This window comes from Ciconia boyciana, chromosome 3 (assembly GCF_034638445.1).
Source record: "Ciconia boyciana chromosome 3, ASM3463844v1, whole genome shotgun sequence".
In the NCBI taxonomy this organism is placed as follows: Eukaryota; Metazoa; Chordata; class Aves; order Ciconiiformes; family Ciconiidae; genus Ciconia; species Ciconia boyciana.
Window position 1 is genome coordinate 75,864,174 of NC_132936.1, and position 143,593 is coordinate 76,007,766.

Sequence of the window (143,593 nt, forward strand, 5' to 3'; positions counted from 1 at the left end):
GGAAAGGAGGAGGGCTGCGAAATGATGCAAGAAGAAATGACAGATTTTAGAGAGGCTGTGGAGGATGAAGAAAACTGAGACACAGAAACAGTCATATCCAGAGGAGGGAGCAAGTGAAAGATGATATCCAGGAACAGGACCAAGGGGACTCAGAGGAAGCTGGTATTGACCTGTCAGACACAGAGAGCAGTGCTAAAGCAGATATCGACATTGCAGTCAAGCAGACCAACGAGGGAGCATTCCATGGCAAAGGCGAGATCCATTTCAGCGAGTACAAAATATAGACCGCAGCTGCAGGGCAAATCAAGGGAAAAGAGGAAAGATGCCAGGTAATCAAATGAGCGCCAGTGTGGAGGTGAGAGTTGGTAGGGGTGTGGTTGGGAGGTAATGGTGTAAAGGAAAGTTAAAGTCCAAGGGAGGTCATCCAAGAGTTATCATGGGACAGCAATGTCAGGATGGGGCAGGAAGAAGAGTTGGATGAAGTGGTGATGATGGGAAGAGGGTAAGTAAGAGCAGGGAGGTGCTGGAATTATTAATAATGAGAAGAAAAGCCCAGCAGCTTCCCTCCACCTCCTCTCCCTGGAACAGAGAACTGGACCTAGTTGCTAAGAAAGGTCTGGGAGAGAAAAGGAAGGAGTAAGAGGACCATAAGGATGAAGAAACAGTGAGCTGCTATCTGAGGATGAGGGATGAAAGGTAAAAAGGGAGGAAATATGACTAGGCAAAGGAAAACTGAGGGAGGACAAAGCAACAGTGCTGGAGAGGACAGGGACGTGGGTGCAGCTGGAGAAGAAATTTTGAAATTGCTACTTGAACTCCAGGCTGCTTGCAATTCCTAACAGAAACAGAGGGGAATGCAGGTCCCTGAGACTCGAAGGTGCCTCCTGCAGCCGCAGCGTGCCCAAACCATCACTCACTCTTCCTCTGCCAGGCTGAGCTCCATCGCCCTTTGTGGCACCTGGATCCCGACAGTCCATAATCCACAGTCCCAGGCCAGGTGTCTCAAATAAAAGTACCTTGTCCCTGAAGCAGAGAAAGAACTTCATCCATGCAAAGCTGAAACACCAAGAATGACACAAATACCACAGAAGAACCTTGCCAGGGTGGGGTTATGCTGTGTTTCCAAACTGGTGCTTCAAGTATGCAGAGCCATCATGTGTTGGAAAAATCTTTCTCCTGAGGCAGCAGCAGCAGAGCTGTGCCCTCACAGCGCGGTGGTCTCATGTTCAGCGAAGCATCCTCCTTGTTCCTGGGTCACAGGCAGAGCCGGAGCGTGTTGGTAGCATCTTCCAGCCCCATCCGGCAGCCTCAGCTGTGCCTGGGGGGCACGCTGGCCTCTGAGCTGCCCCCCGTGAGATCAGCCGGGCAATGCTGTGCCACTCTGGGGCCATCCGTCTGAGCCTATGGGTCCAATGGAGATGGTAACTGCACATTCAGGGAAACCTTCTTTGGGCAACGAGTCGTAAGAGCCAAATATCAGTGCGCCTGCTGCTGAGCACTGTAGCAGAAATACCCAGCTCTGGTAGGGTGGCAGCGAGGGCTTGGGGGGGGGATCTGGCCTTCCTCATGGCCCTGGTGACAGGAAGACCATTCATGAAGAAATCAGGCACAACCCTTCAACGTTTTGGGGGTCAGCTTGTGCAACAGCAGTATTGTTTCCAGTCTCCAGGCTGACATGAAGATTTAGGCAATCGGGCTGCTTGGCAGGAGGGCTCTTTCTGAAGAGGAAGGGGAAGCGCAAACATCTCAGTGCTGCAGGAGACTTGCTTGAAGCGCGTGAGGAACCAGGGGGGGCTCCGGCTAAGTCCCGTACGCAAAATGAGTGGGAGGGAGGAGGCCTTGGCCAGGATCGCCCTTTAAAGCTAGCATTAAATAGCCTGCGCTGTGCATGGGTCAGAGTGTTTAACAGATCTGAGCGATACTTTGTCTTTATGCTCATTGTGTAGCATTTTGTAAAGCTCTTTGGGAAACCTCGAGTTGAAAATATATATAACAACGATTTTTTTGGGGGGAGGGTGAATCATATTTTTGGGAAGATCTCTTGACCTCAAAAAAGTTCATTTGTTCTTCTTGTCTATCCAATTAATGAGAAGTCATGTCTCGTCAACACTTTTCGAATTATCTGTTTAAGATCTGCAACCACAAATAACTCCAAATACTTTAAGTCTTTGTGAATCACCCTAAAGGTTGAAAATCTTTTATCTTTCTTCCAAATGTCAGTAGATACACCCACAGTTAATTCCAGGTATTAAATACCACAGGTTCAAAGTCTCCTAACTCTGCAGATCACCATCTGCACTTTACCATGTTTTCGGGGTACTGTTACTTGAGGGATAACGTGACCTCAGCGATGTGACTGGCAGCAAATTCATGGGGTCATGCTGTGTAGCAACTGGAAGAATTAGTCTTGACTAGTGAGATGCCTCTCTGCCTTGTAGCTGACAAAATCAAACACTAGTTTGAAATTCATTGCACTGGGTGCCTGCCAGAAAATGCAATGCAATGCAGTTTATTTGAATTCCAAGTGTTCTGAGTAGGAATGAAGCTGGAGTAAACAATATCCCTAAAAAAACACTGTGAGAGCAAAGCAGTTGCAGTCATTAAGGAAAAAGTAACCCCAAGCCATTGATCAATCTTAGTTTTTTTCTTGCCAAATAGAGACATAACAATAGCCTGCTTTTTTAGCAGAGGGACCTCCGAGAAGGAATATGCTCTACTGCTGTAAAAAATACAGTTGCCTTCTCACTCCTGCGTTTCCAGGAATGTGAGTTTCTTGGAGGTGCCTTTCGGGAGCGGGCTGTCGCTTGCTCCCTGGTTGGGGAGAGGGGGAGCATGAGGGAAAAGGAGCTTGGACAAATCTCTAAATCAGCGGAGTTCATATTGGTCCAGCAGACATTTATTAGAGTTGGGAGTTGAATCCTCGGAGGCTCTCATCTTCATGAATCACGCCTGATCCTCTCACAATCCCTGCAAGTGCTGAGCCTGGCGAGAGCCCTTTCCTCTCAGGACCAGAGCTCCCTGTCCCCGTCCCCATCCCCGTCCCCGTCCCCGTCCCCATCCCCAGGCTGGCAGCACAGGAGCTTCCCTGCAATAGCCCCTCTGAGCTGCTGGCCGTGGTGTCAGCAGGCAAAGAGGAGCAGCGAGTAGGGCAGCCCCTCCTGTGTCCTCAACGCTCTCGATTTCTGGCACAGTGCTGTAGCTCCTGCTGTAGGAGTTAAGGGGAGGAGGGTGAAGTCCACTCTCCATCACGTAGCCAGGCTGTGCTGCAGGGCCCGTCCACGCAGCTCAGATGCCCTCTACCCCTTGGAGCTGTGATGGAAATCAGCTTATTTTGGGAAAGCGGCGTAAGTCAGGGGTTCATTCAGATCCCCAGCCTCTGTCTCCACGTGAGACTTTTCTCCAGTGCAGTGTCTCAATGTTACCACCAGCTGCAATGTGGAGAAACAAGAGCCATGCAGGAACTGCAGCTTTGAAACTCCATGTGCCTTTCCAGTTCAGTGATCTTCTGCTGTGGGGGGCTCAGTGCAGAAGGATGAGGTATTTTTTCCTGTTCTCGCAGCAGCCATGATCATGTTTAGTTTGGAAGAGCCCATGGTTAGAGGGGCCAAGCTGACACACCTTTTGTTAGACTGCTGCTTGCCAAGATGAAGCTTTCAGAACTCAATAGTTCTTTGTGCTGAATGTGGGCTTTAGCAGTTGAAATGGTCTTGGACCTGGTCAGCCAAGGTTGCTTCTCTCATGGTGCCCATCATCGAAGTTCATGATGTCAGTTAGTCTTTCTCCTAATAGTCCCCAGGCTGTGAACACTGATGTCCAGGCATCACACTGGCAGAGGTTCCGTACCTCTGGGGACTGTGGGCTTCAGGCAGTCAGCAGCACCCAGGTTTGACAAGCTTCAGGGCTTGCTTCATTTACCCACCTTGCTTTTCATTGAGTTGTCAGTCCCAGAGCTGGGCTCAGGTTTTGTGGCACCACGCTGGAGCACAGGGAACTTGTTCCTGTGGCCTTCAATGTAAATTTTGCAAAGACTTCCATAAGCAGAACTTGTATTTTGCTATTTTATTGCTGACTAGTTGCAGTGCTGAAAGGCGTCTGGCGAAGTAGCAAAGGCTATGACTCCACGTGGCTGAATTACATCAACTCAGTCTCGCCAAGAGATAAGGAATGGGGAATCATGCCATGGTATTCTTACACTCGCTGTTCTGACAAAATCACATTGTAGAGTAACACAGTGCTATCTCCATATCCATAAACACTCAAAGGAAAACCTTCATTTGCTCTAGAAGCTGAAGCTGTTTAGTGGAGAGGAGCAGCGATCTCTTACTGCCACCCACTCTCATCATGTCAGATAATTAGTCTCTACAGAGGAAGAGCAGTGGAAAGAGAAGATGGAGAATCAGGATTCGGAGGTGGGTGCTACCATTGTAGCAATAACTGAGACACTCATCCTGAGGCAGACTGATAAAAAAGTGAGAAAAATGACCAAATGAAAGAATCTTAGAATAAAAAGACTAATATAACTAACTTCTGGAGGAGGCAGGCTGGGGTGCCGTTCCTTCCCAAGGCTGCAACGCCACAAACCCCCAGCTCCCAGCGCGCTCTCACTGTAAAAGCATTGGCTTGAATGAAGCCACGGTGCTTTGCAACTGCTCTGCTCGCGCTGCTCTGCTTCCTGTGGTCGGCTCAGCCTTCACCAAAGCCCCCCTGGCTGGGTGGCCTGGCCAGCTGTCTCAACAGCCATTTTCACGGGGTTTGCTCTCTGGATCGTGCTTGCGCGGCACGTGCAGGCAGAACAGTGTCTGCTCGGGGGAGAAGGTGACAGCTCATGTCATGGCATTTGGTGCCACAGGGCTGGAAACCAGACTGCCTTGCCTTGGCTTTGTGGGAAGGAGGAGCTGCAAAAATGGAGCACAACAGAAGTAGTGCCTGGCATTTTGCCCCTGAAAATCAAAACATCGGCATTTCTGTGAGGAGGATGGCATGGAAAAGATATGGTTTCAGACATAAATGACTCAAGAAGCAAGGAACGCCAGCTCTACAGCTGCCTGAAAAACCTTAGTTGCTCCTTGTTTGTGTGCAGGCATTCATTAATGACATAATCTCCTCTTCTTTCATTTTTGTTTAAATGAGCCTACCAGATGGGCACACAAGAATTCAGACTGCATTGACATTCAACTGGCAATTTCATTTAACTCTAACTTAAACAACTTTTCAATTTCTTCTGGCAGTTTTTTTTGAACCTGTACCTAGAAGCTGAATTGGGTGAATTGGGGTATTTAACCCCAAATAGCTTCATGAACATGAGCCTGGATCATTTTATTATTAAAACAGTGGAAATCTTTCTTTTGGTTTTTTCAGTGGGGGGTGATCAAAGCACATAAACAGAAGTAATTAACAAATACAGTAAAGAAACTGTTTGCAGGCAAGTGATCACCAGAAGAGGCAAAATTCAGCAACTAAATTATTGACTACTAGTGATTTGCCCATAACAAGTATATGTTCTACCCTGTTTTCTTTTTAAAAATTGAGCATTTCTTTTATGTGAGGCAGCTACCTGTGCTTCTCCCACCCTGTGCATATGCTCATGCTGAAACAGGACAACCTGCAAGGAAGAGGGGTTGTTACCAGGTGCTTATAGGAGTTTTACATGGCTGGAAGGCATTTCCTGGCTCTCTTTCAGCCTCTTATCTCTCCACTACTGGCCTTCATCACAATTGTACACTTTAACTCAAAAGCATTACACAATTAATATGCTTAAAACTGTTTCTGTTCATCTTGAAGTAAAATAGATGCTTAGGCTTATGCATATAAATAATCCTTGCACTTTGTGCAGGTTTAATGTTAAACAGATGCAAAATGTTTCCAGGACAAGGGTCTCAAATCATTTAAGGAAAGTTGTGCTGAGTGATGATGGCCATTAGAATAAGTGGTCAGAAACTCCCTTACCGGTGTCTAATGCAGCATTCCTGTTTTCTTGTGCATAAATAAAGCAAATGTCACTGGAATTTAGTGAAAGGCTGTTATGTTTTCACTTGGATCCAAAGCTGTGATTGCAGCTTGTGTGGAAGCTAGCTCTCTTAGACACTCATCACAGCAGATGTGGCTTTAGCTGCTGGGTGCTGAACCATGCCTGTATCGCAGCCCATGCTGCCACATCCATACCTGTACTGATGCTGGGGCCAAATCCTGCTTGCTTATGTCCAAGTGAGCTGCAGCCAGCGCTCCGGAGTGCAGAGGAGAGAAACTGTCTGTACAGAACCCTTGAGGTTGCCTATAAATATCTGGGCAATTTGGCTTACTAAAATTCTTCTTTTACATGCCTCTGTCTGTCTCTTCTATTTATAAACCTGCCTCTACAAACTGGTGGGATTACCATTTCTACCCCAGAGGCCGCAGCTATCTTTCCTTTGCATTAATGACCAACATTCTGGAAGTCAAGAGTGAAGAAGTCTGTTTGCCAAATGCAAAAAGCTGTTTCATTAGCTGGTGTAATTAGCAGAGCTCAAAAGAGGATGACAGGACATGAGGCAAGGAGCTCTGCTAGACTGTGCCAGCTGAGGACCTGCTCCAATGATTTTTTTAGAAATCCAGAAAGCAAGCTGCTGGTGTGCTGCGTCTTCTCTGCTCGGGGATGCTCCAGCATACAGTGATTATTTGCCTGGCCTCATGTGGCTTGAAAGAGAAGCATTTGCATAAACAAGAGAGAAGGTATCAGCAATCCCAAATATCCCTTGTCTTGGTTTGGGCTATCATTTAATCTTGGATGTTACACTAATGTCAGCTGGGCTAATTACAGAAAATGCCTTTCCTGCAGAAAAACAAATTCCACATTACCATAGGAACAAGTCCATACTCATTGAAACATGGCATCTTGGTTGATTCCCAAGTTATTGACATTCTCAGTGGAATTCTGCCTTTTAAATGAAAAACCTCCAAGGCTGCACAGCACGTGCAGGTGAGCAGGGTGGGTAGTTTCACCCAGGCGGATGGCTGCACTCCTGCATATTCAATCCTCTGTCTCCCCTGGATGCACTTGCACTGGGTGAGCGGTGAAGAAACAACTGAGGGAAATATAAACCCTTCCAGATTGGTGAACTCTGCAAAGATTCACCCTTTCCAATACATCTATACATTATTTTCCCTCCAGCTGGAAAGTGCAGTGGTTTTCCCTTTTCAGAGCTATTATTTAAAAAGCAGCAAGTGGGCTTGAGCCTGCTGAGCAATGTCAGCTCCCATGGAGGGTCCTCTGCGTTGCCTCTGCCACCCATGACCAGCTGGGGGTGGGGGAGGCATGTGGGTGCTGGAGAGGCATGCTGAGGCTGTGCCTCCTGCCCTGCCAGGTACCAGTTGCTCCTGAGGACAAGCTCAGACGTCCCTGTCAGGGAGTACTGGCACAGCCACGTTGTCCAGTATCTACATCCACTGCAAATCCCAAATGGCCACCATGTCCAGCAATACTGTCCTCACACAGAAAGGCCCTTCTTATGGATTTTAGGCAGTATTTGGATTTCTGTGATGCTGAGATCCCTGACTCTAATAGATCTTTACCCAGGTTTATTTGCTAAAACTTTCCGATTTTCAATCTGAAAATTCAGATTTCTTGGTTTGGGTGGTTTTTTTGCCCTATGTGTCATCCCTTGCTAGTGGAGTTTATGTTCTCTCAGGAACGACTCGTGCCCTGTGTGAGAATTGCATATGTAGTTAACTAGTCAGTGTCCTTGATTCATAATCCAGAAAAGGCCTTTAAAAGGTGCACTCAGGGTGCAGGTGGCATTTAATGTACAAGGTTAGCTAAGCTCAAGTACCGCACCGCACCGCTATTGCACTGTGGACCGCATCCTCGGGAGGCCCCTCAGGAAGGGAAGAATCGAAGCCGAAGGGGGATAAAGAAGCAGTGATGCTCAAGCAGCAGGGGCAGCATTCAGAGCAATGAAGGGGACACTGAACAGTGAGGAGAAAGTTGCCAATGTTGCTCGATCCAATGTGGAGCCAACAGGCTACAACAGGCAGCAATATATTGAACGTGTGGTATTACAGATGCGCCTTACCTTGACCTGCCTGAAACCCTGTCATCTAGAGACTCCTTCTCTTTGGTATGCTGCTTTGTTTTTAAAAGCCTCTCCCAGGCTGTAGCAGTCAGATTCTGGGAGGAAATATTCCAGGAGTGGTGAAAGACAGTCTTCTGGAGACCCCCACCGTTAAGGGCTGGGACCAGCTCCCTTTGCTTGTCACAGCGTGCCTATGCCATAGCGTAATTTGGCTCCCCGCTTCCTTCTGGGCTACAGTCCCCACCTTGTGCATAGCTGCTTAAATCTCAGCCTGCTCCCGGGCTCCCGACTGGGGTGCAGTGATCACCTTGCTCTGACACAAAACCCAGGTGCAGTTCTGCAAGGGGCTGCCCCATACCCAGTATGGATGAGCGGGCACCAGGTTTGGCTCCCTGTGCCCCACAAACCCTCCAACAGCACCCCCACTCTAACATCACCAGGGTATGCAGCCCACAGCGTTTTTCTGTGAAAGCACCATTCAGCTCACCAGTTAACACTGTTGTTCCCTCATTTTGGACAGCACAAACTGATGAAAACACACAAACGTAACACCTGGGGCCCAAAGGAGACGGTGTGCTGTCTGTCAGCAGCAGAGACAGCGCCCGTGTGCTCCCGTGGGCAGGGGGGTGCGAGCAGCTCGGGCGGGAGGGCTGGAGAAGCGAGTGGGGTGGGAGTCCCTGGAGCAGGTAGGTCCAGCAGTACAGATGTAGCCTGAGATTTCGGAGCCGGCTCTGTGCCGATCCCCCACGCGCTCAGCCGTGGGGCTGTGCACCAGCATGCCAGGACGGGTGTCTGGGCAGAAGCAGGTGCGGAGCTGGCACCTGCCAGATTCCTGTGCAAAGCTGACCCATGTTATTTGCCTTTCTTTGAAATATGCTTTTGCTTGTTTGGTCTGTTTGTGTGGTGGTTGTTTTTTTTTCCCAGGAGATGTGGTGTTTATTTTTCCCAGTGCCTGTAGAAACTCTTGTGTCTTACCTCTCCCTCCATAGCAGGCAAGAACTGTAATCCCCCCCTTTTTTTTTTGGCTTAGTTTCCTCAGCAGAGGACCCATTACTGATTGTTGTGAAAATATGGGTCTCCTTCAGTGATGCAGCAAAATGTAGATGGGGCTGGGGGGGGGGGGACGGACACCAGAGAAGTCTGACTGAGAAGTGCAAGACTGGACTGAAGCAAAAACCCCAGCCAGATGTGGGGCAGAAGTTCAGGAAGAAGAAGAGATGGTATGAAGAAGAAAAGACAACCCTGTGCAGAAGCCCTGTACAGTCGTTCATATTCCGGCTGCAAGGTGTGTGGGGGGTACCCCCTGGCCTCTCCCCCGCAGCAGGAGAACCAAGAGTTACAGCTCTGTGACCGCCGTGTGGCTGCCAGGCAGCTGCTGAGGGTGCAGCACCCACGGGCCAGGGGAAAGGAGGGCAAACCCAGCGAAGGCCGGGCTGGGCAAACCCAGCGAACCATGCCACTGCGCTCCCCGAGGAGATGCGTGGGCAGGGTGCGGCGTCCACGCTGTCACCTACACCCCGGCCTGAGCCCGGCCTCATGCGCCTCTCGATTGCTTGGGCAGGAGCTCAGGTGCAGGTGGGAGGGATGGACACCCAGCCCGCGCGTGGGAGAATGGTGGTGGGCAGGCCGTGCCGGGGCTGAATAGGCACACGGCTGGGAGGGCGCAGTGCCACAGGGGACGAGACAAAAGGGACCACGGTGCACGTGTGACACGCGTGGGCCAGCTGCAGCTCCCCTGGGTGCCGGGGGACAGGCTCAGAGCTCGGATCTCCCGGGGAGAGGTTTTCTGAAGCAGCCAGGTGAGCGCACGCAAGGGCAGGGATGCTGCCGCGACCTGCAGCAGGGCCGGGGCGGGCGGCGGGTACCGGGCGGGCCGGGGCCAGGGCCGGGGCCGGGGCAGGGGCCGGGGCGGCGGGGCGCTGCGGGGGCGGGGGGCCGGCGCCCGCCTCCGCGGGGCCGCCCCGCTGCAGTCTCCCGGCAGCCCGGGAGGAGGAGACGGCGGGGCGCGCAGGAAGCAGCGGGGCAGCCCCGCGGAGACGGACGCCGGGCGGGCGGCAGCTCCGCGCCCCGCCGCTCCCGCCGCCCGCGCCCCGCGACCCCCGGCCCCATGGCGGGGCCCGCCGCCCCCCGCGCCCCGCCGCGGCCCTGGGCCGCCCTGCTGCTCCTCGCCGCCCTGCTGCCCGCCGCTGCACCAGGTAGGCAGCCGCCCCGGGCGCCCGCCGGGAGGTGCCTCCGCTCTGCGCGGCGTGGGTGAGCTGGCCCACGCGTGGGGCTGCTGGCCCACGCGTGTCGCCGCCGGCCCCTGCGCCTGGCGCGCCCCGCTCGCCCCGCGGGGTGCGCGGCGGGGAGGTGTGCCGCGGGGCGCGGGGCTGTTTCGGGGCGCTGCGGCGACGGGCGCCCGGGTGCTTCGGGGCGCCCGGGCGCGGCGCGGGGATGCGGGGCGGCGTCGCTCCCCGACGCCGCCCGGCTCGGGGACGGGCGCCGCGGCGGCATCGCGGGGGGACGGCCCGCCTTGCCGAGCCGGGAGGCGCCGAGCCGGGCCGCCTCCCCAGCCCCGGCGGAGGCACCTGCCGCCGCCCCGGGATTGTGCCGGTCCCTCCGCCGGTGCCGGGGCGGGCGGACCGGCCGCTGCAGCGCTGCCCTCCCGCAGGCTGGGGGGGAGACCCTCCCGCAGGCTGGGGGTCTGCCAGAGCCGGGGCGAGCCCGGCACCGAGGGCCGGGGGGACCCCCGCGGCTCTCGGACGCCGGGACCCTCCGCAGGTGAGGCCGCTGCGGCTCGGCCAAACGTGAGCCGCGGGCAAGGGAGGGCTCCTTCCCTCTTGCCTTTAGCCCGTGTGCGCCTTATTCCCCCCCGGCACCGGGTGCCGGTCCTCCGTCCCGTCTGGGCTGGGCTGAAGAGCCCCGCTCACTCGGTTGCACGGGCAGCCCCCGCGCTGAGCACCCCGCGGAAAGTCAGGCGAGATCCCCCTTTTCCTTACTCCCGCCGCCGGAGCCCTGTGGAGCGGACCCCGGATCAGCCTGGGCGAGGCTGGGGCTGCTGTCAGAATTCCCCGGGCTCTCAGCCTCTGGCTTAAACTGCTCTGGAGGGGGGTCGTGGCGTGGGGCGGCAGATCTTCCCGCGTGGAAGCGGTGTAGTTAACTGCAGCCCGCACGGCACTGTCTGCACCGCAGGCAATGCCGAGTCCCGGATCTGCCTCAGCTTGTGCCCACAAGGTCTTTGCGCCAGAGCACGGCTAGAGGCGGGTATAGCGGGACATACGGAGGCATTTCAGCACCAGATTTTAACTGCTGGGGTTGCGGTGGCCAGGGCGGTACGGGGACACCTGCTCCCTGGCTCTGGACGCAGTGGGTGCCCCATCTCCAGCCCGATGCTGTAGCTGCAGAGGAGCCAGTCAGGGACGGTAGCACCTCACCCCCTGGGCAGCTCGGGGCTGGGCAGGACCTAATGTCACCCGTGGCCCCTGGTGCGTTTTGGTGTGCAGCTAAACAAACTGGAAAGATCTGCTTAACCTGGAACAAGGAAAAGATCTTCAAGCCTGGTTTGAAGACCCTGCGCAGCCCTCTCCTCGTGGGCTGCTGAAGGTGCGTGGCTCGCAGGGTGCACAGTCGCAGAGTAGATAGAGGCAGAGTGCGTTTGCGGGAGGTTGAGTGCAGAGCAGCTTTGCTGGCAGGTGCCCATGTACCCACTGCTGTCTCTCTTGCCGTGACGTGCTGTGCCCGTCCCGGTTAAGCGTGGGATCCCTCTCCTGGAAGTGGATTTGTAGTTAGCGCTGCTCTGTGGCAGTGGGAAATGGAGGGGGAACTGGATCTGCTGTCCCTGGGGCTGCCTGCTGGCAAGCGAGAGGGAAGGGAGCAGGGGAGTTTGTGTGCTGATAGCATGGGCAACGTCCATGGGAAATGTCATAGCCTCTGAGGAAAAGTGTTAGCTGTTGCGCACAGGCAGGCTTTTGCTTCTCTGACTGTGCAATGTCTAAAGTGATTCTAGGGGAGTCTGAAACTTTATGGATGTTACGTCCAAAATTTTCAGTACAGTCTTTCTTCGTTCGCAGTCCCACACCAATGTGCTGTAAAACCAAGCCAACTTCTGAACAAACCCAAATGTCTTGGCGTAGGACTATGCAGAGCACTGTGTGCTTCCCAGCTACGGACCTCTGGAGCGCACCAAAACCTGCTCAAGTGGGAACACTGCACTGTTAACCCCAGAGGGGCTGTACAGGACTCGGGTGTGGGGTGCACGTCTGCTCCTCGTCCCTGGTGGTGTGCTGGCCATGCTGAGTGGGCACTACTGTCCTTCTCCAGTCTAGAGAGTGGTTTATAAGCCACTAAACCCAGACTGTGCCCTGAAGAAGTGCAGTCTCAGGCAGGAGGGCCAGTGGGTGCTGGAGTCCTTTCTCAGGGGTTTAAAGCTATCGCTGTGTGCCTTTGCTGCCCCTGGCCCTGCTTTCTCATCTTCTAGCCGTGTTTGAAAAGGCCCCTTCCCGTTTTCCTTTCCTCGCCTTTCCAGCACGCACTCTGCCTAGGTGACCTGTCTCAAACTCACTCTGCATTTTGGAGCCTTTGCCTGAGTGCCGTGCCTGGGAGACAGGGAGGCTGCCTTGGCTCAGTGGAGAGGCTCCGACAAACGAAGTGAAAGAGCCCTTCATTTTTTGTCCATGGAAAGAAAGAAAAGATTTTTCGCCAGTGAGGGTCTGGCATTGGGCTAGTGCTGTCATTGACTTTGCTTCTGTTTATCAAAATGGAAAGTCAGCATGGGGCCTGTGCCCGGGATTGCTATGTGCAGTCACTCAGGCCAAGGAAGCGTAAGAGAAGGGTGTTGTGCTGGAGCCAGTTTAGGGGCAGATCCCATTTGTGTTTTGCCAAGAGAGATTTTTGTTGCTTGCTGCAAGATCCTGCGTGTAGAAGGATGTAGAGCACATACTGACAGTGGAAAGCAGTCCTCCTGTAGAAAACCTCCTTGGTTGCTTTTATACAAACCATATTCAAGCACCACCTGTGGCCAGTGGGAGAAATTTGGGAGGAACGTTAAGAAGAGGCTGAGCTCAGAACAAGAGCTTTGCTGACAGCAGCACAAACTCTCATTTTCCCTCCTTGTCTAGACTGTGTGACATAAACAGAGAAAGCAGGAGGATGTCCAAGGGAATTTTCCAGTTCATTTAGCTCTAAGGAATGTATCTTCTCAGTTATTTAGGACAATGCTGTAATGGTCTTAACTGTATAGCTCTGTACCAGCCTCTGGGTGTGTCAGAGGTATGAAAGCCCTTGTGCTGTCCAAGTCTGTAATTCCAACTCTTCAGACAGCACATGGACCGAGGTTGGCTGGACATGTGATTAAGATGCTTTCAGAAGCTGACCTATACAGAAAGAAAATAGAGGGGGGCTGAGTAGATAATAAAGCAAAATAAAGACATAGCATGCTTTCTCTCTGCCTGCAGTGGGAATGGGATCTTGTCTGGATGATCCAGTGCGTTGAGTGAGCATTCATATGCCCCAAAAGTATAGCTCTCTCCTGAGATGTATTCGGTGCTCAAGTGACGTGGCATTTCTCATGCAGGACACTGAAATGGTAAATGTGGCTTCTGAGTCTCAAGATAACTGAGGTTGGACTTCATGTCTGCTGGAAGTTGTCTGTAGCCGACTGCAGGTGGTCCATTATCTTCAGATCAATAAAGCAAAGCAGTATTTCCACCAGGCTCAATTTCTGCTGCTCTTCTAGGACCCGTGGTTTCGCCAGCTGGCAGCTGTGTCACCGTGTCACCCAGCTCTCTCCGTCACTGGGGGAGTGCTCAGGTGTGTGGCTAAGGTGGCATCAGGATGTGCTGGCATCAGGCATTGGATCTCTTAAATTTACACTGCTGCGCTTCAGGTATAAGCAGGACTGGAACCTTTTCCTGACCAAAGACCTCCAGAGTGAGCCTGTGTTTGGTAGCCTGAGTGTGATCCCAAATATTCAAAAACCTGCAGTAAAACCAGCACCTTTTTTTTTCCCCTAGTTTTGAGATGTCAGGATCCGCTTATCTTGTTTGAGTTACCTGTCTTCATAAATTAGTATTCCATAACTGCTGCTCTGCCTGCCCGAGCAAACCGTTCATAACTAGGTGCATGCGTCTGTCACGGGAACGTTTACTGCTTGTTGCGTGTGTGATTTCTGCTGAGGGAGAGGAGGGAGCGTGGATGCTTAGCTATGCCTCCTGTAGACCACTAACGCACTAAGCAGGTGCAGTGGTCACTTGTCCGGAGGGGATGTCCTAGACATTGATGTGCCTTCCTCTCGGGAAGCTCCGTGCTGCTGTTTTCTCCCCGCAGCTGCAGGCATACTGCGCTCTTGTGAGCCTTGAGAGGGCAGTCCCAGCCCTGCAGACACGGCACTCATCCCTCAGGCAGGTGCCAGCGCTCCCTGTTGTGCTTTTCTCCCCCCCAAATCGCCACTTGTCTATTCTGTTTTACAGCCCCGTAAAGCAGCAACGATTTCACTGGTGTGTTGCACTACAGGATTGCTTTTATTCCTTTGAGTGCAGTTGAAATTTTATTTCCTTGGAACTATGAGTGTTTTCATTATTCCCCAAGATGAGAGATCACTTCACCTCTGCAGCCTGTGCCCCTGCCCAGCACGGGAGAGAGGGATGAACTGCCGGGTTGTGAGGCAGTGAAATCCAGAGGGGAACAGCAGATCTTGATGCTGGGGAGATTCTTTCCCTCTGGCTTATGAGGAGCCCAAGTATTTTGCTTCCATGTGGGCTGAGAACTTGCATTTTGGCTATGTTTGCTCTGACACTTTGCCTCTGAGGAGTGGTACGGCTTACATTTTCAGGGCGATAGAGCAGTGATGGGTCTCTTGAAGAAATGGGAGCTCGTCTGGAAGATCCTTCGCTGTGCGTGATCCAGTATGAAGTCTTTGAAATCACGTTTACTTTTTCTTATATGTGTTTGCTATACTGCCACTTACTCTGCTGTGCTGTTGGCTGCAAAACCTACAGTCTGTGTTGAACGTTCACAAACTGCAGTGCCAAAACAAGCACTGCCAAGATCAAGACAGTGGCTTAAAAAGCACAAGATTTAAAAAATAAGAACTGCTGAGATCTTTTGCTTTACTGTCTGTTCTTTGAGTCTCCGGGACACACGTTTCTAAGCTTTCCTCCACACCCTGGATGTTTAGGGATTTAGAGGGACGATATGGTTTAGTCTGCATCACCACTGCCTGCCTCTTACCAAAGGGGCATTTAGACCAGCAAGGGCATTTTGCACTGACTCTGTACCTGGCTAGAAGGACTCCTGATGTTCTGATCCCAGGTCTTGCATTTATTCTTACTTGCAGGCACCAGCAGCGTTTGCCTGCAGCACCTCCTTAGTTGAATTCATTTCGTTTGGGGACATTACAAGCACCTGGAAAGTGTCAGGTTTCCCTGGTTCCTCTTTAAACTTCAGACAAGCTTGTAATGAAAAGGAGCTTTTTCTACCGTGGACCACACGGTTGAGTGCTTAACTACTATACTGTTAGCAGAGTTAACAAGAGCAACATCAAACCATGTTTACACAGTGGCTCCTTCATTGCATGGTCTTGGCTTGCCTGGGGAGATGGGAGGTTGTGCTGACAGCTCATGTGCCTCTGGTCCCCAGCAAGACCCATGCAGGCTGCTGAGCTCCCTCCACCCCCTTCGTCCTGGAGGGGATCCTGGTACCCACCTCTCTCCAGACCTCTTGTCCCGTCTCCTGTCCTCCTAAGGCACGCGGCTTCTGGGTTTCTGACACACGTAGCTCTGCAGACACTGCTTCCTCCTCCCCGGTTCCCCAGGACTGCTTTCTGGGATGTAATGTAAGGTCTTCTCTCCTCTTCTGCCCCTCAGAGTTTCTGCAAGCTCTGTTCAAGCTTCAGCGTGTTTTGTAGCTTCAGCGTGTTTTGTACCATTCACAGCATTTTCAGGATGGTTAAAATCTGTGTAGGTTATATTGTACATTTCCCAAGCAGCAGTCATCGTACCTCACTCCCATTGAACTCGTAACTCCTGGCCCACCATTAGCTCTTCATAAATTACATCTGTGGGGTGGGATGTGGGAGCTCTCCCTGTGTGCCAGGTCGGGATGTGTACCCTGGCTGTGTCACACCCCCGTGCTGCAGTAAGAGCTGACCGCACTTCAGTGCCTCTGAAATCGGTCTGCGTGTGTGGCTCCATGTTGGTATAGGTGCTTGCATTTGGCAGAGTTGGTCTATATTTAAAGCAAATAGCCCCAAGGAGTGCAGAAATAAGGAAAAGTGGAAGAAAGACCCAAGTCATGTAGAAATTGTGTGCTCTAAACAGAATGCTTTTCCTAAACAAGGGGAATATTGTTAGTTACTTCAGATGAAATACTGAAATCCTGTTCTAAGGAAGGCAGTCCAAGATTCTTCTCACCCTGGAAGAAAACCTAAAAGGTACATCCAAATTTAACTACGTACGTATTAGAAAGCGGTCTGGAGAAGTGTGCATTTTAAATCACCCGTCTTCAGTGAGTAACTTGATCATCAAATCAGCTCTTCATTAAACAGAGCAAATTACCCTTTGAGGACTGTGGAGCGTGTTCATATTTCATTGTTCCAGCGCAGCTATTTCACTGTTACTCAGTCATCAAGTCCTCCTGGGCATCTCGCAACGGTCCCGTTTCCAGCAAATCTTTCCGACTGTTCCATTCTTCTGGCGTTAAACTGATTATTTTTCCACTGGAGGACTCAGTAGTTCTTAATATATGTATCTGCTGTAAAATAAGAGGCAACACTTCAAATGGCTATTTGTCATCATGTTTACTGTACAGTTGGCTGCAATATTTTGGCTGAAACTTTTTTTTGGGAAAAAGTGCAGAACTGCTGGAGCTGGAATGTTAGTTTTTCCTTGTCTCTAAAAAGAAGACAAAAATAAGAGAAATTGAATATTTGTTGTGGTACTCTGTAATGAAGTGCTTTATCCCTCCTCTCCGAGTGGCATCCTTGGAAGGGTATACGTGGTGGGAAGGGGTTTAGTTGGTAACAGGCAACAATTACTGAGTTTTCCTTAAAACTCCGACAACAGAAAGCTGCAGATGTGACTGGCAAACCATGCTGCCGTGGCTGGTGGCTCACGACATCCAGCACCCAGCCCGAGCCCTGCCGGGCCAGCCCTCGCGGAGCCCCCGGATGCTCCTGCTGCTGAGGGAGGGGAGCGTGGAAGCAGCGCACCATGCCCACCCCTCCGGCAGCATCAGAAGCAGCGAGCCCTGGGGCTTTGCCCTCTGGTCCCTGCTCTCCTGCAGCAGAAGTAGCCGGGACTCAAGTTTTCAGCCTCGGGAAGCCAGCATTTAGTTTTGCCTGTGCTCCTGAGGTCCTGAGGTCCAGAGCATCACAGCATGCAGGCTGCGGTCAGATAGATGGAGGGCTGGATTTAGATGCTGTTATTCCTACTGGGTACTGTCTTGCTTCACGTGGTAGCCCTGCTGAAATACCTAACAGTGTCAGAACCCGGCCCTGCATGAACAGTTGAGCTGCACTTTCACGTAGTCTGAATACCTTTCCCTTTCATCACCTTTTGAAGCCATGGTGGGTTTGGTGACATAATCATGTGGTCTTTAGCATCGGATGCTTTGCAGATGGCCCCGCAGCTCACGCACTGAGAGGCTGTAGCAGTGTGAAGCCGACGGCAGTCCGGGGACTTGGCAGAAGGCTTGCCGCACTTTGCAGGAGTGGTTGCTCTGGGTTATGTGTTCGCAGCCTTACATCTGCGTCAGCTGAGCTTCGCATTGGCTTCTCTCCTCCCTGTGCTATCGGTTTGATGCTTCTGGTCTCCCAAAGTAAATTGTATTATAAACAATTTAAGAGCTAATGGCAGTGATGGAAAGGCTCCATCTGGCTCAGCTGGACTGAGACTTCAGCCGGATTTCAGGTTGCATGTATTTTTAATATACATATTTGCTAAATGTCTGAGGTCTTATTACCAGAGAGGTGGGCTGGGGATCACAAGACCTCGTTTCATTCATAGGTCTGACACAAACTTTCAAAGTGATATCTCACCTTTCCTAGGCTCCATTGGCCCTGTTTTAAAAATGAGTTGAATGCTTTTTCCACGCTGTGGTGCTGGAGAACTGGCCAACGTAAGCCACTGTTCTCTTCTGCTTGAAACTTTCCAGACAAGAAGTAATGACTGAAATCTTTAGTGAGATGCTCAGTAGTATCTCTGCAGGATTTTATCAAACTTCAGTAAGAGACTGTTGGTTTTGTACTGTCATTGCACATAGCATCCCTGCAAAGCAGTGAGCTGACTGTCCCCTGAGGTGGAGAAGGGTGCGTGGGCTCAAGTTCCCCTCCGCAAGTCAGGACACGGGTTCTGATGCTGTCCCTGCTGCAGGCTCCCTCTTGTCTGTTGTGTATTGGGCTGTGATTTCCAATACGCCTACACACATGCTTATCTGCTGTGTGTGGTGGTACTCCCTGAAATCACTGGACACAGCTGAAGGAAATACATGCATATTATTTTGCTGGATTGAACCCGCAAACTGATGTGGCTTGGTGTCTGCCTCTCCAGTCTGGGGATGTTAATCCGGCTGCACCACAGAGTGGTGCTTGAGGATAAATTCAGCTTGGTGGTCAGGTCATGTTTCTCTGGTGAAAGAGACTGTGAGCACAGGCTTGGAGAGCCTGAAAATGTGGAATATCCCAGCTTTCCATTTATTCCAGTCAGTAAACTTCAGAGTCTACTTGGGACTGTTTAGAAAGTGATTTTTAATTCCTGCTTTTTATTGACTTCTGTGTTCCTTAACTTGTTTGTGTTGTGAGTGAAATGATTTACTATCAATCTAGATACTTGCTATGTTGTAGGATCTTCGGGCAGCTTTGGTGATGCTGGAGCCCTACTCCTGAGCCTCAGGTCCAAAGCTATATGTTTGCAGAGGAGAGGGGAAGAGCTGCACTTCGAGAGCATGGCTGTAAAGACCTGAGTATATTCCCCCCCCCCCCCGCCATGATGACCCACCAAGAAGGTCCTGAATGGCATCTAGGCATCTATCCCTTGAAGTGTCTGGTGCTTGCAGACACAGAAGAAATTTCTCTTTTCCCAAAGAAACAAAGCCAACAGAAAATGAAATTAAACAGAAAAATAAGATCTTCTGTGACTGAACAGCAACAGTATTGAAAACCTAGAAAGTCTAAACCTTAAACAGCAATATTAGCAAGCCAAATTTTCTTGTTAGATGTGTATGGTAATGTACTTTTTTGTTTGCGATGTGATAATTTCTGTGCCAGGGCGTTGAGTTCCTGTTCTTCAGTCTTAATGGCTACCGTAAGTCAAGCTGGTCCTCTGAGAACGTGAGTGCATGCTTAAATCTGTGTTAGGGGACCGACCGCTCAGAGGGCATCTTCATGAACGCCCTTCCCAGTCAGAGTCAGAGCTGCTGGGTTTCAGTTGCTGGGTGCAAGGTAATACCTGTTTATTGCCACGAGATGCCTCAGACCATATGTGCTCCTCAGCTGCCCTCCCAGCAGTTCAGTCCCCGGTGCAGGACGTGCCATGTCCTTGGAAGTGCTGATTGCTGAGGGCCAGACACCTCCGCAAACACACTCACTTTCCTCTGCAAAAACAGCTGTTTAAATTACCCTCAGGGAGGGATGATGAGTGGTATGAGACATGGTGGGGTTCTGGCTGTGTTTGGTACCACGCTGCGCAGGTCAGGCTGGAAACCTGCTGCTGATGGTGTGGCATGGGAATGGGAATGAGTGTGAAACCTTGGGGGGGGGGAAATAGATTTCAGACCACCACTTTAGTCAAGTTAAAAGAGAAATGGCTTTGTATTGGCTTAAGTCTTTCCTTGTGGTGGTGACAAGCCAGCTGTCCCCCGTTGTGCTGGCACAGGGCAGTTGTAGCTGTGCAGGAAGGCTGGTGTGGGCACGGCTGTGCCTGCACAGCCGAGCAGTGGGAGCATGTCTGGGAGAGGATGGTTTCCACACTCCCCATTGGGAATGGAGGGAAGGAACCATCCACGTATGTGTCGGCAGAGGGGAGGGAGAAGGAAATACAGGAGAAAACAAGGTTTTTTCCTAGCACCAGCAGGGAGAGAGGAAGGATGTCAGCCCAGTGGAGAGAGCTGAAGTGAGAGCTCAGATAACTGATGGACCTCAAGGTCTGGTGGGGGTAAGCATCAGAGTAGCTGATGAGTTAGTATGGGTGTTTCTGAAAGAAGGTGTATGCCTGAAGAGAGGGGGGATTATTTTTAGCATGTTCCCACCATTCTACCTGTTGCTTTCCTTGGGGAGAAGCAAGTTTTTTCTTAAGACTGGAGCCTTGCAGAACAAGCTGCATATAATTGCAGTAAGGGTGGCAGAAACAGACCCTATGAATCCAAACATAAGAGCCTCCATAAAATTAGCCATAGGGTTTGCAAGATTTTTGGCAATGAGAAAGGAGCCATTTGGCTTTTTCAGCAAGAGGGGCCTCTTGCAATTATATATTTTAAGGTGCTTGTCCTGTATAAATATATATTCTTTTAAAAAAACCTTTTGTTATGGTTACAAGCAGTCCCTGTAAAAACCGAGAAGGCAAATAGTGAAACTTTGAAATGTCTGTAGGAGCTTTTGAGTAATTTGAGGCCCCTTTGTGTGGAAGGAAATCACCGTATTTCAGGAAGCTTTGCTGCTCTAACAAAATGTTCGTGCTACTGAACGGTAGCAGATGGCCAATCCAGAAGATGGTAGTGAGTTGCTTAAGCTACTTGTAAAGCAGTGCAAATTTCTTTGCCTTGCTAGTAGCGGCCAGCCTTGGTTTGAGGGATCCAAGCTAGGGCTTTGTCTCTGCTGTCACTGCAGGGCAGCTTCCCCCGTGTCGGCCACGCAGAAAATCCAGATCCAGGCTGCCCATAACTCTGTTGAGTAACATCTCCTTGCATGTCATGCAGGTCTAGTCAAAGCCCTGTGACAGTAGAAGATGTTACTGTCAGAGAAGTAAGGGTTGGTTTTCAGCAGGAGCTCACAGGGACTGGCCAACGTTGGTGATAGGACGTTCAGAGCTCACAAGCAAAGCAGGCAATGCTGGATGGGTGTTTTGGTATTGGAAAGCTTCATTCCTCTGAACTGCACCAGTGCCAGCTCAGTGTCAGAGGGTCACCTAGCAGCAGTCAGAGAGCGTACTGTATCAGTACACCCTTTCACTCTACCCCTCCTTCCAAAGCTCTCACTTTGGGTGCTCAAACAACGGTACATGAATAACACAAAATAGGAGTCCATGCACATTGGTAACGTATGGCTCCGGCAGGCTGCTAGCTATGGCATGTTAAAGACTCTGGAAGTCTACCATGGTCCTTCCTGAGACTTGCTCTCCTGATTTTTGCAGAGGCTTTGTTGACTTGAAGGGTTGATTTTCCTCCCCAGATGTCCCTCTTGCTGTATATCCCGCTGGTCCAGGGGTGCTCTGTGCTGCGTGGGGAGAAGCCGCAAGTTTTGCACCTCAGCATCGGAGGCCAAACCATCAGTTGCTTTGTAGAAACTTGTATTTTCAGTTCTAGATATCCCTGGGCTAAACCAAGGAAGATGGCATGGATTCTCTTTTACAAACCTGCAGAGCTGTGAGTGCATCTTTTCAATATGTCCAGCTGCTTTTCAAGGGTATTAATTGGGTAAATCCTTTGCTGACCATCCCAGCTAGTAATTGACAGACCATGATGTGTAAACTGATGTGGTGACTGCAGGTGGCTGCAGCCATTTGCCTCGGTCGTGTCTGCTCAGCTATGATGGGACTAGTTATAGAGCAATGTGTAATACAGCCCAGAGCTTTGCATGAAGACATTGCTTTGAATATGACTGCAGAGGTTTGCTTTTTGAAAATGAAATAAGAAGGGCATTTGTCAGTAATGAAGATCTGTGCCTATCCATTTCTTATCTGAGCCCAACCTAGTGCAGAGCTCCTAAGAACAGCGATAATATTATTCTAGCCATTTCCGTGGTATGCGTTTTATCTAGTATCTATGAGTTTTGCACTTTGGGAGACTTGGAATATGTGCCGCCAGCTTCCCTTTCCAGGGTACAAAGCTACATATGTACTTTTTGAAAGATCTTTTACAATAAATAATGTGGAATAAAGTTATTTAGAAGAATTGGGGCTGGTGTTATTTCAAGACATGAATTGTGAACAGTTTTATATTACAGGTAGATAATGTTTTAGAGTTTTTTGTTTGCATTTTTCATGAAGAGGAAAGCAAAGACTGTGTTATTTTAGGATGTACTTTTTCCAGTCCCTGTGAAGAAACTTAATCTCTGAGAGCTGCTAATAAAAGAGCAGAGACTAACGTTGAGCCAGTGTTTTGTTCTTAGAAAACCTGCACCTTGGGAAACTCTCAAACTTTTTCTGATTTATGAAAGGTTTGCAATGTGAAATAAAATGGAGAGTTTTAACTTTTTTTTTCCTTCAGTGTATGATGAATCTTGAATTCCTACTCCCTGACTTTGTGAGTCTGAGGCATTTTTGGCAGTTTCTAGTAGAAAGTTGAATGTGCACTTCAACAAGAGATGGAATGGAAAGACTTTACATAAACATGCGAATCGCCAGTAGATTAAAAAATCTGTGCTACTTTACAGGGTAAGGGAACAGGTTTAGATATATTGAAGTGGTTTTAGAGAGAGGTGTAAACCAACCCCCGCACATGCAAGTGATCCAGAGCCCTTAAGGAGGATGATTTGGTGAAGTCTGTGATACGCATAAAGGCATGAACCAAAAGCAGAGCCACACCATCCAGATTGCCAACACTTTGGATCAAAAGCTAATCTTGCTTCAGAAATGTCTCACCGACCCTCTTTTTCTTCTTTTTCTGTGTGTGTGTATGAAAATCACAGTTTTCTGGGATGTTCAGAATCCCAGGTATCTAAAGAACAGTTGAAGCCATGAACTTTTGGCTAGTTGTGGCTTGGTTAACACTTGTTGCTGTTTCCACAAATGACTTATGTAATCCATTTGGTGGGTGTTAAAGTGCCCGAGATGAACAGGTTTCTCAGAGACTCTGTAGAGTGGGAATGTAAAGGTGAAGGTGGCTGAAAGTTGTCAGTTCCCCCAACAACCCGACACCCCAAATCAATACAGAGAAGGTTAGCATTTGTCTCCTGCTTTGAGGATCTGCCGTAAAACGTCCCAGCAGCCAGGAGTTGAGCGAGGTTTGGAAGGCAATTAGGTGGTTGAATAGGAGTATTTCATTAAAGTAGGTAATAGAAAGTACTTAATGCCTTTGCCTCGGTCTTTAATAGTAAGACTAGATGCTCTCCAGGTACCCGGCCCCCAGAGCTGGAAGACAGGGATGGGGAGCAGAATGAAGCCCCCATAATCCAGGGGGAAATGGTTAGTGACCTGCTACACCACTTAGGCACTAACAAGTCTATGGGACCGGATGGGATCCACCCAAGAGTACTGAGGGAGCTGGTGGAAGTGCTCATCAAGCCCCTTTCCATCATTTACCAGCAGTCCTGGCTAACCGGGGAGGTCCCTGCTGACTGGAGGTTAGCAAATGTGACACCCATCTACAAGAAGGGCCAGAAGGAGGATCCAGGGAACTACAGGCCTGTCAGCCTGACCTCGGTGCCAGGGAAGCTGATGGAGCAGATCATCCTGAGTGCCATCATGCAGCACGTACAGGACAACCAGGCGATCAGGCCCAGTCAGCATGGGCTTATGAAAGGCAGGTCCTGCTTGACCAACCTGATCTCCTTCTATGACAAGGTGACCCGCTTAGTGGGTGAGGGAAAGGCTGTCGATGTTGTCTACCTAGACTTTAGTAAAGCCTTTGACACCACCAGCATTCTCCTGGAGAAACTGGCTGCTCATGGCTTGGACGTGTGTACGCTGCGCTGGGTAAAGAACTGGCTGGATGGCCGGGCCCAAAGAGTGGTGGTGAATGGAGTTAAATCCAGTTGGCAGCCGGTCACAAGTGGTGTTCCCCAAGACTCAGTTATGGGGCCAGTTCTGTTTAATATCTTTATCAATGATCTGGACGAAGGGACTGAGTGCACCTTCAGTAAGTTTGCGGATGACACCAAGTTGTGCGGGAGTGTTGATCTGCTTGAGGGTAGGAAGGGTCTACAGAGGGACCTGGACAAGGCCGGATCGATGGGCCAAGGCCAATTGTATGAGTTTCAACAAGGCTGAGTGCTGGGTCCTGCACTTGGGTCACAGCAACCCCATGCAACGCTACAGGCTTGGGGAAGAGTGGCTGGAAAGCTGCCCAGTGGAAAAGGACCTGGGGGTGTTGGTCGACAGCCAGCTGAATATGAGCCAGCAGTGTGCCCAGGTGGCCAAGAAGGCCAATGGCATCCTGGCTTGTATCAGAAATAGCGTGGCCAGCAGGACTAGGGAAGTGATTGCCCCTCTGCACTCAGCACTGGTGAGGCTGCACCTCGAATACTGTGTTCAGTTTTGGGCCCCTCACTACAAGAGAGACATTGAGGTGCTGGAGCGTGTCCAGAGAAGGGCAACGAAGCTGGTGAAGGGTCTAGAGCACAAGTCTGATGAGGAGCGGCTGAGGGACCTGGGGTTGTTTAGCCTGGAGAAAAGGAGGCTGAGGGGAGACCTTATTGCTCTCTACAACTGCCTGAAAGGAGGTTGTAGAGAGGTGGGGGTCGGTCTCTTCTCCCAAGTAACAAGTGATAGGACGAGAGGAAATGCCTCAAGTTGTGCCAGGGGAGGTTTAGATTGGATATTAGGAAAAAATTATTCACTGAAAGTGTTGTCAAGCATTGGAAGAGGCTGCCCAGGGAAGTGGTTGAGTCCCCATCCTTGGAGGTGTTTAAAAGATGTGTAGATGTGGTGCTTAGGGCCATGGTTTAGTGGTGGACTTGGCAGTGCTAGGTTAATGGCTGGACTTGATGATCTTAAAGGTCTTTTCCAACGATTCTATGATTAATTTAAATGATTCTATGATTCTAAAAAAATACAATTCACATATAAAGTGAATAATATGAACTAAGCATATAAAGCTTTACGGATGTGGGTAACCACTGCTTGGTGAGGTTCGAGTGAAAGCTGGTGCAGAAAGAGAACCGTGCTGCCTGCTGTGACTTTCCATAAGCCTAGTCTATATCTCCCACCCGGATAATTACACACAATGTTTGCTTCAACCTTTGAATGAGCAGGGCCTCATTCTTCACTTGGCTGCTTCTGTAACATACCACTGATTTTAACAAGATTGCAGTAACATGAAAGCAGAGCAATGGAGTGAAGATTTAGGTTCATAAGAAGTAATCCAGGTGCACAGCATAAAGGTGCTGCCACGGTTTGGTTAGCCTCCTAATGAGCAGTGCAATTTTAGTAGTTGTGTTTTCCTCCCTGGAGATCTATGGCCATACTTGCAGGAAGCAGGACAGAGGTTGGCTCATAGGAGCGCATGCTCTGGCTCTGACTTGTGTCCCTGCCAACCCACTTCAAAGCTAGCTTAGGCCGCTGGGACGTGGGGAGGGGAGCAGGGGTGGAGGGGATGCATGACAGCCTAGAAACAATACTCTCTCTTTTTTTACTGCCTTGCCTGTGGGCATCCTTTGAAGGCCATCTAGAGAGGAACAGGCTGGCTCACCTGCAAGCCATCCATACGGGAGTGAGAATAAATATGGGTAGGCTGCAACGCAGTGACTCCCCGATCCGGGTCCCATATCCAGACTGGGCAGAGCGGCATCGTGCAAGCTCCATGCTGGTGTCAGTGCTGGAGAGAAGGGCATCCGTGGGCTTGTGATCCTGCATAGCTGGGTCACCCTTCCCATCTAGCCATACCTGCATGGGCATCAGCTGTGGGTGAAGTACCAGTTTCATCTTCAACTCAAAGAAAGCTCTGCATATGTTCCCTCGTGTGGAAATCTCTAAAGAAAGCTTTCTCTCAGTGGCAGCCTCACAGAATATGAGAAAGCCACTGAGATTAAGACAGTCTGAACAAATTTTTTGTCTTTTTCCATGTTTTCATGAAACCACCAGAAATTTCAGATAAACAGAGCAGTGCTAGCAGATGACGTCATTTCTTCCTACTGCCATGGTGGATATTACCATATGCATTTGTACCAGGGGTCAATTCTTTCTCGTAGAAACACATGTAGAGATTATGTGGCAGCTCTCGGCATGGGAGTCAGTATGTTTTACAAGAGGGATAATATCCATCCCGCTGCAAGCTTTGTGTTATCTTCGCGCCTTCTTCTGCTGTTGTTGTGGACAAAATTTCCAAGTTGTTAGAGGAGAATGAGACTGTTGCTGCACATCACGGGTTGTGCAGCCAAAATCCTGCTTGGGCTCCAAGGGGCACTTCCAGTAGCCCCACACCCCTGACAGCCTTTGAACTGTTTGGGGGACAAACAGCAGACTGGAGCACCGGAGAGCAAAAGGGAGCCCTGCTTTCCAGGAGCTTGCAGTGGAAGGGCCCGTTGAAAGCCACGGGTTTGCGCTGGGCGCCAGTGACAGATGGATCCTGCCCGTGCAGGCAGATGCACTCATGCGTGTGTGCCCTTGGCTCTGCCCTGACGAGCCGTGGAGTCGCTCAGGGGAATCCTGCTGCCTCGGGAATCTCTCAGAGGATCGTTTCTTCTCCTACCTTCTTCTCCTGCACTCAGAGAGAGCAATGTGAAGTGGGCTTAAAGCCACTTTCTCTCCACTAAGGAAAGTGTTACCTCTTGTGATGCCTTAACCTCTGGGACTGCTTTAACACTGATTAAACTGTGCATCCAGGGCCCATGCAGTTAAAGGTCCCAGGCATTGCAGAGGTGGCTGTGAGAAGTGCGTAAGGATGGTGCACGCATGCAGGTGGAAGTCAGGGATGTCCCAGGAGAGACGTGGCTTCCAAGTATTCAGCACTGTGTGGTGGATTTCTCTTCTGTGGTGTCCACCTCTTCTCGTCAATGGACAGTGTATTTTCAATGCCTGATTTGACAGCAAAATATGCATAAAAAAGCAGTATGAGTCAGGTGATTCTGATTTTAAAGGGGAGACTAATCAAAAGTGTAGGTCTGTTAGCTTTGTGGCAATATTATGTTTGCTCTTTACTTTCCTGACATGGTTTTGAGGTACTGTGTGCTTCATTTTAAACTGTCAGAAACACAGAAGTTACCTCACTTTTGAGTAAATAAAGAATGCCAGTATGAAAACAAGAACAAATTGGAGGTGAAAATAATGTGGAGACTACAGGCATGAACACAGCGTGGAAAGACACAAGCTTTGAAGGGGTGTGTTTTGTTTCAGACAATGTCTTACCACGGCATGAGTTGCTCGGTGTGGGTTCACGTTCTGATTTTCTCAGGCAGGTTTCCTTCCCATCACTGAACTTCTGACTAGGGCTAGAGAACAGCTTATACAAGGATTATCTAGAGGAAAACAAGCTCAGTTAACTTTATCCTGTGTTTTTGTTGTGTTTGTGATTGCAGTCAGATTAAATTCAGACTTCACTTAAAGTGCCCTTAGGCTCTGATTTATCTCAGAAACAGGGTTTAAGATGTTGTAAGTTGATATTAGTGCTATTTCTGCAATTGAATATCCACTGAAGCCAAGGAATGTGAGTTTCTTGCCCACTAGGAAGGGTCTGAGCGTCACAGGAGCCGCCAGCTGAGATGGCCAGGAGTCCTGCGGGGCGGTGCAGTGTCAGCACTGGGAAACCTCAGGTGCATCTCAGGGGAGAAGCACTAATATTCCCTCCTTCCTGAGGACAAGGGACTGAAGGGATGCGTGCAGAGGAATCGGTTGGGATCAATGGCTTTATCAGGCCCATTGACAGCTCATGCTATTCCTGTTTGTCATATGGATGGTGTAAAAGAAATAGGCTAGCTTTGCTATAAACTTGTTTTTCTGTTAAATCAGTGAGTACCCCTTCTTACAAACCAGATTTCCAGTGACAGGCATGTTAAAGGAGAGGTTCCCACTGAAACCAGGGAGCTTTGGGTCAAACCTGGAGTACTGCAGAGGTCCAGTCCCTCCTTACCCCCTTCCATTTTTAAGCCCGGAAAAGGTTAGACTTCAAGTCAGTAAACAAAGATTAAAAGGATACCTGCATATACATTTGAAACTCACTCAAATATTATAGATTTGACATGTATTTGTTATCAAAAGCTTAAAGGCTGTAAGCCTAATTCTGCTGATGGTGCCACCTAATCCAGCTGTGCTCTCATCCTGTAACTGTTCGCTGGACTCTCGAGGAACAGCTGGAGTCAGCGTTGTGGCTCTGTCCTGCATGGGAAGACAAATCCTTATGTTGTCAGTTGTTTTGGCAGTACCTCTGGCTGATACGGCCCTGTCAAAGAGAACAATACACCATAAATAAAACTGTTTTTGCCAGGTGAAAAACTTCAAATACTTCAAATGTAAGCAAGCTAATAATATCAGGACCTTGAAAGATGCATTGAACAGAATCCCAAAGGAAAATTAGAAAGAGCAGTTCTAGCAAGAAAAACAGAGTAATACCAACGTGGGTTAGTATTTGACAGCCAGGTGGAAGAGATGTATCTAGACAAAGGGATAGTTCAAGTGGCAGGTTTAAAAGCCACTTTCCAGTTCTGCTTTTGAAGTAGCCAGTTTTAAAAGCACTTCCAAAATGGGTCTGCCAAATGTTCAGCTTTTCCCTTTTTTGTTTATTAGGGAGTGGAGAATAATTAAAGTTTTTATGGCATACAAAGTACATTCTTCACTAAATATCACTCCATTTTCTCTTAGCAATTGAAGATTTTATTGTAGAAGGGTTACAGCTCTACATACCGTACCTGATTTTACAGTCAATGCTATATCCATCCATCTCCATCTCACTGCCTTGTGCTTGGAATTTTTCAGGAGGCCTGGTGCTGGAATGGGTTTCATGTTTTATTCTCCCAGAACTGGCTGCTGAGTCGAACAGTGGGCTGTGGTTCTCCAGGAACTGAAACAGTGGCCTGATGTAAACCATGTGTTTTGGAGCCCGGGCCGTGCGCTTTGTGTGGGTGGCATCAGGGAGCCCCGGGGGCCGGAGCCGTGCAGCCAGGAGAGCTCGCAACCCTCCTGCTCAATACTTCTGGACTGTCAGGGTGGGTTTTTTGTCATTTCTATGGACCTGAAGGAGCAATGACTTGCTGCCTCTCCCTCCAGAGCAGGAGTAGGTGTCAAAATAAGCTGGAGACAGAAGGTGCTACCAAGGTTTCAGCTGGGAGTGCACCAAAGAGCTTTGGATGAAGTCTTGAATCAAAGAACTCAAAAGCATGTGGTGAGGCATATTTTTAAGTGCTCGTGAGACTAACGTCAGTCTCCAAGTGACGATCATAAGTGAAAAATACATGCTGTAGTGACACAATTACGTAAAATAAAGCAAAGGGGCTTTTCTTAAGGCATAGCTCTCCACAGCGTCTCTTGAGAAGAGTGTGGAAAGGGAAAGATGGAAAATACAAGCTTTCCTTTCTTTAAAATTATAACAGTGGTGAATCTGGGAGATGTATAGCTCAGAATGGATGGCTTTTGCTGTTATTGCTCTGGGCCCAGTTGGAGGAACTGTTTCCCTGAGTTTTTTGTTGCTTGTTTATGCATGCAGCAAAGCACAGCTTATGGAGTCTCAGTTCTTCCCTGCTGACTGTCATGTTTTTACCTCCTTTGGCTGTTTGTGAGATGTTATCAATGCCTTTTATAGCTGTCATTCTGCAGGTAACTGGAGGTGGGCTTTAATCCATCCCTGTGTTTCTGTGCTTGGTACATTGTTGTTTTTGTCTGAGAGTCTTGGCTGACAAGCGCTTCCCAAGGGATATGCTCCGGATGGCCACACTGATACAAATGAAGCTTTTCATCTCCTGCAATGACAGTTCAAGCCAACCAGTCAGACCTACAAGGGAACAGGTTTAGAGGGCAGCTGTGTCCTCATGGCGACTGACAAGAAGAGGACGTCCTGCCGAGGAATGTGCAAACCAGATACCTGTCATCTGGTTGCAGTGACTGTGCACTTCATTGTTTTGATGCTGGTGTTCTTTGTAGTGCCCGTACCTGCCTGATGAGCAACGTGGTCACTGATTTCTTCTTGCAGTTTAAAGTTTTTGGCTGTATAAATACACTAGCAGAGTTAGATGAGCAACATCATGATTGGGAGCAAGATACCAAGGGCACAGCCTTCAGGCAGAACAGACAGACAATTTAAACCCAATAAATGAATGGAAAGGAGTGACTTCTCTGTCACCGCATATAAGTCAGTTCCAGGTCCCTGTAGGGCATAGTATGGAAAAGCAATGTGACACCTTCTGTGCTTGTCCCTTGGGATCCAGCTTGGTTCTGCTAGCTCAGAGAGGCTCTAGTTGTTAATCATGAGATAATCACGTTCAGCTTGAAATACAGACCATCTTTGGTAAGCCTGGAAAGCTATAATCTTTGAACAGAGAATTTCCAGAGGAAAAAGGGCAAATCTCCTCAAAAATTACCAGGGAAAGAAATGAAGAGGCTTAGAGTCACCAATAGCAGATATGGTAAAGGGCATAACTAAATAATTTGTGTTTGACTACCCCTGTACAACACAAAGGAGAGAACCAACTCTTTAAGTAGAAAACTGTATTTTTGGAACCCATGAGAAGACTTAGGATTTTATACAGCACATAGGGTATCTGTGGAACTTACTGTTGGTAGATAATACGGAATCAAAACATGAGCAGTTGAAAAGGAAAGATGTTTTTGTAACTTCCTGAATACATTGCATTGCCTAGGAGATCTAAGAATAGGATGTGTTGTATAGAGTAGAAGACTGCTGGTAACTCCTCAGAAAATACATGGATTCAATAGGAAGTGCTCTTTGCAAAGATTTTGCCAGTGCTCCTCATGGGAACTCCAGCATCCATTTGGCATTATGTTTTCAGAGACAGCCCATACTGCCTCACTCCCTGGGTGCTGTGATGTTTCTCCTTTCTTCTAGCTCCGAGGTCATGTTTTCTAGATCTCTTACTGTGTTTATAACTCTCCTCTTGACTTTCCTCAGTGGGCCTGTATCTTTCTTAAAACATAATGACTGACTATGGGACACAGTTCTTCAGCAGTGAGTTTTCACTGCACAGTAGAGTAGAATAATCTCCAGCTGATCCAGCCAGAACTATGTTGATTTTTTTGGATGACATCGAAGTGTTATTTTAGTTAATCTGTGAGCAACTACAACCACTAGATCCTTCTCTTGAATACTACTGCTTTGCATGATATTGTCCATTTGATGTTTACTTCTTTGTGGTGTCTTTTTTTGATTTTTCCAATGTGTGTTGTCTGTTCTAAATTTCATCTGTGAGTCATATATCTGTGTTTTATATCCATGTATATATAACTATAGGGAAATGTTAAGCCTGCAAGCACATGCATATTACTAGAATGTCTTTATTATTATATGTCTATCTTATTTTTCACAAATGTTAGTGTTAAAAAGCCTTAAACAATAGAAATTCAGGAAACTCCAAGTTGAAGTTGCAGTCTTGTCCCCACGGCGGTGCTGAAGTCTGTCCTGGAGGAGCTGGGAACATGGAGTCCTCTGCCTGCATTAGAGGGAACAGCCCAGCACCGTTTCTGCAGCAGAGCTTGTGGAAGCCTGTTCACGTGGTCGGTTAGTTAAGTAAAAAGTCAGTTGAGGGTAAATGTTAAATTGTTATTATGATTTATGGACCAGCTACCAGGCTCTTTTTCATGGTCTGGAATAGTATTTGGAATTAGTTTTGCTGGTAGATACTATCATAGTAAAAGTACGTACATCTATCATTTGGATGCGTCAGGAAAGGCAGGGATGAAGCTGTTGTCTGTACAGGTGCTGTGGCATCCCACAGAGCCGTACTGCTCACAGGTCTTCTGCCTTGTTCTCTAAGCTTACTGATGTCGAGCCATTAGGAAAACATCTCGTTTTAGGGCATGTGTTTGACAATGGAGACATGAAGCTTGCAGAGAAGGACACAGACTAGTTTTGACTTTGAACATGATTGCTCTGCCATGCATGGGATGAACGGAGGTAATGACCAGGGTCGGGGTGCAAGAAGGGGATCTATGATAGAAAGTATTTTGAAATAAACTGGTTGCCCCTTTGCCCTCCTGCCCCTGTAGCAGAAGTGCTTCTTAATCCCCCAGCTCAGCCCGGTGGTGAGGCCAGCCACGGTCAGGGCATCCCCGCAGCTTTGCCAGCTGGTTTTACCTGCTCGCTCCCCGCAAGGAGCCCCCAAAGGTGATGTCACTCCAGTACCGCCTTTCCTCCAACTCAGTGAAGAGGCAGGTGTTGGACAACACCCCAGATAGATGCTTGCAGACCAGGGTGTCGTGGTTTAGCCCCAGCTGGCAACTAAGCACCACGCAGCTGCTCGCTTACTCCCCCCCGCTGGGATGGGGGAAGAGAATCGGAAGAGCAAAAGTAAGAAAACTCGAGGGTTGAGATAAAAACAGTTTAATAGGTAAAGCAAAAGCTGCGCACGCAAGCAAAGCAAAGCAAGGAATTCATTCACTGCTTCCCATGGGCAGGCAGGTGTTCAGCCATCTCCAGGAAAGCAGGGCTCCATCACACGTAATGGTTACTTGGGAAGACAAACGCCATCATTCCAAATGTCCCCCCCTTCCTTCTTCTTCCCCAGCTTTATATGCTGAGCATGACATCATGTGGTATGGAATAGTCCTTTGGTCAGTTTGGATCAACCATCCTGGCTGTGCCCCCTCCCAGCTTCTTCTGCACCTGGCAGAGCACGGGAAGCTGAAAAGTCCTTGACTAGTGCAGCAACAACTAAAACATTTCTGTATTATCAACACTGTTTTCAGCACAAATCCAAAACATAGCCCCATACCAGCCACTATAAAGAAAATTAACTCTATCTCAGCTGAAACCAGGACACAGGGCCATGGCTGTGGTGTGCTTTCACAGCCCCTTCGGGGTTGCTGGCAGTTTTTACCACCACGGTGGTTTGGTCACTGGAGAAGCCCAGACAGGAGGCGTCCAAAGGCAGTGGGTGTCAGAGAGGAGGGTCGCCCAGGCTCGGTGGGATCCCTTCAGAGGGCGCTGATGCAGAAGGAAGTCTGTGCGTGGACATCAGTGGGAGAACATGAAACCTTCAATAGCTCACTATTGGTTGTTCTTAAGTCATAATAGATGTATTAATCGTGTAGAAATATGTTGTCGAGTTTGGAAAATGCCCTAGTCCTACTGTGCTTAGCATTCAGAGGGCTCTTCAAAGGGAGCACTGGAAACTTCTGTTGATGCTGTCAATTTAAAGAATGTCCTCCGGATGCCAGGTAACTCCTCTACAGATGTATAATGAATCACTTTGCTTAAAACAGACATTACCGTTGGATACTGGTCGTCTGCCTAAAACTCCTGGCTGGAGCCCGGTGAATTATGGCACACTTTCCATTGTGCTTTGCAGGAACTAAAGCGTTCTAGTCCCTGCTTTCTGCGCCAAGCAGAAGTGTGTGGAAATGTGCTGAGTGATTATTTTTTTTCTGTGAGAAACAAAGGATTTATGTGTCGCTTGCCTCCACTGCTTTAACTGATTGGCTTATTTCCAGGAGGAGATCTGATGCTGAGTGTATAAATTAGTGGCATTAAAGAAGTTGATCAGCCCACATGGGGACAAGGTTGACAGTGTGTTTTAAAATGCTAGGGGGCCTAGCAACCCAGTAAGCCTGAGGCTGGATTTGTTCTCCCATTTCAGTCCTACTTTCTCTGATCGTATACTTAGACTTTTACACGTGTTAACTGCTGCAATGCTACGAAGAGCCCCACTAGACCTAGTGCTATGCTCTGTGCCACGGCTGGTCTGAAGTAAATCATTGAGCCCAGAGTCTTCTGCAGTGGGAGCAGTCAGCACATCTCAGTTCAGAGGGCCACATCAGCACTGTTTGAGCTGGCTCACCAACTGCAGGAAATATCTTTGCAGAGTGAACTCTTCTTGGGATGGCCCCAGTCCAGCCCTCACTGAAGCTGGTGGAATTGCTCCCGTTTTCTCAACGGAGCTTGGATCAAACCGTCAACTTAAAAAAAATATCCAGTAATACTTTGCCAAAGTGACACGGTGCATTAATTTTTGGGTGGAAAACAAGTATCTTCCTGTTGTATTTTGTCTGTCCTCTTTCTTTACTTTTCTGCTGACGTGACTTTGGGATAGCTGTATGGAGATAGGTAGCAGTGAGAGTGTGTGAAGGCAAGGAGCAAAGCAGCCACCCCTGTGTGGATTGCTGGATGAGAAAGGTGGGATGTTCTCTTTCCCTTGTGCCTCTCAGTTATAGTAAATGCCGTTTTTCTTTTCCTGTTCATGAATAACAACTGGATTGAAAGCCTTGAGTTGCACAAAAGAACTACAGAGCTTTAGATGCCTGGCTCTGCTAGTAAAGCTCTGATTTCTCCTTTTTCAAATACACTCTCTTTTGTAATCTATTTCAAATCAGGTGAAAAAAATGAAATGGTGTATCAGAATTGTCCCAACCCTTAAAGCCAACGCACAAAGTGATTTACCTGCTGGAAGATGGTAGAGCACCATGCGGAAAACAACGCCCGTTGTAGGCATGAAGAAGGGATGGGTGATCATGAAAAAGTATTTTTGAAAACAATAAACTCTTTTTCCTTGAGAAGGGCTGGACATGATACAGCCCTTGGTACATGAACGCTGCCACCTGAGCACGGGGCTTTCCTCCCCCCCAGCTTCCCTGGTGCCTCCTGCGGGGCTGGCGTCCCTCAGTCTTTCTGCACCCCTGGGCAGATGCCTGTCTTGGTTTCACAAGTTGCCAGACAAGGGCAATTGTAGAGGTGCCCTTGGATGTGTTTGCCACATGTGCTATAAACTTGAGCGTCACCACTCATGCAGTTGCATTTAGGAGAGGCCGACGCAATAGGTTTTAAGAGTGTGGATGTTTTACAAAGGGTCTTACCTCACAAATGGAATTAATTTTAGAGTTTCCAGCTGAAGAATCAAAATGTAGTGCCTCTTTTTTTCTGTTCACTTTTTCACTATCATTTTTTGCTACAAGTACAGCTGATATCTTTGTGGTGGTAGGACTTGGACGCTCATGAGAGTGCATGGTATACAGGAGTGTTATATCCCAAAGAAATAGCTCAGAGATCTAGGAACCACAGCTGGCTGAGGTACTTTTCTAGCCCTGGTGGTGGGTTTTGGGAGGGACACTGCAGGGTGTTCATAAACCGAGTTGCTCAGCTCTGAAACTGGATTGCTCTTGCAGATCGGCAGTGGTGCAAGGTTATTACCTCAGAGGACAATTGGTTGTGCTTAGGGAGCAGTTAAGGACTTCTTAAGACAGGGATCTACTCTTTGAGGAGTGTGAATGAACTGAGCAGTTTGGGACATTTTATTTAATCTTCTATACTGTTTTGTCTGGTAAAGCAGCAGTAGTCTCAAATCCAAGGTACAGAGGTACAGAGTCAATCAGTCTCATTTGATGCTTAGAACTTAATTTTTAAAATAAAAATAATAATCCCCCCCAAAAAAAAAACCCAAAACAGCCCAAACAACCCCAAAATAAGCAAAAAATCCCACCAGTTTGCTGTTGCAGTGTAGACTGTGATGATTTTTGGTCAAGTTGCCCATGACAGGATTTCATTTGCCAGCTGGCCTTTTTGGCCTTTTCTAATGAAGGCAGTTGATTGCTTTCTGATGAGTTCGGTATCTCTAAGCAGCTACAACTTCTCTCTTCAAGCTGTTACTTTGCCCATGGCTGGGTCACTGTGCTTAACCTCCCAAACTTCTGCCTGAAGTGAAAAGAGAGGTTGGTAGATGTTTATAGACTATACAAATGTTATCTACTGACTGTGCCAAATATGTGACCTCTCTGCAGCAGAACACATTTTATAGGTCCAGTTTTCCAGTCCTGAAGTAATGGCACATAGAAGGAAAATGTAGAAAAGTTTTTGCTGACTATGGAAGGCAAAAGCAAACATTTTGTACCTAGACTTGTGGTGGTAAATTGAAGTGCCTGATTTTTTGTGACCTCATATTTCAACTACTTTTTTGCGCTTATATCTTAATAGGTTTGAGTTGCTTGGGATATTTTTCCACAGTTATAGATTGATTACTAGGGGTCAGTACTTCCCTTTTCCTCTGGAGCTATTTTGTGTTTTCCTTTGCTAGATAATTGACAAGGCCCTCTGAAGAATCTGTGTGAATTGGCAAGTGCAAGCTGCCTCCTTGTGTGGTTGTTTAGAGGATGTTTTACCCTCAACTTAGATCTCATGCTCTGGGCTTACATCATTTGTAAAATGTTCTCCCACAGTCCTGACATGCACAGAAACTTTGGCAATACTAGTGGACATTTCAGCTGTGAAAAGCCAATACTGAGGCTTTAACCAGCCCTGTGTTTTTGGGGCCAAGATACTATACACAAATTCCTGCAGCTGTAGGTAATGTTGTATTTCTACACTGAAGAGAGCACAAGTGAGTGACTCTCTCTCATTTTCCAGAACATAGAAAAGGATTTGATTTTATTTTAATTGCAGGTAGACCTTTAGATGAGGTCTGAAGATGTTTACCAGTTGATTTAGTTTGGCCAGAGTGGAGGTCCAGAAAACTGTTGAAACAGTTTTGGAACCAAAAGTGAAAAAAAAATTTAGTGATCTTTGCAGGGGCAAATAGCAGGGAGACAGGGAAGAATCAGCCTTCAGTTCAATCCAGCACTTGGTAGCTGTTCCCAAAATTTATTAGAAGAAAAGGGTTTGGGAGTGAATGCATCTGAAGACTTAGCTTTTTCATTGCTACTGATTTGGGTCCTCATCCAGAGCTTGCTGAAATCCAGTGGCGTTCCTGGTGTGCCAGAGTAGGTGTTAAACAGGGAACAGACAGCTGCAGTCCTGTACACTTTCATGAAGGTCTTATCTGCTGTCTCTGGTAGGAGAAACCACAGGCACTGTCGTAGCTGTCAGCTGTGCAACTTTCATGCTGATCCAAAATCTTGTCTTGGGACCTGTTAGGGCCATCTTCTGCTGAGGATTCAGGCAACCTGCCCAAGTTTCGACCATTGCAAAAGGTAGGGAGACATGCCTGGCAGGATCAGACTGCAGCCCAGGGAAGCGGTCGAAATGTTCCCCATTGCTCAGGGGCCCTAAAAGTGACCGGTGTCCTGGGCCATTTCTAGATGCCCGTTTGTCAGGGTTGGACTCAGCTGGCCTGCATGGAGCTGTGGTATTGATGCTGGGGGTGAGCAGCAGTGCAATGTATCTATCCTGTGACGTGGGGATGTGTTGTGCCAGGTAGTGAGCAAGATATTGGGGTTTCTGTTGGTGCTTGGTCCTCCTGTTAGTAAATCTACCACTTGCTGCATCACTGGGAGTGCAAACTCCCAGATATTACCTGATGTGTCTTTTCTCCCTCTGGGAGGATGAGGTTTTATTTACAGATCTCCACACCACTGTTGCTGAGATTGGTGTGCTTGTATACCTAGTGGATATTTGTGCTTAAGTGAGGCAATTTTTATTGTCACATTAATCTGTTTGGAGGACGCTGGAGGATTTGTGCAAGGTCCTGTTGAGGGTGGATGCAGCCCAGCATCCAGTGGCTACAGCTCTGTCTAGTCCTTCTCTCACTTCCACCCATGCGACTTCACTCTTAGCCTTTTCTCAGTTTCAGCACTACATTTCTTCCCTGTCTGCGTTGGATTTCCGTGTATGTTCCTATTTCCGTGTCACCTTTAATATTACTATAGTAGTTCTTTCACTGACTTTGATCTCCCCTGTTTCAACTCCTCCTCTCCACACCCCTTTTCTTGGACCTATTCTTGTCTCCCTTGGTCTAGAATTGAAATGATGCCTTGATTTTTCAAGAGGTTTTGCTTTCTTTAGCCCAGCATGACAAAAAAATCCACTGCATAGTCTCTTGAGCAGGTTCAGATCTTGCCATCTCCGGGTTCACATCCAGCGGTGAATGGGATCCTAGTGATGCAGGAGGGTGATGGGATGTGTCCTCGTAGTGCTTGACCTGGTGACAGCATCATCTAATTCTTTTTGGGTTAGCTGTGAGCTGTTCAAGACTATCGTTCCTGGGGAGTTCAGTGTCCCCAGAGGAAGGGGCTACTTTGGGAATTGAATGACTTAAACGATGCATGGGATTTGTTTCTTCCTCCTCCCGCCCCTTCCCTGATGAGCATAGCTTGTTTAGGACAATGTTTTTGTTCTTTTTTTTTTTTTAAGATGAATGAGCCTGGCCAGCAGGACCAAACTCCGGTCCTTAGGACACGTGAGCTCTTCTTGTTGCACAGCCTCCACAGTCCCAGGGTTATCCTCTCCGTGGAAATCCAGGCTATTTCCTGGAGCCAAGATGAGAGGAGGAGACCAGGGCAGGAGAGTGCTCAGGCGCAGGGGCTGTGGCAGCAGGAGGCAGTGACTTGCTGTCCCGTGGGGGACTTAAGGAGTGGGAAATGTCCTGACGGGGGAGCGCTGGCCCTGCGGCACGGCTGAGCCCAGCAGGACAGCAGCCCTGCAGGTGCTCGTACGAGGTGGCATGAGCCCAGCTTCACCTTCTTCCTCTGTGTGGCTGAGGGCAGGGCCTCCAGCCTTATCCCAGCCAGGCTGATGGCTCCCAGGCCATGGGCTACAGCCGGGCGGGCAAGCTCCTTCTGCCGCTCTTTGTTTTTAATGGGAAATCCCTTTCTTATCAAGCCTGGCACAGACTTCACACAAAAATACTGGTTTTGATGGATCAGCAGTTACCCGCAAAGCCATTTAAACCATTCTCTGATAGCTCCATCCTGGATGCCTTGAGACTCCGGCCGGTCAAACTGTGACAAGGAAACATAAATAGAAACTGGAGCTAACTAGAGAAATGGGAACAATGGGCAGTGCGGTGCTACCATGAGGAAAGTAATCAAAGCCTTAGAAAGCCCTGGTTTTAAAATCTCAGCTGATCCCCTGCATTCAGCATTAGGGTCGATAATCTTCTCTTTGCCTAAAGCCACATTTGTTTTAGACTGAATACTTTCCATATGGCTCTCTGGCTGGGCTGGTTCCTTTTGTATCCTTTGTCCCTTACAACTCTCTATTTTAATTCCAGTTGGAAGCTGCGGCTTTGACTGGGGGAGCAGAACTGATGGGCTGCAGCATCCCTCACGGCCACCCCAGGCCAGCGGGCTCTCGGTGCTCCGTGGCACACGGAGCCACTGAGAGGCAACCCGAACGGTGTGCTTGCACCGCAGCCCGGCGAGCCGCAGGCGCCCGGGAGAGCGTGACAGGTCGAGGGGAGGTGTTACTCCCCTCCGGGCAGGGCTGGAGCACTCAGGAGAGATGTCAAGATTTGGGGAGGTGGTGGCTACCTACAGCAGGTGGGCTACAAGGAAAGGCTGCGGGAGCGGGGCTGGCCCGGTCTGACAAACAGGAGGATGGGGTTACATCCCACAGCAGCCAACTGCTGCTTGACTGGGGGCTGCACGGAAGCCACTTCTGGTGGTGGCAGGCCACATGTAACGCTGTAACGCTGGGCAGCAGCCACAAGTTGCTATTTGGGAGGTTTGGGTTGGACATCAGGAAAATGTATCAGAAATAGTGTGGCCAGCAGGACTAGGGAAGTGATTGCCCCCCTGAACTTGGCACTGGTGAGGCCGCATCTCGAATACTGTGTTCAGTTTTGGGCCCCCCACTACAAGAGAGACATTGAGGTGCTGGAGCGTGTCCAGAGAAGGGCAACGAAGCTGGTGAAGGGTCTAGAGCACAAGTCTGATGAGGAGCGGCTGAGGGAACTGGGGTTGTTTAGCCTGGAGAAAAGGAGGCTGAGGGGAGACCTTATCGCTCTCTACAACTGCCTGAAAGGAGGCTGTAGAGAGGTGGGGGTCGGTCTCTTCTCCCAGGTAGCAAGTGATAGGACGAGAGGAAATGGCCTCAAGTTGTGCCAGGGGAGGTTTAGACTGGACATTAGGAAAAATGTCTTCACCGAAAGTGTTGTCAAGCATTGGAAGAGGCTGCCCAGGGAAGTGGTTGAGTCCCCATCCTTGGAGGTGTTTAAAAGAAGTGTAGATGTGGTGCTTAGGGACTCGGTTTAGTGGTGGACTTGGCAGTGGTAGGTTAACAGTTGGACTTGATGATCTTAAAGGTCTTTTCCAACCTAAACCATTCTATGATTCTATGATAAAAGCTTTTACCCTGGGCAGCTGGCGCAGCACTGAAGCCAGTCCAGAAGGAGGCTGTGCCATCTCCATCCTGGGAGGTTTTGAAGACTGAGCTAGGGAAAACCAGGGCTGGCCTCACGCAGTGTTGGAGATACAGTTTGTCTTTGAGCAGGAGGTTGAGAAGAGACCTCCAGGGGTCCGTTCCAACTTGAATTTTGCCCTCTTTCAGTTCTCCATGGTGGTGCTGTGAATGAAGGCTGTGTGCCTACATGATCAGTGACTAACGGCCTTTTGAAATCTGTGTTGAGCAACTGCGCAGGAGAGCAAGAAAAAGAAACCATGTGGGAGCAGGTGTTTTTTTAATAGAGCGCGTGACTGAGAACGTTCCTTGAAAAGTGGTCAGGGATCCTCATGAAAGCAACTATATTTATTGTATAGCAAAAAGCATTTATTGTTTGTTAAACACTTAGGACCAGATCCACTGCTGTGATCCAGCTAGTATACACTGCTGTGGCAACACAAACTGTCTGTAAAACCAGCTTAATTAGCTGATTAATCTGGGTTTATAGCTGCTTCGTTTTGCTGGAGTGGTGAGGAGCAGCCAGAAGAGAGAAGCTGCTGAAATCTGTGTGTTTAAACTGATGATCTGTCTCTCTGTAGGAAAAATAAAAAGGCAAGGTTTACCATGCTGAGCTGCTGCCCAGTTTTTCAGTAGAAAAGCAGAGTTCCCTGGGAGCGTGCGGTTCTCTGCGTATGTTATACACCTCATCAGCACTGAAACCTTGCGTTTCTTACAGGGATTTCAAGAGAGGCTCTGCAAACAGCTTTGTGAGTTGCTGTGATCCCTTCCAAAGGGTAATTTAATAGAAGAAGGTTTGTTGGGAGTGTGTAAGAAGATGCAACCTTGTCAGCAGATCAAGACCAGTGAGCAGTTTGTTTATAGAAGGTGTCTGTTGTGGTTTAGCCCCAGTCGGCAATTAAGCACCACACAGCCGTTCGCTCGCCCTCACCCCCAGTGGGATGGGGGAGAGAATCGGAAGAGCAAAAGTAAGAAAACTCGTGGGTTCAGATAAGAACAGTTTAATAATTGGGAAAAAGAGGAAAAAAAATTGTAATGAAAAGGAAAACAACAAAAGAGTGAGAAAGGAACAAAACCCAGGGAAAAAAACCCAAGCAATGCAACCTCTCACCACCCACCAACCGATGCCCAGCCTGTCCCCAAGCAGCGATCGCTACCCCCCGGCCAACTCCCCCCAGTTTGTATACTGAGCATGACGCCATATGGTATGGAATAGCCCTTTGGCCAGTTTGGGTCAACTATCTTGGCTGTGCCCCCTCCCAGCTTCTTGTGCACCCGGCAGAGCATGGGAAGCTGAAAAGTCCATGACTAGTGCAAGTATTACTTAGCAACAAGTAAAACATCAGCGTGTTATCAACATTATTCTCATCCTAAATCCAAAGCACAGCACTATACCAGCTACTAGGAAGAAAATTAACTCTATCCCCGCCGAAACCAGGACAGCGTCACTGAGCAGAAATATTGGAAAAGGACCTACTTTTGGTGTATATAGGGACATGCAGACATCGATACATACTTAAAGTAACATGTTTAAGTGCTGTCATGAATAAATATGAGCTGAACTGGTGCTGGAAAGAGGATCTCACTATTGCTCTGACAGAAAGTACTTTGGGGACTGACAGAAAGTACAGAAATCTTTTGTTGTGTGTCCAGGTCTCTGGCAGCTGGTGCTGGCCCAAGTCTTGTTCTCTTGACATTGCTGTGATTGCAATGACTGGCTTAGCCAGCGAGTAAGAGGGTTTGAATACAGCGTGTAACCTCTGTGCTGGCAAGTTCACGCAACCTTGTGCTTGATGAAATGGCATTGCTAGAAGAGACTGAGAGAGACCTACTTTGAGTGTGAAATGTAAAAGATAAGAGGCAAAAAATCGCTACAAGTGTGGGAGATCTCAGTCCTGGCTGGTGCTGCCAGCACCTTTCTTCCTGCTCTCTGCTCTGCTTGCAGCCTGCACAGTAGCATGGTGCAGGTCATATGCAATGGAGAACGCCACAAAAACTGGAGATGCCGTTCAGAGCAACCAAACTGGTTGCTTGAGTAATCCTTGCATCAGTGTCACTTCTTAAAAGAACGCTGCCAACTTGCCAGCAAATATAAAAATAAACGACTTGCATAAGGTACCTGTTACAGTGCTGGATGCTCAAGGGATCGTATAATGGGACTTTGGGAAGTCAAGAGTTGAAGCATGTGCAGAACAGACGTGGTAAATACAAGGCTGTCAGAGAGCAGAACCATTAGTGATGGGTTTAGAAGAGAATCTGCTTTTAATGTGGATAATGCTTTCTAAAATAAATTTTAAAAATAGTGAAATGGTTCTGTGCTTTGTTTTACACTGACCTTTAGCACTTGCCAAAAAAATAACGTACTGGTGTGCCTGAACTAGGGAAAGGGGATTTAAAAAAAAAAAGATTAAACAAAAAAGCTACAAGACATCCCCAGTTTCTGGCAGGAGTCCTTGTATTAAGATATGTTTTTACTTTCAGTGTCTTGCACTCGTCTGTCTGAAGAGCCTGGGAAAAGACGCTATCAAGTATTGTACATCCCGCTTGGAAAACTTGTTGTTACTGCAGTTGGGTTTTGTAGCAAAATTTAAAAACTATAAAATTATGCCTTTTATTCGGATGTTATTTCATAGATGTGCTTGCAACAGACGTATGTGGGATGCTATACGTGTCACGTGCTTCATAATAACTGCGAAGGGTTTTATGTGTGTGTCTTTGCTTATTTTTTGAAGAGAAGGACATGCCAAACAGACCTCTGAGAGTGCGCGCCCAGTCTCCAGACGGAAAGTTATCTTTTCGGTGGAAGCCACCTTATGGAGCAGGCTTCAGGGGTCCACGCAGCAGATCCCAAGGTTACCTCCGTGGGTATGGAGAGAGCAGCCGAAGGATGAGCTATGCTCCGCTGCTGCAAGAGCGGCAAAACCAGGAAGCGAGAAAACTAGGTGAGTCAGAGTTCCCTGATAGCATCTAGCTGAGCTAGCACACTTCTGTAATCCCCTGTGGCTGCTAGGTGATCACAGATCACATGTTGTAGCCATCAAGATGACTTCTTCCTATAAATGAAAATGCTTGCTATAATTCCATTCTGTAACATGTTCTTAACAGAAAAATACGATGACCAGGGTAGAAACTGTAGCAGAACTTGATGCTGTGTGAAAGACACACCATGTGCGAGTTACTCATATTAATAGCAGAGGGAAGGACTGGGGAGAAGAGCCATAGCTCAGATTCTCCTTGCATGCAGTGGGACTGCTCTGAAATTCTTTTTTTTTTTTTGTCTTCTTGCACTTTGTGTCCCTACATTATTTCAGGCCAGTGGAGAAAAAATTAATGCTTTAATTAAATGTATCCACGCTTACCATTAAAACTGTCATAGGCTCCGTACTAGAGTGTTACACTCGTGTATCCATGTTCTCTCCAGTTCCTTCATGAGGTCCTGGTCACTAAGGGCTCCTGAGACAGTCAGGTTGGCCTCTTTGTGCTCCCTGCCCTGCCGTGCTGTGATGGTTTGCACTCGTGCCCTAGATCACCTGCCCTTGATTTAAAGGATTTCCCATCTAGCGGTATCAATGGGGTTTGCAACAGTTTTATTTCCCCAGAGGCTGAGCATTTCCCTTTGAGCTATTAGTGTCACTTGCCGGTGTCATGGCTGACCTGCCTCTCTCCTGCTGCCTGAGCTCCTCTCGCCCGAGCGGGTGCTGGGTCTGCACTCACGAGACTTACTTTGCTCCTGTGCTGTTCAGGTGTGTTTGCTCAAGGTTAGGCTTCTTTCTCTCAAAATCTCTCCTGTAGGCTGGAAGCCCATCCCACAGTCAGTCTGGTCTTGGGTTACAAAATGGGTGATGATTCCAAAATCGCACGTGGCTGCCAGAATTCCTGGCTTTGCGATGTAAATGTCTATCTCCCCTTCTGCTTTGTGGGTTTTGTATTGAACACACATCTTTATCTCCGTTTCTCCAAAGAGAGGGAACTCTTCAGTCACCTTTATCAGTTATTCCCCCTTTTCCTAACAGGAATCTCGTACTTATTTCTCATCCCTTCTCTAGTATTCAGTTTTTCATCTTTCTATGCACCTCTTGCTGAGGGGATACTCTGGCGTCTGTGCCGAGGTGACAGGGTCGAGACACGTATGTGTGGGAGATGCTCTCCTGGTTGTTTGATGCCCAGCACGTACCACTGCTCTGCAGGTTGAGAGCCTGTCCAGGCAGTACAGAAGTCAATGGAAATCTTGTCACGGACTTGGTGGGAGTTCAGTAACAAACTTAATCTTGATGAGAAATACTGTGTAACATGGTTTGGAGCATCTACTTCTTGTTTTCATTACTTTTATACTATGTTTTTTTAAAGAGGGAGAACGAATGTTGTTTAAATAATCAAATTATCAGGAGAAGAACTCAATCCTAGAATATAGGACTCTTGTAATGATCTTTTCAGGTTAACAATTTGCTTTCCTGCTTCTAAAATTCCAACTTTACTGTTCTTACTGCATGCATGTTGAACCCTCTGACATAAATGCTGTGACTCTAAATAAGTTAACTTTCGAGTAAGTTTCTCCTTTTTTATCTCAGCAAAGAATAAAACAGAGTTCTGCCTGAAAAGACTAAAATTTTTTGCAATGAAAAAGGTTACAGGAAAGCCTCTGTTTTTTCCCTGCATGTACAGCCTCTGAGTCAGTTCATGTGGTTTCGCTGCCATCAAGGAGCTCCCAAGGACGGAGCCAACCTGTCTATAGGTCATCTTTAACTAAAAGAAAAGTCACAGGTATGTTTCTTTCACATCTGCTGTCAGTTCATGGAGACATTTGAATGCAATGAGATAGCTTTGTGATTTTTAGACTGCAAACCTTTTGGTGATGGAGCTGCTAGGTTTTTCTCTGTGCATTAAAGAGCTTAACGGATGTCTCCGATTGCTTCTCTAATTCAAGCAGGATTAATAAAATGATACAACTCTGCAACATGGTTGGTTGGGTTTCTGTTGTTTGGGGTGTTTTTGTTTTTTTTTAACCTCCTCCTCTCTCGCTATTGGCAAATGTTACGCACTGCTATAAATGCATGAGAAGACTTGATTAAAACAAATCCAGGACCTCCACAATGGTATGCCTTCTTGTTAGATCTCTACCACCTTTTCTGAAGGGTTGATTTCCAGAAGCCTAAACCTGGTCAGCAAAAGTTTTCACTCTTTTGGAAAGAAAGCATTACATACCGCTGCCAAGGTTAAAAAGGATGAGCGAGATTCTGAGTCATCTCCATGCCAGCACCGCTTTCTCACCCCCTCGCATTGCGATGGGAATGCCGTGAGGGTGGCAGAGTGTTTCAGATATTTTGATGGTGATGGAGAACACCTTTGTCAGAACTGAGAACCGTGGTGTATTGAAATCTCACCTCACACCTTTTCTGGAGAGGTGATGCCATCCACTTCTCATGCTCACTTTCTCTCTTCAGGTGCTCCCATTGCAAAACTTTGTGAATAGGTTCCCTAAGCCACTTCTGAGCAGTAGATGGGTCCTCTCAGCCACTTTTGCATAGTAGCTGTTTGGCTTGGAAAACCTGAAATTGTCTGAGAACCCTCTACATTAAAAACCTGATTGGAAGAAGTGAAATGTGCTTCCCTGCTGCCTGCCTTCTGTGCAGGCAGTGCTGGGTTTTGAGGTAACATGCCACCCACAGAAGAGAAGGGCAATCTTTCCTTGGACTTCAGTCATACATAAGTAAGGTCCCTAGAGAGAATCGTACTCCAGAGTTTACTGGCCTCTTTCCTTTCCTGAGACATCAGTATTTTTCCAGTGTTACTCTTCTGTAAAACTTGGGCTGGAAAGTTGTGCCTTGTGCATTCTGTGAGACTTGGGAATAGACACTGTGACACTAATAGGACAAGTAATAAATCTTTCATGGGGTGGTAGGTAGACTAGACTGGAAAAACTCTCATGGACAGATAGAAAAAGGAGCCCTATCAAAATTAAAAACCTCAAAAAAATCAAATTAGTCTCACTTAATTTTAAAGTTTGTAAATTATTTGCAAAAGATACTTTGATATGTCGAAACAGCCCACTTCAATGATTTTATTTTTTCTTTCATTTTTTAAAATTTTTGCCTTAATTTTTGCCTGCTCTCCAGGCAGCTCTAGTAGTGAGTTTGCCAGAAACGATGAATGTCAGTATGTTAATAAGACATTTGCTGTAAGTAACAGTTTAGGGACTGATAGAATATTGAAGGACTGTGGAATATATTAGTACTCTGGTCTTGTAAGCAGACAACTAACAGAAGAAATGATGTTTCCATGGGGTACCATCAGTAATCAATGTACTTGGTTTTCCACAACTGCTGTATTTGTTACTCATCTGTGCTGTGTGTGTATTATAACATCAGTTGAAGACAGTTACTGTTTTTTATGAGAACTCTGATGTTGTTATTGATATGCTATTTTGTTTTGCCATTTCAGAGGAGGAAGAGGTGGAGGTGGCACAAGACATAACTGTTCGAGTTATGTCCTCTCAGTCTGTGCTTGTTGCTTGGACAGACCCACTGTATGAAAAACAGAAGACTGCAGCAAATAGGTAGTTAGCCCTGTGTTTTCTTTTCTGAATGCATACTGAAGGTGAACTGCTGCCAACGCACTACTGATTGCTTTTGTATTTATTTAATGCATGGTTGGTTATGAGAATAATTTAGCTTAGGGCATAGGAGTTTGCATATCCCTACCTATGACAACGTCTGGCAGGGGATGCTTCAGAGAAGCTGTTAGAAACCTGACGTGGGTGGATATGGGGTGATGTACCCTCCTTGCCTCCCTGCACCCTGGTCTCTAGTATTTAGAGGTCTGTGTAAGTGCTGGACTACAGGGGTTTAGATCTCTTCTGAAATGTTGTCAGCACCAACTGGGGATATTTTGCTATTCAAATGCTGGTATATCACCATGGTCAGCAAATCCCCATGCGTGCATGGGGAAAGAAGGGCTGGGAGACAGGCCACAGCCCACAGAGGCAAGGTGTTGAGTTGGATTGTCAGAACAGACTACAGCTTCAAGAAAACCATACGGCAGGTGAAGGAAGCATCACTGCAATGGGAAAGGTGTCCATCAGTGAACCCTGCATCCACTGACCCTCCAGAAACCCCATGCAGCTGAGGCTGAGCAGGTCGGGGGCTCCCATAAGCAGGAGAGCTTGGCTCGCAGCAGCATGCCGCAGCAAGTGGAGACCAAAATAAACAGAGAAATGGGCTGGAAACTGCCAAAGGTCTGAAAGCGCTGGATTGTGTTGCTCAGCCTGGGAACACTGAAGGACTGTGCAACCCGGCACTGAAACACCCCGAGGGGCACAGCAGGAAAAGTGGTAATTTTAGACGTTCTCAGTTTCCTTGTGGAAGCGGTTATCTGGGCAGATATGTGGGAACCAAGCCACTGGCACTGCTCTGGGAGCATGGAGCTCCCAGCCGTTTGGCCATGCTCGTGGCCATGGGGCAGCAAGATGGTGGCATGGAGCCCCCGGGATGCCTGGCTTGGTTCGGAAGGCCCTGCAGCTTCCCTCTGGGGCAGGGGGTGTTTTGAGTAAAAGGCTGGAAAGAGTGGTCCGTCCCTTGGGGTGAAAGCCATCAGACTCCATTAGAGGAGGGCACAAATGTTTGCTTAAAATATGCTGGCTCTTGGTGGTGGTGGTACTTTGTTGTTTGCATTTTGGTAGGTTCCCCAGTAAGCCCCAGCAGGCTAACTGAGCGGAAAGCAGCCCCATCCCTCTCTGGTTCTGCTAATGCTAGATTTCGACATATGAATTTTTATTTTTATGTGTTTCTAACCCCAGGCAATACAGTGTTCGCTATCGGGAAAAGGGGGAATCAGCAAGGTGGGATTACAAGCAGGTGTCCAACCGGCGGGCACTGGTGGAGAATCTGGTGCCGGACACCATGTACGAATTTGCTGTCCAAATCTCAGAGGGAGAAAAGGAAGGCAAATGGAGCGTGTCTGTTTATCAACGGACCCCAGAGGCAGGTATGTATTCAAAAGGTCCTTGGGGTAACACAAGTCTTAGGGTTTGAGCTGTGAAATAGGGCTGGCTTGAGGGAAAGCCAGAATAAGTGGTTGCCTGGGGCAGCAGAGGGTTGGGAACATGGGAAAAGCCTCGGTGCTGCTGGCTGTGTCCCTGCAGCAGTGCCTCGGAGAGCACACCAGGGCTGCTCTTGTGGCGTGATGAGAACAGGGGGAGATGGTTTGGGTATTTCTGAGGGTCGGGTCAGCACCTTGGACCCCTGCAGCTGGGTGTGCCCCTTCCTTTGGGAGGAGCAGCCTGGCTGCTGTCCCTCTCTGTGGGCAGCAAATTTAAATCCTGGCTCCACCAAGGAGAAGCTGCGGGGCCCCTTTGGTAAAGGGAAGTGGTCCATAACAACCGAATTGCCACGTCGTTCCAGCTAAGCCACAATAGCAGTCTCATGCAGACAGCCTGTTCCTAAAAGTATGGAATAAAATTTCACAACAGGAGTCTGATACAGAGATGTAATACAGGCACGCATGGACCTGAGCCATGTGTGCTCTTCACAGTTATCTTTGAAATGGCTGTATAGGAATTTCTGCTGTGAGAAGAAGGAGCAAAAGTTGTATGCTGTGTAGGTCAACTTTTCTTACTTGCCTCTTCTGCATATGGCTGTTTCACAGCTCCTGCCAGCGCACCTGAAAATTTGGATGTTTGGCCACTAAAGGGGAAACCAACCTCTGTAGCAGCATCCTGGGATGCTCTCCCAGAGACTGAAGGAAAAGTCAAGGGTAAGTCATCACTGTTGGTTTTTAACTCCCTCAAGGAGCTGGTCTTCTCGAAGCCAGACTGTCGCTCCACAGCAAGCTGGAACCGCTGACTGTGCCAGGATTTTTTCACTTGTTAATGGCTTATGCCCGAGCAAGATTTTCTTGTTTCCAGCCCAGCGTCTCCGTGCCACTGCTGGGAAGCCATCATCACCGTGTGCCTGGGATGTCACAGAGCTTCCGGGGGTGTCATGCATGCATGCTTACCTCTTCTTCCGTTAATAAGCAGGTCGAAACAGAGCTCAAGAAGGAAGTTTCCCAAAGGATTTCTAACAGTTAGGTGAAGAAGGAAAAGTTGCGTAGTTGCCAAGAAAGTGAGTGGGTTTATGTTGTGTTTTATTTCTAGTTTATCGTGGAAGGAAGGCCTCAGTTTAAGAAGCAAGCGCAAATCGTGATTTCAACAGATATCACGCATAAGCCTTGTGTACTATAGCGTTATTGTACATGGTCATAAGCTAATTTGTCAGTGGCTATTTACTTGCACAAGATTTAAAAAAAAAATCTTTCTGGGATTTTTGTTTTCCCTTTTCCCTCTGAAAATGAGCAGGCTGATTTTTTGGCCACCTCCCGTTCTCCAGTGGTTGATGGGACTGTGTTCTCAAGTTACACAAGTTTCTGGAGGTGCCTTATCAGCACTGTAGCATCTCAGGATTTAAAAAACCTTTAGCCTGGAGGGAAGTGTACTGTGTCTGCATACAAGACCTACTTTATGTGTTCTTCAGGGCAGTGGTGGAATTCCTTCCTCTTTGAAGTCAGTAGGAGTCTTGCCAATTGCTTCAATGGAGGAGATGCAATTGTGTCCAAGAATTATTATTTCTTAAAGTAGGGTCATGCAGGCTTGTTATCTGAAATTTCAAATCTGCTCCTAATTTTGAGCAGTCTGTAGCCCTTTGTCCATTTTTGTCTGCTGATCTTTAGATAATTCATCCAAGGCAATTATTTTAAAGATACCTGATATTCAAGGGCTGAACGCTTATACATGTCTAATATATCATTGTTTTTCTTGAGTATGAAGTATTGGAGGAGAGGTCTTATTTTTAAACTAAATAAATGACAAAAATGATATTTATACTGGCTAAATGAAATCACTGTATTAGCACTTCATAGTAATTTTGATAGCACGTGGTAATCAGGAATTTTTGTCTTTTGGTCCTTTTGTTTTTCAACTCTGTTCTTTTATATATTTATACCACATATTAAAGTAATGGAAGAAAATGCCTTCCAGTAGCCATTTAGAAGTTACAACAGTGCCTCTGCAATTAAAGCAACTCCTGTGTATCTTAAAGCAAAAAAACCCCCCAATCCAAAGCTTACCATGTCTTCTAATACATTTATTTTTTTTTCAACTGAGCATTAAATGCATTTACATGATATTGATGATTTTTTTTCTTGTTTTGGTGACCTATGCATGGCTTATTTCTTAACACAATGAATATGGGCTAGTTTTCAGAAAAAAATAAGTTTCCTATTTTTAAAGCTGTTATTATGTTCTAGAGTTTTCCCATCATGGCACTGTGACTCCTCAAGTAATATTGTGTTTCTTTGTGTCAAGAGAGAAAACTGGCAGCCCTTGGAATTTATTTTCAAAACCTTGTTTTGGTCCAATACCTGTGCCTCCTACAGAGGATTGAAAAGAAAAGGAAGCCTGCACATGGCTGAGATCTTACCTGCACTCCTTGGGAGTGTAATGGGAAGACTCCTCTTCATGCCTACAATTATTCCTGTAGGGGCGAAATTTCTCTAGAATTATCTTTCCTAAATAAGAACCTCAATCATCCAGGCATGAATTTTACCTACTGGCCTGTAGGTTACAGCTAAAACCCCTCTAAGCAAAGACTCAGCTGGAAACACTTATATTTGACTGCAGTAATATTGTTTCCAAGATTAAAGTAAGTGCTTTGCTGTTTTCATGGGGATGCCCCTCATGCTCCAGCACTGCTGAGGAATGAGTATATGGCCTTTGGAGCTGGTAGAGTTTCGCCACAGTGGACTGGCAGAGCTGCTTTTGCATGACTAGGGTCTTAAAGTACAGTGCAGTTATAGCTGTGTCAAGGCTCTGTTGGAAATGTAGGATAAGGAAGTAATTAATAGTAATGAATAATGTAATCTGATTTTAATACTGATGTCTTGAACGATAATTATGTGAATACACCATTTTGTTCTTCTTCCAAATAATTTCAGGGGGAAAGAAAATTTTTTAACATTCTTATTTGCTGTGGACATAGCTACAGTCAGCAACGCAGTTGTGTGTTTTCCACCATTGTGAGCAAGTTATGTTTTGGAAGAATATTCTCTGGATCATGTGTTGTTGATTGCAAATATCTTGGTAGCTAATCAGTAAGTTAAAAATTTCTCTTTCTCTTGGGAAGTCTAAAATCTGCTCGTGGTTTGTCAGCTGTAACAACATGGGTATTCTGATTGTAGTGATCCACATTACCTAACATTTGCACAGTCTTTCAGACTAGATTTCCACAAGTAGTAGGACAGTGTGTATTTTCCTGGCAATGTTCATACATATTTTCTGCCTCCAGTGTATTTTCTCTTTGTAGGTTTCCTCTGTTATTTCTGATTTAGGTCAGTTAATTTTTTCAGAGGACTCATTTTTTTCCCTTTATTAGCTGGTGTCCAGAAGCAAAAAAAGGTCTCCTGGTGCAGCACACCAAACCACGCAGTAGTTGGTGCTGTAACTTTCTCATGTCCCCACACCTTCTCTGGAAGTGCGCATGGCTGTCGTCCGGCTCCTCTTGGTGATGCTGCACTCTGATGGGCATTGTTGCTTATGTATTTTTACAAAGGTATAGCTAACATATTCTGTCTCAGTCATTAGGTCATTGATGTGATTTGGTTTTGTCTGTTAAGATGAACAAGTGTTCAATTTACCTACATATATATGTATATCTCTCTCTCTCATGTCTTTATACTCCAGCTGTTGACTCGGCGTGCATTGCTAGTGTATTAATTTTAGTAATGCACGTTCTAATTCATCCTACCCATACAGTCTGTCCGCTGGAAACAGGACTGTTTTCAGTTTCCTCCTTCCAACCGTCTGCCAAATCATTTCAGAATACATTCTTTCATACGCCCCGGCTCTCAAGCCATTTGGAGCAAAGTCCATCACCTACTCTGGAGCTACAACATCAGCCATAATAGATGGTCTGCAGGCCGGGGAGCGCTATATTTTCAAAATTCGTGCAGCAAACAGGAGGGGACCAGGTCCTCAGTCTAAAGCCTTCAGCGTTGCCATCCCAGCAGGTGAGCACCAACCCATGCACTGATTGCGTAGTCCGCCCATTCTTGCCTTGGTCCCAGTTACGTTAATTCTTACTGACTTAGCTTCCTCTGCACTCCATCTAACCCGTGGGATTTTACGTCCTTAATACTGTTTCTGTTAGCTCTTTTCATCACTATCTTGTCCAAAGAGATGCTTGTAGATAAGTGTTTGTCACTCTGCAGCATATAAAAGGACATTTTATGGACATTTTAACATCTTAAATAAATGCATACCATACTCTATTTCCTGCATGAAAACACTATGTGCTCTTATTATCCAAAGGCCAAAGAATGCAGTGCTTTGGGTCTTTGGTTGCATTATTCCTTACAACTCCCACTCTTGAAAGTCACTTAGAGTAGCTTACACAGACACTACTCCTTGCATTTGCTTCTTGCCAAAAAGATGCTGTTATGGGGACAGAAGATTTGCTGAGTTAACTAAAAATGTGGGCCACAGCCTCAGATGGGATAATGCAGCACCATGCCATCAACATGACTAAGCTGTGCTGAAGATTTGGTTCCACTGATAGGATGTTGCAGTCCCTGCTTTTAGATGTTTGATTTTAATTGCTCTAAGTTTTACCCAAGCTACAATAATTCCACCTTCCTACAAACCAAAACTTACTCAGCCATACTTCACAGGCTGGTTAATACAGAAATAATTATTGTCTCATATTCTCATAAGTTGTTTTGTTCTTGCTACCTGGCTGGTTTCTTCTCTTGGTCAGTTTTTTGTGCTTCTTCTATTGTTGTGAATAAACACTTTTTTTTCCCCCAGCTGCTCATGAGGATTCAGTTGCTCAGCAACAAGCAAATATTCAAGATAATTCAGAGGCTAAAAAAACTGGGAATGCTGGCTCATCTCCTTCTCAAACTTCTTCTGTTTCTTCAAAAGTCCAGCCATCGCTTTCCTCTAAGCAGTCGTCTGTTCGTTCACCTGATGTTAGTGATAAAAAGAGTCTTCTTTCCGAATATAAGAATAAAATCTTGACTCGAGGGGTCCTAAGTAAATCTCAGTTACCTTCTAGAAAGACAGGAGAGCTGGAACCTGATCTCCAGTCCACTGAGGTGACAGATGATCACGATTCCTCCCAAGAAGCTCCAACGATGCCACCAGAAGCCCAGGATCAGAGGAGGAATATTAGACCCTTGTCCCCTAGTCGGCCAGTCCACCCTGTCCTTGCCTCAGGGAGGACCTCTGTTCGAGCCCACACATCAGAGGTGTCACGGCAGACAAGCACAGAGAAACATGAGCCACCAGCACTGTTACCATCGTCAGCACAACGCTTTTCTGCCTTGTCTGTTCCTAAATACACAGATAACGAAACAAAGCAACTGAGGCAAAGCAACACTAATGTGCCTTCTAAAACCTCTTCCTATCCTCTGCCTGCCAGAAATAATGATCTTGTTGGTAATGTGGAAGGAAAGCCAGACCCCATGCTGGTGAAAGTGTCTTCTAAAATTTCAGAGCCTAGTCGCCTGGCTTTGCCATCAAATCGGCAGTCTGCTATCTCTCATGAGGTTGTCCCAAGCCATCCCAGTAGGTCTGGCTCTCTAGGTCATTCACATCAACCCTCTTCCAAATCAGCAGATTCCCATGCTCGTGATAGCCATAATGAGTTTGACAGTGAAGAAGCAAAGGACAGAGCAGGACAGCCCAGTTCTAGGTCACAGCAAACAAGGCTTCCCTCAGGCTCCAGTTCTCACACGTGGAAGGATTCGAAAGTAGCTGCAGTGGCAGTCTCGTCGAGGTCTGCTGTTTCTAGTCACACTTCACCTCACTCTCGCTCCTCCACCAGTGCCAAATCTGATGGAAAGGATGTTGATAAGAATTATAGGGAGGACTCAAAAGATGAAAACCCCTTATTTCCTTCTCTACCCTCTTCCAGGCAGTCTTCTTCAGCAATCTATTCCAAGAGAAGAAATCCTCAGGTCGATTCTGATTCTCATCTCAGGGAGACACACAGTGAAAAGTCACCCCGCTCTGACTCAGAAGAACAACAAGGTCGAGCGGCTGCTCCAGAAAAGCATTCTCTTTTGCAGTCTTCTCTTTCCAAACATAAGCCTGAAGAGCAGAACAGTCGAGAGGTAAAAGAAATGCTTGCTCTATCAAAACCAAGTGTATCTTTGCCTAAAAAGACATCCCCTTCTCATCTTCCATTGGAGAAGACCTCCCACTCAGAGTCTCCACAGAGAGCACAAACCAGTCCTTCCTTACTGCATTCAAGGGGCCGGCGCCTCCCGTCTCACATCTCATCCCAGAGTAACAAAGAATTGCAGGAAGGTGATGATGAGGACGTAACAGAAGGCAGTGACAGAGCAAGCAGCCACTCTGTGTTTCCTAAAGAGGTGTCCTCTTCTAGGGGATTACCTGCATCTTTCTCTCAGGGAAGCTCAAGTTCATCTCTATCAAAGCAACAGCAGCCAGGTTCTCAGGTACCTTCCTACAAACCAAAACTTACTCAGCCAGACTCCAGTTCTGCCAGTGATACAGCAAAAGACAACCGGTATAATCCAAGGCTGTCATCTACTTCTTCGAGACAAGCTCGTCCTTCATTACCTACTCACTCAAGGGTGGCTACAAGAACAGTGTCCCAAACAGAGAAAAAATATGGCCTGTTGCCCTCAAAAATGCCCAAAGCTGAACTTCCTCAAAAAGTTCCTTCCTCCTCTTCATCTAAATCTCATCAGTCAGTTTCTAATGAAGAGGATGATTATTACAGTGAATATGATCAGAAAGAAGTGGAAGAGAAACCCACATCTTTGGCAGCAAAATGGTCCCCTTCTGTTTCTAGAGGTAACAAAAACACATACGATGACACTATTAGCAATAAAAGGAAATCTATGAACGCTCTTCTACCTCACAAAGTAAGCTCTGAAGAGGAAGAGAAGGAAAAAACTCCAACATTAAAAATATCTTCTCCCGAATCACCAGGAAGCTCTGCCATAACATCACGGATTACTCAGTCCTCTAACAAGCATACCCTATCTAAACCAAGCTTTGTCTGGCCACGTTCTTCTGTATCTACCACCACACACACTGTTTCTCCAACAGTTTCTTCTTCCACTTTGTCCCCTCGCCAGCGACTGTTGAACTCCAGGCTACGGAGCCCTTCCCAGCGGCAATTTGTTAGACCTCCTTATAGACAAGGTATCTTGTCTTTGTTGTAGTAATCTCACTGAATTGTGTTTTTTCCTAAGATCAGCAGTTAAATGAAAAGTCCTCCATCAGAATGCAGGTTCAGTTATTTAGTATAATGTATTACTTTTTATTTTGGTGGTTCTCAGGAAGCCCAGTTCTTGAGGACGTTGCCTAATGGGTGTAATGTGGTGCATCAGACCTTTGGTCCTGTGGTCTGATCTGCGCAGGATCCCATGATCCACAGAGGAGATGACAGAGTTAGTTACTAAATTGGAAAAAGGGCTATTTTCCTCATTGAGCAATGACTTCAGTGAATGCTTACTGAAAGCGCATTTGTACTCAGAACATGACAACCTCTCAGGTATATTGCTCTACATTGTATGGATTACTAAAAGGCTTTTGTAGGTTATGGGGTGCTACCTTGCCCGCACCTAGGCAGTAAGGTGTTTCCTCGTGCTGTCCTGGCATTCTCTGTTTTCTTTAATTAATTTTTAAGCCACTTTCGTCTTTTTTCTAAGTGACAGCTCAGGGTTGCACATTCCTGTTGAGGACTGCTTACATCACAGTCAGGCCCTCTAATACCTTTATGGCTGTGATTTACCCCAAATGTTAGAGGTTTGCTTTCTGGCAGAATATCTGCTGATGCTGCGTAGTGGAACAGAGGGTCCACTACACGTCAAGGTGTGTCATCTAGTGATTCCCCATGTCACCTATGGAGAATCCCAGACAGTCTCAGTCTCAGTGACTTTGCTAGGTAGAAATATTTTTTCTTCCTCCAATGCATGGACATCCAAAATAGTATTGAGTGACCTGAGTGTTTTAGTAAATACCTTCTATGCTATATGTAAATAACAATGTTTTGTTCAATGTGGCCTCACTGTTATGCAGTGAGGACCATGCAGCGGGGCTATTGTATTTGCTATGCTTTAGTCAGTGTTGTGTAGAGGTCCACCAGCTTGCAGAGCTTTAAGATGGGACTGGACCTTAAATAATACCATGGAGGATGAGATGCATGGCATGAAAGAATAACAGATTTCTCCATGGAGGTTGTGTACCAGCTTACTGCTAGCCATGCAATAGCTGAGGAGTGTTCAGTTTATTTTTATATATATATATATATGCAGTTAATATATGTATATATTTTCATATATATGTTTCTGGAGGCAAGTTTCTGAGCTAGGATGTGAAAATTGCTGCCGTTTCTGAGCTGGGGGGGGCTGCAGCTCAGTGCCACTGCTTCTCCACTTCTAAGCTGAGTGTGCCTCTGTGTAGCAGTGTTTTTTCAGCTAGAGAAGGAGAGTTCTTCCTTTTACAGGTTAAAAAAAAAAATTGAGGTAATTCCCATCCCCTCTCCTTTCAGTTTGTCACTACAGCTTTGTATAAGGATAGGATTGAACAAGTGGTTGTGTTCAATAATGATTTCTTCCCTCACCCCTCTCCTCAGATGTTTACAAAGATCACAAACATTTTAATGGCTGTAGTGCCATCTAGAACTGTTGCCCTGCTTTCTTAAAAAACCAAGAGGGAATAAAGAGATCAAATAAACATGGCAGAAACAAACCATGAGTGTTTAACCTCTTCAGAAGAAAGCATTTCAGATGCTTGTGTCAGCTGCCGGAATCTGACAGTGTCACAACAGTTGGTGCAAGCAGAAATGAAATGCCTGGTTTGCCAAGTATGGTGAGGGCTCTTTCTGCTCTCATTTATGTCCAGAGTGGTCAGAAAATGCATTTCTTTGCATTTTAAAATGTGGTTTGTAGGTTGCACAGCTTTCTTCAGAATAGTGAGTTTTCTTCTCTGTTTCAGGTTACAACGGCAGACCTAATCTTACAACGAAAAATGGAAATGGAAATGGAAAAGTAATACCTGGTAATAATGGAAAAGCAAGTGGACAGAGAGTAATCAATGGCCCTCAAGGAACAAAGTGGGTAGGGTAACCTTCTCACCAAATTCAAGATGCTTTGGCCTTTTACTGTACTTACATTTTCATTAACAAAGGAGAACAGTGCCCTCAGTCAATGAAGCTGTAAAGTGAGGTTATTCTTAGTGATCTATTTTCCACTGTTCCATTGAAATCTAATGACAAATTCTGCATTTCATTATTTGAACATTTTAAATGTCTGATTTAAAGCCTGATTGCTTGAATTTTCAACTATAGCATTACTCTCATAAATTTAGTGAAACATTTTTTCCTCAAAGTCAGTGGGACTTACACTCTCCAGTGACTCAGGGCTTGTCAGCCGTGCAGTGTGAGTGGGGACTGCCTGGGATAGCTACTCTGAAAGACGTGTTCAGCAATGCTTCTCCCAGGTTCATGCTCCAGGGAGAAGCTCATGAGCAAAAGTTTCGAAATGCAAAGTTACTCCATAAGTGTCCCAATGCTTTAAATGCACATACATAGGTACCTTTAAGCATTTTGCCATTCGTACAGACATGTTTCCAGTGATATTTTCAGAAAAGCTCAGATGCCATTGATAGGAAAGCCCCAGTAGGTGCCTACATGCCGAGACCTTGTCTTTTAAAATCCTTTCTGGTAAGTTTATAACCAACCAATGCAGGGAAGGAACTGGTGTTTCCTGCGTGTTTGCCCAAATGCTGAGCTGGAGGAGACTGTGACCAGCCTCCCTGGCACCAGTAGAGCAGCTCACACATGGCATGACACATAAAGACATGTATTTTATGGCCACTTCAATCCTACTGTTTGCATTAGAGGAACATAAAAAGGTGCATCAGGTATGTCACATTCAAGGGAGGCATTTTGAAAAGCATGCCCAAAGCCCTTTAAATAGACGCCAGAAAATGGGCTAGAAAGGTCCTTGGGAGGCCATGGGGCGTCTCTCTCTACCCCACAAGAGGAGGGCATTGCTGCAAGCAGGACGAACACCTTGTAAAGCAAGAGGATCTATGTCAACATCTGGGGCCTGGAGGGCTTCAGAGACTGATCTCATGATCTGCTGTCCCTCCTGCTACAGTCTTTTCCCCAGCACCAAATGTAAGTCTGTCTTACCAACCTGGAACTGCTGCTCACATCCTCTTCCCAGTTTCCTTCCAGCACTTAACACCTTTTGCATTTTTGTGTTTTGTGGCTCAGTGTCTGTTACCTCAGGTTAAAACAGCATACAGTTCAGCTATTTTGGGTTGAAATAGCAATGAGGACTGGATTTTAACTGCAGTTACCTCTTGAATTCAATCCAAGCTCTCAGACAGATTTGTTTTATGAGACAGAGGCTTTTCTTGAGTCTCCTACCCCAATTAAAATCTTAGCTACTTTGTTTTCACTGCCGTTTGAATCTAAATTCACTAGTTGAATTTTTTCTTTTTTTTTTGATTAGTAGACATACTTTTAAATACTGTCTTCAAAAGGACTCGGGGTCATACTCAAATCAGTATTACAGGAATCCACCTTAGGAGTCATGCAGCCCAAGAAAATCAAGGGAGTTGCTCCTTTGCACGAGAGCTACAGTAGGCGATATGAATATGGTTGTTGTGCAACTCTGGAGCCCAGCTCCTGGGGATATGCTTTCGTCAGCAGTGGTTTTTCAGTTTACAATTACTATACAATTAGTGACTAATTTTTAAAAGTCTGTAGGTGTTGTTATTCCTGAACATCACACTTAGCATCTGAATTTCCCCAGGATTTCTGTTGCTGTGAAATTTCATTTCACCTCCTTTTGTGTTAGCTAAACTTGAGTCCATCTATTGCTTTTAGATTGTAGATCTTGACCGAGGGCTAGTGTTAAATGTTGAAGGAAAATACCTCCAAGATTCCCAAGGCAACCCTCTCCGAGTGAAATTAGGAGGGGATGGACGTACAATTGTTGGTAAGTGACAGCTTCCTTCTTACAGAAAAAAATCTGCAGTTTTTGTGCACCTGGTACAAGTCTTTGAGGTGTTGAATGCTTCAGGCATCCCCAGGTCCCATGCAAGCCATTTAGAGTTGCTTGTACCTCAGGTCTCCATCAGGCAGTCAGCACATTGGAGGACCTGGGGAGGCTTTGGGACATCCTGTGGGTCTCCGGAGTACGAGGCAGCAAGAATCACCGAAGTCCATCTCACTTGTATCAGCATTAGAAAGGACTGCAGAACTGAGCCAGAATAAGGACTGATGCTTGTTTATGTCTTTGTGTACATAGAAATAATTATCCCCCACCACTAGCACTGTACCAGCCATATGCGTGTGATTATTTTATTTTTTCTTCTAAAACTGACCACAAATAGTAAAAAACCCTGTGTGTGATCTGTGAAAACACTGCTGTTTGCATATCAGTCCACCTGTATAGATCTCTTGAATGCAAAGTCAGTGCCTGCTGTTAAACTGGTTACCATGAATATTTGCAGTACAGAATTTGGCACAAAAGTTTATCTGCAGTGTTAGCATCTCAATAGCTCATCCCAGTTTTTCCTTGTGCATGTTTGACATTAGGGAGCAGAATATGGATTCATCATGCCTTTCATCAACAGTTACAAGACTGACTTAGGTTAAATGCAGGCACTGCCTGCACGTTGTGATTCTGAAGTGAAACCTCCCTGCAGTCTTCCCAATAAGTGTTTGTCAAACAGCTGATAAACGTGAACACCACTGTGGTTTATCTGAGGTTCTTCTGAACCATTTTCCAGCTTCCTTAGCCATGGCTCTTTCCTAGATAACAACCACCTTCTCTGTCAGCTTAGTTACAGGAGGCTGTAATCACACTCTCAGTGCTCTTGTGGTATCCACTGTTGATAAATACCATGCTATAAACCTGAAATCGATTAATGGTGAGATTTTTTGGTTTTGTTCTTCTCTCCTAGATGAAAAGGGTGCCCCAATGGTGAGTCCTGATGGATTACCTTTGTTTGGACATGGCAGATTTAGTAAACCTGTAGCAAGTGCACAAGATAAACCAATAATAAGCCTTGGAGGGAAACCTCTGATTGGTCTTGAAATGATTAAGAAAACAACCACTCCCTCAACTACTACTACAACAATACCCCCAACAACTACCACAACAACTACTACCACCACTACAACAACTGTTGCTACAACTACCACCACCACTCCTGAACAAACTACCACTGAACCACCCACTGAGAAACCACCCCCAACCTGTCCTCCAGGCACCTATGGACAGTATGATGATGAGGGCAACTTGCTCTTGGGGTTCGATGGCCTGCCAGAGTGCAATGCAGAAGGTAACTTCCTTTTGTGTTGTTTGAACTTCTTTGGTTGTGCTGTTTGTACAGCGCAGTTACACAAATGCAAAGCAGGAAAGAATCTGCGTCTGAAGATTTTGGTCCATGTGATAAGGTAGGAGCTGAGATTAGAGCAGCTGAAGAACGGTTTGGGTGTTAAATGGCTTTTCATTGGAAAATGTCAGCTTTCCCCAAAGCTTAAGTTTTTCGTGAAAGTATGTTGATTTCAGCAAAATTCTTACCTTGTGTTGGATCCAGTCTTGTCACATATATTCATGCATGTGAGCACAAGTATAAGGCAGTAGGTTTGTGGTGAAAGCACTCACATATAAGGAAGTCCTCACTCCAGGCCAGGGAACGACCTGAAGGCACTATACATTTTGTCTATTTTGTGTTCGTTTCTCACAATGAATTCTGAAAAGTCTCTCTTTTGAGCCATGGTGGAACCAGCTTTTGCAAAATGAGATTCTTGTTCTCTTGCCAGTCCTCAGAGATGGAGATTGTCTAGCAGGAATGTAGCATAGCATGGATGAAGCTGGGGAAAGACAACCCTGGCTCTGCACAGATAAGGCAGAGAGTTGTACACTAATTTATTTCTCATCTGAAAATATAAAACAGTGTTGGTTCATGTAATTATTTCCCTGTTGCAGTTATACAAGCTTAGAATGCGGTGCCAAACTGAAATCCAAAGTAAACAAATATAAATACACTAGAGTCTTTGGGCATTGAGCCCGTTCCTACCATATTTTACCCTTTCATCACCTGAATGTTGCATTGCAAACCAGTTAGCTGCTTATTTTGCAGGACCAGATCAGGGAGCACCATGGCGGTCCTTATCCTTTCCATTTGTAGATAATCCCCAACTCAGTCTACAAATGGGCAGCAGCAGCACGGCCATAACCTAAACAACAGGTTGGCAGTCCGACACCTGCCAACTGCAGTAGCCAGTTTTAATGAGTAATAAAACCCCCTTACCTTTCCCCCATACACTTGTATCTCTGAAGCCAAAGTAGATTTACAAGTAGGTCATGTAACCATGGCCTAGGAAGCTGAACTATCGCTTTGAAGAGTGCAGAGATATGGAAAGATATGGCTTCAGCAACTCACAGTGAGTCTAAGGATGGCAACTTTGGAAGGGATCTCAGAAGCAGAAGACTGAAAATTCCCTTACCAGCTACTCTGGGTAAGTAATGAATCAGAGATGTTAGTGCCTTGTACAGGTGGAATTACAATGATTTATAGTGTTAATATTTATCTAACAATTAGTCCCATGTTTGACAGGGTGTATTTATAGAAGTGTGCTTGCATATGTACATATTCATGGGTGTGTACCCACAGAAACATACGTATATAAAATGACCATCGTTAAATATTTCTTTGAAGATTTTGGTTTTCCCTTTGGTGCTTTCATTGTTCTTAATTGTATTTACAAAGGTGTTACAAATATTGTTATATATGATCACCCTGGTTTTTTCAAAGTTGCCTAAAAAGGACCATGATTTTTGGCAGAGTTAGAGTCCCTCCCACTCCCACCAGATCCTTTTGCTTACCTTAAATGTTGCTTATATCCTGTAATGTTTCCTCTCTTTGGCCTGTGCTATTTGATACCTGAAGGACCTCTTCTGAGAATACATATTATAAGAACAGTAACAGTTCATGAAATATGGCTGGGGTTAATCTGAAAGTAGGCTCCAGAAGCTGAACAACAAAAAGCTTTGCAGTATTATTTTTAGCAAAGTTGTGGGCTGGGGAATTTTCATGTGATTTTATGAACATTTAAAAACATTCTGCTTAGGTTTTTTGCCTTCTACCAGATGGACTTGCTGAATCCTTGAACTTTGTTAGAGGCATGAATGAAAACTAGTTTTTTACACAGGCTGCGTGTTCAGTGAGAATGGCCCTTAAGTCACTCCTAAACTGTCTGGCGTTTCGACAGTATGTCTGCAAACACATCACAGTGGAAGACTGAAAGGACAAGATGGTGCTGGATTTCTACTTCTTACCGGCTATATAGCTTGAGCAATATTAGTCCCTACCTGGCAATTATGAAAGTTTCTCTGAAGAGTAATTATTAGGATTTTCTTGATCTTCTCCTTTTTTTTTTTTTTTATCCTGGTGACCTGCCTCAAAATTTGACAAACGCAGCAAAACAACCTGCCTATTCCACAGAGGAACTTGCTTGAAAAGAAAGCACCTTTGTGGTATTTATTTAATGATGGCTGGTTTTGTTTAATAAGTGCAGTGTCTATTTCAAGAGGGATAAACAACTACTACTTGAACTATCAAAACATTTAATGCAGTTTTCCCTTGACCATTTCCAAATCAGATTTTTATGTTGTCTTTCCCTTTAATCTGAGTCTGGAAAATACTCCAGATCATTTAATGAAATACGTTTTCTGCCAAAGCTTGATATTTGTTGCTAAGTGCTTTACTCACGAACAGCCAGGGGCTGCAAGTGCCAAAACCCACCGCCAAACATTCTAATTAAGCTTTGGCAAATTTGCTTACTCTCTGGCAGGATTTTTGCTCGACCCAGCAGAATTTATTGTCAACATTTCACTAGATTCAGCAGTCTTTAACTTTAAAGAAGGAGTTTGGCCACACAAGCGTGATTTGTCAGTGAAATCAGCTGAAGTTTTTTCATGAACTCACAAGGAAAAAAAAGGTGGAGTCTTAACCATGTGTTGTGTGTGATAAAATCAAGTGACGGTTATGCAGTCCGCTGTCCTTACAGATGCCAAAGACTATGGCAAGCGGTCATAGCAAGACTTAGCCTCATTTGGTACAGGCAGGGTTCACTGAAGAGCTGCAGCCAAGGGTGATAGAGCAAGCTGGAGAACTGCAGCTGGTGTATGCACAGAAAATTATAAAGTGAGAGATCTTTTGGGAAATACCCCTATTTTTGCCATGCCACAGCTAATGCTAAAGAAGCACAGTAGAAGAGACTGAACAAGTACAAAAATAGAAAATAAAATTTGTTTTTGCTGGAATGTACGAAGGCCAAAGGCTGACTAGCTAATAGGTGTGAATGAATTGAAATCTGCCCATGAAGGACTTCAGATTTCTGCATATCTGAGCCTCTTGTTTGCTTGGAGGTAGTCAAAGGTAAGTGCACACATTATAGACGTTGGTTGATGCTGGCCAGCTGTGGCGAGAAGATCTGCAGAACTCAGCAAAGGATCTACTTTGTCACTGACTACCCTCAGAGAAGTCATGTGGCTTCCAAGTGGATGATCTCCTGAAGAGTGGCTGCAGAAGTCTACCATGAGAAAATGCCAGATTTTGCTATATGAAAGTCTGACAAGAATTAACCCATTTCCTGTGTTTTCGAAGCTTATTTTGGCATTAAAATCACTACTGTATTTTTAAAAGAAAGTTATTGTAGTAGAAAAAAAATCAGTCTTGTACAATAATTGTCGGTTCTAAATAAAGAAACCCCTGCAAAATGAAAATATATCATACAGATTATACTTGTGAACTATTTGACATTGGCAGTTGAAATTTTGCATTGTTTGTGTTACTGGCTTAGTAAACAATAACATTTTTGCTTTCATACCTAGTGTTACAGGAACATTACCAGTTTCTGTGTAGTATCCTGAGGTCAAAGCTGTCTGCCTCTTGTCTGTATTCACACACTGGCCTCTCCCCAGCCCCAGCATTTCATTGAAGACTTCTGATTGTGCCTTCAGTGGGTTCCAGCACAATGCTTTTGCTTTGTTTGCATTGCTTCTCATGGCTGATCTGAGCTTTGTGTATTCTTTGACTTCCCTGAATAACATGTGGAGAAATGCATTTCTCAGAGCATGCAGGGAAGCCTCCAGGATTCACAAGATGAGGTACTTGGTGGTTGATGTATCTGGTGCTGGATACATGACCTGCAGCGATATTGAGGTAACATGTAGGGATAGGCATCTGGGAAGTCTGTGGGTGCATTTGCATTGGTTTTTGGGGCAGATTGGAAGAGTGTTCTTGATGTGCACCTCACAATCATCTCTTCTTGCTACGCTTTTGTTTGCATCGTGGAGCAATCTTGGTGTGCACAAACTGAATTCCTGTTGGATGAAACTAAAGCAGAAGCAGTGCTTCAGGATGACACGTATGTGCCCCAACCTGTAATGGACATTCAGTCCACAGGATCAGACTAGTGCTAGTGCGAAGCAGAACCCCGGAAAATCCAGCACCAATTACTTCATTCTACAAATCCATTCCTTTTGGGCTGCATTACTTGCTAGCATAGACACAGTCTGTAAATGTCGTGGCTCATGGCTGGTAGGTTGTTTGATTTTTATTCCCCCGCAAAAATATTTGAATACAAGTTTTCAGTTTATTTGAATTGCTTGGTTGTTTTTTTGCATCTGAATTTCTCACATTTGCTGCTCCTGCGACTATAAAATGTTGTCAGATCCTGACCTGAGCGTTACGCGGTTGCTGGCAGCCTGGCTTTGCTCCAGAGCTGCTGGGCCCCAGGGCAGAGCTCCTGCAAGGTGCATTACTCTGGATTTGGAGTAGCAGCCCTGAACCCATTTTCTCCCAGCAAAACTCCTGGCTACTGCAGTTAGCTACTCATCTGTTATTCTAAATATGCAGAGCGGACTGTCACTGTGTTATCTGGAAACAGGCAGTTATTTTATTTCTTTACAAATCAACTGGCTAAAGATTTTTCTTTTAAACTTTATTCCAGAAGTATTTTACTAGGAGGGAGGGATGAGGCCATTGAATTCTTATAGCATTTTTTTCTTTCTTCAATAGATACGTTCTCAGGACTGGATTCAGATGTGACAGCAACTCCAGAGGCATATGTGATATATGATGATGGTACTGTTTAACTGTAAAAGTCTATCGCAAGTGGCATGTTTGGGGTTGTTTTTTTCCCTGTCTTCTTTCTTTGGGATTGGGTTTGAGGGGGCAGGTTGGTGAATGGGAGCTTAAGCAAGTAGTGGTGAGCCAGAAAAGCTTTCCAGAGCCCTGCGTCACTTGTGGAGAGCAAGGGTGGAAAACCAACTGTTTCTGGATGTGAAAGTCCCTTTCTATTGGTCCTGCAATCTAACAGGAACCTATTGTGGGAATAAATTACATTCAGAGCTGGGTCATACCGCTTCAGTCGTAGATTTACTTTCTCCAGTACAACTTCTAACTCCAGCTCAGTCAAAGTCAATGAACTCTTCTAAAATAGAAAATCCAAATAACATCTGAGCCCTGGAAACTTGAAATACCTTAGTGAGTTTTTAGCACTCTGCAGCACTGTGAATATATTTTTTATGTCTTTTTTTTTTTTTTGATGTGTAGTCTGCATTTAGACTATAAAACATGCTCATACTGAATGAGATCACCTACATATAAAATAATTAATCTGCTGAATTCACGTGGAGTTTAAATCAAAGAGATTTGAAATCAGATAAAAGGAGAAGAGGGAAAGATTTTTGCAGTTATATTCATGCCATCTTGATATTATCATACAGGACACACAAAACTTAACTGAAGAGGAAGCTTCAAGTCCCAGCATTTAATTATAAGTTTGTGTAGGGAATGCAAATTCTCAAAAATGCTCAAAAAAAACTAGCATTCACTTTCTGCCATCAGTGACTTCTGATGTTCTGCTACTTTGAATCAGATTCCTGCTCCTACCCCTGCATATTAAAGCGGATAAATACAGACCTCTGTTAAACTCAAAGATTTTTAGGACAATTTATGGCTCTAGAATAATAAAAGTTTTTTTCTTTGTGGATGCAGTGCTGGGATCTTAAGTCAAACCAACAACAACAACTGAAAAACATTTAAAAAGAGAGTGCAGCAACTGAGAGGAAGATATCATAGACTTTGTGCTTTTTATTCCGATCACTTCATACTGAGGCCAACATTTAGAATGTGAGAAGGAGAGGATGAACTAAAAACTGCACAAGTCCTACATCCCATGTTCCTTGCCTCCCCATGAAAGCGAAATATCCTCAGTGCACAGGTCTTTTGCCAGGCCTTCCCTTAGGTGCAGGTCACCTGCAGAAAACAAATGCTTTAGCAGTTTAAGCTGAAAACACTCAAAGCCATGAGCCGAGTCCCACAGCCTGTATGGGACAGGGAAAGAAGTGCTTCTTTCCCTGCCTTTCTTGTGTCAATCTGGTAATGCAGTAGCTTTTCAAAGAGCACTGGATTTTATAGGACTGAATATCAAGGAAGACTGAATATCAGGAATCAGGAATTCATGTGGGCCGGTTTGCCTTCCCTGATGGCCCTAACAGGCCCACGGATGGCAAGTACAAGACTCCACACCTCTTAAGCTGCAGGAAGGTTTAAGAGCGGTATGAACCAGCTCTAGCATTTTAGAATAGTGACGCAGGGTTTTCTTAAAAAGCCGTTTTTTCACTCCCTTATCTCCTTCCTTTGGCATCTGAGGGCTGTGGCCAGGAATTCAATTACTGTGCTGTCTTGGGGGTTGTGAGGGGAGGTGGCAGATGAAGCATGTTCAGGATATTGCTGTATGAATACATTTTTTTATTGTCATCCTTTTTACCTGTGGAAGCGAGGTCTAAATCAGCAATGACACTAGTATTCTAAGGCAAAGACTTTGTGCTCACTGTCCATCAGTTTGGTAGAAACCTTTGCAAGGCTGAGGTGTGACCGACCCTGACTTAGAGGCTCGTAAGGAGCGTGCGGCAGCTAGGGCAGGGTGTGTGGCACTCCTTTGGGACTGTGGCTGGTGACAGAAATGTTTCCCTTCTCATAGTTAAGCCAAAATAACATGAAGCAAGCTAACATTTTCATCTTATGTTTCCTCTGAAGACTACGAGTTTTTTGAGAGCACTTTGCCACCAACCACCACCACTGTCACCACCACCACTGCTTCTACAACAACAGAATCAGACGTTGTCTATCCAGAGACTAGTGTTGTTGGCACCGGCCCTGTGTCAGAATATGATATTGCTGGGAAGAAACGGTTCACTGGTAAGGATGTCCTCTGGTTTATGTAGCTTACTACTTGTGCTGCAAAGAATTCTTGTTCTAGCAAGGTCAGCCCTTAAGCTGAGACCATTGTGCAAATACGTCCAACAGACTAGTGTGTGGTCCTTGTAAGGACTGCCACCTGGGAAACCCAAACAGCAGTACTTTGTTCATAGTTTCAATGGTTGCACGTCTATGTGTGGAACCACAACGATTTTGTTGAAACAATGCAAACCTCTTTGTACTCTTTCAGTGTAAGTGCTCTGCTTTGTATTCTGCATTGTGTTCAGTTTAGGTGAAGTCAGTAAGAGAGCAAGAGTGTCTACTCTGGTGCTCCGTTCAGCTCAACTGCATCATTTTAAGTTCACACCAGTGGTTCAATCAGTGTAAGTCTCCATGTAGGTATGAGTCTTCCTCTGGGGGACCTAATTCTTTTCCACTGACCTATGCAACCCCAGTGATTTCACCCACCATGCACAAGCATGTATGTCAAAGGTGTGCTTCAACGTCAAAGAATGAATAGTATTTTGGATATGAACTTTCCAAAAAGTAAAACCAGCAGAGATAGATTTGGCTTTGCTATTTTTATCTTTGCTCTGTAGAAGGAACTTGGTGAAGGAACCCCCAATACATTGACATGAGCCGTGAGGCTGGCTCCTGTGTATGTGAGACATTCAAGTGTGTAGGTAGGTGTTGCAGCTCTGACTTCAGAGCTGTTCTGCTTCTTCGTCAGAGAAGCAACGGGGGGCCAGACTGGAGGGATTTGGAGGTGGTAGGGCACTGCATTCCAGCCTCCACCCTAGACTGGTGACCCCCTTGCAGCCCTTTACAAACCTCTGGCATCTGAACTGAGGTCAGTCAGCTGCTGGCTCTACCTGGCATTTCAGATGGGAGTTCAGGGGATGGAGAGTCAGCTTTGACTCATGTCTTGCCTTCCCTTCCAATATCCACAAGCTTCACGTGGCTTAGAGTGGAGTTCTGCTGCTGGAGTAAAAGATTTGTTTTTATATATGCCAAGACTTTTTCCAGTGCATCTTCAGTTTCCCTGTCCAAACAATTTCATGATGTTTCTATTCGGCTCTCTCACTGACAGTGCTTCTTGATTCATTTAGCTGGAGAGGCTAAAATTAACTTCATTGCAAGATCTGGAAAAAATCCCTTTAGGGCATGAAATCCAATAAGATAAACCAAGAAATGTTGGTTTATGAACATTTCAAGGCACTAGGGAAATAATATTACCATTTCAATGAATTGTATTATTGCAACTGAATAAACATTTCCAAAGCAAGTTTTATAGTCCTTACTTTAATGTTACAGTGACTTTTAAGGCAATAAAAAGATGGTTTAATCTTTTCCTGAACTGAAGAACAATTCTAGTCAGTATAAAGCTTTTAAAAATAGAAGTTACAGGTTGGGAGCACATGCCTGGAAGGTAGGGACTCATGACTCCTGGTCCCTTAGTACCCAGTGGACCACAGCAATAATCTCTTCGTTTAACCTGGTCAGACTTCACCTTGGAATTACTTCTTGTTCCCCGTGTTGTTTCACTCCAGCTTCAGGATGTTTGTGTAAGAACCCACCACTTAGACCCGTAAAGTCTTAGATGATCTAAGGCCCTGGCAGGGATCTGTTCCCACCTGTGGAAAGGCAGAGAGTTTGGGTGAAGTTTTCACCCCATCTTCCAGAGCAGCTGGAGGTAGTGTGCAGAGGGTCCTGCGGTCAGACCGCTCTCTTCTGCCTCTCGTAGCAAAGGCAATCCTTCTGTCTTTGCATAATTGGGTACAGTTGTGAGTGTGGGGTAGACCTGAATATTGGTGTCCCATTCCCCCTGCTCATCAATCAAATTGGGTGCGAGCCATGCTTTGTTAGCAGCAGTGAACTGTCTCTGGGCTGGAAGGGGAGGAATTTTAAAATGTATCACAAAACTTGACTCTTCTTTTCAGGAAATTGCCAGCCTGTGTGCTACTCTGTGGTACCTACAAACTGCTAACTAAATGCCACCCTTCCCTGTCTCTTCCAGCTCCTTATGTGACCTATCTCAATAAAGATCCAGCAGCCCCCTGCTCCTTGACAGAGGCCCTGGAGCACTTCCAAGTGGAGAGCCTTGATGAAATCATCCCTAATGACCTCAGAGAGAAAGATCTGCGTCCCCTGACAGCCCCTCACAACATCACTGTCGTGGCAGTCGAAGGCTGTCACTCCTTTGTCATCGTGGACTGGGACAAACCTGTTCGAGGAGACATGGTAACAGGTACTCTCCTGAGGGTTGCTCTCCTGATGGGGTAGTGGGGAAGGGGAAGGTTTTCTTAAATGACCATTTTTACCTTAAACCGAGCCAACGACTCATGAAGTTCTCACTCCTCTGCAATTTTCTGAGGGAGATGAGCTACTTTCTGAGGAGCAAGAAAGGTCCCTCTGTTGTCCCTCAGTGCCAGACTGAGCAGCCCATGTTGGTCCAGGTATCTCAAGATTTTGGCACTGCTTTTGTGCCAGTGGTTCTGAAGGCACTGCTTCTCGCCTGGATGGTAGCTGTGATAGCACTTTGCTCAGCTGAGCACTTCTGCCCGCAGGTAGTGCCCTCAGCTCCACCGCAGGCACCTCCCAAGCCTGCCTTGGGAGCATCTTTCACACTCGGCTTCAGTCCGCTCCGAGCAAAGGTGACTGCATGGCTGGAGCCGGTCTGGGTCCTGCCTGGCTGTGAGCGTGGCCATGGGAGCGGTCTGCCTGTAGAGGGGCTTCTGGCTTGGCAGTCTTCTAGTCCGCCTTTTCTGTAGGAAAAAAATGTGTCAGAGTCAATTATCTCCAGTGGAGGCTGTGGCCCAGGCTATGCTTACCTTGTTTTACTGAAATTTTGCTCAAATATCAGTCTGACAAGCGAGGTTCAGGGCTGGGTAATATGTTAAACAAATGTATTTATTAAATTAGATCTCCTTTAATGTCTTTAGACTCTTTTAGAGCCAGAGAGAAGCCCAGCTGACTTCAGGAATGAATCTCAAAAGTTGCTGGAAAAACACTAAATAACCAAAATATTTTAGAAATTAATCAACCCCTGTTTGTCAATGGGCCCAAAAGTTCTGCAGTAAGCATTGGAAAAGGCCACTGCTTTGGTGCTAATGTCCAGTTTTCGAGAAGCCTCGCCCAGCTCTGCAGCTGACAGCCATGGCAGAGGAGTGGGAGCTGGCAGAGCCGAAGCAGTGTTAATAGTTGGGAAGGGAGAAGGTGGCACTTGAACAGGCTATGTGGTGTCTGTCCCACAGCGTTTCATTCGTCAAGGCTGTTGATCCAGTACCTTACCGAGTGCAGTTTGCATAACTTTTTTTTTTCCAAAACCCCCTGGTATTTCTAACTATATTAGTTTCTGCACAGTCAGTGTATCACTTAAAACAGTGAATGGGTTGCCTCTGTCATCTTTTTGCCTTCCCTGTGTTTTAAATCAGAATTCACACCTGGGTACCATCCTCTGATGTAATGCTCCATCATTATTAGCTAATGAATGGAAATTTTTGTGCCTGGGATTTTCCAGGAGAGTTAGGCATTGAATCACTTTCATATTCATGATGCTTCTACTCCTTTTAACCCATAAAATCTACCACGACACCTAGGGATATCATTTATTTAAAATTTATTCAGAATCCTCACAACTATTTGTCTTTCCTGTTTACAGGCTATCTGGTTTACAGTGCATCCTATGATGACTTTATAAAGAATAAGTGGTCAACCAGGACTGCAGGGACTACTCATTTGCCAATTGAGAACCTGAAGCCCAACACCCGGTAAGGATTTGATCCACTCTTTTTCAGTTTTGTTAGGAAAGTAAAACAAATTTTGAGAATTGTCAATCGTTTTTCTTGGCCTTAGTATGAGTGTTTACATCTGATCTAGTTTTTACTCATTCTGTTTGACAGCAAATTGTTTTATAAACTGCACAGCTACTTACGTGATATCTTTACCATATTAACCCTGGAGCAGATGACTGTGTGTACATCTATATATGTCTGTGTATACAAAAACACTTATCAGTAACAGAGAAAATCTTATTTTAAAAATGCATTTTCTGGTCTTATGCATAACTGAATCAAATTTGGGGGGGAAGAGTATGCTAAAGTATACCCTTCGTGTGATGTGGCCATTCCCACATACTGGTGTGGCCAAGATTTGATACCTAAGGGCTGGGGAGAGAGGTGCCGCTCTCTGGTCTGTTTTCACTGTCTGTTCACATGAGTTGACCTGGAAGAGAAGGCTTGGTGGCAGTGTCTCAGAAGTCAGTTTGGCAGGAGCTTTAGGTCTTTATCTTGCAAAAAAATCTCACTGAAATGGCAGAACAAGAATGCATGCTTTGCATGATATTGGAATAATTCATGGCAATTGGGGGGGAAGTAAATGGCCACAAAGGGACTACAGTGAAATTACTTCTCTTGACAGATGCTCAGTGTCTCCCATACTTTTCTCTCTAATTCTGAGTCTAAAAAACTTTTGGTGCTGCCTTGGGCTAGGTGATTGCTCTTCATGTGCTGATGACTACAGTCTCTTGACACTGGTGGCAAGTGTTGCTCATGTATTTGGTAATGTGGGAGATGCACTGGGATTGTGGGCTGGGACTAGCATGTGTCACTTGATGACGAGCTACAGATCAGAGCATCACTCCTAGGACAGGCACTTAGGGTTTGTGCCCGGGCAACACAGAACGATGTCACCTAAAGTATGGTGATTTTCCAAGATGATTTATAGACGAAGGGAAGGTTCTGTGGGTTAAAAGCAGTTGATTGAGAACCTCAACCTAGAAAACAGAGAATTGTTTGAGCATGGCCTTCATCTAAAATCTTAATAGATTAAATAATAAAATAAGATAAAATAAATAAATCATGAAAAGTCAGTGCAGTGTAGCATTTGGGTCTCAAATATGACCCCGCATATGTTTTCTGACCACACTACAATGCTTCTCCGCACAGCCCTGACTTTAGCATAGACTCACACATGCCTTGCCCCTGCAGCTGCTCCTGCTGGCCCTGAAACATCCAAGTACCAAGAAATCACAGTATATGTTAAGAAGGGGGTGCTGCTCCCCTGTCTCCTCCCTGGAGATTTCCCTCCCACCAAAGAGTTCTGAGGACACGGCATCTCTTTGGGAGAGCCAGCACTGGAGCAACTTCAGCAGCAGTTCCTTAGGCGGGTGCACAAAGGACACATCCACCAGAGGATACCTGCAGCGTCAAAGACCCAGGAAATTACCAAGCAAAAGGTGTATGGAGAGGCAGGGTAAAGACACACAGGACACCCAAAGAGTTAAAAAAACAGAAATAAGATGTTACAGGAAAAACTTCGTGCCATCTTATCCTCTCCTGTTCTGTCTACAGTGCTGTCAGTCACACGCCTTATGAGGCTTTTTCTTACATATCCAAGAGATAAAAAAAGGCAACCTATTCTGAAGGTTAATAATCTAGACCTCAGTGCAAGTCCTTTAGAGTGGTTCATGGTGCGTTAAAGCAATATTACTTGCACAGTAGAGAGCTGCAATTGTATGCTCTGCATCTGCTAGTGCCCTTGTTATAAAACATCGTTGTTACAAATGTATGGAGGGAGGTATGGGGCACGGTTTATCTGTGGGTTTCACCTGTTATAACAAGATGGAAGAGGTCTGAGATCTCCTAAACTCTGTTCCTAGATGGTAAGGGAAGCGGGTACAGACCCTCCTGCCTTTGTACGTCCACGTCTTTGTGATTTGAGGACACCCTTTCCCTAAACCTCTCTCCTCCTGCCACTACTCCCCATTCCTGCCTCAACATCCCAGACTCCTGTACATCTTCAGCCCTTTTCCCCTTCACCAGTTTTCGCTCCTCTACTCTCACCCTGTCCCACACGCAGGCCACGGAGGCATTGCCTGTATGCCCCAGCTTGCCCCGGCTGGGCTCTTTCGTCTCTTGCTTCTCTGCCATTTCCACCTTCCAGCCGCAGCTCCTTACCTCTTCACTGTCTTTCGGTCAAGTCTCCCTCTCCTGCTGCCCCAAGGACAGTGTTGAAGGCCAGCGATAGCTCTCTGCTTCTTGTGCCCATCATCTCAAGGGCTCCAGGTCACCAGAAAGAGCGGTTGCAGTGACAGCCCCCAGGAGCCCTGCAGCTGCTGTCCCGGCCATGCTTGGTGCAGGGGAATTGGTGGGAATTGAGCTCCCCACCTGTGATACATCAGCGGAGACATACGTTAACTCCAGGCTTCAGAAGGTCACAATTTGGCTGTATTTGAATGGAGTTTTATAAGAACAGCCAGGTTATAGGTTCATGCATCTCCATGAACCTAGTAATTCCCATGTTGAATATTAAGGTTATGTTTCAAAGTAGGGAGGTTCAAGCAAGTGCTGCTTGCTTTAAGCATATTATTTCCCCAGCATCTTGCTGAAGAATGGTATAATCCATTGGCCTCTGTTGTACGCTCTGTGGAGGCGATAAAGGCTTCATGTGGGGTCTGTGGTGGAGGAGGAGGGTTCTTTACAACAGAGAAATTGTGTGTATCGGCCAATTTCATGTACATTCTCGAAATCCAGACTGAATTGACTGCATATTTTTTGTCTTAAAAATAACTCCCTAATCACTGGGAAAAGACCCCATGCCTAACTAAGAAAATATGGTGTGAAATCTGAAGTTAGTCTAAAAATTTTGTGTTTGCATTGTTAGTGCATTTTGTGAGAAATCTCTGATTAAGTCAGATTTAGTGTATGCAGATGCTATTGACTGCTGGGCATCCCGTGAGGGGCTATTGGTGGTGCAATCTTGCGGCGTGCACAGCGTCTCAGAAATGGGTTGGCATCTTGGCAGAAGTCAGCCCCAGAGAGGATTTGAAGATGTCAACATATCCTGGAAAACATCTGCCTGGTGTTTAGGTTTTACAAAGAAAACAGAAGTCTATGTTTAACCCGTGTCATAAGTTTTCTTCCGAGGCCTGGTGTAACCACTTCCATTTGAGAAGTGGAAGTTTTTCCATTAGCAAAACTCTGTTCAGCTTCAGTGGGCACAGGAGCTGTTTCCTTGTGACATGTGAATGTAAACGCTAAAATTACTTTGAACCTTATTAAATCTTAAAAACAGCAGTCTTGACAATGTCCCTTCCCTAACCTTAATTCTCAGCTGTCACAGAAGACTGATGCAAAGGGCTGGACAGCATCCGCTCAACCACTAAATCCAGTCTCCTGCAGTCAGAAACATTATAATCCTCGTCATAAACATTTCAGTCTCCTTCTTGAGCATGGTTAGGCTTTTTCCTGCCTTTTTGCAGGAAAGCTGTGTCAGTGCCTGATGGGAGTGGCTAGACAGTCTCATGATTTAAAACACCGTCCTTTACCACCGTATCTCCATGCTCCATGTTATGCGGAGCATTTCATAGGAGGCTCTCAAACATTTACTTGGGGCTCGCAACTGCAAACAGAGCCTGGATCTTCTGGCTCTGGGGGCCAGATGCACTGAAAATTTCTGTTTCCTTTCTGTATCTCCATTAAAGCAAAGCCGCAGTATGTCCAACAAGCAGCATCAGCCACAGCTGGCTGCTGTGTATCACCAGAGCAGCACAAAAGAGGTAAGATGTCAATGAAACCCTTGTCCTGTGCAAGCGGTAGACCTGTGTGGCACATACCTACCTCACACCAGCTGCGTAGGAAGCTCCTCTTCCAGCTCTGCTCTAGTTTCTTATAATATTAATTGTAAATATTCATGACAGAGGTAGTGCTAGGCAATTTTTGATGGAGGGAGACACTTTGCACTAGCCTGGGAACCTGCAGGCAGCTGATTTACATGTTTTTCTTCTGGAGGGATGGTGCAGTTGTAGGAGGAGGGTTTCAGCCCCTGCTGCCATCTCTACATGCTTGTGGGAGGAAACCTGCCTCTCCTTCCCGACCCCCTCCCAGCCTCTTTTCCCCCTCATCCACTGATGCTGCTGGGCGGTGGGTCTGTGGGGTGCTGTCACGTCGGCTCGTCCCCTCCCCTTCCCAGACACCGGGTCAGGCATGCCGGTTCCCCTCCCGCAGGCAGCAGCCGCGTGCTCTGCCTGTACCCTCTGCTCATCCATGCTGGCTCTCACCCGTGCTGACGGAGGTCCAGCAGCGGCCATCCCGCGTCCCCGTGGCTGGCATGCGGTGGCGGTGCTATGGCTCCCGCCTTGCCACCTGCAGCATGTGCGGATGGTGCCGCTGTGCGTCCCACGGCTGGCTGGCATCCTGCCATCCCAGCCTGCCACTGGGCAGGGCGTGGGGCTGGGGGTCCATGCACGCATGCCTTCAGAAGGGCTGGAAAAAGGATTTTACAGCTAACTAATTTTTTAAAAAACAGCTGCTTCCCTAAGTAGCGTGCTGAGTGATTATCTCACTTTGGGGCTACGAGTGCCAGCTATTTAATTCCAACAGAAGGGAGACACCTCGAATTAAGTCATAAAATCATTTTGCTCCAAGTGACAGGTATGGTGATACGATTAGTCATATAGTCTAAATGAATAAAAATATTACATATTCATTGCCCCATTACAGTTTACTATGTCCTCTCTTGACATGTCAGTAGAAGTGGTATATAAAATCTCAAAGGAGGTTTATTCTTAGGAGGAAAAGCTTTTTTCTTGTCTGTATTGAAAATGAACAATGAATGGTATTGCATCTGTTGCAGTTGTGATTCTTCTGTGCCTATTGGTAACAATTCATTGCAATTCTGCCTAAGCAAAATGTAATCAAAGCACAATCAACTTATATATTACAAATTTTGTTCATATATTTATGTCATGAAGAACAGTTGCGTTATACTGATTTGAGATTTCCTGGCAGATTCATCAGCTGAAGGATTCTGACCAATGAAAATGTCAGATGCCTGGACCTAGAAAGGCTTTGGCAATTTCTTTGTCATTTGTCATGTCTGAGAAAGAAATATATCCTGACTGCATTATTTTGTTGACATACTTAATACAGCAATCATAGCATCGTCTATGTTTAAATCACAAGTCAGCAAGTCATGAGACCTGGCTCTCTTTCTGGCACGACTAGAGGCTTCTTGTGTATATAAAGGCTTAGGAACTAATTTTCCAATTTAGCGAAGAAAAATGTACTCATAACTTCATTGCTGTTTTTTCCAGACAGTCAGGCAGGCAATTTGGACAATCAGGTGTCCCAGACAGGCTTCTATGTACATAACAGGACACCTGCATGCACAGTTGCCCTGACTGCGTTGGTAATCAGTTCCTGCATTATGCATTAGATACAAAACGGCATGTTTTTCCCCACGTAAATAGGTGCACGAGGTTCTTGGGCTGCTCTCTCCTATTTCAGATGTGGATCATTGCACTTACATATCTCATGGGCATGTTCTGAAGCTAGCGTTAATACACACGTATTAAGTGCATTGAAAGGTTTGCTCAGAATGTGCCACTGTGTTACGAAGGTGGTATCTAATTATACCTCCTTGGAAGCAGTGGGAAGTCAGGCATCCATACAGATGTTTTCACTATTCTTTGAAGCATTACAGAAAATATGTGGCCTGGAAAACATTTTTCTCCTGCTCTTCTGAAGTAGTTACGCCAAGCGCTGGGCTAAGTCAGTACAGCTTTGTGCTGTGTTGCGGTTGTTTTGGGAGCCAGCGTGAGGAATCACTGCCCTGTGTCCCATCCCTGTGGTCAGCCTTGTGCCGCTGGCCCCTGCCCCGATCCAGCTGGAGAAGGTGCGAGTGGGTGAAGGAGGTGGGGATGGATGCAGGTGTCCCATGAGAGCACTGGCAACTCAGGGGATTAAAGCAGTGCTCAGGCTGCCATGCTCTGCTTGGGTGGCCAGAAGTAGAGGAGCACACGGAAGGCTTTTCGCCTCCCCTCTCGTGTTTCTCCAGCCATGCTAAACACTCAGAAGCTGCCATCAAGAAATCAAGGTCAATAGTTAAAACCACGGGCAAATATTTCTGCCAGCAAGAGGATTGTGCTAGGCATGAGCAAAAAGCACAGCCTTGCTAAATTTCACTATTTAACGTGATTTCTTTTTGCCACAGCGTGTATCTCTTTTAAAAGAAAGCCATGAGTCATTTGTGAGCATTGTGTAGTCATTAATTACAGGCAGAACTGGCTGCAGAAAGCAGGAGTGGAGCCAGTTTCTGGTGTCAGCTGTGGGACACAGCAGGGACAGGGGGCACGGCCCCCGTGCAGGGGTGGGAAGGTGTCTCACACAGGGTCTGACCATGCATGTGCTCCAGGTCTGGCACATATATGAGGTAAAGCTCGTGCCACGGATGAAGCCCAGAATATTTCAATTCCTGTAGTTTCCACATAGATCTCACCTAGAGGGCCCACCTGTAATTTTTACGGAGTGAACAAGATGCCCTGGCACGTACCCTGGAGATAACTTGGCTGGTTCACGGCAAAACCCAGTGTTCACATGACTGCCACCCTTCTGCTGAAGAAGCGGATGTTATTTTCACCTCTTTTCAGCCTGTTCATAGAGATCAGTTTGATTTTGAGGTGAAACAGTTCACTTTGCATGAAAAAAGGCATTCCTTTTAATGAAAAAAGATATTCACCTTTGCCAAAGGGCTGGTTCAACCAGATCCCCTCTGGTTTGTCATTGTGAATAGTTTCGTATGTGCTTAGCTGGTGCTTAGGCCAGAGAGGGTCCTTTCAGGAGCGACCTCCAGGCCCTGCTCTGTGGCTGTGTCCTTGAGGAACAGATACATCTGATGGTACAGGAAAGTGCACACAGTAACAATTGAGTGGCAGACTAAAACCAGCAAAGTTCCTGCAACAGGACCGCGTTGAATTTTCCTGCTGCCTGGTAGGCTGTAAAGCATGAGCATCTCACGTGGCATTAACCCACGTGTTGCACTCTTATGTTGCAAGGGCTCCTGCCATCTCTTGCTCCACGCTTGGTGCATTAACTGCGCCAGGTGGCAATAGCTTCCCGGGACACCAGACTGCCTTTGCTATGAAGCACGCTGTCTCAGCCCAGTGTGGGCCATGCAAGCGGAGCAGCACTGGCAGGTTTCTGTGCAGGATGGGGAGAGCTTTGCCACCAAGAGCAGCCCGGTGTTTTTAAGGGGGCAGGCTCACTTTCACCGGCGGAGGAGCATCAGGCCTGCCACTCGGATGGGACGTTGCCGTGGGAGGTAATCCAGCACTCAGTGGCAACCATCCCCGCAAGTAAGCACTTGCCCTGTTACGTGGGTCATGTATGGAGCTTTTGGAGATGCCTGCTTTTGGATGAGAGGCTAAATCAAGATCCAAATGCTATGTGGCTATTGCAGAGGTGCAGTAATTTTTTTTTTTGTTAATTTCTTTACAAGAATGAAATTGAGCAAGCAGGCAAGAAAGGAAAACCTGAACTCAGGCACTTCAAAAATGTTGTGCTGGAAATTTTTACAGTAGTCTTCCATTCTAACTGTTTTCTGCTGGACTGGATACAAAGATAAAAGGGAAAGAAGAAAACATTAATCTGGGGAAAAAAATGTCAGGGTAGGCATCAACTAAAAATCATTGTATTTGGAAATGAAGTAAAAATGTGCTTACACATATTCTTCTCTAAGAGTGAGGATAATTTTGCTTCTATCAAGCAAATAATGGAGTTCTAATGGTGAGTCATTTGCTTCGAGTTAAGTATGTGATTTAAGTACTTTGGGGGACTCAATAAGGCAACATGTGAAGCTTTCTCATATTACTCAAGTATTGTGTTCTTAATGCTGCTAGAGTTTTTACAGAAAGGTCAAAAGCTTAGCTTCTGATCTCATATGAATCTGATCCAGTTTTAGTTTGCGGTTTACACCACTGCTTTCGTAGGAGTTAATCTGGTTTAAAACTGTTCCTGAGATCAGAATTTAATTTCCTTGCAACTTTTTCTTTTGGTCTATTGCTATTGGTTGTTTTGTATAAAGTGGATGTAGTTGTGTGTGGTTTTTGGAAGGGGGATGATATAAATAAATGATCCAAAAATATGCATGGGAGCAATTACAAAAAGGAGAAATTTGTCTGTAACAGCCAGCTTGTACCCTGGCTTAGTATCCAACTCAATTTAATGCAAAGGACACCTGAACTCAGTGGAATTCTGCTGGTTTGATTCTCACCCTGTTTTAGTATGATTTATAATTTAGCCATTGCGGTGGAATCAATGTTTTAATCTTATTTTCCCTCTCTTTTTGTTTCAGGTATTATTTTAAAGTCCAAGCAAAGAATCCCTTTGGTTATGGACCTGTTAGCTCTTCAGTCTCATTTATCACAGAATCTGGTATGCTTTGCTTTTTATTTTCATCTCAAAACTGAATTCCTAATAACAGATGTGGCAAGGCAATGACTGAAACCAGCACAGCAATAATGGTGCTTATCCTGAACTTGCTGCTTTGAGGTTGCTTTTTTTTAGGTTGATTATTTGTTTTCAGTAAAGCCAGGAAAATAATATGCACTCCTAATGCCACTATGAAAATGTAAGTGACATTAAAGTGAGCTTCAGGGGAACAGGAAGTTGAATTTAAAATACAAAAGACTACTAATGTTCAACAATACAGAAGCAATGGGAAGTTTTATGTCTTTGATAGATTGACCAAACATTTAGTAAATTAGCTTCCTAATTGTGAACAGCTGAACAGATGGAAGCAGTTGTCTCTGGAAGAAATATAGGAAACAATTGTTCCGTCAGATGGGCAAAGTACTCGGTTCTTTTTTTGACAAGGCATGCTGCTCTTTCACAGGGCTAAGAGTGCATTCAAGAGCAACACCCCCTTCTAAAAATAGTACGTTAAATGAGCTATTTTTACCCATTTCTTCTTCTTCTTCTTCTTCCATTGAGCCAGAAGCCAATGACTCCACTGAATAATAAAGGACAAATTTTTCAGTCTTTACTTGAGCTGTTGTCTGTCGGTCTGTCGTCTCTTGCAAATTTTGCCCTTTTGACGACACAGGGTTTACGCAATCTCTGCCTTTGGTCATTTGACTTCACCCTGTAGTGCTCACTTCAGAAGCTCCATTAAGAACCATGGAAGTAAGTCTGCACAGAAGGCAGACAAAAATGCAGGATAAGTAAGTGGTCCTGCATAACATATTCAGATTTTTTTAAAGGAGTAAGAAGTTCCAAGTATAAATCCAAGCATAATGTTTAACATTGGACAAATATGGCATGCTGTATCTTGCAGGGAGTTTTGCTGATTAGCTGGCTGCCAGTATAGGGGCCTGAATGCGTATTTTTCCTATCCAAAATCAACTACCGTGTGAGCTTTATTTAACAGGTTAAATTAAAAGTTTTATTTGCAGCACTGATCTTTCATTTGTTACATGGCCAAAGGTGGCTTTCCAGCTGACACAAGTACAAAAGCAGTTGCTAAATCTAAAGCCAAATGGTATAGTTACAGTGATGGAGTAGGTCAGAAGAGACAGAAATCGTTTGTTCAGAGTGCTCTTCTGGTGCAATTGAAAGATTTGAGCTGTTGAGAATATTCGATAAAGAATGCCATCATAGGATCAAGCAGCTTATTGAAAACATTCAGTCTTACCCCTGGTAACCCACTGAAGAGAAGAGAAATCCATTGTTCTCTTTCATCAAACCAGGAGTAGAAACTCCCTGGAATTTTTCTTCCCCATCAGTAGACAAGTACCGTGCTTTTTCTTCAGGTATTTTGTGCACAATAAGGCCTAGTTAAGAGGTGACAGAAACTGCAATGCAATGAATACAGACAAGCTAATGCATTAGATCATGTTGTTTTGTTATCCTTACTCCACACCTATTCCATCTTTCTTTCTTTAAAAAAGAGAGTATTTCAAGCGAGCAGAAGCTCCTGAGGTAGTGGACAGTGCACCCTGCACTGCCTAGGGGGCTCCTGCAAAAATTCTGTCACTATGACAAAAAGAGTTAAGATGATACATTTCACATGTTTATGAATACCACGAAACAACTGTACTAAACATGATGGATGTCTGAGACCGAGATTTGCATACAAGAGGTAGGTTACGTTTCCTTTTGGAAGGTAGGCCTGCAGGTGTAACTTACACTATATATTCAGAAGCCTACAGTGAAACTGTGCTCCTGCTCTGAGTACTTTCTGAGAAGAGGAAATCTGTTTCAAAGCTGGCGTTGAACTTTAGTACTAATCTCAATAGCGTTTTTACAGCATCAGAATAAATATACAGTGCTGTGGCAAGTTTCATCAACTGAGAAAAACAGTGGAATAACAAACGCTCATTAGCTCTGCAAATTGATGAGACATGTAAATCCCACATTCATAATGTAGCTAAAGGCCATTACTCTGTAACTGACATTCTCTTGAGTGACACTGTGTGTTTCATATTATAAAACAAGGTTTGGAACAAAATATTAAATTTTTTATTTGTTTCATTCTTCTAGACAATCCCCTCCTCATTGTCAGACCACCTGGTAAGTCTTATTCTGCTGTTTCTTTCATGAAGTGCATAAAACCTGTGCAAAACAGTTACAATGTAGGTGTTAGAAGCATATTAACACACAGTTTGAGTTGCAGTTTTAAGCAGCAACGGGTAGTAATTCATTGTGCTGATTCACAAAACCTTTTTGGTCTTAGGACCCCTTATTCTGGTCTTTGAAGGGAAATCTTGTAAAGATATGTTAGAATAAGCACTTGATTTTGGCCCATCTTTTGCTTGGTACAACAGCTTTAATTGCTTAGTAGTAAGTTCTAAACTATATTGCTTCCATATCTGTGTCGTTCAGTTGCCTGAGCATAGCTTGAACAGGGGCATCAGGTTTTCCTATCTCTGGCTGTTATGCTCATCTATACTGATCATCATGCCCTTACAAACAGTAAAAAATTCAAGGATTTGTTACTGACCCGAATGATATGCCACGAAGCTGTTGAGCTTGCTTTGCATTTCCAAATTTGCAATAAGCCAGTTCAGCCCCTAGTCAGAAGAGCTGATTTCCTGGTGCGGGGACCACCCTTGTTGGCACGTACACTGGTAGGGTAACCCCAGGCAGCATGTGGTCTTGCAAGAGATGCAGGAAAAAAGACCTCATAGTTATTACGCTCCATCAGCTTTCCTAAGCAGTTCAAATGGTTGGCTCTGGGGCTTTTTGACTACCTTGTTCATGAAAATAATGTCCAGTGTCATGTCCAATGTCCAGTCTCCCTTCTATGTTTTATTACGCTTGTTAGTCTGTTTTTTCCATGTCCTCTCAGATGTCTCTGGTGATGCACAGATATTGGAGAGCACGAGCACACTATGTCTCTGGCAGTCAGTGTGGGAGGCCTCTGAGAGTGGTGGCTTTCCCATGTCCCTGGTCACCTTCAGGTTTTTTGCTGTCAGTTATCTTGTGGGTCTGTTCATGGAGAGAAGGTTTTGGAAGGTGATGGCCTTTTCACTTGTAGTTTCTGCTTTGACTGGACAAAGAGAAAATATTTTTGTGTGGCTGCAGTGGTAGAGATAAGATAGACCAAAAAGAGGTGGCAGAGCTCTGGGAACCTGTGGAAATGAAGAGCTTCTGAACATCCAGCGCAGCTCTTACAGGACATGCTAAGTTTATCCTTCAGGATTTTTGGAGGTGGGCAAAAGTGATGGACAAAAGCAGACTATTCACAGTAATAAAACTGCATGCAAGAAATAGATAGTTTATTGCTTTATTCTAAAGAGAAAGCTGTGGCCAAAATCCTGCGATCCTTTCACCGTGTGACTAATTGCATAAAATCAGTCCAGTTACGTTTGTATCCAAACTGGTGGAGTTCTGAGGATTGCTGATCAGTGTTTGCTTCTCACATGCAAGTGTTTGCAGGATTTGGTTCATGTGCCTAGTGAGAGGGAGGAAGAATGCCTAACAAAAAAACCTTTCAGTCTCATTTATAAACCACCTCAAAACAGCACAGTAAAAACAGGGCTTTGTGCTGTAGCTACAGAGAAAAATACCAATTACCACATTGGAAGCTTTTTGTGTGATTATATATACATTACTACAACAGGAATTTCAAAAGAAATTATATTGTCTTGGTTAGTATAAAGCAAACATTTAGGCAAGCCAGCAGGAATATTTACTCTTTTGTGATACAGTTAAGCAGTCTCCTCTGCAGCAGTGCTCTGGACAGAGATCCCCAGGAAAGGTCTCGCTTGTCTGTTAGTGGAACCTCATCTGTTTTGATGTAATGTGGGAAAACAAAACAGAAGAGTACGTTTCTGATTTGATCTTTCTAACCAAATAGCAAGAATAGACTTTAATTCACGTCACAGACTGTTACTCACCGCAGAATTTTTAACATCTGTTTTCTAGCAAAAGGATTAAGTTTTGTACTTAAACTTAACACTTACTTGTGTTAAAATGTAAGTGACTGTATTTAGACAGTGTCACTGTCAGACCTAAGATCAGGCTCTGTTTAGAAAAGAAACTGAGTATCACTAGGTAGAAAAGATGTCTTACTAAAAACAGTGAGACTATTTGTTTACTTAAGACTGTGGTTCAGTACATGAAATCATATTTGTTTATCATTGTAACAGTTATTATTGTCTACTGCCTAGAAGGGTTTTATCAAGTTCCTTGCTTTTTAAATTTTTTTTTATAACATTTGTTCTTGAAGTGGTATTTCTGGATATAGAGAAGTCATGCATTAATCTGCTGCAGCATCTCTTGTAAAACATATTATCAGATGTTAACCTCAGCAAAACTCAGACTGAAATGCTAAGGTCTGTCCTTAATGTTGAATTTTTTTTCCTCCAAGGTGGTGAGCCTATCTGGATCCCATTCACTTTTAAATACGACCCCACCTATTCAGACTGCAGCGGCAAGCAGTATGTGAAACGAACTTGGTACCGCAAGTTTGTAGGAGTGGTTCTTTGCAACTCCTTAAGGTACAAGATTTACCTCAGCGATGACCTGAAAGGTAGGCACAAGATTAATTTCCTGATGTATGATTACTTGTCATCTCCATCTTCTCGCTTTCTTCACCTTGTCTGTGAAAGAATTGTGTGACGGCTGTCTGGGAGTCCTTCTCTCAAGAAGGTCTGATGTGATAGCCGAGCTGCCCTGCTTTTGTGTTACGCTCACGCCCCGGCATTAGCTTTCAAGCAGAGCTCCTTAGACAGAGGACAGGAAGAAGTTTCCCTTGAAAAGCCTGTGTGTTTTTGTATCCTGAGAAAGCAATGTGCTTTGTACTGTGAAAACAAAGTTCTGCTCCCCACACGTCTCCCTGGGCGGGTGAGCCCCAGCTGCACGCAGTCAGACAGAGCAGTGCGCCCTAGAGAGCCCCAGGGCAGATCAAAGTGGGGAGCGGTGGAGGAAAGACTGGTATTACAGTGACTGGCTGAGCAGTACCCCTAAGGGTTAACAGTAGCTCTTACACAGGTGTATTTGCTGAGAGATAATGAAGAAAACTTTCCATATTGTTGATCTGGGGTACTGGGATTATCTCAACGGCTTTTCAGATTATGCTGATGTGTTATTTTTATTGCAATGCATTTGTATAGTTTAAAGGCAGTGTTTGAATATGCAATAAGAAACAATCAGTGCGGCAGGACCCACCTCATCTGCTAGCTCCACAGTTTTTAGTTTTCATCTGAGACTGCAGTCAAACTGATGGTATTGACAAATGGAGCGTTTTTTACTTTCTCATGACATCTTGAAATGACTGGTTCGGTTGAAATTCCCTTCACCTGTTACCTGTGGTGCAGTGTCCATGGACTTGCAAAATGGGGAATATTCCTTACTGAGCTATAACCCATTTCTCTTTTTCATAATTTCTCCTTCCATACTGTGAAGGTAGCGTTCTCCCTCTTTTCAGCCCCTGTCTGTTCACTGGGAATACTGTGTTTGTCGCTGCAGTACTTCTCCTGCTTTCTCCCACATCTGTTTTCCTGGTGGTAAAGAGCATCCCAAACAAAATAATGCTGAGTCAAATAATCTGTTTGTATCACCCTTCAGACACCTTCTACAGCATTGGGGATAGCTGGGGAAGGGGAGAGGACCACTGCCAGTTTGTGGATTCACACCTGGATGGAAGAACGGGACCTCAGTCATATGTTGAAGCCCTGCCCACCATCCGAGGTACGGCAACGTGGGAGTGGGGTGCTGGGCAGGTGCCTGTCATCCCATCTGTAGGTTTAAGGGATAGGGAGTGGGGCACAGAGCAGGGCTCTTTGTCCATGGCTGCTGGCAGTTCTCTGAGGAGTCCTGCTGATGCATTAGGTGATGAGATGGTCTTGTACTCAGGCCTAGCTGAACAGGTTATGAAAGTCCTAGAAGGACTTGTGGGTGTTGAGAGAGAGAGAGAGAGAGAGAGAAAGAAAGAAAGAGAGGGGCATATGATGCGAATAATTTACAGGAAAAAATGCAAAAACAGAAAAAAAATATTGTGTATGTCTATGAAACCTTTCTCCCAATTAGAAGACATGCTGTACTGAATAGAGGTGCAAACTCTTCCACATGCCACAAAGGACCAGCTCCATCTTTGCAAATATGGCTTTCGCAAATTATTTTTGACCAGTTCGTTCAATGCAAAACATAGAAGTATGTCTAGTGACTTAAGATCAGACTGTGGGACTTTTATTCTGGCCTGGTAGATACCTCCCTCCGAGTGAAAATTCTCACCTTGAAGGAGTTCCTCTGAGTAAACTGCTCAGCTCCCATAGCCAAGAGGGTGATGGTTTGCTCCACAAAACGAACCCAATGATGAAAGTCAGCCAATCTTTACAATAAGTCAATTGATTTAAATTATTCAGTTGGCTTTAATAGTTTCCATGTTACGTTGTTTGTTGGTATTCTTTTCATGGTGGCGTTACCAGGAAGAAACTGAAATGGTCGCTGATATTTATATATCACTGGGAAGTACTGCATTTCTCAGTTCAGAAGAGGGATGATTAATCCAGATGTGTATTACTAGATCTAGGAGACAGAGATAGAGAGCACACAGAAATTGTATTATTGGCATAAGACATGACTGTTTCAGATGTTCCAGTGCACGAGCTATGCGGAGAAGAATGCTGCACCTCTCCTAATGCTTTAAGCAGTCACATTCTTTCTGCAGATGAAGAAAAAGGGGGAGAAAGGGCTTAACTCCATATTTAGTGCATGAAATGATACCTTTTTGTTTTGTGAAAAGCTGATGTTTGTTGATAGTCTCTTGAGCCCTATGAGATAATCCGATTTCATGGTATTTTTTGCCCCCGAGTCCTTCGTATATTTAAACTGACTTGCAAACTTCATAAACACGGCTGAAATATAGCCACCTTTTGGAGTGAAATGCAGAAGCATTTTGGCAGACCACAACATTACACAATAGTTCAAGAGATTTTGAACAGTAAAACCAATCAAAACTACAAGAAATATAAAGGACCAAAGTTAAACAATTCAAGAAAGATCTAGGCCAAATACCAGGGCTAGCAAATACCCTTTTGACAAAACTCCCTACCAGACAGCTTCTAAGTTTTCATTTGGGCTGTGGGATTGACTCTTGCTGTGTCTGTTACTTTTGTTAAATTACCATGTCTTTGTTTTGAAATGCAAACGGGTGTTTTCCTCCCGACAGGGTATTACCGCCAGTACCGCCAGGAGCCTGTATCATTTGGACACATTGGACACACAACACCCTACTACTATGTGGGCTGGTATGAGTGCGGCGTGCCCATCCCAGGGAAATGGTAGCAGTCCGCTTTCCTGTCTTAGGCAGACCATGCTTTTCAAATGATTTCTACCAGAGGACTGTGAGCAACTGATTCAGAAAATTAAAAAAAAAAAAAAGATAAATGAGACAAACCAGTGAAGACTAGCTGCTCAAGAAACCTCCGTGAAGCCAAACATGGTCCCCACTTTACCAGCCTAAATCTGTGGTGCTGCTTGATTTCTGCTTGGAAGCAGGGACAGGATATAAGTTTGGTGTCCTACCTTCCTCCTCTGGGTCTTTAAGGCACGGAGAGGTGGTTGCAATGTGCGTGACCTGTGAAAACTAGAACTATTAGCCATGAAAATTTGGAAGTTTCTTATATCTTGCAGGAACGACCTAAGCATGCTGTGCTTGCTTAATGGGATGCTAAACTGTCCTTTGCTGACGGCTGGGGCTCCCCTATGCAATCATGCCACGTAACTGGCCGCCCACCAAAGGCAATATATTCTCCTGAAGACTTACTCTGTGGGTTTGCCCACTGCTGGACTAATCACCAGGTCACAGTGTAAATTCACTTCAAGATATATATCTGTATCTATATAAATACAGTACTGTACATCTGCAGAAGTACTGCTTAGAGATGCTGAGTTTTTCTTGTTCACTAGATAAATATGTTTGGAATTTTTATGTAAAAGGTGCTGTTAGTTCTTTGAGATATTGCTATGCACAATATATTAACCAAGGAAAGAGCTGTATTCTTCTTGTGAGTACTGTTGATCTAACATTTGAATTATTGATCAAAGACCTGTTGGCAGCCTTTGGACTTGACGTTCAATGGGAATCTACCCTTCTATCCATGTTAGAGTGGCACTGTATAGTCCAGAAAAATCACATATTCAGCAGTTTATCAGCATGAGTTAAACTTTCTATCCTTTACTATTTAAAAGTTTTAGTGCAACTTTTCTTCAATCCATTCTCATCTTATTTGGTATGTTATTTATTCCTTGTCAGTATCTTTCACTTCACTGTGTGGAGGCATGGGATGAGTAACTTGCAAATTAGAAACCGCTTTTAACTTATTTGCTCTCCAAAGAGAAGCCCAAGCCACCAATACAAGAGTCAACTAGCAGGAAACTCCTTTGACTTTGATCCATCCTGGGGACAAACTGGGATACAGTTCATTTAAAATACTACCAAAATCTCTTCCATTCAGATCAGAAAGCAAAAGCTGACATGGATGAAAGGTATAATGATTATTCTTCTGGCAGGCATTTGGAAGCTTGCAATAATGTAGGATTTTAGTAGTCCTTCTGGGCAATCTAGCATTAATGGTTTACTCAGTAACTTTCATGGTCTTACCATTTCATGGTAACACCTCAACAGCCTTTGCTCATGTTAATAAGACTCCACCATTCTGACAGCCTGGGAGAGTAGCAGCATACCTGGGGGATGGATCTGGTCTCTGGTCCCTCTCTCACTCTCATTCCAGCTTACATGTAGTGTAGGTCTAACACCTTTTTGGTTGCTTCCTGTTGTTATTGTAAATTGTATGGGGACAAAAAAAAGGAACTAAAGTGCTTAAAAGAGCATTTTATTTTTCATGGCTATTTGGGTTTTAACATTTTAATTGCTCTCACATACTTTTGTTTCAGTACGGTGCCAAATATATGGTCTTGAAGTATAACATTTTTCCCTAATAAACCTATGATACATGGTTCTATTTCTATTTCATCCTTTCTGGTCATCTGTGTCAAGTAATCTGACAAAGTGACAAGTTGTTAGCTTTCAAAAAGTCTTCCTTGGGAGAGGAGTAGATGTCAACTTTTTCTAAGGGACTGGAAGCATATGAGTGTGTTGTTCCCTTACAAAGGTGGTTAGCAGCTAGCGCGGTGTTACCGAGGACAAATCATGCCGCACCAGCCTGATCATATTCTTTGTTGAGATGACTGGCTCTGTGCACAAGGGGAGAAAAGTGGATGTCATTGACTTTGGCTTTCGTAAGGCGCTTGGCATGGTCTCCCACAGTGTGCTTGTAGACAGACTAACGGGATATGGCTTGGATAGTTGGACTTTAAGGTGGATGTAAAATTAGCTGAGACATGAGACTCCAAGTGTTGTGATCAAAAATAGTGCAGTCCAAATGACAGCTGGTTGCAAGTGCCACCCGCAGGGGCCAGTACTGGGGCCAATACTGTCTAATCACCTGGGCGACGGGATGGAGTGCATGGATGGAGTGAAAGCTTGCGGCTGGTACTAAACTGGGGCTGGGGAGTGGTTGATGTGCTGGAGGGCAGAGCTGCTGATCAGAGGGACTTTGACGGGCTGGAGACATGAGCTGTCAGGACCCCAATGCAGTTCAGCAAAGGGAAGTGAGAAGTCCCGCACGTGGGATGGAACAGCCTGTTGCAGCAATACAGGCTGGGGTGACTGTCTAGAAAGCAGCTTTGCAGAAGAGGACTTGGGGGTCCTTGTGGACAACAGATTGCATGTGAGCACTCCAGAGATCCATTCCAACCTAAATTATTCAGTGACTTTTTATGATTCTAGAGAAGGCATCCAATAATAAAATGTATTTTCTTCTTTTATTGAATCGAAGTCATGACTTGGCCGAGAGCCCAGTCTTCAGCACGTGTGAGTGGGACTTGTGCCACTGACTCTAAAGAGCAGGGCCTGGTTTCACCAGTCATGGTTTGGCCTAGTGTTTAAAGACGATGTTCCCTCCCCACAGCCAATGCATCCTGCATTTTCACCTGCAGAGACCACAGGTGGGTTTTGATTTGTCCATCTGCAGAGACATGGTTCCTTCATTCCCTGCTGGAAATACCCTTGGGGTGGGACAGTCCCATTCAGGGATGTCATCATGGGTGAGGAGCTGAGGCCATAATTTTTTCTGCAGTCTCAGCTGGGGAGGAACTTGGGGGTGCTGGGGGCAGGGGTGGAGGGCATTGCGCACTGTTCCCCTCCAGTCTCAATCTCCTCGTGAGGCTAAACCAGCTGAGGCAGAGTCAGCCGTAGGACGCAACAGGGAGACACATGAGATGCAGTGGTATGCAGTCTGTTCCCTTCACTTTGGGGTCTGGATAAGTCCTCTGCGCTGTATGAGGTGATCCCATTTACACATTTGCATCCTTTGCCCCATGCACAGGGTAACACATTATTGTGATAGTGGGTAGTTTCTCGAAGAGATGATACTGTTTTTGCACACTGCTCTTTGTTTATCTAAAATGTGGTGGGATTGAAGAGGCAACTAAAGCCATGTGGGTCAGGAAAGCCACTTCCCATCCAGATCCTCTCTCCAAGGCCCTGGCAGTGCCCTGACCACGGGGCCACCCTCCCCTTTCCTTCCCCCCTTCCCACTGTCCCTGCGACACACTGCTGTGCCACTGTCGGAGAAGCAGTGTGCCTGCTCGGAGGTAAACCCTGTCCCCATCGAAACAGCCGTACAGCTTTGTGACTGTGCTGCGTGTCAGGGGACATCGTGCGGCTGCAGGTGGTGCTAATGGGCGAGGGACGGGTCCTTCCCTCCGTCAGCTCTCCTCCCATGCCCCACTCGCTGGCAAAGCCACATCTGTATCTGGTCTCCAAGCCCTCGGCACCAGCTCGGAGAATGCCGTGTCCCTTCAGAGGCTCCGAGGGGTGTTGCACCAACCCTGTCTTCTTGTCTGGGCGATCCTTGAGGGAACGGGATGGAGAAGAGGGAGGATCCCCACAGAGAGAAAATTCACACAGCTTGTGCCTCTGGTCCAAGTCTCTCCAGGGCAGAGAGACACCAGGGCCCTGCCCGGTGGGGAATTGTATAGAGCTGGAAAAGAAAGGGACAAAAACACAACGGGGAAGGGGTGGGGAGGAAAAGACAGGCGAAGCAGTTGCTTGAAGCATTGTCTGGCCCTGGTCAGTTCCAGATGCTAATCTCTGATCACTGTACCATATTTTTGTGAGAATTGGGATTTCTGCCTCAAAGGCAGCAGGAACAGCGACCAGCATCCAGCATGTGAGAAATGCCAAGGGCTCTCGGGGGCGGCCAAAGCCCAGCGTGTGGACCCAGGGTGCGAACAGAAGAGCTCTTTGGTGATGAAGGAAGCATTGGGTGTCACTTGGAAAGATAATTGAAGGCCTTTGCGGGAGGTAACCCAACCCACTGAACAATGTGAAACGCTCCTTGTGGTTCCTCCCTACAAGAGACTGTATGGTTTTCTGTCCCCAAAACCCATCTCCTTTTTTCTCACCAGGCAGATAGATGTTATTCATGTGAAGAGCTGTCTTCCTCCGGCAGAAGAGAATGAGGTAAACGCTGCAGCAGCCCAGCTCTGCTGCCCGAGACGAGGCTGGCATCCATGGATGCCTAAAAAAATCCCACCCCTGGAGAGCTGCCAGTCTGCCTGAGGGCCCTTAGCTGGTAACATTTGAAAACAAAGCCATGCCTTGTCCTGCTGCTGCCTTTCTCATCGTGCTTCTGTGTCCCATAAAGCAGGAAGCACTCCCGCAGGACTTGTGCCACATCGCTGTGCCAGCTGCACCACACAGTCGGTGAAAAGTACGGCCCTGGTGGGAATGAGCACTGGGAGCAGAGTAACGCCAGAATCGTAGCCGAGTGCGAGAATCGTGGTGTCAACACGGGGATGTCAAGTGTCAAAGGCTATGGCAACAGCCTGGGGGCCAGGCCCTCGGGTGCTAACAGTTGCCATTGCTCCTCAGTGCCAGTTGTGCTGCTCCTCAGTGCCAGCTGTGTCACCCAGCTCCAAACACAGCCTGACCAGCAGCAGAACTGCTGGGGGAACCACCGCATGGCACACGCCAAGGAAGCACGTACTTGTAGCAATGAAGGTCAGCCACAGACTGAGCTGCGTTAGCCAGGACACGGGCAGTGGGCGCAGTGACGTACTTCTCCCTTCAGCACAGGTGAGCCTGCATGTGGAGAACCACTGGCCCTCCAGTGCAAGGCAGACTGGCGTGCATCAAGGAGAGGGTGAGCACAATGGTTAGGGAGCTGGTGCACGGGACATATAAGGAGAGGCTGAGCACTGGGTTTGTTCAGCCTTGGGGCAGGAAGGCTTGGCTGGCGGTGGTGGATTGAATTGATCTTCAGCAGCCTAATGGGATTGTGAAGAAGATGGAACCACACTTTTCTGAGACACACACAGTGAAAGGATGAAGGGCAATGAACACAAACTGCAACATGGGAAATTCCAATGAAGTATGAGGAAAATATTTTTATCATGGGGGTGATCAGGCACAGGGACAGCAGCCCAGAGAGGCGGGGGAAACTCCATCCCTGAAGGGGCTCGTAACCGGCCTGGAGAGGGCCATGAGTAACCTGATCTAGCTTTGATGTTGGCCTTGCTTTGAGCAGTGTGTTGGACCTGATTTCCAAAGGTTCCCTCCGACCTGAAGAAGTGTACAAGTCTATGAATAATATCAACCACTACATCATGCAGCCAGACAAAACCATAACCAAAATTTCCTAGAAGCAAAGTGCAAACTCCAGGAAGTTTTCACAATGGATTTATTTATTGGGCAAAAATGATCATAGAATGCCTGAGGTGGGAAGGGACTTCTGAGGATCATCTAGTCCAGTCCCCTCTGCTGAAAGCAGGGTCAGCTACAGCAGGTTACTCAGGACCATGTCCTCTCACATTTTAAATATCTCCAAGGATGGAAACTCCAGTCTCTCTCAGCAACTTGTTCCAATGTTTAACCACCATCACACAATAAAAAGTATTTTTCTTTTGTTTAAATGGGATTTCCTGTATTTCAGTTTGTGCCAATTGACTTCTGTCCTGTCACTGGACATCACTGGGAAGAGCCTGGCTCCATCTTCTTTGCTCCCCGCCTCAGGGATAAGATTCCACTGAGCCTTCTCTTCTCCAGGCTGAAAAGTCCCAGCTCTCTTAGCCTTTCCTTATATCAGAGATGCTCCAGTTCCTTCATCATATTCATGGCCCTTTGTTGGACACTCTCCATTATCTCTCTTGTACTGGAGAGCCCAGAACTGAACACAGAGTACTCCAGGTGTGGCCTCACCAGCGCTGAATAAAGGGGAAGGATCGCCTTTTTTGGAATAAACACCTTCATTAAAAAAAAAAAGCCTTTTTTTTTTTTCCCCTAAATGGAAGTTGCAAGCTGGCTCCCAGAGGAAAGCGTGACCATTTGTGAGGCAGTGAGGGAGGCTGTGAGGGCAAGAGCGGGAAGGAGCATAGTCTCGTAGGGTCCCATGAAGAATTTATGACCTTCATTTCTTGCTGTGAGTAGTTCCTGCACATGCTTTCCAAATGTGACTTGTGCAAGCTCACAGCTGCATCTGGGGATCAGGTCAAACGGGAGCCTTGGAGATACCCTCATGCTCATGCAAAAAGCCTCTAGATGGCAGGAGATGCTGTTTGGCCAGGCCTTGCAGCAGGCCCCTACAGCTGGGGATGAGTGGCAGGAGTGCAGATGGCATGTATATTCAGCATTGCACACACATAGCAGGAAAATTGTTTTAATCAGAGCAGAGTTTTGGTTCAGGAGCAGCAAAGTCCACTCCCAGGTCTTAGAGAGAATCTCTAAGGAAGAGCCCATTCCTCACAAGGCAAAACTTGCAGTCTGTTATGTCTAAAGCTTTGGAAGGTTATAAGCAGAAACAGACAAAGTACAAATACACAATGTGCTCCTGCTGTGCTTTCTCAGGAGATACTTCTCCTAAAATTGCAGGCACTATGATTTTCCCTGGAGTACTGTGGGCAGCAAGAACCAGTTTATCTTGCAGTAGGAGTAAAAGTGTTACAAACTGTTTCCAGGAGGCTTTCAAACTCTTCTTGAATGTAATTGCAATAGTGTTTCTGCCCACCTAATTGCTTTCCACACTTCATCCTTCTGGGGGTTTTTGTTCTGTGAGGTGCAGGTCCTCTTCATCCATGAAAAATATGGGCTGTGTTTTTTTAAACTGCTAATAAAATCCCCGTTAGGTTTCGCTGATTCTCCACCATTAACCTCCATTTTTTCCCTTCATTGACCTTCTCCCTTCTGTGATTGGAGATTTTTTCTTGGAGCTGAGTGAAGCACTGACTGTGTCCTGAAAATATGGTCTAAGTTATGTCAAAAATGCTTCACAATGGAGCACTCAGAGGTTGGTGTTCCCGGCTGGCACCCGTAAACATGATCCGTCTTGTCCCACTTGATGTCTTCTAGCACGTTTAACCTGCCATGCCCACACATTTCTCTCCTGCATAAACAGAGCAGATGTTAATGCCACTTTTCTGTAAGTCGCCCCAAAACACCCAGTAGCAGCATTTCCCCCCTCCCTATGGTCAGTAGCATCATGAGGGAATGAAACGGAGGCAATAAAAGAGAGGAGAGGACCTGAGACTGAATCTTCTCAACTCCTCCAGCTCGCCTAGCATCTCTGTCTTCATGCTGGCCCCTGTCCTGCCTGGCCCAGACTGCAAAATTTCTCTTATATGAGCCCTTCTTATGCTGCCCATGGGTGTCCCTACCGAGCAGCAGTGCTGGCATCACGACTCTTGCTTGCGGCAAGCTCACGGGCTGGACTCAAGCACTACTGAGTCACCTCCTTCCCCCAGGCTACACATGCCATCACACAGTGGTGAGGATCATTTTGGCCAGCCTTGGAAGGTTGGTATTCATAGATCAGCTGCAGAGAGGAGGGAAGGGGCTGCTCCAGATGGCTCCTCAGAGGGTCCTGGCTGCCCTGCTTTTTCGTTGGGACAGCCTTGAGAAAGGCAGAGGCCGTCTGCAGAGCTGCACCCCTCATCCCACCAGACCTCCTTCGGCAGACACTGGGAGTCCCATCCCCCAGGAAAGGGCAGGGTGAGAGCCAAAACCCGTGTGACATGGTCACCTGTACAGGCAGAGCTGCCTAAAGGCACCAGCATACAGATGAGAGAGGTCCAGAGGCTGCGAAGAGCAGATACACTATGTGTTTCTGTGTTCTACCCAAACAGCAGAGTATGTAAATGCAAGTCAGCTGAGGTCACGTTTAGTTTATGCTGCTAATCAGCAGTGAACAAAGAGAAAAGGGTTCCAAGCTGTGAATATGTTACCATTTCCTCTCCCTGAATGTGAGAAAAAACAAGACCTACAAAATGAATAATATTGTCAACACCGGCTTTAGGCAGCATAACCTAAACAAAACAGAGAAGTAACTAACCAGAACGAGGACTCGTCCATTAATTTCAAGTAGCCCTATGGGTTATTATTATCTCTGCAGTTCATTTTTTGGTACTTTCCTGCTCTGAATGTTTACTTTTCAAAACTGCACACTGATAAGCTTGTCTGCCGTACTGCATCAGCCTGGGCTCCTGCACAGAGCGTCCATGGTCATGCTGCAGCCCGCCAGGTCTCCTGCCAGGTACTCTAGTAGTCCTCTGTCTGCACAGGCTCAAAACTGATCTTTCCAACAAACACAGCAGGACTTTCAAAGTCATGGAGAATCTTCCTCTGGTAGGAAAGCTGGGAATCGCCAGCTTTCCCACTTGTTTTTTGCACAGAAATGGTCTAGGTTAGGTCGGAGCTTCTTATAACTGAGCAGCCATTTCCCAGTTGCCTTTACTGCTGCTGCAGCTATCATTTTACATTTTAAGTTATACTATTTTTCTGGATTTTCAGCTCTTCTGCTAGAAATATGCTTTAAGATCTTTTTTTCCAAACAAAAATCTGCTTTGGTTTCTTCCTTTTGAAATTTTCTTTTGAAAATTATTCTGGAATCACGTGTGCTGGGAAATCTGCTTGGACTCTTTTTCTTTAAAAGTCTGAGGGTTCATAAACAGAAAAAACGTGTTGCCCAGAGTACTGAAATGCCATTTATTCATACAGTTATTGAATTCTTGTGTATATCTGGAGTATATTATAATAATGTATACATCAATTGATATATCACATCGCATTTGATTAACCTGTACTGAAAACAGGATTGCTTCAAAAAGCCATCATATAAGATATAGAGACAAAAAGCTTTATAAGGATGGTCTGAATTGCATCTGAGGAGAAAAATGTATGGCACTGAAGTATAGAGTGGATGTACAACACACGGTACTATATAGCAAATTCTTAGTGAGTCTTAGTGATATGCTAATGTTTCTAACAAGTGGATTACGTATATATTAGAAGAGTTACAATGCTTATGCATTTCGCCCAAGACTGAGTTTGTGTCCCAGGACAGAGTGAGGGCATGAGGTTGCTGTCATGCTGAAGACCCACCACAATGCAATTCTGCAGACGTTGCAAGGTTATTGGACCTGCTTTAGAATCCCAGCAGTGGGAGGAAAAATATCCTCCTTAGACAAGGGAAAGATTCACTGAGTGCCAATAGTGGAGAGTGACTTAGTGCATGTGAAAGCCATGTGCAAGTTGCAAGAACTTGGAAAATTCTGAAAACATTTGGAAATCTTTCACTGGTCCACCTGCCACAGCACTCTCAAGAGGTTCCACAATGGCCCTTGCTATTGCCAGTGACCCCAAACAGCTTGGGGTCAGTTCAGCTGAGGGATCAAAATGTGATGCACTTCTTGTGATCCTTCAAACTTCTGAGATTCCCAGGCCTCGGCTTCTTTTGCAAAAAGGGAGGGCTTGAACCACGGTCTGCCTATGCAAGCATGTTTGGTTCAGGGATCTGTGCTCTGTCATCAGCAAAAGCAAGCTGCTGAAGGCAAGTGTCTAGTTTCTCCATGCTGAGGGGCGTTCCTATCATCCTGGTGCCTAATTGCAGTTTTCCATTCCTATCATCCAAATTTTCATTTATACAAACATTCTGTGCACCTGAGGGGTCACAGCTCCAAAGAAGAGCTTCAGGCTTGTGGAAAACATTTTCTTGAAATAATTGTGTAATGTATCAGTTGGGAGGTAAAAATACTGTAATGTGGGTTAATCTCTGCAGAATACTGTGATTTTTATAGCTGTTGTGTAAAACAAACAAGATTGCCTAATTTGCCTCCCTCCATTCAAGGCTTTATTTGTTGACTCCATTATTGTGGAGGGGAGTGTGCTTCTGCACGGCATGCGTTCATTTTTCTATACCTATCGGCTGCTGTCAGCCACATCAAACACAACACATTTGTTTTACAAACAGAAAAAAAGGCAAGAATCAGTATGACAGCCAGTTGTCCTCTGGGTTTTTGCTGACTTTGCCACGTCTCCCTCTTTCATCCCTTTACGATGATAATATATGCCTTTGGCATGCAACTAAACCTGAGGTCTTCTTATGTTCAACACCTGGTATTTAATTCAACAGCAGTACACCAAACAAAGGCTGCTTTGGTCCTCTTGGATCTCACCCTGCCAAAGCCAAGAAATAACAGGAAAGGACATTTTGCAAGAGTGTCAATGGAGCCATCTCTGAGGGTTTTCCTGTATAAGAGAATCCCCTGATAAATATTATCCTTGTCTTAAAGTTGCTTTATGCAGTTACAGAAGTATAAAAGGGACCTTCTGGAATCCCCACTGACTCCTGATACTTCACAGGGCTGGACTCAGATACGTTGTGGATCTCTTAGCATGGGTCAAAATCTGGCCATGGGTTTCTCCAAGTTTCACTGCTCCTTGGAAATTTGTGCATTGTTTAGGAAGCCCAGTTATAGGGAAAGCTCCTCAGTATGGGGCCTTGTTTTCAATCTTGTGCCTTTTCCACCACCTTTTGTTTCTGTTGTTGTCACTGAGCCTGAAAAACTTTGTGAAAAGCCACTTTGGTACAGGATCCACGCTGTTCACACACAGAGGTCTGTAGGCCTTTTTCAGGGCCTCAACTAACAGCCAGAATCACAGGTTCCTCTGTCATTTGGATACCCAGGGTGTGGGTTAGCCAGCTGCTAACAACTGCAGGGAAACAGGCTGGAGCTGGAGGCTCCAGACCAGCTGATTAATCCCCACGTCCTTCCCTAGACTGCAGTAGAAAACCTTTTCACTTCTTGAACATGCAAAATCTGTCTTCCGAAAGCTGAGGTTTCCTATAAAAAATGGCATTAATTAGCAGTAGTTGGTTGCCTCAGTATTGGGTTGGGGACGCATTACAGTTTCACATCAGTTGTCAGCGTCAGGAGAAGATTTAGTGGTCTTGAATTTGAATTGGTATATAAAATTGGACAACTAACTGTTTACAGATGCAATAAACTAAATGCTTGTGTTTGGGCTCACGTTGCAGTTTCTGCCTCCGTGTGCTGCCAGGAGGGCAGAGCAGCCATGACAATATATCCACGTGGTGTGCCAGCAGAGATGTCTCTGTTGTGCCTCACCTGTGAGGCTCATTCCTTTCAGGGTTGGAAGTGACTGTAGAAAACTTAGTATTTTAGAAAGAGTGAACAGTGCTGTGTAAGGGTTTGTTTGCCATTTCCCCCATTTCTAACTGATTCTAGGAGTCTGTTCTAGTTGCACAGCAAATGTGGCTTTCTTTACATGTGTATTATTGCTGTGTTTCCCTATTTTATGAGAAATGTTTATTTGGCTACTGCTATGTTGCTTTGTGTTTTACGATGTTGAACTGGGAAGGGGTTCTCCTCCAAGATCTGAATAGATCTAATGGGAAATAATACATGCCAGAACACACAGACATGGCTCGACAGAGACAGTCAAACCCCAGGTGAATTGAAATTCTTCCACTTAGGTGGGAAATGGGGATCTTAATATCTGGAATAACCACAGAGAAGCCAACAGAGCAGTGCCAGGTTTACATTTGACTCCTTTGCTGTGTGGATGCTCCAGTTGTTGGCTGTGTCGACATGGACAGCTTAACCTGCCCTTGAACTCCAGAAAGTGTCTCAAGGAATGGTGCATCCACATCTGAACATGTCTTGCTTGCTTAGACTTGTCTTCCAGAGCTTTCAGCTTTTTATATAGAACTTAAATAGGCCACATTCAGACATATGTATTGCTTATCCAGTTTGTCCTTGTGAAACTAGCAGGAGCTAGCCAGCTGTAGAGGGGCTGGAAGCCAGCTATAGAAGAGACTTTGCTGTTTCTGAAAACAGTCAGTCAATTAGTCACATGCTTTTTACAGTGCCATATGATGAATACTTAGCATGAACCAGCTACAGGAGGAACTCCATATAATAAATGTTGGCACGGTTACCAACATTTGATATTTTGCTCTTGCAAATGGTCTTTAAAACAAACTGCACTGTGCTTACAGAGTTTCTGAGCAAACAGGCTCAGACAGTAAGTAAGTATAACCTAGAGTTGCAGGAGAAGGAAATGGAGAGTAGAAGTGATTTCTCATCCTCCAGAAAATAAAAGGGGCCAAAAACAAATTAAGAAGGCTAATGTGGGTGTTCAAAGAGACCTTTTGCAGGTCTGCCATCAACAGAGAAGGAGGGATGTGAGCTAGGACAGTGCCGGGGTTGTGTCACAGGGAGATGTGGGAGTTACCTGAGACCATGGGGCTTTGTTTTACTGTAACCTCTCTGTGCTTCTCGTGCAAAGTAAAAGAGCTGCCAAACGCCAAGACCTTCACCGGAACTTTGCTTTCAGGAGCCAGAGTGTTTGTTTCTTTCTAAGTCGGTAGTTTCTTTCTAAGTCTTTCTAAGGTGGTAGTAAGAGATATAAAGGCGTATAGGTATGAGTAAGACACGTTCCCATATGAGAAATGGTTGAAAGCAAGTAGATTTGAGTGTCCTTCGATGGCCAAGAAAATTGAGACAGACCCATAGCAGACTGCAGCTGTCCCAGGAGAGACCTGGAGATGAGAAGGACTCAGCAGAGCCCAAGGACAGGATGGTTAAAAGTCCCTTCCTCTTCTCTTGAGATTGGTGTGAAAGAAGACTAACAGAAAACTTGGCATTCAGTGTGTGGGAAGCCGACTTGTACGTAAGTGGGAGAAAGAAGAGTTAATTGCTGAGTGGGAGGGAGGCAGAACTTCACACTGGGAGGTTTTACTTATTTTATGGGGCTTGCTCTGGGCTGTAGAGCTTTTATGAGTCTCTGAGGAAACATCTGAGCTGGCTAAAAGTTCTGCTGAGCTGGAAACAAGACAAAAGTACAGTGAGCTGGAGATAAGAAAAAAATACTTAACCCAATTTATATTTACCCTTTTTGTAATCCACACATTATTGTTATGCCAGTATTTGCTCTCCCCCCACCACCAATAAAGCTTTCAAAGCACTGAAGTGTCAGAACAATTTTTTTCTACAGAACACTGCAAAAGTCCCTGGAAATCTTTAACTGAAAAAAAATGTTACATTCCTAAGCCCTGCCATTTCCAGGATGTTGGGGACAGGGACAGAAATCCCTCAAGAAATGAAAAGTCATCAGCTTGGTTTGGGGTTTCAGCGGTTTCACTGTTTGGCCTGTGCTGAGAAGGCATTCCAAAACACACAGATCCTACTAACACCACTGCCAGAGCACTGCTCCCTCACCCACATTTTAAAGTCTTCCCAAACATATGAAGTAGAAGAAAGGGCCAAGAGTGGAAAGCCTCAAGACCTAACAGAGCCAGAATATTTCCCAGGCAGGTACCTACACGTTGCATCCAGACTGTGGCTGGCCAGGATGAGTTGTGTCTGCTCTGTACTCCCAGTACAACACAGACTGGTACGGGGCAGCTCTAACACCGTGCTTTTTAAGCCCCATCACTTCCCTTCATGACTGAGACATCCTATTCCAGGTCCAGGTCTCCCTTGTCTCCTGGAAACCACAGGTGAGTTTTCTGAAGCAAGCAGTTTCTACAACTGTAGCATATTTTCCACTTTACAAATGCAATGCAGAAACTAGAATGCTATTGAAACATAGACCCACATTAAATACCCTGCTTGGCACTTCAGGGTACTATAACAAGCCCTTTAGAGCTTCATGGAGCACAGCAACCACCAGCAGACCCCAGCTCCCCCATCTCTGTTAAGTCTGACTGTGAATCCACTGGTTACCAAAGACATAGTCTGAGTTCAGCATCTTCTGACAGGGAAATGCTGAGCTATCCGAAAACTTTTGAAATGTGATGTTTCCTTCAGAGCAAGGGTGAGGAACATTTTCCTTGCTGAGAGCCGAATAGGCCTAAATACTTTGGCAGGCCAGGTCCCTTAACGATATCCCCTAACGTAATAACATGAGCATGGAGGGAAGTCAGATGGCTGGGGACCATAAGAATGACATCACAGGTCGTAGCTGTTCCCTGGCCAACCTGGTCACCCATGCCCTCCTTCACAAATTAGACCAGAAGACTCTGCTCTCGTTGTTCCCCTAGTAATCAATATTATCCCTGCTTCCCAGCGTCTTATAGACCGGGCTAATTTTAAAAGCTTAGTCTATAAAGTATTTTCTGATATGTAATTATATTAAATTAATAGGGAAAAAAAAAACTTTTGTGAACAGAAGGAAACTTTTTATTTACTCTGTAACTATCTGCTGGCCCAAAGCTTGTGTTACTCTGCACTCAGCTCTGTGTCAGAAAACTTTGTTCCCATGGGGGGAGAAGGCATGTATCCTGCAAGCACCAGATGAGAAATATCTGCAAAACGAGCAACAAAACCAGTGATGTATGTGATGTATGTATGTGCCATATGTCAACTATGGGCACATGATCAGATGTAAATGGCTCCTGATACCTTCCTTTCCCCTTCCACTGAAGCTTAAGTGAAGTTGCACTGACATGAAATTGGTGTAGACACAGAGCTGGACAGTGTTTGCTTATTTATCCAGCTCATTAGAGGAACAGTGGAAGTAGCTGGCTTTTCATAATAATTAATTAATTATCCAGCCTAATTCAGAATGACTCCCCCCAAAAACCAGTAATAACAGAAGCGGGGGGGGCTAATAACAATAGTAATAACAAAACCTAATAAAGGTTTGCTGCTGTACCCGAGATGGGCATTGCCTCAGGGTGCAGGCGCTGCACAGATGTGAAGGACTCCACCTGTGTCCAAGCCTTTAGCAATATGCCTGTCTGTCAGCCCGTCAGTCTGTCGGTCCATTGACGGAATCCACTCTGTCCTCAACCTGCTTTGGACTGCAAAGCATCTCTGGGCAACCTCTTCACTTCCCAGACTGTCCTCAGGGTGAAAAAGCTTCTCCTTATATCCAAACTGAATGTCTTCTATTTCGGCTTACACCCATTGTCTCTCATCCTCCCACCATGCCCCACTGTGAAGAACCTGGCTCCATCCTCGATGGAGGATGCCCTCCCCGTAGGTGCCAGAGGCTGCTGTCAGGTCTCACCGAAACCGTCTCTTCTCCAGGCTGAGCAGGCCCAGCTCCCTCAGCCTCTCCTCACAAGGCAAGTGCTTCAGCCTTGACCATAGTGGTGGCCCTTCACTGAAATTTCTCCAGTTTACTGATGTCTTCCTAGTACTGGGGTACCCAAAAATGGACACAGTATTCTGGATATTGTCTATTGAGTGCTGAGTAGAAGGAGCAGTTACTTCCCTCGATCTGCTGGCTGTGCTCCTGCTCATGCAGCCCACGGAGCTGCTGGCCTTCTCTGCTGCCTTTGGAGAGAAAGGGCAGAGAGAACAGTCCAGACTTTGCTCACACTTAAATTAGTCGCTAATTTTATCCCAGTGGACCTGAGAGCAGAATTTGGACCAGACTAAATATAGCTTTCAGCCTCAGTACTTGAGCTTTGTCTCCCATCATGAGCTGAGGAAGAGAGCAACAGAGGGATGCAGAAATCAGTTTAAAAAATAACTAAAATACATTGAACCATAGAAACCAATGAATTTTTAAACTGCAAACTACTAAAAATTCAAGGGATGAAAGTGGAGGAAACTGCTATTTATCTGATCCCCACAGCTAAATCCCATTCCCAGCCATACACTAAGACCTTGCTGGGCAGGCACCCCCTCCCACCTAGCACCAGACCAAAGTCCCCGGTGCTCTCAGCCTGAATATTTAACTGCTCATCCGTTTTCCTACAGCCATATGACTAATGCACACAACACCAGCCATGAGTTTGCTGGGGCTTAAGGGACCTGGACCACCCCTCTAGGTTTCCTCGAAAGCACTGCCCTGTGGGGCCCCCATGCTCCCTTGCGAGTGGGTCATGTCCCCAGATGCATGAGTGTACAGAGTCCCTGGGCATCCTGGAGCTGTACCCACTATTGCAAAACGTGAAACTGGTATGGAAATTCAGAGATGTGGTGACATGCTGGCTTTACAAAGTCAGTGAGAGCCAAAGGAAAATGTTTGTATACCTTCATCAAGCTGAGCTGCCTGTGTAGATCTGTGATTCCTTCTTCATATACTTTGCACTTACGGTCATGTGTAAGATTTCATATGCACTTTCATGCCTGTGAAATCTGCACCGGCTCGAGGTCAGCATCCTGGAGGCCTGGGAGGACAGATGCCACCAGCCAGCAGGACACTGACAGTGGCATTACTGTGATCAGGGCCCTGGAGTGGTGACACATTGCATTTCAGAAAACAAGAAGATTCAAGTTACAAATCCACTGAAGGGTTGCCTGGAATGGACCTGGAAAGGCTAGCCATTTCTGGTAACGTATCATACTCTTTCCATCTGCAACAAGCTTTTACTGCCATTTCAGCAAAGTTTGGTTAATTTCATTTCCAGTGTTTTTTCTTCATGATGCTCTCTGCTCTTCGGGGGTCTGACTAATAGTAGAAGAGCTACAATTCTTTCCGCTGTCTTAGTCCTTGTATTTGCAGCCAAGTGTTGCCGATCCAGAAGGTTTACATAAGTATAATAAGCATCCAGATCTCTGCACTGGACCCCTAACCATCAGGGATTTTGCTGATCATTGCTAAAAAGATCCTTTTTGGGGACCCAGTTCTGCAAACACTTATGTGCATGAGCAACTTCTATAGATTTATTGACTCATGGGCATTTGGAGGATCAGATAAAGAAATATTTGTTTTGCATTCAAGAAATTTCTCACTTAAGCCCAGGAGTTATGTCTTCATGGATCCAGGAAAAGGTTTTGGGTCATTCAAGATGAATATTTTGAACTCTTGTCAGGGATAAGAATCCATTCCTGGACAACGAGGCAACAAGCACATGGGAGATACTGACTTAATTTGGAAGAGAGGTTGGAAAGAGAGAAGCATTTAGCTAGCCCTTAGCCTTAGAGTGTGCTGTTTAATTATTGCAACTCACACAAAATCACTAAGTGTGACACTGTACTTCTCCCCGCAAAGGTAGTTGTATCAATTAAGCATTTTTTTAAACAGCAAATTTAGAGTTCTCCTCATTTCCGTTCTTTAGTTGGAGCATTTTGCTCTCACAAGGGTTCCTCTGAGATCACAAAAGCTGGGCTCAAGAAAGAGAATACCTCTGGTACACTTCTGCTACCTTGATTTCAGAAGTTACAGGGCAAGCAGAACACCAAGCACTGCAAGAATTGCCCTCAAAGGTGGCAAATTTGCCCTTAAGAGCTGATAGTGCTGCATCTGGGCAGCCCTGTGCTCTTGCAGAGCACCCTTGTAGGGCTAGAGGTGGGTCAGCAGTCACGGAGAAGAGGGGGTTTCAGTGCTTTCCCTCTTTGCTGCCTGCTTCTCCAAGCAGGAATAATGATATAAATGACAATTAAAATGAGCCTGAACTAGTGACTCACTTCAAGCGCAGTCCAGAGATTAAGTGATTTATGTTTTTACAGGCTGGTTGTACTGTACTTTTAATAGCTACAGGCTATTTATGAACTGCAGGCAGCCCGGCAGGTGTTACACCCCAACAGGTAGCTGTCAGCACCTGAGTGCAAGCTGAGCTGGTGCATTTTAGCCCAGTTCGTTAGCACCAGTTAGGGAAAGGTGTCTGGAAAGGAGCTTTCTCCCTCTCCCTTTCTTAAGAATGCCAGCTTAGTGTTTAAATCCTCATTAACCACTTCCTACACACTCATTTCTGTACCCCCAGGTGCTCTGGATGAGTTGGATCAGCATGGTTTGCTGTGGCTTGTGGGAAAAATCAGTGGAGCTGCCTATAGGTAATGTCTTGATAGCAGCCACGTCTGGCATTGCAGGCTCATTTCCCATCTGGGGGCACTCCGGCACTTCCCGAAAGGCATTGCTGTAGCTAGGAGCACCATGGTTCCATCTGCTCTGATGGGGGCAAGGAGGGGAGCTATTCTGCTGTCCCTGCATTACAGCTACCTGGGGCTGTGCTGACACCAAGCATTCGGTTGGAGCAGGAGCGCGCTTTTGAAGTGAGTATCTGCCTTTCCCATGCACAACCTGCAAGGATTTGTACTGCCGACTGGCCTCAGGGAGCTCAAACTGGGCTCCTGCCAAGTGAAACCAGGGTGGGAGTGGTCCCTGAGAGTGCTTGTAGCGTGTGCCACCTCCTCATGGGCACCCAGTCCAGGCTGGAGCTGGGCTGAAGAAAACCCCAAGGCAGTGAGTAGTGTGGGGCGGGTCCTCAGCACTGACCCGCTCCGCAGATCTGCTTCAACTGTGCTGCACTGCTTGTCGGTGCAGATGAAGCCATGGCCTCCTCCAAAATCCACCTCAGTTATGAAACGCAGTTTTGAAAATAGCTAAACATTCCTCAGAGTGATTACATACAGCAACAGGAAAGCTAGGAAATAATACCTAAAAAATAATCCTGCACACAGAGTGAAGCTAGGAAATCTGGTTTGGATAAAGGCAGCACAGCCCTGAACTTTCACCCAGTTTCAAGCTGCACTTTCATGCAGTTCGAAGAAAAGTCTTCACCTTGCCTTCCTCCGATCTCTTCCCAAATCACTTCCACTCCTGATGGCCTCCTCTGGCTTTTGATGGCTCTGCTGCTTTCAAATCCCCTTCTAGCATCCCTGTGCAAGTGCATGGCGTTTGAGGGTATTCCTGCCCCACTTTGAGATCTCAGAGCTACTTGTCTGAATTTTCCCTGTGGTGGTCTGATCTACCTCAACTGGGGAGTCTGTGCTGGGGAAGAACTAAAACCTGTGGAAATACTTTGACCACAAAAATTAGGGGCAAAATCTTGCCCTAACTGAAGTTTATAGGGGACTTTCCATCATTTTTGGCTGGACAAGATTTAGTCCCGGAGCACTGCTTGCCTTCAGCATCACTGTGAGGGTCAGTGTGCAGCCACAAAGTTTTCACTAAGCTTCAAACCTGAAATAGGCAAGAACTGCATGCTAGTCAGTGTTGAAGAAATTCGTCAACCTGATATTTATTTTAGAACAAATAAAATAATTTCCCTCCTTTCCCCCCATCCCAAATTGTTAACACATTTCATTGGAAAGAAGTCAATACTTCCAAAGGATTTTTTCACACAAATGTGAAGAGCCCCTCAATGCTCACCTGGTGTGGTGGTGACCGTGGCATGTCCCTAGACAGGGGGTCTCCAGCACCTGCAGCACAGCTGCTGACAGCTGCCCAGCTGTGCGGATTTCCCATATAGTCAAAGAAGAGAAATAGGCACGTTTATGGAAAGACTCAGCTCATCCTGAAGCAGGGGAGGGATGTAGCTCTAGGCAAACACCTGAGTGTTGGTGCCTACATGTGGTGGGACTCCGTTGCCTAAACGCAGGCCTCTCCCTGAGAGGCATAGCATACCTTGTGCGGTCCCTAGACATGACCCTGGAAGGCTGTGGGTCACCCATAGGTCTTGTGTTGTACTAGCCCCATGGGGTGCCTACCCTTAGACACCTATGTTTAGGCAAGGGAATGAAGGTGAACTGCACGGCTCTGTAGGCTCTGCTGGCTCCATGGGGTAGCTCTTCACTCGAGGCTTTAAATGTCACCCCAGGCACTTACATGGGGACACAAACATTTACATGTCCATATCGGGAGATAAATCCTACTGTAGATGCCTAAGTTGGTCAGATGGCTCTTATCCTAAGGTTTACTGCTGCTTTCTATTGCCCTATGCAGGGAGGTTATGTTGCACAAAATTACTTTCAGGCAGCAGTGTAGCAGATGGCTCAAATTAGGTGAGATAAGTGCCTGTTGAGGAGACCTGAGGTCAAACTCTTTCTATATCTGGTCCTGATTCAGGCCTGGAGTGATGCAGACTACATGGAGAACACAGTTCTTCTGGGGCACCTTGCCCTCAGCCCCTTCTACAGCTGGGGAAAGGCCCAGGATGCAACCTCAGGAACTGGGATTTAACCTGGGCATGGCCCCTCTTAGCAGCTGCTGCGAGATCACTGCACAGCCTGCAGCTGGCTTCCCTTCAGTCCATTTTTAATCTTAGCCATCACCTCAGAATCAGGTAAGGTTGTAGCCTTCGTGCTTGAGGATCAGAACTTGGTGATTCGAAGTGAATGGCTTGGGGTGCCAGAGGCTGGCCACGCAGAAAGACACTCATGTTTATTATTTAGAAGAGTTCAGGCATTCCGAGCAAAGCCAATAGCTTGTAGGGCCCTTTGAACTGTCAGGGTGAGGGACACAGGATACCTGCCGCTGGGGAGGGACGCCAGGAGTTCAGTGCAGCTCTGAAACCCTACCATGTGGCACGGGTTCAGGACGTCTCCTAACATTAGCAGCGGTAAGAGAACAAGGGGCCTGAGAAGCTGAAGTTCTGCCTGGCAGCACCACTAGGGCGCAGGGATCATCGTGAGGAATTTGGAAACCTGCACTATAGTGGGAGCAAAGCATTTGTCATGGCTTCATTGCATGTAGGATATCAGATGCACAGTGAGAATAAATGCAGGGTAAGTGAGCCTGTAGTCACCGATATCGCTATGAGTGAAACCTAGAGATGTCCCAGCCGTCTCGTGCTGTTGCCTTCACAGGGTCAGAAAGAGGGCACCGCCAATACCTTGGAAATCCCCACTTGTCAGAAGATAACTTTTGAAATAGAGATGTTTTAAAAATAACGCCAAGGACAACAAACACGTTAAGGCTGAAGGACAAATAGCAGGATGACTGCAGACACAGGGTTTCTCTTTTTTTTCAGAATCCAAATGCCATAAGGTTTGTTACCAGTTTCAGACTTCAATTATTTGATTTTTTCTTGACTGGGAGAGGAATGATGAAAAACAAGAAATTAGTAATAATGTTCTACATCTGTTTGGCAAACAATTTCTCCTTCTTGCTTTAAGCATGGTCAGCAGCTCTACATCTCTGCTGATCTGAGAATATTTAGTGAGCAGCAAGGGTGAAATATATTGACTTCTAAATAACTACGTTAAAATTGCAATGAGAAAAACAGAAAGAGTGAAAACTTCAAAGTTACAATTCTTGTATGGCTTGGCACATTCCTCTTTATTTATTATCTGTACTGGTATAGTGCCTGCATCAGGGAGCAGTAGCCTGCTGTGCTTTGGAAAGTGGGTAAAAAATGTATCCCTGCCCTGTGGACCTGAAAAGCAAAGTAAGAGAAACTACAGGGAGTGTAAAATTCACAGAATTCAAGTGACACGCGACTGGGAGAAAGATAATCTTTAGGTCAAGCCTGTAGAGGAGAGAGAGTGCGATCTTTGTTTTCGAATGACAAAGCTGTAGGAAATGGGATACAGTGGAAGCTGTTTTCAACACTGATTTCCTTTATCACATTAAACAATAACTTTTGTTCTCAACATCTTTTTCTACTCTGGTGGTGCTTTCCTTTTGGAAGCAAATTGCTCAACTGGTTTATGGTCCAAGGGCCCAATTCTCATACGAATGATGCATGCACAGAAGGGCCAAGTGGGAGAGGCTCCTCCAGCCCACAAGGACTGTCAGGATCTGACATTCTTTTCTGACCAGAAAAGAAGAAATGTTGAAGCCCTGGAAAAAAAATTATGCGCAGAAAATCCAAAGGAAATGAACATTTCAGTTCATGGGTGAGTGGATTCTCTATTTTCCAAATGTTTATTTTGATTTTGACCTTTTAAAAATATTTCCAAATGTTTTTTCTTCTCAAATAACTTACCAAACCTTTCAAAAGGAAATGCCATTTCAAATGTTAGAAAGCCCATGGGATTCCAGAGCGCCCAAATATTCCAACTATCCCCAAACTTCTCTCTTTGCACCGGGACACTGCAGGGGTGTGAGAGCTTTGTGCAGTGGCAGCTCCTCGCTGAGGTGTGGGGATGGCTAGAGGCAGGGAATGGCAGGGGCTTGCCTGTGGCATGGCTCCATTGGCCAGACTGGTGCTGGCTGTTTCTGCAGAGACCAGTCCCGAAAGGACCCACACCCGCTATCCAAGTGGTCTCCCATGCCATGCAGAAGGTATGTGCGAGTGAGGTTTAGACCTAAAGCCATGTGTACTCGCCTTCCTTCCAGTGGCTGTGTGTCAGCAGAGACAGCTGGAGGTACTTATGGTCCTCAACAGTCCTGTTTTGTTCCAGTTTGCTTCTGACCACATCAACCCTTCTTAAAAGACGGGTGTTGCCTCCTGTCCCTTTCAGCCATGACCCAGATATTCACTCAGTGTATAGATGGGGGCTTCTCTGCTCTCTGCTCATGCAGCCTGCCACTGTATAATTTGAGAGAAAATTGGCAAAGGAAGGTCTGGCAGCCTGCAGGACCATGTGGAGCTGATGTGGAAAGGTTCTTTGTTCTTGGGGAAAAGTAGCCACCTGATGGATTTTATGAAAGACTTTCTGAACTGACCCTTAGGACAGGATTCCTTAGCTTTAGGATTGCATCTCAGGCTGATATTTAAAACAAACAGTTTTGTTGGTTTTATCCACCTGCCTATCAGAAACAATGATTCTTCAGCTCTCCTCCTCTGGAGCACAATTCATGACAGCTTGAAAGCCCTCAGCTGAGTTGCATCACATCCCAGCACCTTCCAGGCATCCCAGATCTGAGTTCCCAGAACCTCTTTCCCCTAAATCCTTCCAAGCTGGGCTCCCTTACTCAGTGGTTTTGGCTGCCACAGGGAATTTATAGCTTGAACTTTGATGGAGCCTGAGTTCTGCTGTCAATCGAAGGAATATTTTCCTGCCACCACCACACAAAAAAAAAAAAAAAAAAAAAATTAGAGTATGGCATGTTAAGTCTGGAAAGTTCTCTGACTTGAAAGCAAGTCTAAGCATTTAAGGAGAGCCCACCCAGTCTTTATCACAATACCTCACCCTTCTGAACTGCAAAGGAAAATAATGACAGAATGAATCTTGTCAAGAGCTACTGGTTCAGAGGTATTTATTCCCATTTCATCAAACAAGTGAAATCTTGGACTGCAGATATTTCCATGCCAGAAAGACTAAGCCTATCTCTGTAAGTTAATGGGAGAAACTCAAGTCAGCCAAAGGAGGATAAGTCCTTATGGTAATCAGCAATTTTGTAGCTCATTATCTCTTTCTTTCAACTCATAAGAGTCTTTTCCCCATAAATATTTCAACATCCAGGAGAATGTGGTGGGAAGCCAGAAGCACAGCATGCATTCAAACCTGCTCTCATAAATTTGTCTCACACTGAAGTTGTCCTGAAGCCTGACCCAGCTGTGAGTATCGTCTTGCACAAACTGGAAGAAGGGGAGGAGAGCTAGCCACCTTGCTCCTTCAGTTGCCCAGTGTAACTGGTCTGCCTTAATCATACAGTGTGATGCACAGAGATGTAGAGTAAACCTGGCTCCCATCCCTCCAACTGGGCAGCAGAAGTGAAGCGAGGCATATGCCTGTTGCTGCTGCTGGTAAATGGAAATAATATCATGCCCTTTCACTTTCTTTTGATGTGGCCACTGAGGAGCAACTCTCCTAAACAGACTACTTCAGATGCTTAGAAAGAAGCTCTACAGGGAAAAGGCCAGCACATTTTTGCATCGAAAGAATTGCTGTGCTTGCTTCCTTTCCCTGCACTGGATACACTGCTCTTAATGATCACTTATAGTTGTTAAATACACAGACTTAAGATGTATCAAGAGATATTCTGTATGTTTTATAGCTCTTCAAAATATTCTTTCTCTCTTTTACTTTTTGCTCTGACATTCTTTGTCATACTTATCTTTGCACAAATATCTGAGTTTCTTCTCTGCTCTTGTGATTGGCCCTGAGCTCCTATTTCCTCTGTGTATTCCTCTAAACCTTTATACTCTTTCTTTATTCAGTTGCTTCTGTCTCTTCTTGCTTTTCATCTTATCTAGTAAGTCTTTCAGCCCCACTCCAGTCTTTCAAAGCAAAAGGACCTATGCATAGAAAAGCTCTGATACTTACGAGCTCTTACAGTGCTCAATGGTAGGAGGCTGTCCAGGTCTGGAAAGTGAACATTGCTGTTGTGGTTTAACCCCAGCTGGCAACTCAGCCCCACGCAGCCGCTCGCTCCCCCCTGGTGGGATGGGGGAGAGAATCAGAAGAGTAAAAGTGAGAAAACTCGTGGGTTGAGATAAAGACAGTTTAATAGGGAAAGCAAAAGCCGCGTATGCAAGCAAAGCAAAACAAGGAATTCATTCACTGCTTCCCATGGGCAGGCAGGCGTTCAGCCATCTCCAGGACAGCAGGGCTCCATCACACGTAACGGTGACTTGGGAAGACAAATGCCATCACTCCAAATGTCCCCCCTTCCTTCTTCTTCCCCCAGCTTTCTATGCTGAGCATGATGCCAGATGGTACGGAATAGCCCTTTGGTCAGTTGGGGTCAGGTGTCCCAGCTGTGTCCCCTCCCAGCTTCTTCTGCATTTGGCAGAGCACAGGAAGCTGAAAAGTCCTTGACTAGTGCAGCAACAACTAAAACATCAGTGTGTTATCAACACTGTTTTCAGCACAAATCCAAAACATAGCCCCATACCAGCCACTATAAAGAAAATCAACTCTATCCCAGCCAAAACCCGCGCAATTGCAAATACTGCCCTTGACTTACTGGCAGTTTGGGATCCATTCTTGGGATACCTGATGCTCTATGCACTACACACTGTATGTATGGGGAGTCTGAAATCCAGATCCACCTTAGGGCCTCAGATCAATTGGTTATGGGGACTGATTTTCTTCACCTGTGGTAAACCAGCCTAACTGCTGAAGTTGGTGCAGCCGTATGAACTTACACCCCTTCTTTTATCTGCGAGTTGATTGATAACTGAAATATTTTGCATTATCACTTATTCCACATGGCAAAAAACCTCGTTTTCTCCAGGAGACATTGCCCCTGTCGCTCCTACCATTTCTTTGCCACAGAACTGTAGAGACTGGTAGACTACCAGAGATGTGTAACATTGAGCAGAAACATCACGCGAGAGGCAGCAGAGTCACCTGGCGAGGCAGGGGAATGCAGTGTGGCTGGAGGGGGCACAACATACAGTCAGCAAAAAATGCAAAAGATACACAAGGAAGAGTCAAAGAAGATTAAAAAAAAATCCCTGACATCCATGTTGACTCCACAGGGGCTTTTGGATCAGTTCCTGCATGGGCAGGAGGCAGGTAGGCTGCGCAGAGCATGTGGCACAGCACATGGCAGCTGTGCCTCAACAGTGATTGCAGAGACAGTAAGCTGCTAATAGGCAACATAATGATATGCATCACATAATAACAAACAGGTTATCTGCTTTCAAGCTGGATGAGAAAGGAGCACAGGCCTTGTGGGGCTGGGGTGGCGGACGCAACATCCTCACCCTGCAGCTCAGGGCAGCTGCTGGCAAAAGGCAGGGCGGAGGCAAAGCCTGAGGGTCTGCCCCGGGCCGGGGAGGGTGGCGGGCAGGCTTGTGCCCTCCCAGGGTTCACATCCACCTGCCAAGAGGGGCACAGCACATGGCAGGGCTCGGGGTGCAGCCCAGCTGGGTGCCGAGCAGATACATGGGCTGGTCTGGCCAGGACATTTCACACTGTCGCGTCAAACATTTTGACAACGGCCCGCAGAGACTCAGCAATGTCAGGTTGTTTTTACAGCAACAGCCCCTGCGTGCTGAGTAAGTTGATACTTCGCTAACCCTGTGGTATTTGGATTAAAAAGAAAGGAAGGAAATCAAAAAACCAAACCCTGAGCATGCCTGAAGTGCAGGGCTTTGGGATGTCAGTCAGATGCTGAGCACAAAGTGGCCTGGCCCCACTGATGGCAGCACTAACGCACTCCTGCTGGTGCATGGGCTGTGCGTCCCATCCAGCCTGCCCCACGGACCTCGGTGAGACCCCAGCCACATCTTGGCCAGCTTGCCCCATGGACCTTGGCGAGACCCCAGCCACATCTCGGCCAGCCTGCCCCACGGACCTCGGCAAGACCCCAGCCACATCTCGGCCAGCCTGCCCCACGGACCTCGGCAAGGCCCCAGCCACATCTCGGCCAGCCTGCCCCATGGACCTCAGCAAGGCCCATCCCGGAGCCGCCCACCCACAGCACAGGGCAGCCTGGTGCTGCCCAGGCCGGGACACTTGGGCTGCTCCTGGCTCCGAGCGGCCCCTGGGGAAGGCTGGTGAGCCCACAGGGGTGCGGCAGGAGCTTCTCTGAGCCAGGGCATGGGGAACCCTCATTTTGGCTCATTTTGGCTGCACGGACCAGGCACAGAGAGATTAAATGTGCCTCGTGGCCCAGCGATCCTGGGGCATCGATGGCCACACGACACATGGCCATCTCTCCCTGCTAGCGGTAGGAGACACAGCTTCTCACGGCCTTCCTGCTCCTGCGCTCCAGGAAACAGGACATCAGTGAATACAAAACCTTTGGGTTGAAGATTTTTGCCTGTTCAGAGTGTGGCTAGCTTCCCCGAGCCCCTCCAACCAACTGGACGGTTTGCAGCAGGGTCAGGAAAAGACAGGGGACAGGCAAGTCAAGACATGAAGGCTTAAACATGGCCATGGTTAGTCAATCTGAGTGCCACCCCTCCCAGTTTCCTGCTCGCCAGCAGTGGCAAGGCCCAAAGGTCTATGTGCCCCATGGCCACCTCTACTGCGTCAGCTTGAGGAGGTACCCTGGGGGTGGGGAGCTGGTGACTGGGACAGAGATGAACCTGTGCCAGTGAGGTGCCTCCATCGCTCATACCAGGCCTCGTTGGCTGCCCCTGTGGAGGGGACAACCCCTCTGCTCTGGGTCTGCCTCCAAAGAGGGAAGGTAAATCCTGCCCCTGGTGCGCTGGGAATCAAACGGTCAACTCCAGCCCAGTTTTACAGCCAGGTTATCACTCTGTGTTTCTCTCTACCTTGGCCCCACCTTTACAGGGCAGAAAGGGGAATGCAAAGGATGAGCACCCGAGGAGGAGGGTCAGGGTTTGCCTCCAACTTTCAGAGGCGCAGGAGAACAGAGGAACAGTAGCTGTCCTAAAGCCACAGAGGGCTTATTCCTGCATCATTCCAGGATCCAAAGCTGCAGATACAAACTTGTGAATGGTGTGGGGCATGGTGAGGGGCAGAGTACAGAGCTATGGTGTGCCTGTGCCCTGACACGAGCTTGCAGAATAGCCTGAAGGGCTCCTAGCAAACACAGGTAAATGAGAGCGGTCTGAAGGCTGCCTTGTTTTAACCAGTTTTAGATCAAGCCAGGCCAGCAATGGGAAGGACACAAAGGATCATAAATCTCCTTTCAACCCTTTCCCATTTGATCTTATGGAGAACCTGGTTTTGCGGGGTAGCAGCATGTCAGCGTGGGGCACCGGGCCATAACAACATGTGGTGGTTTTAAATCAGCTCGTAGCAAGACTGGTCTGACATCAGCTTGCAGCCTGCTGTCCAGTATCCTGGTTTGAAGACACACAGCGCTTTGGATGCCAAGTGCTGGATCCAGCATGGTTCCCTAGGCCAGACCAGGAGCTGAGGCTGGTTTGCATTTGTCTTTGGCTGCTTCCACGCTGCCTGAACTCATACACGTCCGTGTTTATGATATATTATCAGGCTGTTTGTTTGCTCCATGCCTCTCAAGATTCATATTTATAGATCAAAAATACATCTTATTTTCATATGAGAAATGTTGTTTGGAAAACTGACCAAAGTAACAGAGGGCTGTGAGGCAGCAAAGGGGAAAAGTATCTCCAGAAGCAGCTGAAAAGAAGTGAAAGCCAAATCCACTTCTCCTTGGGAAGGTGATTATAGTTAGTAGAGAGGGGTTCTGCTCAGTTCTGGGCTGTTTATGACCACACCTAATCATGACAACCTTCTTCACTGCTTTTGGACAGCTCTTGTAACATCCCTGAGCATTTTCCCATTCTTCTGGTTTACAACTACTGGTCAACAGTTTAAGGTCATATTTGTACATATAACACCAGAAAACAATAAACCACTCATGGATTTGGTGGTCACATCCCACTTACCATTACATTTTCTTCTCCTTGCTATTTTGTCCAAACCTCAAGGATAAGCAAGTGTTTCCCAAGGTCTGGAAGAGACGATACAGTAACTGTGTTACCTGTTGGCACAAAACTAGGAACAGGAGTTCCAGTGGATGTGGCAGTAGGAGGTGGTGTGGTGGCAGTTCATGTGGATTTCAGCACATTCAGTCCAATACATATTGAGAGTAAGCTCTCAAAGTTACTCCGGAAACCTGTTTAATCTGTTATTCATTAAGACCGGTGCTTCATTTTGATAGGTCAGTCCATGCTTTCTTTTCCACATTGCGAAGTCCTTTCATGCCAGGATTTAGCTCTTATGGGAACTTAATGCCTAGAAAGAGCACGCTGGGATTGTATATAGTGAGGCCATGAATACTGGGTCAGGACTTAAAGTCACAGTTTAATTTAAAGACAGATTTGAGCCAGGCCTTAGCTGCAGCCAACAGCACCTGGCAGAGGAATTACACAGGAATATTGCAGGAGGGGAACCCAGGGTTTCTTGGGCAAGGGAGAGGTGGAGGGTGTTCATACCATCCAACTTTGGGCATCTGACCCAGAAATAAGACAGGAGTCTCTTGGCAGAGTTTCCAGAGGACAATCTTGATGCCTCAATACCACCATCTGCCCTCACACAACATATCCTTAAAGCTATGTCACTGGTATGGGAATTATCTATGCAGTAAAGGATCAGAGTAAGTGAAGGAAATCCTGCACCCCAATAGTATCATTCACCCTTTGACACAACTTTTTACCTGGGAGAAGGCAGAACATGCTGAGCTCAGTGTGGCTTGTGACTTGGATAAATTAAAACCCTTTATCTAAGAGTTGTTTTCTTTGCTGTCAAGTATGGAGCAGCTCTATGGTGACCAGCTCTGCATGGATTTGAGAGACAGTGTAAAAAACTGGCAGGCTGGACTGGCTAGACCCTGCACGGGGTGTTAGAGACTAGGGGGCAAGTGCAAATGCCCAGGAGAGCTCAGGGGTGCTGGACGGATGGATGAGAGCCAGAGCTGAGGGGCAAGAGGGCCAGTGTTACACTGTGGGGATGTATTTGCTCTTCACTCCATTTTATAGCATGCGATCACCAGTCAGAATTCAAAGTTAGTGACTGTGCTCCAGACCTTGCAAAGCAGATATGTGTTGAGCTTTGCACTCGTTGCAGGATCGGTTCTGGCATTCTTGTTCACCACGAGCAACGTGCTACTGCCCATGCTGAAGGGATGGTCTGTGAGAATAGCACTGGCCAGGATGAACCAGGCAGTGAAGCCTCCTTGCGTGTCAACTGCCTGGTGCAGGAGGGCTGTGCAGGGCACAAACTGAGCTTCACTCTTCTTTCATTACTTTCCAAACCTTGATTTTTCACAAATCTGTACAAGCAGTGTTAGTCCTCACATGCACCAACAGGGCAATGAGCAAAGAAACCTCAGTTATGACCAGGTGGCCTGCCAGGGAAGAAGAAAATGAACCACTGTGGCTCCAAATGTTGGGAGGGCTATGTCGAACAGATGGCTGTGGCAAACAGAAATTTCCAAACCTTGGTAAAACACCTTCCTTCTTATAACACAGATGGAATTACGGGGAACTTATTGTGCTTGGTGATTGATCAAGCTGTTTAAAATAGTAAGAGAAAACATCAGTTGCAATGTCAGTGAAAAACATTTACAAAAGTGCTGATGAATATGATTCTAATCCCTTATAAAATTGTGGTGAGAAAAAGGAAATTTCTATTGGATGGTATCCATGGTAAACCTTTCTTTTCGGTTGGTATTAATCCTCCCTAAATAGCTTCTGGTCTGATTATATTCTACAATAATATGGAAAGGCACACCAGGACAATCATACACTGTGCCTTGTCCAGGCAGCTTTTCACATGAAAGGAGAATAGGAAATTAGCACTGGAAAAATAACAAAAAATTCTTGATATTGATTGGACTTCCCTGATCCTTTTCAATCTTCCACAGTCCTAGAGGAGAAGGTAGTAATGAGTGAGCTATCCCTCACTGGGAAACTGTTACATTTCACAAGCAAGACCTAGCCCTGCCAAACCCTTGAACGGGATAGAAATTTCGAAGGAGAGTTTAAGGTTCTGGTTTGGTTTCTTTTCCTTGGGGGGATGGTGGGGTGTAATTGAAATTTCAACTGAGTTCTTGCAAAGCTAATGCAGAACTAAATATAGCCAGAGAGTAAATCTCAAAGAAGTTTCAGTCTGGCTTCCATTTTTGTTCTCCTAAGTCAGGAAATTAGATTGCCAGGGGAACATCTACATGGACCACAGTATGGTGCACATATACATAAGCTTGCCTTGAATGAGGTGACCCGAATACCAGAAATAGTACAGCTATTGCAGCATGAAGCTCCCCATCGACTGCTTTGCAGATGCCTGGCTCAGCTGAGGTGAAGCTAGCTGAGATGTCTCCCCCTTCCCTGTAGGCTGTGGGGCAAACATACTCCACTTCGGTCCCATTAGCCTTTTCCCCAAAAGCAGAGGCCAGTAAGCAGACGTCAGTCCTTTGTGTGCAAAGGTCCCTGGGGACCTTACATTGAATTCTGCAGTTCCTGGGAAGTGTTATAATTATAGGATGCAAAGACACAGCAGACAAGTTCCTTACTGCTAGGACTGCTCTTTTGACCAGCTCATCTGCACTGAACTCCAGAACTGTTCATTCCCCTTCAAAGCTCTGTATTATTTAGGGGCCTTTCATTGGCCAGGCTGGATCTTTCTGAAGGCTTACCTGATGTCAAAGCAGGGTCCTGGCATAACTGTAAAATACATGCTAGTGCCAAGGAAGTGATACAGAAAATAGGACGATAATGACAAGCTGGGATTTTGTTAATATTTGGTGAATCTTGGGGGAAGAGTCATCCCTGATGAAATATGGTGCCTTCTCACTAAGGCCACGTCCATATTCTATAGATGTCTGATTTGAAGAGCTGCCAACTGACTACAAAAAACCTGTTGTAACACACACCAATGATACTAGTCAAGTTTAGTTAAATCCACAGCGTTTTGCATGGATATTTTCTTACGTGACTGCCAGAAATTTTACTGGACTCAAACTGACTCAAGCCAGGTTTAAACCAATATTAGAGACTGAGCTGGGAGCTACAGTCTTGGTCCCATTTAGTCTAAATGGAGCACCTTAGCGTGCAGACCAGGCCTATGGAGCAGACTGCAACATTTCAGTTCTTTTTTCCAAACATCTGTGCCTTAACCTCTTTCTAACCTGGTTAGTACTCAAAGCCATTGACAAATCAAGCAGCTACTCCTAGAATGTTAGGCACAAGCTGCTGTGTTTGTGCAGTATATTACTTATATCTGTCTTTTACTTTTAAATGCAGAGCAAGGAAAGGTCTTGCCCAAACTTACACCAGGGTCATACCCATCAAAGATATTCTCTATCATAAGAAACATTTGCCGGCAGTGACTTAAAGCTTTTTCCTGTGAAGCTGATGTCACTAAGTTACTTACTTAAGAAATTTTGAATATTGGTCATCACCTCTCATTTTTTGTGGCATTCACAGTAGAAACAGCATTGTTTAGTTCACTAAGTTATGGGTCCCACCTGTTTTAATGATGCAAGAAACTCCATTTGCAAAGCAGTTAGGATTTGGGTCTCTAAAGCAAAGATGAGAAAGCTAAGTACACAAAATAAAAGAAACACAGCTTTCCCAGATTTAGATCCTTTTCACTTTATGCTTTGGATATGAAAAGAAAACTTGGAGGAGATTGGTTTGAAAATGACAGTGCTCTTTCAAATTACAAATTACATTTTGTTACAGGGGCACCGGAAAGACATTATCAGCAGGGTGTCTATAATTTGTTGACATGTACAACAATTTGGAATTATGCACATTTTTATATAGATACTCACTTTGTTCACAGTGTGCTATCAAGGATTTTCATGCTGGGATCTGACCTCTTCTGCATGAGAGCTCTGTGTTCCCTAATACTGAAATGGCTTGTAAACACTTTTATCTGCCCTCGTGGGTGGAGCTGATGATTCTGCACGTTGGTGGGTGGAAGATCTATGAAAAGCCATGCAGCCCTGTGAAAGGCTCTTTGACTCCAGGCACCTGTTTCCCTTGGATTTGCTTCTTCACCTATTTGTGCAAAGTTTCGGTTTTTCTTTATTCCCCATTTCCAATGGCTTTTCTGTGAGGAAACAACAGAGTAGAAAAAAATCTCTTTCATAATACCTCATTTAATTGTGTTCTGTTCTGTCCCTCTACAATGCCGTCTGTGACCACTTTAAATCCCTAGGACAAGCTGAAGTTTATGAGGTGAAGCCACAGGTGTTTCTCTTCTTATTTAAAAGCTTGTAATGGAAGTTGAGAGAGAGGGATGTGCAAAGCTGCATCTTAGATTTGGTCTTTTTATTAGTATACATCTGCAGGGAGCTTTTTGTTTCTGCTCTCTGTGGTTGTTTCATATTTTCACACACCACATTCAGCATTAGATCTAGTACTGGAAAGAGTACACAGCGACCCGTGTGAGAATTTAATATGGTTTATCTTCTGCATTTGTGTGATATCCATTAAAATGTGCATTTGGCCTAGCACTGTCCAAGCAGTGAGCACTGTGAGGGTCCTGACACTGCTCCAGGAAGAGACAGAGATTCAGAAAGTCAGGTATGTGAGGGGAACAGCTATCAGTGACATGCTCCCGAGGTGGCAATTCACTAAATGAAGGAGTTGAAATACACTACCAGTCCAGACATATGGCGTGGCTATGAATGATCACAAAATTGGCAAGGAAAAGCCAAGCAAAAAATTGTCTCAAGCTCATCTCTCATTGAGAAGATATTCTTAGAAATAGGTAGGAGAGCAAAAGAGGAAATCTACTGGAGGCAGCAAAAATCCCTGTCTCAGCTGTCTGAGTTTGGCCCAATGCAAACCAGCCTTCATCATATTCCCTCAGTGGGGCAGAAGAGTCTGAAAACAAAGAGATGAAATCTGGGTGTTCTTAAACTACTTGAAATGTGAAATTGCTTTAGAGGACATTTCTAAAGAAAGCTGTGGGAGAAAAACAATGCCCTTTATAAAATTGTTTTCTTTTTCCCAAACTGGGATGGCAATAGTCAATTTGATTTGCCTTGCTAAATCTCTGGGGCACCCTGAATCAGTGAAACCCACATCTGCTGTTAGCTTGGACAATTAGGCAACACTGGGTCAAGAAAAGACCACCTGGCCTGCTGGGTCCTGTACTTGGGGCCAGCTGGTGGCCAGGGCTGAGATGCTTCTGCTGGGAGGGCTGGCAGACCCCACATGCTGCACGCCGACAGCCACAGCATACTGCCCAACACCTTTCAGCAAACTCCAGGCCTTCAGCAGGTGAAACCAGAAGCCAAAAAAATGATCACGTGCCTCAGGAAAGGAGAAGGCAGGATCAAAGATACTGTCAGTGTCCTCAGTCCATGCAACAGCAGAGAATTTATGAAGTTAAAATAGAGATGGACTTGCTCCAGAGTTGCAAGGAAACTGTCCGTAAAACAACTAGAGTTGCCCTTCTGCCATCTCTAAGTTTGAAACATAGAGGAAACAAATCTGTGTTAGCGATGCTCACCAAGCTGCCTGCCACATCCGTCTCTTCAGAAGGGGGCTTGTTTCCCTTGCTTCACTTCAGAGGTCAGAAATAGTTGGCAGGGCTGTCCTGCAGGGACCAAAAGCAAGACTTTACTCCACATCAAAGTGCCCTGGGGCAGGTTATGACACACACTACGTGTGTGCACGCGTGCCAGGCTGTGGCTACCCAGGTATGGTGCAAATTTGCCACGTGCACCTGAACCTGCCCAGAGTCCCCCCAGCTGGATGAACTTGGAGGTGGAGACATGCACAGGCACAGCACGTCCCCAGCCTGCTCCCCATGGTTTTCTTCTTGCCAGAAGCATGCCGCATCTGTGTCCCTTGCTGCATTCGAGCTCTCTGGGTGCCAGAAGTGAAGCAGGAACTGCCGCTGCCTGCACGCTGCCTGACGTCGCTGGCTGGCAGCCCCTCGGCCTTCTGCTGTGTGGTCAGTGGGTGAAGTCATGCAATTGTCTACAGTGGAGAGGAATTCGAGATACCAGCCCAGTTCTAGTCTGTAAACACATTTATCTTAGTGCTGTTGTCACTAGCCTGATTAAAAGGGGGAAAATGGAGAGAGACAAAATGTCTGTGGAAGACTAACTTGGTGAAAAGGGAAAAAAAGAAGAACAAAAAAGAGCTTGATTCATGGACTCATATTCAGGACAAGGGATAGATACACTGAGAATTGCTTTGATTCATTCCTATTCACTTCCCATTTTGATGCAGATTCACTGCATTGAGGAAGGGCTTGACCGGTTTATACCATGTGCACACTGCTGCTGTGCCAGCAGTGACAAGAAGGTGGTTACACAGGCATGAGTTGCCCTGCCATCTCTCCTCCCTTGGCTTTCTCAAGAGGGATCTGCACAGGGATAGGAAGGGGGCCCCGATAAACCTTCGGGTTATGTCCCCATTCCCGACATACTTGTTTCCAGTTCCTTGTGTCCCTGAAGCGACTGTGGCCCAAGGATGAACAGGCAACACTGCCACAGCAAGCGATGAAATGAAAACTGCTTTACGGTCACTGAAAACTGCTTCACAGTCACATTTAGGCATCATATTGTGCCTTTCCCAGACTTGTCATTAGTATGAAAAAATGGCAATCCCCACGACACCTCAGCAGCGATGAAAGTGCAGAGCTCTGTGCATTGCTTATAAAAACCTTAAGCTCCACTCTCCAGAAGCAGAGCCTTCGTTTGGAGAAGCTTAGCAATAGATAATCTCTCATTGTGGGCTCTCCTGCCTACCTGGATATTAACAGCAATGGATAAGGTGTGCTCTTTCCTGTGCGAGAGTCACTAAAGACTGAAAGCAATACCATTGAAAAGCTCCATGGGCAGAACTGGGCTGGATAGCGAAGGAGTGACAATCTTTGTCACAAAACTTTGGCTTAGTTCCCAGACAGCTGTTGAATACTTTTCTTTCCGGCCATAAAATGTAAGGTTCTAGTGTTACTAGCTGGAAAATGCCATCGGGGTTTTATCCAGAGATTTTGCTTACAGTTTTGCCTTGTTAAAATTTTGATTTGATTTCCACGTCAGCAGACTTTGTTCTAACGTAGGTTTAAAGAGCAGCTAGGCTGTCAGCAGTATTCAAAGCTATTTTTCCAACTTGCCATTTACTAGAAGGACTGACTTCTCCACTCCCTTCCCAGTGCCTGGGGGAACTCTGCTGCTCGGGCTAGCACAGAAGGCTGTGGTAGCCTTAAGAGTGAATGGACAAGCCCTCAACCTACTCTTCTTGCAACATCATGTCAGCAATATATTGAGGGCCCATTTCACTAATTGACTCCAACCCTGGAAGACATCCAGTCACTTTACAAAAAGAGCATTTCATGGCTTTTGCTTTTAAAGAATCTGAAAATGGCTTGGATGCCCAGAAGAACAGATGCTGAGGCTAATCAGTAGCTTGAAAGCAAGGAGCTACAACTGGCAGGCAGAGCTGTGAGAAGTTAACATAATGGAAAAAGCAACACATTTTCCATGTAAAACTTCTCTATTAAATAGAACATGGTTGCACAGATTTTTTAAGCGTTAGTCTTCAAATCCCATTCCATGTCCCAGAGAAGAGGAAATATATGCAGGCCAAACTCTGGGCAGAGGGAGGAGATGGAACTGGTGACTTGCAGTCTGGCTGCAAGGAGACCTTCGCACCCTGGGTGATGAGAGATATTGTGTTGCGTACACGCTGTTGAACATCTTATCTGGCAGGTGCAGGTCATTGGACCAGCTTCTGGCTGATGTGAGACTGGCTGACCCAGAGCGTGTTCGTGCCAACATGCAGAGTCATCTATTTGCACATCTCAGTTATTCTTGGTGTAGCATATGTGATCAGTCCTGCCTTCCCCTCCCCACCCCAAGGTACATAAAGCTATTTTTGTAGGCTGCAACGCATCTAAAGGGCATTGCCTTGCATTGCCCAGCCAGCAACATTGTCCAGCTGGTATGGTGGAGGAAGCTACTTGGAGGACAGTTTCCACTGGAGTGAGAACCAGTTATATATCTGACGTGACCTCGATCCCTAGGGAAGTATGGCAGCCCCATCTCCCAAGGAGGCAGGGGCAGCAGCACTGCCTGCCACCTCAGCTGTTCCAAAACCTGCTGGCCCAGCAGCTTGTCAAGCTTGAACTGCCGCCCACGTTGGGCACAAATCCTCCTGGCTTTGCCTTTCCAATACACACCCCCAGCTCATCACCAGAGAAAAACCCTGCCTGTTTGCTGAGGCTGCCTGCAGCGTGGCTTGCACCAGCCTGAGCCTCCCACTCTTCTCCTTAGACGAAAGGGCTTGACAGCTCTTCAGCCTGACAGCTCATTCTCCCATGGCTTTAATGAAGCCTGTAATTGCCTTGGATTACAGTTTTAGACTGTAGAAGCAGCCAGTAATTGTATAGGAAAAGAAAGGGTCTTATATTGCCTGCCAAATTGACCTCCCTTTCTCAGACACCCTCTTTTCTCCCACAGTGTCTCAATCGTGACTTTCTTCTACTTCTTCTCTCCTCACTGGCTCCAGGCACCTCCTCATCCTCCCGTGCAGGTCCACATGGCTCTCCCTTCCCCTGCCTCCCCACAATGCTTTCCCTATTCCCTTTCCCAGGTGGTGCCAGATGCCATCTCATTCCCTGCCTGGTCCACTCTCCTCCCAGCACGGCCCCAGCCCAGGGCATGCAGCGGCAGCAGGGTGCTGGTCGTACCACGGCCAATGGCCCTGCCTGCAGAGCCAGGTCAGTCAAATGGGAGGTGTCAGTCTGAGTACATTTTCAATTTGCCTTTGTTTTTAAATGTGACTGAATTACGCAGGCGCAGCTCCACAGCAGAGAAGACTCATGCTGTTAAGCAAGCAACAGCCCAAGGAAGGCCAGGAGACTTTCCAAGTGCAGAAAACGGTTTCAGCTCAGTGAAGCCACCTACCGAGGCTCAGTACAGCACTGCACAGGTACTTTGAGTTAGGGAAGTGATTAAGTACTCTGCTGTCTCAGAGCCTCAAACTGTGCACCTTCATGACAGCAAAGAAAGATGTCTCAGCAAAATGGAGACAACTTTCTTTTACAAAACTTGTGACATCTTGCATACAGTCTCAGAGAGAAGCTGTGAAGTGTTGGGGCATATATGACTGCCTGTTGATATCAGTGTGTTTATATGTTGAGCACATTCCCTTATGGGGTTTACTTGCCTTAAGACGAATTTGTTAAATGAGAACTCCTCACAGGAAAGACAAGTTTTGATTCCGTTTGAAGCAGGTTATCAGAGCAGAAAAGGTAATTTCACATGCAGGGCCAACTATCAAGCTGTGCTTTACTCTGTTCTGGGATGGCAAAACGAAGCAGGTCTGTGCCAAGTTTGTGGCTGCCTCGCATCAAAAGTCATCAGGAAAGCGCCCGGGGCAGCGCCAAGGCACGGGGCGGTAGGCAGAGCTGAGCAGGGGGGTCTCCTCTGCCATCAGAGGCTGCAGGCACCTGCAGCTTTCATGGTGTGTCAGTGGGCTACTGGTCTTGTTGCTTGTTTTAGTCTGGGAAGTGCTGGTTTCTCCTCCTTTCCCATGGGACTAGTGTTGTATTTTGATGGGCATGACAACATTTTAAGGCATTCTGCAGATTTCTTTGTTAAATCGAGCCCTGGCAATCTCAGTGCTGAGACCTGTTGTTGGTTGGTTTGCGCAGGCAGACTGAACTCATCAATAATTGCAAATGCATTGAAAGGCTACTGCTCACCACAGGCCTGCAGAGACCTCCAACATCTCTACTGGGCTCGTGCAGGGTGCCTAATTTTGCTTTTTTCTTCTGGGCCTTTTGTATTGTAACAGTGTAATGGAAACATCCCCGTGGGGTCCAAGCTCCTGGCAAGCTCTTTGCATTACAGCTCCCACACTTTCAGAGCAAGTGGATCCATGGGGGCTTTGAGGTGACAGGCACCGGCTGAGCTGCCAGGTGCAGAGTTAATGCTGTTCAAGTCCCTGGGTCTTCAAAGAATGGAGATGAACTGGGAGTCGAGGAGAAAGAGGGGTTGTGGAAAGGGGCTTACGAGCTGTCTCACTGGGCAAGGCATTTTACGGGCAGCGTCACACAAAAGGCCAGCGGTAGGAGGCAGCCAGGATTTTGCTGCTGTCCCATGCAGAGCTGTGCAAATGACAGGGTGGCTGTTTCTGGGGTGTCCTGTTGGTGTCCCTGAGGCTTGCGGGGGTCCCCGGACTGGCACTCCTGGCCATGTACAGAAGTGCCTCGGTTTGGAAACGCCAGCCATCCTGCAGACCGGGAACAGACCACGCTTCTGGATACAAGTCCTTTCCACGCCTGCTCTGTTCTGCTTCGGTAAGGCAAGAGGGTGAGGTAAACCCTCTGCCCACGTGTTAAAACCATGAACGTGCTCTCTGCATGCACAGTAGTGCCACCATGGGCTGGAGCTGCCCCGAACCAGGCAGGGTTGGAGCAAACCCCTGGGCCCTGCTTTCGCCAGCCCCTGCAAGCAGGTTTTTTTTGCAGTTCTCAATCTGAACAGCTACCTTGTTAATACTCCCAGAAAACAGACATGGGGGACATACTTTGAGGGGCAGCAGAAGGTTGCCTCCAGTTTCAATTTGCCGGCTGCTGAGGTGGTCCTGAGGCAGGGGTGCACAGGGGAGCAAAGCCAGCCCTGGTGAGCCGGGCAGTGGGGGCTTCCTGCGCTGAGCTGTGGCTGATGCTGAAACCCAGTTCAGTGAGATGCTCTGCACCTCTACCTGCCATGGCCAGCAAACACCTCAGCTCTGCAGGCTTGCACCGCTCCTTGGGCATTATTGCATGGGTGTGATGGGAGATGGTCTTTCCTTCTGTTTTTAATTTGCTGACAGATATGTTGTTACCTGTCAGCAGGACTTGTTTCAGAAAGCATTTGAGGGACTAGCTTTGCCTCCTAGTGACAGTCATTTATCATGAAGCAGTGTTGTTTACGTGGCCTGCCATGGCACTCGCATACGCTCTCTCTGTGCTCCATAACCACATGGCCTTCGGTGGCAGTACTGGAGTTGGATCCCCAGTTTCAGAGATAAATCTTATGCACGGGTATGTCTGTTTAACCTGATTTCTTCTTAACATAGCTGGTGCATAGCGAGCACTTTCCTGCCTCTGTCATGTCCTGTCAGCAGATTCATTGTGCTCAGCTCTGGAGAGCATAATCAGATTTGATTTTTGCATTTTTCACGGTCATTTTCCAAATGGCCCAGCGTGGAGTAATATGACTTCTTCCAGTTCTTCTCACAAGTACGTTTTGTTGGCCACATTTGATTATGGGCCAATAGTTACCCCAGCAAGACACCCATGGATCAGAGGCACAGGGCTTGGACTCCTCACTAACAAAGGATGGTTGTTTTTGCAGAGGTGCGTCAGCGTGGAGACAATCAATATCCAGCTCTTAATATTGAGGAATGGCTGGTTTCTGGATGAGCCTCACTTTTTCCTGTGTGCTGTATTCTCATAGCTCCTGAGCAGACAGGAAAGTCTGGACTCCAGGAGTGGAATTTTTTGCTCTGAGGAGAGAAGTGGATTTCTTGGAGACACATGACATTGGATCGCCACATGCGAAGGATAAAACATTAATTTTTGTTTTAAAAATGTGCTGTTAGAAATTGCTCTCCTAGCAACAAACCACTTTTGTTCGCCAAGTGCCGAACCTTAACAACACCATATTTGTGCTAATTCCATCTGTTTCAGTTCAAGACAAGAGTTACTAAATGAATCAACAGCAAGCAATGTGCCAGTTTCAGAGATTTAATAAGTATAATATCATTGCCATGTAACCTGTCATCTCTTTGAAAAACTGAATTATAGCGATTGTCCCAAAGCTTCTGGATCATGTGGAAGAAGCATGCAAAGGAGGGGAAACACTGGAATGAAGTGTTAATAATTTTATGCTGCTCACTGATACACGGTTGGACTTAATGCAGTTATAAACCTCCATTTTTAGGTATTTCCCCAAAGTCTTGGCTAATGTAAACAGAAGAAGCTGGATGGCTAGATGCACAGAATAAATGTTTTCCTCCACTGTATAAATACAGTGTTCCTTTAAATAACTTTGGATCTCTGCTGGCTACGCATGCTTTCCTCAAAGAGACTGAGCTAGAGTTTCTAAAGCCTGCAGAAGTGAATGCCACTGCAATTAGCTTCAGCTGTGGGTGAGGGTACATTGCCCACCTCAGTGGGAACCCCCCTGCAGCCAAGGGGGATTGAGTCTCACAAGAGGCAATTCACGTTTCTTCTGGAAACTCCTTCCATCTTCTCCCAATTTCAGTTGCTAATTTCAGCTAACAACGAGGAGGCTCCTTTTCTTGCTCTGCAGTGGCTGGTGTCCCTTCTTAAACTGTAACACATATCGTTCTGAAAAGAAATGGGGATGGCATAGGAAGTGACACAGTAGTGCAAATCTTAATACTGGCCTGGTACTCTCTAAAGCCTTGGGTATATCTTTTAATGCCTCTCTTCAAATTTCCTGTCTGCTGGATGGTTTCTGACACACAAAGGCCTAATGAGGAATATGCTGGAAAAAGTTTTGAAGAGAAGTGCCAAGTATCCTCGAGATGGATCCGTTGAGGATAGCAAGGGTCTCCTCCTAGGGCTGCTCTACCCAGCTGCAGATTTTTCTCCTTGGGGCAAACCCATGGGACCAGGGACACACTTGTTGAGGAAGGTCTTGGGAATTTAGTTTGAGGTACAACACAAAGCACCTACATCTGTACCTCTCCCCCAGCGAGGGAGGACCTCGCTGACTTCAGCAGACTCTGGAGATCTTCTTCTGTGAACCACCTGCATGGGACTGACAGGAGCGTGCCACACGCCTGGGCAGCCCCCTGCCAGCAGCATGCGCCCAGATAAGAGAGGCAGAAAGTCTCTGAGCACTTGCAGAGCTGGGGAAGGGAGCGCATGCCTGTGGCATCTCCAGAGCAGCAGATTTCACTGATGTTGTCAATTATAAGCTCATGTTTGTTATTGTTGTTTGTTTCCTTTTCAAAGATAGACTACAGGGTGATATTAAGAAGCAGCAGGAAATTATTATAAGCTTAAGAAGCCTCCTTTTGCAAGTGTCAGCCTGGCACAAGGAGGTTCAAATACTCCTCCTTCCCTCTTCCCCTGTCATTCCCCTTCAGGAAGGAATTACCATTTTTACGTACAGTTGAACGCATGTCCATTCGGTGTGACTGGCCACATATAAGCAGTAGAAGAAGGTGCTAGGATCAACTCTAAACCCTGTTCTCTTATCCTCCCTAAAAATGTTACTGTTAAAATTTGCTTAAGAACTATTTGTAAAAGTACACGAGAAAGTCATAGGTCAGGCAATGATTTTCAAATGCTCACACATTAAATAAAGTGAAGAAAAATCCAAATGTTAAGAAGTGTCTTTTTCCATAGGAAAGCATGGTCTTGGGCTTTATTTATTTATTTATTTATTTATATTTAGAATTGACATTTAGAAATATACACAGCTGAAAATGTCAAGAGTTATGGGACTGTGTGATCTAACGTTGGTCATGACAGAAGAATCGGTAAACGCATCTCACCCAGCAGAAATAGACTGTGACTGGCATAATAAAATAACCACTTCTAGTCTCATTCCAGATGAAGCTCAGTTTAGTCATACTGTTAGCTGAGCCTTCCATCATATGGGCACTAATAACTCCAAAAGAATATTTGCAGAGAAATAAAGCAGCTGGGTACAAGGAAATTAATTCGTATGTTCTCCAGACAGTTAAACATGTGCACTCTTCACTCTCTCCGTCTGTGAAGCTGTTACAGAGATGTATGCTCCTTTTGTGCCCAAAGGTCAAATTATTTTGTGTAAGGATAGGCGGACAATCAAGTACTAACACAGGAATGATCTGTGCAATGGAGGACTGAACTTCTGAGCTTGCTCAGTGAGACCGGACTGCACAGTATTCACCTGGTTTTATACCAGAACGATTACACTGATTTCCACAAGGAGTAAAAACGCGTTTTGGTCCTGCTCTGACATCCGAAAGCTCTTCTGTAGTTACCTGGAATGCAACAGACTGTGACCGTTTCCACTCTCTCACATTTCAAGTAGCTTAGAGAAAGTTTTGTCAGCAGAGCAGGTCCAAGTTACCTTAATTCTTTCTGCTGCAGCTTATTACACAATCTATTAAGAAGAGCATATGATAGGAATAGAGATAAAATGGGTTAAAGGAACCTAACCCAAATTTATTTCCTGTCTAAACTGCTCGGTTTAGGTTCATCTCAAAGTGAGGAAGCAGAGATGGGCCACAGCTCACTTTCAGCGACGGCAGCTTGTCATGACATACACTCGGGAAAGCGTTGCTCAGCCGTGAGTGTGTAACAGGCACAGCACACAGCACCACGCAGGTGGGATGCAGAGTGCTTCCAATAAAACATTCCAGCTCTACGAGCTGGAAAACAACTCTTCTGGATATCAGAAGGGCCTCGAGGCTAGATCCAAAAGGGATTTAGGCAGAGTCACACATGGGCTAAAAAATAACACAGGATCACATGTGCCTATCAAGGAGTATTTAATTTTTGTAAGTAATGGCACCTCTTCTGAGTACTGGCCTGCACTACTGACCTGACAACTGTCTTATTCCTCCAGCACTTCTCAGATTTTAAGCCCCTGAAATAAATTTTCAGGTCTTTCCCAAACCTATTTCCTACTTTTTCTCAGAGTATTCCTATGTATTTTATAAAGCTGTTTCTAAGGAATCATTCTTTCTTGTCTTTTTCCTGCTTTGTATCATCACATACTGATTAAGATCAGCCTCCATAAACTCCCCTTGCTAAGTCACTTTATAGTCTACATGCAAAACTCCATGCCAGCTGAGTTAATAGAGTGTATGTTTTTTCTCTCATGAGGCAGTTCCCCGTAAGTTATAGGCAAGTATTTGTACCTCACAGTATGAAGGCTTCATAAGCAGCCTTTTAATTGCACACTGGTACTCAGCGGAGATTGTTCAAGAATGCTCATTTTGGGCTGTGTGGCATTGCAGGCATAAATTTTTCATTTATTCCCATCTGTTTTCAAAATTGTTTTTTCTGGAAAAGTGATAGGGGCTTTAATGAAGTCTGTGAAAGGTCAAAGAACAACTTCCCTAATTGAATGCACTCTTGGGAATTCATTTGGAAATAATACTCCTCATTTTTTGTCTCCCTGTCTGGCTGCCAGTGTTGAACCACAGAATTATAGCAGCCCACTAAAATAAGCTGGCTTGTGTGTCAGGACCAGCCACAGTCATCTCTAAACCTTTCCATTTGCTGATACCAGAAGAATAATGGAGGGGAAGCATGCAGCTGGGGTGGAGCATAAAGATGTGCTGAAGGTGGCTTACCTGGATGTGAGAAATGCCTTCCTTTTGGTAATAAGCCCCTGCAGTCCATGTGCGAAGGACCACAGAGTGAAAGGAAAGGGCCAATGATGACAGTTGTTTCAGAAGAAAGCTGTGCATTTCACTCCCCTATCTAGGGCACACAGGGTACAGCTTTTCCCTCCAAGTGTCCCTGTTGGTCTCAGCTTGCAAAAATCTCAGAGACTGAGGGAGACAAGCATGTGGGGCTCCAAAACCTAAAGCAGTGGATGACAAGCAGTGCACAGCAACCACCGTCTCCATTGCTGGTGGCTCTTGGCTAGGCAGGAGCAGAGGCACCCCTGTGGTCTCAAAGGGAGAGGACGCATGTAGCGCCGTGACCGACTGAGACTGGCCTTACCCTGCCTCCATCAGGGGCTGCCAGCTCGTGGGATCGCTTCAGAGCAGGCTGCCAAGTTTGCCAAGAGGCTGCATAAACAGTAATTAGCATCTCCCTCCGTACCTCAGCTTACAGTGAACTGAAGATGGCCAAATCCCATGCAGTCTCCTGCAAACCATCCCTTCAACATCTTTGGTGCTCCTCCAGCCAGTGACAGCTACTGAATGGTCCTCCCATAACTCTAACCTCGGTGAAGAGCTGAGATCCAGATATGATGATTTGTCACCTGCTGACAAGTCCCTTGAGACATCCAGTCACCCGCAGGCACAGCCGTGGAGATGCCAGCCTCTTTAAATTTCATGCTGGTAGACCAGGAAAGAAATGCCATCAAATCAGATCACTTTAGGGTGCTACCAAGCTTTGTATTAAATTGAAAAGCTTAGGTCTGAATGAATGAACAAGCATCTTCAGATACCAAAATGGATTGCATAGGAGTATTTGAGACTTTCCATGTTCTAGATAAAACTTACTTTTAACAAGTGAGATTGGCCTGATGTGCTTTCCTTCAGTCAGTTTGCTCTCATTTTTAAAAAGCCTCTTGAGAATTTTACTCATGTAGAAAAACAGGGAAGGATTAATACTAAAGGAGTGCCAGATCCATAAAAGTCCAAGACATAAATGAAGCTTTTGTTAATTGTAGGAATACAAGGATTTATATTTCTAAAGGCTGTTTTCTTGCTCTATAAACTTAACTAGATACTTGAACATGGTTTTCACAGCCTTATCTGTGTTGCTGTAATGACTCAGTTCTATGGGATTTTATACCCTGTCACTCCTAGCAGCATGGGAATGGTTTGCCATTAATAGTGGTAAAATGACAGTGACCTGTATTCATGTCTTCTGAAACAGCCATCACAGGTACTCAGACAGGCAGAGTAGGAACCACGTCAGGAAATAAAGGAATTCTTCATTTCTACAGTGAGGTTAAAGCCGTGGTGTTTCTCCTGCACGGCCGAGCTCTTGCTGCCCCCCAGGACACAGGTCACCAAAAATCTCCTGCTCCCAGGATTTCCCATTTGAGGGCACCTCACCTTACCAGTGAGGCACAGGCTGACAGCCCAATGCAGAAACGCCGTTCCTCCAGAGCCTGATACAGCATTCGAAAGCTACTCAGCCAAGCACCACATCACATGCAGGGAATCATGCTATTTGCAGCACTTGTTTTTGGTGAATTAGTTCCCAGCTCCCGCAGCCGGTGTGGGCTGGGATGTCCCAGCAGGGCTCTCCTGAGAGCCAGCACTCGACGCTGTAACCTGTAGTTGGGCTCTGCTGATGCAAATGTACCGGGAGGATTTTATCAAGGTGTAATTGAAATAACTCATAATTCACCAACACAGCAAAGTAGGACAGGTACGACTCTGGGCTTGCTCTAGGGCTAGTTAGGGGGGGCAACAGACACCTGATTACAGCAAAATGGCCAAGGACCCACTATGCAGTTCTTCTGTGCTGGGTCTGCCGCCTCTGGAGGGATGGGACAGGAGGTATGGGAAGGTGACAGCTGTGGGGATCGTCACTTGCCATTCTTTCTCCCTCCCTTTTTCTCTCCTGTGACAGGCATGATAAGGCCTTATGGCTCCAGACCTGCCCTTCCTTCTTGGGGCAGCCACTTTTCAATTTTCCTCCACTGCTGGGAAGCCCAGCATGAGCTTTGGCATGACTAGTTCAGCCAGTGAAAATGCTAGCTGAGCTGATTTGGTCCAGCTCTACAGCTGTCCTGTCTGAGAAGATCAATGGGGTGTGCAAAATGTCCACTTTTCTTCATTGCCCTTGAAATGGCAACCAGAGGTACCTAGAGCAAAGGTATACATATGGACATGACTTTGAAGAGTTTCTAGGTGAATACAATCAGTCTTGAGTAGCAGAAGCTTTTCCTTTTGACCAAGGCACAGATGCAACATGACCTGTTTGCCTCTGAGCAGGGAGACATGGGAAATGTTGTCCTTTAAAATAAAATCCATCTGTAGGTTCTATAAAACAGTCAGTTCTGGATCTTCAAGAGACACGTCCTCGGTGCAGCTGTGGGATCCACAGCTGCTCTCTTAAAGTTAACTGTAGGAACGCAAGACTGGTTCAGCGCTGGGAGACCAGGCGTGACAGATGTTCATCACATCTGCTTTTCAGAGCTTCCAGTGGACAAGAGCCCACCGCCTCTCTGTCACCGAAGGCAGCATTTCCTCATCCCAGCAGTCACAATCTTCCCTCATATTGATCCAAAACCTCCTTTGCCACAAACTAGGCAGATTTCTTCTTGTCCTCCACTTTAAGCTATGTGGGGAAACTGGTAAAAAAGAAATGAAAAGTGCCACAAGGCAGAAGTGAAAGGCACAGATATAAAGAAGAAAACAGTCAGCCAGGCAGGAATGTTCCAGAGAAAGGTCAAATAGCTATACACAATAAAAAATAAAATGAGTCAATAATGCGATTTTGGTATCATCTCTCAATTTTATTAAAATAATTTTAGATTTAGTGCCTGCTCTCACCTGTCTTGCCAATAAATTTTACAGGAGTTCTCTCTATGCCAAGGTCCAAATTGTAAATAGAAAAAGTTATGGAGCAGATCTTTGGATTCCTTGCTGGGCATATCTGCTGGGCTGGACAGCATGACATACAGACGACTGCTCCTTGCACGTGGTTATACAACCGGTTGTGCACAGTGGTTCCACAGAGACACGTTGTTTCACAAAAGAAACATCAGGGTGGAGAGTGTAAAAAAACTCAAGTCAAGATAGTCTTGCTTGCTTCCCCGTTATTCTCCAGGTGAATTATCCCTTCAGAGGAAGAAACTAGATTTGTCTGAGGCAGTCAGTTCTTGACAAGATCATGCTGATGTTTTTTTATCCCCTCATTCTCTTTCAATCTTTATTAATTGTTTTGTTAACAGCCATGGTGCCATGGACATCATGCTGATGTCTGAGTCATTAAAAGAGCATATGACTGTCTGCTTCCCGCTGCTCTCTTTTGATGAAAGGGTCTGGGTCCTCTGGGGCTAAGACAACAGATGCTAGTGAAACACCTGCCAAAAGAGCAGGAGGGGACAGAATGATGCATGTGGTGGTATCCAGCACCAGAAAATTAATAAAACCCAAAGCCTGACTGTTTCATCACTTCAGCAGAAAGCCACAACTTAAACAGAGATCAGACAGTATCATAATGCATTCTTGTGTGGCAACCCAGGCTTACTGCAAGTGTCCTTCCAAACCAGGCACTCTTCTCCAGAAGGCTGCTGTTTTGGGCAGTGTCTCTCAGTAAACACAATTTTCGGTGCCACAGATGACGTGCTCTGAGTCACCCAAGTGCAGCGTACTTACCTGGCTCACCATTAAAGCCGTTGTGCCGTATGTCCTGATCTGTGGGGAAGGCTCGGCATGCTCCTGGCCCCTGCACTGGGAAGGAAGGTGAGGAGCAGCAGGGCTGGGCTGGGCTGCTGCCCTCTGCATGCTCAGCCCAGAAGACAGGCTGTCCCTCAGGTGACGTTCCCTTCCCATCCCACAGGGTGCCTGGGCAGCTGGCAGGGCAGAAGCTACTGAATACATGTGAACGGGGCTGTGAGAACATGTGTTGCTGCCCAGGTCCTGCCTGCCCCCTCCTCTTGGACCAAGGAGAGCAGAAACAGTAAATATCAGGTTTGCAGATGCCCCTTGGCAAGACCCCTTGGGGACACCACAGACTGGAGGGGACTGCTCTCCCACTCAAGTCAGCAAAAGATGTGAGCAATCTGTAACACTTTTTTTATGCCATGTGACAAAAAGCTGTCTTGGTCCTCACAATTTCCCTGCTTTTGTGCTCTTCTTAAACTCAGCGGGCTCCCTGCCATGAGTGATTTGGACACCCATAGGCATATAGGCGGAAAATACTCTCTGACACGTGCAGTCTGCTGAGCCTGAACAGCAGTGTGGAGTTAAATGGCTGGCTTTCGGGCTGCCAGCACCTTGGCAAAGCTCTCAGAGGATAAAGAACAGAAACTTTTAATAACTGAAATCCAGACTTCTCAAAATGACTCAGAGGCAACTACCCTCATGGGTATGGAGAGAATGGGAAGGGAACCCAGAAAAAATAAAACCAGAACAGAACAAAAAAAAAAGATGTCTCTAGGGGAAGTGTCAAGTTCTGCTACTGCAAGCTTCTGGAGACATGTCTCTGCAGAGTTCTCCAAGATTTGCTCCGGATTTATACATCCTCCAATGTAAATGCAACTGACTCAGTATCTTTCTGAGACGAATGCTAAAATGAGGAGAATTTCCAAAATAAAATTGCTAATGTTTCAAACAGTAATCTTACTAATGTTCACTCCTAATTACTTAGTAATGAAGAAGCTGGAGATCCAATTAATACTCAGAGATTTTTAAAACCATTGCCATGGAAGTGTTGCAATACCTTTTCCCTCAAATGCTAACATCAGCATATACATTTTCCTGCATCACTGTAGTAGAATATTCCTAGAAGGTGCTGCCTCTATATAATTTGGGTAACAATGTTTTAAACATATCAGCTACCTTCTTCCTGAAACCGTTTGCTGAATAAGTGGATTCTGGGCCGAGTTCTTCTCTTATATCATTAACTGTCCTGTTAGCTTTAATGGGTTGGAATGGGCACAGTTCCGTTCCCTGTAAACCAAATTAAACTCTTGTTTTCAGAACATAGACTTGCAAGGACAGAGAAATCCAAGCCTGTGGCACTGGCAGTTCTAGGAAGTTCAAGAAAACTGCCCCAAAGTCCTATCTGAATATGTATATGCCTTATTAGCACCATAAGCATGTTAAAAAGCATGTTAATATTTTATGGGAATCTGGGAAAGCAGATTTCAACATGAAACTTAAAAAGCCCTTAAAGACAATATTTAACAATGAAGAATGTTCAACAATTTGTTTCATAGGTCTTGAGACCCTGAGACTTGTGTAATTACCAAAAAGTTGTTTCATGTTTGTTGGTAAACTGGAGTGATATAAATTTACACTATAAAACTCTGAGTGAGGTTTTCAAAAATACTTGGACTGGGTTTAAAAAGAGTTCCTTCCTGTATTGCACTGCATCTCAATGCAAGACGAGTCAGAGCCAGACAAGGCTTTTGAAAACCTCTTCATCTTTCCTCCAGCATTCACTTTCAGTTCTCCCATGTAGGAAAATAATACATTCTCTTACCTTCAGACTATCAAACTATGTATTTCATTCATGATGATTGAAAACAAGTCTAGTTAGGCTGACAATAAAGGCTGACTTGCACCTCCTACCACAAAAAAAGATGACATCTGCATGGAAAAGACCTCAAACAGATGGTAATTACTCAACATTTTACTCCAAACCTTTAGCACATTTTCTGAAACATAGCTTGGTCCCACCCATACTACAAGAATACAGTGGGTTCATACCTGTGCTCCTTCAACTTCTGCTTGTGGCACTTGAAAGGACCAGACAGACAAGTCTCTATTCTTCATAAAAGCTTTTATTACAAGGTTGTGCAAGGAGCATTGCTTCAAGCCTGGAAATGAGAGGGAGTGTGTGAGGTTGACAAAGGAGACTGACTAAAAAAAAAGACTGGGGCATACTCAAAAAGAACAAAAAAAATCTGAAACAGAACATTTTTCCCTCTTCTAAATTAAGTCCACCAAGTTTCCACCTAGCTTGTATGCTGCAAATCAAGATAATTCATGAGTTGCGGGGTAATAGTGCCAAGAAACCTGGTTTGCTTTAAATTGCCAAGGCTGAACCTTGCAGTTTCTGGGATCTGACCTCTAGTAAGGGAAAGGCTATGCTGAAGTCTTTCCTTCATTGGTGGCACTAATAGGCTCAGCAGCTTCTGTACAGCTATCTCTTTCCCTGAAACATGGAGCGTCTTAGGAGCTTAACATCTGCATCTCTCCTCTGTGAAATCTGAGGAAAACTGACTAGAAGATTCAAAAGTTATTAGGGATACATATGCAAAGGTATACAGGGATACATATGCAAAGGTATACACCTATACACTATTACAGAAACCTCAGTTCTTTATGAACACAGGTTAAAGGTATGGCAAATTAGGCTGAAACCAGAATTGAGTGAAGAATTCTTCAAAAATTTTGGTCAATCCTAAATCTGTTATGATTTTATCATGTTTGCAAATATTAAAGTCACCAGTTGGAGGGGGGAGATTTTATTTTTGACAGTATTTGCTGCAAGGCAGCGGTGAATAATGATGTAAATACAGTATTTTCAACAAGCATTGTGTTGAAGCTGCTCCTGTAGGCATTCAGATGTGGCTGAAAAGACATGCAATACCATATGACTTTGGCTAACTAATAGTGTAGCTCAAATATTGGATCTCAGATACGTGAACAAATAGTTGTGGTGAACAACTCGTGAGCCAGTCACAAACAGATGTTTACTTGTGGAAAACATTCAGCTAATAGTAAGTATTTCTGGAGAAGTCATGGTCTGTTAACAGGCAATTTCTGGCATGAAGGGACTATATTCATCAATTAAAATGTTTAGTCTGAATTGGTTTCCAACTCTAATTGAAACTAAATGAAGAACTACCTGATCTGGGTTGTAGCACTTCTATTTTAAAAAGCTCCAACACATATGCTTCTTCTTGATGCATTGGTAACTATGCATGAGTTTATTAAACTTCGTCTTTCTCAAGGGTGTGGTAAGCATGATGCTTTTTTCGACCTTCTGTGCTGGTTGACAGCTTCTTCGTGAAGTCTCTCGTAAAAAGAAGGAAAATAGTAAGAGCAGGAAATTGTAGCATGTCCAGATAATGCTAATGATATCACACAGGTCTGCCAAACCATGGCAACCCATAGCCGGTTGCAAAGTGGGTGCTCAGTTTAAGGAGGAGCATCCTCACCTTGTGCCTTTCCATGGAAGCTTTGCTCTAACAGGAGCCTGGCTGGGGCTCCTCGGCAGGCTGCACCGCTCGCTCTGCTGGCAGCAGCTGTCACCCAGCCAGGGAGACACTACTTTCCCTGGCACATTTCTCCAGTGTCTGTCTGTTGCTTCTTTGTGTTAGGAAGGAGAAACCTCATGTCCCACTGCAGCTATGTAACAGAAATAATGCGCCGTAGACGTCAGGGTGCTGGTTGGTTGCAAAACCACTGTAAGCCAAAAAACATTGCTGACAATAAGAGCCTTGGGGTAGGAGGGCAGAAGGACTCTGCAGTTCATGTATGCTGCCAAAATTCATGGCAGTCTATGAAATGAGAAGCGCTATGAAAGGTCTGCCCAAAAGAGAAAAGGCATTTGGGGTATGGGTTAAACCTCAAATTCAGGTTAGAGGCGAGAACACCAATCATTGCTATTGCAGTCTGGGATATGCCTTGAAAACAGTGTGCAATGTAAACTCTGCTGGTCCTTCCCCAGGGATGTGAACCTAGGATCACATCAGCACACACTGCATGCCTGCCTGGATCTCAGGGGTCACCCAAAATCTCAGCCCACCACAGGGTGTTCTTCACCAGGTAAATCCAAAAGCACTTCCCAGGTGGGGCTGTCCATAGGCAAATGCCACACTGGGGCAAAACGAATGGGTGCCCGTTCCTCCCTGCCCTTGTTTTCATGCAAGAGAAACCCAGGTCGGGTGGCAGATAAAGCATGCGCTCTCAAGACAGTTTAGGCCACTGCTCCTCAGTTCCCTGCCTGTAAAACGGAACTACCAAAGGTTCATATAGGCTGGTTCTGGCAGCCAAATGAGTAGTGTTGACGAACTAACTATTGTGGCTGCTCACCCTTGTGATTTTCCAGGCATTTGAGAACAGCTGGATCTGTCTATAAGGGAAATGCAACACACTGTCTCTTAGTTTTATTGTTGTTTTTGGCAACGTGGAAATATCTTCAGCATGCTCCATTACCCAATACCAGAAGACACACAGCCTTCTCATAGAGAATATGGTTTCAGCTTGTATCTTACAGTATAATGAGCAAGACAGATTTGAAAAATATTACTTTTAATGGCAGTTTAACTGTATATACAGTATTTGGAAAGCATCAATAGCTAAAGAGAAAACCAATATTGGTACTCAAATGTCTCCAAAACCACAGAGCCTGTGACCAGAGCCAAGAATTAAAGCCAGTATTCCCACTCTATGAGGATTAAAACAAGAGTCGTTTGGGAACCAGGGGTGTTGACCGGACTGCACAAACTGTTGGAATGGTAGGGTGTGCTGGAATAGTCACAGACAAACTAATGTCTCATGAAGTGAAAACTAGTTGGTGCTTTTTGGATAAACTTGTTACTGAAATGCTGGAAAAGTCTTTGTCTTTTGTTTTAGTAGGAAAGCCAGATGCAGTAAATTAGGTTTGCTGGGTGCAGATCTCAGAATAAAGATTTTCCTTTTTGCCAACTTTATTCAGGTTTTCTACTATGCTAATGATGACAAATATCAGAGGTCTCAGGTGACTAGAAGCATGTGACTAACCTTCCACAAATGCCTCCCTCAACTCCACAGTGGAAAATGAATGGAGGAAGCAGTCACTACTTTAATGCAGTATCGCATGTAATTTCTTCAAGACACTGTTCCATGACAGTGAGGGAATGCTGGCCTTGATCTTCATTAACAAATGATCCAGAACAACGCAGGCTAGTAAAACACAGTCTCGAAGACTCAAAAATGTGGAGGTAAGGAAAAAAACCGAAACCACCACATATATTATTTTTGAAATCCCATGATTTCCTAAACTAACCTGACTTACGATTTCTGGGCACTGGGGCTTGGCTGCACAGCAGGCTCAGACAAGCCACAGCAGTGGGAGAAAGAGGAGAGGAACGGGTGGCAGAAAGCGGCTCAGTTCCGTCGCTGGAGCTGCAGCGGTGCTGGCTTGGCTGGTAAAGCCAACAGAAAGGAAACAATACAGTGAGCCTCTGCTGGTAAACGGTGTTGACTTATGTCAGTGGAAAGAGCAGTCCTGAGCTCAGTGAGCACTTCTGGGTGAAGACAAAAGACAAAAGCTTTCCAGGCAGAACTAGTAAACAAAGGAAAGTCCAAGAGGAAATTCCTGTAGGAGTGCTGTCAGCATTGCCATGACAGATGTTGGTTGCGGTCCTGGGCACGGGCCCATACAGCCTGGACACAAACACCCTTCACCCAAATACTGTGCAAGCGGTGATGCCCTGCACCCCTAGAGAGCCCCAGTGGCTGTCCATGGCCGTCCATGTCCAAATGGGTTTGGCTCCATTGGTGTCCCAGTCAAACATCTCCATATCTACTGGTTTGTGTAGCCACCAAAACACTGCCATAACCCAGAACTGGCCAGGGGTCTGGCGGATTTGGAAGCAGGCTCTCAGGGGCTAGAAGAGCACGAGTGAAACATTGGCTCTTGGAAACCTGACCAACATTTCTCAGCTTGTCGGTGGCTCTCTGAGAGAAACACAAATTTTTGAGGCTCAGTATTTTCTAAATGATATAAAATAATTGTGAGATTGGAGAACCAGGCCAAAACCGTAGCTGCACAGAGCTCTTTCCCAGACAGTTGGAAGTGTGTGTGCATGCATGTTAGCGACTTTCATCCTCTTCACAGCCCCAACACCTGCTTCCTCCTTGGGCTCGGCAGGAGAGGAGAAGCGGGGCTGAACTCAGCTCGGGTACAGCCTGTCCCTTGAAGGTATCTACAGACTGTGCATGCCTGGGGGGTGCTGCAAACCCTGTGCTCCCAGTGCGCTTTCCCCTCTGGCACCAAACTTCCTCATTAGTTTGAGCAACAGGGGCTGCGCTGCCAAAAGGAGGTAGTTTAATTACTGTTTTCCTCCCTCCTCCTTATGAAGTGGCTGTAAAACTGCTCACTGCTGAACCTGAGCCACCCCAAGGAACTGAGTGAGTGAAATATTTAAGAGGGCTATTTATTTAGGCATCAGACCCACAGGCTTCCTTCATAGCTGTCTGTACAACTCTGAAGCCACCAAGTATTTCCACAGCAAATAATAGGATTTATTAGGACTGTCTTGGGTTCCTATGCACAAACTCTCTCAACCATCTCCACAGACGGATGGTGCAAAATGAAATCAAATACCAGAGGAGCTGGTTCAAATCAAGAGACATCAACATGAGGCCACTCCAAACTGGAAGGCACTCAGACCAGGGTTTCTGGACTCCCCCATTCTTGAACATAACAGCTTGCATGAAATCTTCAAGGGTGGGACAAGATGGGATTAGTTTATTTGGAAACAAGGAAGTCAGCTTGCGTGTACTTGCTCAGAGCGCTTGCTTCATCATAGCATCTCCTGAAATTTTTCCTCTGAGTAAAAAGCCATTTTAGCTGTTGCAAGATTGTAATTCCCTTGCGCTATCTGCCAGCACACAGTATATGGAACATGCTGGTAGCCATTAGCCTGGTGAGCCCCACAGCAACGAGTGGGTGTGATTAATAGACAAACAAAGCAGCAGATGGGAATAGACAGCATGAGGTGCTCAGACCACCAAGAAAGCTGGTTGTTGAGATAAAAAAATTCTGAAGCATGAACACAATGAAAGCAAGGCTTGGGTCTACTTATTGAACTTGCTTTGGGGGGCCTGGTAAAGAAAATGAAAGGAAAGCACTATTCTCTCTCCTATACGGAGTGTGTGAGGCAGGGAAGCGAATGAAGCATTGATGTTTGCAGAAATGCTTGAAACACCTTGAAAGAGCAAATAGGAGCACTGGAGTATTGTGACTTGAAACAGAATTCAGAGACACATTATCAGACTATTCTAAAATACTTTTTTTTTTTTAAAAGCTGAAAGCAAGAAACAGAGAGGGATCAAGAGTTCAGAAATCATCATTGTACTTTGGCTATCATCTCCATGCGTATTTTGAGGTATTAAAGCAGGATCATATATGGGAGTGGGATTCCAGCCTCCAGGGTGAAAGAAAATAAATCTAGCCCCATAGACAGGCTTCCAAATGGCAAGAAGACGAATCCCAGTGACGATGGCCATATCATGCACGAGACCACAGACTTAACCTGGAGCAACCCAGGAAGCAAGAAAGAGACACACCAAACTAACAGAGCCTGAGGGAGACAGAACTACGTTCCTGGAGGTAGAGGAAGAGCAAATACAGTGCCCTTCCTTTGGAGGAAGAGGTAAGAGAGACAGGGAATTACAACCTAACCAACATAATTTTAGTTAACCAGAGAAATATCAAAGAAGTCATCAAACAATTCATTTTGGGGCTCCTAGAAGGTGAAAAAGAGATGAAGAGTAATTAACACGGATATGTCAATGACAAATCATTTCAAACCACCCTCATCCTTTCAAGGACAGAGTAATAGATCTTGAAAATGAGGTGAAGCAGAGATACAACACATCCTGACTTTATAAGGCTTGCTCCCAGTGTTTTGCAATATATCCTTATGAGACAGCTTGGGAAACAGGAACCAAGTGGGTATAAAACTGGTTGGAAAGCCATATACAAAGAGTAGCTGTCAGTGGTGCAGCATTGCATTGGAAGTTGGGTACTGAATAGACCTCTCCTGGGGACAGCAGTATTCACTGGTTTCCTCAATGACTGGAAAGATGAAAGAAAGAGCATGCTTATTAAATTCAGATCTGCTGCCAAGTTTCCAAAATGCTGGAAGACAGGGTGAGAGTTCAAAAAGATCTTCACAAGTTGGAGCAGAGGTCTGAACTGATGGAAAAGGGGAACAATTTCAGAAGTAAAATGTAAAATGCCATGCTTGGATAGAAAAAAATTGCCTGGTTCAGTACAAGATCGGATAAGCTGGCAATATCATAGGCATGTAGAAGAAGACCATTACACATGATGTCAGGCTGCCTGAATCAACAGTGTCAGACCGCTGCAAAAAAAAGCAGATATTTAACTGGGATGTTTAGGCAGAATTGTTGCAAGGCATGCAAAATTAGGCAAGGTTGAAAGAAAGGTGGGATCCTTGCCAGAAGACTGAAAGGAGATGCTCTAGCAGTATTCGGATATGTAAAACTGCATAGAGGAAGCTAATTAGCTCTTTTCTGTGCCCTCTCTTAAGTAAGATAGGGAGTATTGGATGAAGCTGAAGGACAAGGTTAGTTTGAGGTTAGTTAGATATTAGAAAATGTTTTCTTAAAGCAAGGCCAGCAGCCACTGAAACAGATTCCCTAGAAGGGCTATGAAATCTCCACCCTGATGAGAGGCCAGAAGTAGATGGAGTTGATCCTGCCCTGAGCAAAGGGGACGGATACATGGTTTTATGGAAATGCCTTTTCAGCTTTGTTTTATGTTCTTCTGGGGCCAATAAAACAATGACCCAAAACAGTGGCAAAATCAACTGTCCAAGCTGAAGTGCAGTAGATACGGTGTGAGACAGCTGCAGGCTCAGGGTTGTGAAACTTGTGCAACCGAAGGCAGCAGCGGTGGCGTGAACCAAAGAGTGCACAAGCCTAGGAAGGGCACTGGGAGCAGCGCTGGTAGGACTCCAAGGCTTGTGGGCGGTGGTGCAGCCCACCTCTGGCCCAGCGGGCACAGCCAGCCCACCTCCTGGCTCGGTGCCCAGCGAGAGTCTGGGGGTGCCCCAGCCCTGGTGCCCAGCATGTCCCCGGGATGTCTGGAGGAAACCTGGGCCTGGAGGCAGCGAGGGAGCTGTGGTGTGCGGGGTGGCAGAGGCTTGGGACTGCAGAGGACAGCAGGGAGCAGGGCATGACCGTCCCTTGCAGTGCTGGCAGATCTCTTAACACTTGCTTCGGTGGTTTGTGTTGTCTAAGTTTGTCTAAGCTTTTCCACTCTAGAGAGGTTTTCTTCAGTGGCCTGTAACTTTCTAAAGTTATCATCTGGGAAAAAAACTGTACAGTCCTGAGCTCAGATAAGAGCAAATTCTCAGTGGCCCTTTCTGAATACTGAGGGAGTGAGGACAAAGAGTTATTTTCATTACTATGCTAGTTTAATAGTCCTCTTTGAACATATGTATTGACTGCAAGGCAGGCAACAGTTTTGAAATTTGTCAGGAAGACAGG

The 143,593-nt window shown here is 45.9% G+C and overlaps 1 protein-coding gene and 1 long non-coding RNA gene across 2 annotated transcripts; both read left to right on the plus strand.

The window, feature by feature from the left end:
* The first annotated feature begins 10,067 nt into the window (after window positions 1–10,067).
* FNDC1 (fibronectin type III domain containing 1) lies at window positions 10,068–88,626 on the plus strand. Its single transcript, XM_072856195.1, has 20 exons — window positions 10,068–10,243; window positions 42,827–43,036; window positions 44,757–44,855; window positions 46,533–46,647; window positions 47,887–48,074; window positions 48,735–48,842; window positions 51,942–52,130; window positions 52,927–55,299; window positions 57,097–57,218; window positions 59,000–59,111; window positions 60,082–60,462; window positions 65,212–65,277; window positions 67,237–67,398; window positions 69,416–69,646; window positions 71,060–71,168; window positions 79,531–79,610; window positions 81,717–81,746; window positions 84,049–84,210; window positions 85,248–85,370; window positions 86,851–88,626. Exons 1-20 carry the CDS (start codon window positions 10,156–10,158, stop codon window positions 86,964–86,966), a joined length of 5,064 nt encoding a protein of 1,687 aa, XP_072712296.1. The 5' UTR covers window positions 10,068–10,155; the 3' UTR covers window positions 86,967–88,626.
* LOC140649259 (uncharacterized) lies at window positions 48,862–51,931 on the plus strand. The gene is made up of 3 exons (XR_012041542.1): window positions 48,862–49,192; window positions 51,060–51,215; window positions 51,497–51,931. It is a non-coding gene; the product is annotated as an uncharacterized lncRNA (long non-coding RNA).
* Window positions 88,627–143,593: the final 54,967 nt, after the last annotated feature.

Bases quoted from the DNA above. Each gene is read 5' to 3' on its own strand.
- FNDC1 (XM_072856195.1), top strand. From the start codon at position 10,156: ATGGCGGGGCCCGCCGCCCCCCGCGCCCCGCCGCGGCCCTGGGCCGCC. The intron at 48,843-51,941 runs GTAAGTCATCAC...AAATCATTTCAG, and splicing joins GACTGAAGGAAAAGTCAAGG to AATACATTCTTTCATACGCC. The intron at 55,300-57,096 runs GTATCTTGTCTT...TCTCTGTTTCAG, and splicing joins TAGACCTCCTTATAGACAAG to GTTACAACGGCAGACCTAAT.